At 50.1% G+C, this 121,896-nt stretch overlaps 9 protein-coding genes and 1 long non-coding RNA gene across 26 annotated transcripts; 5 read left to right on the forward strand and 5 right to left on the reverse strand.

The window, feature by feature from the left end:
• Nucleotides 1-25,445: 25,445 nt before the first annotated feature.
• On the reverse strand, nucleotides 25,446-42,782 carry TCF23 (transcription factor 23). The gene is made up of 3 exons (XM_084793066.1): nucleotides 32,983-42,782; nucleotides 31,609-31,851; nucleotides 25,446-29,551 (listed from the first exon to the last, which is right to left on the reverse strand). The coding sequence occupies exons 1-3, from the start codon at nucleotides 33,199-33,201 to the stop codon at nucleotides 29,375-29,377; spliced, it is 639 nt and encodes a 212-aa protein (XP_084649192.1). The 5' UTR covers nucleotides 33,202-42,782; the 3' UTR covers nucleotides 25,446-29,374.
• Nucleotides 42,783-42,914: 132 nt separating this feature from the next.
• Nucleotides 42,915-44,332, forward strand: LOC311602919. Its single transcript, XR_014780898.1, has 3 exons — nucleotides 42,915-43,488; nucleotides 43,571-43,621; nucleotides 44,096-44,332. It is a non-coding gene; the product is annotated as an uncharacterized lncRNA (long non-coding RNA).
• A 60-nt stretch (nucleotides 44,333-44,392) lies between these two features.
• On the forward strand, nucleotides 44,393-45,847 carry PRR30 (proline rich 30). Its single transcript, XM_084793060.1, has one exon. It carries the CDS (start codon nucleotides 44,491-44,493, stop codon nucleotides 45,499-45,501), a length of 1,011 nt encoding a protein of 336 aa, XP_084649186.1. The 5' UTR covers nucleotides 44,393-44,490; the 3' UTR covers nucleotides 45,502-45,847.
• A 972-nt stretch (nucleotides 45,848-46,819) lies between these two features.
• On the forward strand, nucleotides 46,820-50,723 carry PREB (prolactin regulatory element binding). Of its 2 annotated transcripts, XM_084793058.1 has the most exons (9): nucleotides 46,821-47,156; nucleotides 47,660-47,849; nucleotides 48,256-48,476; nucleotides 48,648-48,728; nucleotides 48,822-48,946; nucleotides 49,111-49,284; nucleotides 49,433-49,505; nucleotides 49,661-49,820; nucleotides 50,019-50,723. In XM_084793058.1, exons 1-9 carry the CDS (start codon nucleotides 47,022-47,024, stop codon nucleotides 50,111-50,113), a joined length of 1,254 nt encoding a protein of 417 aa, XP_084649184.1. In that variant the 5' UTR covers nucleotides 46,821-47,021; the 3' UTR covers nucleotides 50,114-50,723. The 2 variants fall into 2 exon arrangements, with proteins under 2 accessions (XP_084649185.1, XP_084649184.1); XM_084793059.1 differs by lacking the exon at nucleotides 49,661-49,820 and having other exon boundaries at nucleotides 46,820-47,156.
• Nucleotides 50,674-56,232, reverse strand: ABHD1 (abhydrolase domain containing 1). Its single transcript, XM_084793057.1, has 9 exons — nucleotides 55,732-56,232; nucleotides 52,923-53,083; nucleotides 52,445-52,627; nucleotides 52,277-52,322; nucleotides 51,953-52,065; nucleotides 51,663-51,836; nucleotides 51,473-51,521; nucleotides 51,038-51,203; nucleotides 50,674-50,950 (listed from the first exon to the last, which is right to left on the reverse strand). The coding sequence occupies exons 1-9, from the start codon at nucleotides 55,951-55,953 to the stop codon at nucleotides 50,742-50,744; spliced, it is 1,323 nt and encodes a 440-aa protein (XP_084649183.1). The 5' UTR covers nucleotides 55,954-56,232; the 3' UTR covers nucleotides 50,674-50,741.
• Nucleotides 56,233-61,111: 4,879 nt separating this feature from the next.
• CGREF1 (cell growth regulator with EF-hand domain 1) lies at nucleotides 61,112-75,230 on the forward strand. Of its 3 annotated transcripts, none has more exons than XM_084793632.1 (6): nucleotides 61,112-61,244; nucleotides 71,666-71,768; nucleotides 73,316-73,381; nucleotides 73,486-73,556; nucleotides 73,671-73,792; nucleotides 74,388-75,230. In XM_084793632.1, exons 2-6 carry the CDS (start codon nucleotides 71,683-71,685, stop codon nucleotides 74,862-74,864), a joined length of 822 nt encoding a protein of 273 aa, XP_084649758.1. In that variant the 5' UTR covers nucleotides 61,112-61,244; nucleotides 71,666-71,682; the 3' UTR covers nucleotides 74,865-75,230. The 3 variants fall into 3 exon arrangements, with proteins under 3 accessions (XP_084649758.1, XP_084649757.1, XP_084649756.1); XM_084793631.1 differs by having other exon boundaries at nucleotides 61,123-61,264; XM_084793630.1 differs by lacking the exon at nucleotides 61,112-61,244 and adding an exon at nucleotides 61,308-61,484.
• Nucleotides 75,231-77,131: 1,901 nt separating this feature from the next.
• On the reverse strand, nucleotides 77,132-87,961 carry KHK (ketohexokinase). 5 transcript variants are annotated; one of them, XM_084791522.1, is made up of 9 exons: nucleotides 87,479-87,961; nucleotides 84,071-84,187; nucleotides 82,146-82,280; nucleotides 81,819-81,953; nucleotides 80,427-80,499; nucleotides 79,288-79,434; nucleotides 77,765-77,853; nucleotides 77,528-77,685; nucleotides 77,132-77,440 (listed from the first exon to the last, which is right to left on the reverse strand). In XM_084791522.1, exons 1-9 carry the CDS (start codon nucleotides 87,568-87,570, stop codon nucleotides 77,355-77,357), a joined length of 1,032 nt encoding a protein of 343 aa, XP_084647648.1. In that variant the 5' UTR covers nucleotides 87,571-87,961; the 3' UTR covers nucleotides 77,132-77,354. The 5 variants fall into 5 exon arrangements, with proteins under 5 accessions (XP_084647648.1, XP_084647650.1, XP_084647649.1 ...); XM_084791524.1 differs by lacking the exon at nucleotides 81,819-81,953; XM_084791523.1 differs by lacking the exon at nucleotides 82,146-82,280 and having other exon boundaries at nucleotides 87,479-87,955.
• A 269-nt stretch (nucleotides 87,962-88,230) lies between these two features.
• Nucleotides 88,231-96,030, reverse strand: EMILIN1 (elastin microfibril interfacer 1). Of its 3 annotated transcripts, XM_084791519.1 has the most exons (8): nucleotides 95,396-96,030; nucleotides 94,264-94,389; nucleotides 93,708-93,928; nucleotides 90,631-92,550; nucleotides 89,901-90,026; nucleotides 89,497-89,514; nucleotides 89,230-89,367; nucleotides 88,231-88,902 (listed from the first exon to the last, which is right to left on the reverse strand). In XM_084791519.1, the coding sequence occupies exons 1-8, from the start codon at nucleotides 95,563-95,565 to the stop codon at nucleotides 88,565-88,567; spliced, it is 3,057 nt and encodes a 1,018-aa protein (XP_084647645.1). In that variant the 5' UTR covers nucleotides 95,566-96,030; the 3' UTR covers nucleotides 88,231-88,564. The 3 variants fall into 3 exon arrangements, with proteins under 3 accessions (XP_084647645.1, XP_084647646.1, XP_084647647.1); XM_084791520.1 differs by lacking the exons at nucleotides 93,708-93,928; nucleotides 94,264-94,389; nucleotides 95,396-96,030 and adding exons at nucleotides 92,851-92,930; nucleotides 93,018-93,163; XM_084791521.1 differs by lacking the exons at nucleotides 93,708-93,928; nucleotides 94,264-94,389; nucleotides 95,396-96,030 and adding an exon at nucleotides 92,851-92,934.
• A 5,467-nt stretch (nucleotides 96,031-101,497) lies between these two features.
• Nucleotides 101,498-102,849, forward strand: OST4 (oligosaccharyltransferase complex subunit 4, non-catalytic). The gene is made up of 2 exons (XM_084792535.1): nucleotides 101,498-101,838; nucleotides 102,608-102,849. The coding sequence occupies exon 1, from the start codon at nucleotides 101,702-101,704 to the stop codon at nucleotides 101,813-101,815; it is 114 nt and encodes a 37-aa protein (XP_084648661.1). The 5' UTR covers nucleotides 101,498-101,701; the 3' UTR covers nucleotides 101,816-101,838; nucleotides 102,608-102,849.
• AGBL5 (AGBL carboxypeptidase 5) lies at nucleotides 102,833-121,543 on the reverse strand. 8 transcript variants are annotated; one of them, XR_014781123.1, is made up of 17 exons: nucleotides 121,377-121,543; nucleotides 120,940-121,164; nucleotides 120,071-120,331; nucleotides 119,694-119,865; nucleotides 119,234-119,397; nucleotides 118,388-118,565; nucleotides 117,823-118,001; nucleotides 116,964-117,420; nucleotides 116,227-116,396; nucleotides 115,774-115,909; nucleotides 114,445-114,647; nucleotides 113,709-113,923; nucleotides 105,556-105,711; nucleotides 104,529-104,641; nucleotides 104,196-104,242; nucleotides 103,621-103,754; nucleotides 102,833-103,049 (listed from the first exon to the last, which is right to left on the reverse strand). XR_014781123.1 is itself a non-coding variant. In XM_084792530.1 (17 exons), coding segments are annotated over exons 3-17 (2,523 nt in total). In that variant the 5' UTR covers nucleotides 120,286-120,331; nucleotides 120,940-121,164; nucleotides 121,377-121,543; the 3' UTR covers nucleotides 102,833-103,047. The 8 variants fall into 8 exon arrangements, 6 of the variants coding, with proteins under 6 accessions (XP_084648656.1, XP_084648660.1, XP_084648658.1 ...); XM_084792530.1 differs by lacking the exon at nucleotides 103,621-103,754 and adding an exon at nucleotides 103,130-103,245; XR_014781124.1 differs by lacking the exon at nucleotides 102,833-103,049 and adding an exon at nucleotides 103,108-103,245 and having other exon boundaries at nucleotides 121,377-121,542.
• Between the last annotated feature and the right edge of the window lie 353 nt (nucleotides 121,544-121,896).

The raw sequence follows: 121,896 nt of genomic DNA on the forward strand, positions 1-121,896 counted from the left end.
AGGAGCTCTGTGAGTTCAAGGCCAGCCTGGTCTACAAAGTGAGTCCAGGACAGCCAAGGCTACACAGAGAAACGAGAGAGAGAGAGAGAGAGAGAGAGACAGAGAGAGAGACAGAGAGAGATAGAGAAAGACAGAGAGAGACAGAGAGAGGGAGAGAAGTGTAATTGTGTAAGTCGTTTACCTGTGCACCAGGGTCCTGCCAAAGGGAGGGAATATTAAGAAACCTCACATGAGAAGTCAGAGCAATGGTTTCATTAGCCACACGTACTCCAACAATACACAGCCCTTCCCATATACCAGGCGTGGTTCTTGGTGGGGGCGGGTGCCGAGGCCATGCCTGTGCGAAATCTGATTCCCATTTTAATTGGGGGCAAAGCCAGATACTATTTTCTAACTGAAAATCGAGGGAAATGTAATCCCACTGGGCTTTGCTCCATAGGAGTGCCCAGCGACATCCCACAGGCACAATACGGGTGTTCTGAACAATTTCTCCTAACCCTGTGAGTTTGACAACAGGGTATCTGATTGCCTCATTCAGTCTGGGAACGTGGGCAATCAGGACACAGGATGTCTCGTTATAGTTACAAGAGACCATTTTCCAGAGATGAGGCATACCATAGGTGGCACAAATATTGTGGGCTCTGCCCTCAGCATTTAAGAATATGGGCCGTTGCCTCATAGTCAGTTTGGAGTCCATTTGAAATTAGGATGTCCAGCCAACCTGGTTGAGTCTGGAAACAAGCTCTTTCCCAGGTGGTGAGAGAGACATTTCCTGGAGGAAGTGCTCTGTGGAAGCTATCCATTCCTTTAAGCCTGCGTTTTCTGTAGTGTGGGGATTCCGGCCCCTCTCTTCCTCTTGGACTAGCATGCCAACTTTATAGTCTATCTGCACAGAGACCTTTCATAGTGAGTGTCTCTTCCCCAAGGCAGGCGGCCCATTCTAAATGTCTTGCATTCCCTAAGCCTGTGCTGACTTCCCCAACCCACCAGATCATGGGCATGGTGGTGCACATCTTTTAGTCCCAGCACTCGGGAGGCAGAGGCAGGCAGATCTTTGTGAGTTTGAGGCCAGTCTGGTCTACAAAGTGAGTCCAGGACAGCCAGGGCTATTACACAAAGAAACCCTGTCATGAGGCCAGCCTGGTCTACAAAGGGAGTCCAGGACTGCCAAGGCCACACAGAGAAACCTTGTCTCAAAAAACCAAACCAAAACAAAAAAATCCTCCAGGGTTTTGTTTGGGTAGGCAGTCAGATTTTGAAGTTTTTATTTTTATTTATTTACAGTTTTTTGTTTGTTTGTTTGTTTTTCTTTTGCTTTCTTGAGACAGGGTTTCTCTGTGTATGCTTGCCTGACCTAGACTCACTCTGTAGACCAGGCTGGTCTCAGAACCCACAGAGATCCGCCTGCCTCTGCCTCCCGAGTGCTGGGGTTAAAGGTGTGCTCCACCACGCCTGGCCATTGTTTACTTTTCAAAACGGTGTCTCTCTGTGTATCCCTGGCTATCCTGTCACTTTGTAGACCAGGTTGGCTTCTAACCTGGAGATCTGCCTGCCTCCTGCTTCCAAGTGCTGGGATTAAAGGTGTGCACCATCACCGCCTGTCTTATTTTATTTTAAAATATTTATTTCTTTATTATTATGTATACAATGCTCTGCCTGCATGTACACCTGCAGGCGAGAAGAGGGCATCAGATCACATTATAGATGGTTGTGAGCCACCATGTGGTTGCTGGGAATTGAACTCCGGACCTCTGGAAGAGCAGACAGTGCTCTTAACCGCTGAGCCATCTCTCCAGCCCCATTTATTTTATTTCATTTTTTATAATTTATTTTCATTTCTTATTCATTGGTGTTTTGTCTGCATGTATGTCTGTGTAAAGGTGTCAGAAGCCCTGGAACTGGAGTTATGGACAGAGGCGAGCTGCCATGCAGCTGCTGGGATTTGAACTTGGATCCTCTGGAAGAGCAGCCAGTGGTCTTAACCACTGAGCCATCTCCCCAGCCCCCAGATTTGGAGTTTTACCTTCTTCTTCTTCTTCTTCTTCTTCTTCTTCTTCTTCTTCTTCTTCTTCTTCTTCTTCTTCTTCTTCTTCTTCTTCTTCTTCTATTTTACATGCTTCTTCTTCTCCTCCTCCTCATTATTATTATTATTATTATTATTATTATTATTATTATTATTATTATTATTATTGTGTCTGGGTGTTAGTGGGTCAAGAGTCTGTCTCAGGAGAGCCTCTTCCTCCTATGCACCTGACGGCATGCTAGCGTATGTCATCCTGACCTCTTAAGCTTTTGAGGAAAAGAAAGGGGTCTCTTTCTTTTCCCAAAGCATAAGGGACAATAGGGGCCAGATCTTGGGGACACCTTCCTGAAGCCCTCTGTGACACAATAAAGAAAATGGATCCTCCTCTATTCACAGACATCTGGATTTTCACCTCAGTGAGGATTTGGGGAGGACAGCCTCATCCTTCGTGGGGCAGCCATTGTCCCCTTTGCTCTGTGGCAGTGAAGAGAGTGTCCCCGCTAAGGGTCATGCATCACCCAGTTAAGCCATGCATCTGATCCTGGGACAACTTCCCAGTTCTGCCCCCATGTCATCCAGTTCTGCCTGGGAAATGGACATGTGGATGTTTGCAGCTGTTTTCTCCTCCCAACATTTCCTTAAGAGAAATATCCCTCTCAGGGTGGGGGAAGTGAGAGAGATGTCGCTTCCTTGTTTCTCCTTAGGATATGGGGGACAAGGACATTCAGGGCACTGGGGTCCTCGGACTTTCCAGAGTTTCAGGTAGATCCCTAGGTGGAGTGGGGGTTATTTACTGATAGGATTTTCTCAGGTGAGAGTTTTTCTTCTACTTTTTGTCCCTCTTCCATATCATCCTTCCCTGAGCACATGATGGCTAAAGTTCTAATGGTCTTGGTGAACTCTGGGTGGTCTTATGGAGGTGGAATTTGAACATAGGTATTTCAGGTATTTCAGAGGACTGTCCTTTCTGCTTAATGTAAGTGTAATTGGAGGATGATGTAATTGAGAGTTCCCTCCAGGCCTATTTTCAGTCATCCTCCAGTGGGGTGCAGGCCAGGTATGGCTTGAGAAAAAGACCAGGGCTTTCTTTCTAGCCACTTGGTGGGGGCGTTATTTTGTTCCAGATGCTAAAGAGCCAAGCTGGTGGGGAGCCTGGAAGAATCTTGGCAATTTCTTCCCAACACACACACACACACACACACACACACACACACACACACACGGTTTCTAATAGACCTGGCTATCCTGGAATTCACTCTATAGACCTGGCTGTCTTTGAACTCATAGAGATCCACATATCTCTGCCTCCCAAGTGTCGGGACTAAAGGCATGCGCCACAGCTGCCCAGCTGAATCTTGAGGTTTCTATCCCCACCTGCAAGTTGAAAACAATAAAGGGAGAGACTGATGGAAGCTCACCCATCCTTCTGCTAGCTCTCAGCCCTAGGTCTGGAAAGGTGGCTCTGGCCTCTGATGGGGACAATTGGGATGAGCAGATAAGCCCCACCCTCATTTGTGCTTTCCTGTGGCTGCAGTCCTGGTCCCTGGTATTTCTGCTTCTACTCTAGATATTTCTTCATTCGTAAAAGTACACTCATCCGTGTCTGGTTTTATCCATAAGTGAACAGATCAAAGTGGGAAGAGCCTGTTGTCTGAAAGATAGATCTTTCCTTCTTAGAAGCTACATAATGGCTTAAGGTCCTATTCTTTGGGGTGACCCCCTGGCTCATCCAAAGGGGACTGGCACCCAGCTGCTCAAATAGCCTCCACAAACAACTAACAAGAATGCAGTAGCCCCTCAGCCAGAAATGATTGCTGAGGGTCCCAGGCAGCAGAGGGAGCTAGGGAAGATGTGTGGTGCTTGCAGTCGGCCCTCTAACTCTGCACCTCTGTTGTCATGCACAGTTAGTTACTCTTGGGTTCACAGAAGGCTACAGGATAAAAGATAGAAGAATGCGGTTCATCTTAGGTCTCGGTCTTCTTCGGCATTAGTGGTGGTTGCCCAAACATCCTCAAAGGAATTTGGGGCTGGAGAGAGGGCTCAGCAGTTAAGAGCATGTCCTGCTGCTCTTCCAGAGGACCTGCGTTCCATCCCTAGCACCCACCTGGTGGCTCACAACTGCCTGTCACTCCAGCTCATGGGAGATCCAGAGTTTCTGACCTCTGTGCGTACCTGCACTCTTGTGCACATACCTTCACATAATTAAAAATAATTTTCAAAAATCTTTAAAAACAAAAGAGAGCCAACAGGTGGCGGCAGCACGTGCCTTTAATCCCGGCACTGAGGAGGCCAAGGCAGGTGGATCTTTGTGAGTTCAAGGCCAGCCTGGTCTACAGAGTGAGTTCCAGGACAGCCAGGACTACATAGAGAGAGACCTCATCTTGAGAAGAAAAACAAAAACAAAAACAAAACAAAACAAAAACAAGAGAAGAGAGGGCCATATGCCTGCTTTAACTTGGCTGATAAAGTTAGCCTCTTGCCTTTCCAGTGTTATAACCTGCTTAAACTCTACAGCCCCTCCATTGAGACCTACTTTGGTTCCTAGCATAACTGTAGCTCTTCTGTTAACACCAGCTCTTAATATATCAGAAGCCATTTTGCCTCCAAGTCTCCATTTTGATCCTAAGGTGAAATTAAGCTCAGGTTCTCAGACTCGACCTGCCTGGGAGCTTGAACAGCCATCCATTACAGTTTAATCCTTGTTGAACGTTCTGCTTGAATTAATGATTTATGCTCTACTTAAACAAAACCACAACACCCTGCTATGTTCCTTTCTCCCAGACCAGTGGGAAGTTGGAAAGACCCCAAGCCTATGATCCAAGTCAATGAGGTGAAAATGCTTTGTCTAGCCAACTGGGTACAGCTTGGAACAAAATCGATTCTTCTTGTGTTTAACTGGTCAAAATGATGCCATGCTGCCCACTCCCTTGCTTCCCACATGGTTACCTGGTTATTACCTGGTTACGGTTTTCCTTATTGAAAAAAAAAAAACTGCCTTAAAAATAGACCAGGGCGGGGAGGCACAGTTCCGCTCCTGAGTCTTGGGGTGTGTTGTTCTAATAAACAATAAATATCTCACTGAGATTGGTGTTCGAGTGGTGCGTGTGGCAATTCTTGCATTATAATGCCAGGAGAATTCTTAATTGTGAAAATCCTCAGAGAGTCCTTCTTGCGAAGGGGAGTTCTCCAGACCAGCCGCTTAGGCCCTACGAAAGGTTTTCTCCCATTTTCTTTCTCCCCAAGTCATACCAAGTTCTGGCCAATAGGGGGAGCAAGTTAGGCTCTAATCGCAAATTGGGGTGGTAGATAATGAATAGATTACCAAGTGGTTCATTTGTTTAAAGAATTCTTGTATTTTTTTTTTTAAGTGATTTTTAAGTGACCTCTTTCGTTTTGGTTTAGAGAACTGACACAGGCACGGGGAGGGAGGTACGATGCGGACAGAGGTAGAGTCGCCCACCGGCCACAGGACGAAAGGAAATTCTGTCCCATGAGGAGTAAAGTTCGGGAAGTCTCCCTGGAGCCAGCTGTCAGTAATTAACTCAGTGCGACCCTTGACTTCAGCCGCGAGGGAGCGGAGCGGAGAGGGGTGCCAGCATAGGATGAAGTACAGCACTTTCTGAAAAACAAACAAACAACAAAACAAACCCGATCTTGGTCTTTGAAACAAGCATTAGAACTAAAATCCATCAAAAGGGACCCTCCTTCTCAGAGAAGATGAAAGAAAAAATCCTACCAGCCTGAATATATCACAGTGCTAAGCTCGTTTAAGGGGTGCCCCCCACCCCAGGATGGAGGAGAAGCCTGGGTAAATTCAACAGCCACGATCTCTCCTCCCGTCACCATGTTTGCGCCCCCCCCCCCTTTCAGGGTTTAGTTTGATTATATTGGTCTCAGTGAGTCAGTGATCCTCAGAAACCCCAGATGAGCACCTCAAGATGTTACCACCTAAGAGTCTTGGGTTGGGATAGTTTGCTCTGCTGCTTAAAGAATTAAAAGGCAGGCATGGTGGCTCAGGCCTTTAGTGTGAACACTAGAGGGACAGAGGCAGATGGATCTTTGGGAGTTGGAGGCCAGCCAGCTCGATCTAAAAATTAAAAATTAAAAAAAAAAAATCAAGCTCTAGTATTTATGATGCTGTGTGAAGGTGTTAAAACACTTTTTGTTTGTTTGTTTGTTTTAAAGCAAAGAAGTTGTCAGCCATAGAGTCAGGAAGACAATGACATCTTTATCAGAGAGAGTAAACAATGGTTTCAGGGAGGAGTTCAACATGCCTTCTAGTTCTTACCCAGGCGCGGATGGATAATCTAGAGACCCACGTAAGCATGGCCGCTAAGGCTGTATTGTCTTGTACTAGTGATTGGATTGAGCACACATGCTAGGAAGAGCCCTACCACTGAAGCACATCCTAAATTCTTCTAAACTAGTTTTTACCTTGAGATAGGACCTTGGTAACTCCTCCAGGCTGGTCTCCCTCAAGCAGATGTATGTGAGATCAAGGCCAGCCAGGGCTACATCTGACTAAAACCAAAACAACAAAGACGGTGTATAACACCACACTTGGTTGGTCAGTTTTGTTTTTGTTTTTTAGGGGGCTGTTAGTGGAAAAAAAAAAACTACTTTTGGTGGTGGGTATTGAACCCAGTGCCTCAAGCCTGTGTTTTATCACTGAGCTACACTCCCAGGATACTTTCTCTTTCCAAAGAAAATCATAATTATTTTCCACTTTTTTTTTCTTTCCTTTTTTGGTTTTTTCCAGGCAGGGTTTCTTTGTATGGCCTGGCTGTCCTGGAACTCACTCTGTAGACCAAGCTAGCCTACTTTTGCCTCCTGAGTCCTGGGATTAAAGACGTGCACCACTACTGACTGACAATATTTTTTTTGTAATTTACTTTATTTGTATGGGTGTTTTGCCTGCAGGTGTGTCTGTGCACCACATGTGTGCCTATGCTCAAGGAAGCCAGAAGAGGGCATCTGATCCTGTGGAAGGAATTTTTAAATTTTATTTTAACTTATTGTAATTTATTCAGATTACATCCAGATTTTTTTCCTAAGACAGGGTTTCTCTGTGTAGCCTTGACTATCCTGGACTCACTTTGTAGACCAGGCTGGCCTTGAACTCACACTGATCTGCCCGCCTCTGCCTTCCAAGTGCTGGTATTAAAGGCGTGCGCCACCACTGCCCGGCTATATCCAGATTCTTATCCCCTCCTTTGTATCTTCCTGTTCCCTCCTCCCTTTCTCTTCTGCCCTATTCCCCTCCCCTAGACCTCTGACAGAAGAGGACCTCCTCCTCCACCACATGACTGCGGCCTACCAGGTCTCAACCAGATAGCCTGCTTCCCCTTCCTCTGTGTGCCCACCAGGTATTTATAGCTGGCCATGAACTGCCATGTGGTTGCTAGGAATCGAACTCAGATCTTCTGGAAGAGCAGCCAGTGCTCTCAACTGCTGAGCCACCTCTCCAGCCCAAGAGTCAGAGTCCTATTACAATTTTTAAAAATGTGTATGTGTGTGAATTTGTGTGTCAGTGTATGTGTGTGAATGTGTCTGTGTGAGTGTGTCTGAATGAATGTGTGAGTGAATGTGTGTGAGTGTGTATGAGTGACTGTGTGTGTGTGAGTGAGTGTGTGTGTGAGTGTGTCTTGTACATGTCAACATGCCACAGTGTATTTGTGAAAGTCAGAGGACAACCTATAGGATTCATTTCTCTCTTTCTAACAGGTGATCCTGGGGATCAAATTCAAGCCATCAGATTTGATGGCAAGCACCTTTAGCCACTGCGCTATCTTGCTAGATAAAGAATGAGAATTCTTAGATTCCACTTTGTAAAACTTTGTGTGAAAAGGGCTGAAGAGATGGCTCAGCAGCTGAGAGCATTTGCTGTCAAATGTGGCTCCCAGCACCCATGCTGGCTCACAAGTGCTCATATCTCTCTCTCCTCTGTCTCTGTCTCCCTCTCCCTCAATCTCTCTCTCTCTCTCTCTCTCTCTCTCTCTCTCTCTCTCTCTCACACACACACACACACACACACACACACACACACACACACACACAAGAACTAGGAACTACTTTTGCTGAGTGACCCAGGATCAAGCATATGTGGCTTTCTATCCTGCCTCCTGTTTGACAAACTGTCTGTAAGAGCCTCTGGTCTGTGGGGATTGTCCACAAGGGGTCCCCAGTACCAAAGCATGGATGGCACCAAGCACTTGTGCTGTAGCTAAGAACTTCCAAGAGGCAAGCAGGCTCAGATGCAAAACATTTGTTTAACTTGCATTATTGTTATAAGATCTGTTACTATTTTGTGTGTGTGTGTGTGTGTGTGTGTGTGTGTGTGTGTGTGTGTGTGTGTGTGTGTGAGTGCACGCAGGTACCCACTGGGCCAGAAGAGGGCGCTAGACCCTTGGGACTGGAATTACAGGTGGTTGACATGTGACTGCTGAACTCAGGTCTTCTGAAGTGGATTTGAGCTTGCTTGTCCTGGCACTCTGGGTTTTCCCACTGTTTTCTCTGAAGATCTTCTACTTTTATTTCTTTTTAAAGATTTAGTTACTTATTTGAGTGCTCTGTTTGCACATATGCCTCCATGACAGAAGAGGACATCAGATTTCATTATAGATGGTTGTGAACCAGCATGTGGGTACTGGGAATTTTTCTCAGGGCCTCTGGAAGAACAGTCAGTGCTCTTAACTGCTGAGCCATCTCTCCAGCCCCATAAACAATTTTGTTTTTCTGGGTAACCTTGGCTGCCCTGAAACTCACTTTGTAGACCAGGCTGGCCTTGAACCCAAAGATCCACCTGCCTCTGCCTCCTGAGTTCTGGGGTGCACCACCACTGCCTGGCTTGAATTCCCACCTTTCTATAGCCAATCCCAGACCTCCGTTGTTGATTCTAACTCAAAATGCCTGGCTCTAGGCATGGGTGCTTTGGAGTGAAACTCAGGTCCTCTGCAAGAGCGAGAAGTGCTCCAAAGTCCCTGAGCCATCATCTCTCCAGCCCCAGTGTCCTAGCATTTTACAACACAGATTTACATGTGGCACTGAGGTATATATGCAAGGAGAATTACCAGAGGCTTCCCCCCACCCCCACCCCCGCAAACATAAATTGGGGATTAAAAACAAAAAATGCCTGTCTCAGACAGGGCTCTTGGTTGCAAACAGCAGGTGTAACTGGTTGAAGAGTTAAAAGTGGTTTGTAATAGAGGTAACTGTTGGCAGGACGGGGGAGTGGGCTCAGGGCTAACCCTCATACATAGAGCCATAAACCACACGTGGAAACAGCCTGATGAGTAAAGAAAGCGTTCAGAATGTTGGCCTGGGCCCAAGAACTGCACGCCACAATAAGCACAGGTCCTGGGAACTTGGCTGCAACTCTTAATGGTGCCAGTTCCAGGGACGTCTGTCTCTGTGCAGGAGGCACTCATGTGTAGTGGGTGGGGGGACGGATGGGACAGGGCAGCAGAGGGAAGGACTGCCATGAAGCCGGGTAAACTGAGGTCAGTTTCTGAAATCTACTTGATGGAAGGAGAGACCCAACTTCCACAAGTTGTCCTCTGACCTCCACACACGCTCTGTGGTACGGGTACCCACATTGCCTACGCAAACACACTAAATAAATAAAGTTTAAAAAAAGAATAGTGCCTCACTTTCATATACCTATCTCCTTCCTCAGAAAAAATAGAATTATAGGGCGAGGAATATAACTCAGTTATCTAGTATATGCCGGGGTCCTGGGTTTCCTCTCCAGCACTTAAACAACAGCAACAATGTTTGAAAGGAGCCATCTCTATATGCAAGCTTCCAAGGCCTCCACAGCTCTGGAGGTATACACAAAAAAATCAGACAACCGGGGGGGGGGGGGTGGGAGGGAGGGGCAGGGAGGAGTGCAGGGAAGCGAAACTGGTTGGGATGTAAAGCACGCAAAAAGAATAAATAGATAATAAATAAATAAATAAATAAATAAATAAATAAATAACTGATAACCCGCGGTTGCGTCAGAGAAGGGAAGAAGGAGACACAGATGGAGTTATTGACGTGAATTCTACACGTGCACATGAAACTGTGGTAAACATGCCACAGTAAGAACACTCGTCACACATCGAAACCGTCTTGTTAAACACCTGCTCGCGTCAGTTTATGTTTAGAATGTTCAGGAGAAAACCCCGTCAAGCAGCTAGTGCGGTCCACACTGTAATGGAAAGTGACGGCACAGATGCCGCAGACGCTGATGCTATCTCGGGGTCACCATCTCCGACTTCGAGGCTAAAGGTCCCTCCTTGCACGCCCACAGTTGTCCCATGACATTGGCCTGCCTGGCTAGCACTTCCTGGTACAGACAGTTCAGCCTCTAAAGCTGTCAATGACCTTGAGGACACAGAACTGTTGGCAAAAATAGCTGTTCATCTGAGGAAGCAAAGCCTCTCTCTCTCTCTCTCTCTCTCTCTCTCTCTCTCTCTCTCTCTCTCACACACACACACACACACACACACACAGAGTCTGTGTAGAGTTTATTATTTCTGAGGTATGGGGCGTGAGGAAGACCCACACACAGCCACAGCCCAGGAGATCTCACAAGGGAACAGTGCTGTGCATGTGTGACTGGAGGAAGGTTCGGCTGCTGAGCTCAGAGCACAGCCAGTTAACATCTGCTGACCGGACTTCCGCTTCCCATCAGCTGGATCACTTAGGATGCTGCCAGCATGGTGGACAGAACACGCCACAGAAAGTGGCTCCCACAGGGAGGTCGCTCATTATGTCACAGAACATCGTGTCTGGGGAAGAGAATTTCAGAATTCCTTACTCCAGTACTATGTCAGATACCTGGCTTGTTCTCTCTGACCCTATCTGGAGTTTTCCTTCCTAGTGACGAGATGACCCCTGCTGTACCAAAGACCACAAGTGGTCAGTGAAGGCAGGAAGCTTCAGTGCTCCCCACAATGCACTTGTCCTCTTGCCTTATGACTTTAATCTGAAGAAAAATCTTTCCCAGAAGCCTCTAGTGCACTTCTCTTTCTCCTCAGCTCCAGCTAGTTAGAGTTGTGTTTCACGCCCACACTCCAGATCCATTCCTGACAAGGCGTGAGGACGTTTGACTTACTCGTAGCTCATTTTTAGTGCCTGAGGAATAGGGCTCCCTCCTCTTCCCTCCTTTCCTTTCCCTCTCTTCTCCTCCCCTCCACTTCCCTTCTTTTCTCCCTCCCCCTTCCCCCCCCCCTTTCAGGGTTTTGCTATGTATCCTAGGTTGGTGTTGAACTCTTGACCATTTTATCTGAAATTCAGTTTTAACTGGATACTATGCAATTTTTTCCCCTCCTTGCTGTATTGAGAATCAAACTCTAGGCCTTGTTCATGCTAGGCAAGCCCTCCACAACTGAGCTCTAGCTGCACCTTTGAATCCTGTATTTTAACTGCTAAATGCGGCGATCCCACCGGGAGACAGGGTTAGCCTCACTGAGCCATTGTCAGCCCACCCTTGACAACCAGGGTTCTGCTAGAAGTGGATGTGATCTGCCTCATTTCTTCACAAGATGTTCTAAATTGTCAGTCAAGAAAACTCTGGTTGGGATGGCCAGATGGCTCCGTGGGTCAAAGCACTGCCCATCAGAACCGGCAGCCTGAATCCGGTCTCCAGAACTCACAGATGGAAGGAGAACGGATTCCTGCAAGTTGTCCTCTGACCTTCACATAGATGCCATGGCACATGCACTCAATTACACACACACACACACACACACACACACACACACACACACACACACAGAGAGAGAGAGAGAGAGAGACAGACAGACAGACAGACAGACAGACAGACAGACTGACAGACAGAGAGACAGAGACAGAGAGATATAGTCAAAGACAGCTAGGCATTGAGGAGAAATTTAAAAATCACATTAAAAAAAAAAAGGCAGGCTCTCACTCTGTATCCCAGGCTAGCCTGGAATTCCCTATGTAGATAAGGCTGGCCCCAAGCTCTCAGCAGTCTTCTCCTACCTCCTCCTCCCAAGTGCTGGGATCCCACACATGAGCTGTGACATTTAGCCAAGATCACAGTTTCACATCACAGGATTAGCTGGTGACAATGCACAGTGACAGAGATTTTAAAAATAAGCTGTGTGCAGGGCACAAGAACATTGCAGCTGTCACTTATGTGACCAGACGCTTTGAAAGCTGTTGCTCAGTGTCCTTTGGCTTTGCCACAGATGCACAGAGTGGGGTGCACACCTCCTCTGGAGACCCTGTGAACCTCTCTTTGTAGAAGACTTTTTTTTTTTTCAGTATTCTGGCCTCTTTCAAGCCCACTATGGATAGAAGATCAAGATGCCAAAGAAATGGTGGGGATATTTTCTGTGGGAGCTGGTGCTGTTTCAACACTACACTTATGCTTTTTTAATGAAGAGATAATTAGCATGCGGATTCTGACTATAGGCTGGATTCTGAATGCTGGGGAGGCACTCACGGACAGATGCAAACCCACAACTCCTTTGCAAAGCCACTGTCTTTCCACTGTGGCCCCAGCCCAGGGAGGGGCAGGGGAAAACACTTGTTTGTCAGACCCCATGAACTCTGGCCCACAGCCCAAGCAGTACTGGGAATCCTGGTCGCCAGATGGGAAACCGCATGACAACTTTGCTTAAAAACATGTTACCCTAGGGACAGAAAAACATCTAATGGCCAACACCTTTATTTTCTGAGGCAGGCCCGAGAACCTGGTTGCACAGATAACATTTTTCTCTTTATTTAAGAGAACATAGCATTGGTGTCCTAAACTGGATTTATGATGTACACTAAAAAAGAGCCTGTGTGAGAAAGGTGAGGTGGTCCACGCCTGCAACCCAGGATTCAGAAGAGAGGGGCAGAAATGACAGGAACTCAGGCCCCTCTATGGCTGCATGAGACTATTTCAAAACAAAACAAAAAGGAGTATTTGGGCAGCGCAAGTTGAATTCAGTGGGTTAGTTTAAAAACAAAACAAAACAAAACTGAAGTTGAGAGAGGGTGAAGTAAGGGACGGATCTGGGAGGACTGAGGTGGAGGGGCAAACATGATCAAAATACCAAAATACATTTTTATATGAAATTATCAGAGAACTAATAACAACATTATGTTTTTGAAAACCAGAAATGACATTTTCTGGTAGCATAATAAACACACATTACAACACCACTTGGACATGGGTTTAAGCCAATAGAAAGACTCTATTAGGCCGGGCAGTGGTGGCGCACACCTTTAATCCCAGCACTCAGGAGGCAGAGGTAGGAGGATCACCATGAGTTCAAGGCCAGCCTGGTCTACAAAGTGAGTGCAGGACAGCCAAGGCTACACAGAGAAACTCTGTCTTGAAAAACCAAGAGAGAGAGAGAGAGAGAGAGAGAGAGAGAGAGAGAGAGGAAGATTCTATGACCCAGTCACAACTACCCTGGAGCTCCGGATCCTACTATAGCTCTGAGTCTTGCTCAGGGTGAGCTGTCAGACACAAAAACCTTATTCTGGGTTGACATACTTCAGTTAACAAGAACAGTTTTCCAGAAGCAGAATGAAAAAAGCTAAAAGGCAAGGCTGGTATATTTAGAGATTTTTCCAAAACTATGGATGTTAATGGATCACGTCTTTGCTTTTGTTTTGGCAGGTGGTGCTGTCTATGTGCTGGGTTTGTTTTGTTTTGTTTGAAGATTTATTTTACTTGTTTTACACATATGGGTGCCCTATCTGCATGGCCACCTGCATGCCAGGAGAGGGCATCAGATCCCGGTATAGATGGTTGTGAGCCACCATGTGGTTGCTGGGAATTGAACTCAGGACCTCTGGAAGAACAGACAGTGCTCTTAACTGCTAAGCCAAGTCTCCAGCCCTTATGTGCTGAGTTTTATGGCCCAAATGGCACTTCCATCATGGATTCAATTGTGCAAGGGTCTAAGGGTCTCATAAGGCCTGGGGCCCTGTTATACACACTATTTTATACTTCTTATTAATTAAAAGTATCTCACACATATTTCCATATTAATCTCATAGTAATGTCTAATACCTCTTTTCCCTTTTTAGAAAAATGTTTTTTAAAAAAATTATGTTTGTGGGAGGGATGCTGGGGAGATGGCTCATCAGCTAAGAACACTGGCTGCTCTTCCAGAGGACCTGGGTTCAATTCCCAACACCCATATGGCAGCTCACAACTGTCTGTAACTCAAGTTCCACAGGAGCCAACATCCTCACACAGACAAAACACCAATACACATGAAATAAAAGCAAATAAATCATCTAAAAAATTGTGTGTATGTGCCTGTGTATACCATGCATACGCAGGGCCTCCTCTTAGCCGAGGTTCCCTCTTCTCACATGACTCCAGCTTGTATCAGGTTGACAAAACACAACAACAGGTGCCCCTTGCCTGGCCCGTCTCTCTGTATTCTTTCTTCACTTCGCTTCTGGGTCATTTGTACTAGAACATTGACCTTTTTCTTGCTTGTTTTTAGAGGATATTTAAATACTAGGGAAGTTATTTCCATGTCCATGGTGACCTGCAAATCCTGTGGCACAGCTGTTAACAGTCTACAGACTTTGGTTATAGCAATTTTCTCCTTGATTGTTTGCCCCACACTTTTCCTTTTGTTTGTTTGTTTGTTTGTTTGTTTTTGTTTGAGACAGTCTCTCAGTATGTAAGCCTTGCTGGTCTGGAACTCTCTAAAAAGACCAGGTTGGCCTTGAACTTAGTCTTCGTCAACCTCCACCCCTAATGCTAAGACTACAGATATTGTGCCTGGTTCACTTTTATCTATTTTTATACTTATCGGGATTTCCTCTCTTAGGTAAGGGGGGGGTTTATGAACTCGATATTACACCAGACTGGTCTTGAAGAACTCATGGACATTTGCCTGCCTCTGCCTCCTGAGTCCTGGGAGTAAAGGTGTGAACTGCTACACATGGCTTTATTGGTTCTTTTGGGACAGGGTCTCATGTCAAGGCTGGCCTCAGACTCACTCTGTAGTTGAGGCTGGTTTTGAACTCTTGGTCCTCCTGTTTCTATCTGCAGAGTACTACGACTAGAGGCATGTACCACCATACTCTGGCCATCTTCTGTTGTATATGTGTGTGCTTTACATCTTTCCTTTTGTCGATATGTACATACGTATTGGGGGGGATGACACCATGCTCTGGCCATGTTCTTGTGTGTGTGTATCACACACACACACACACACACACACACACACACACACACACACACTATGTATCTGTTTGTATGGGCTTATGAATGTATGTACATGCAAGTTCGTGTGCATATATGTACATGTGTAAGTAGAGTTCAGAGGTCAATTCTGCATGTTTTCCTCCAACCCACTCCACCTTATGTGTGTGAATGTAGGGGGAACATGAGATGACTGCCAGTAAAGTTGAGATTTTTAGATTGAGAATTTCAAGGAAGTCAAATGTTGTGTATTCAGGTAAAGTGTGGAGAGAAAGAATGTGAAAGGTAAGGAGTCTGTGGGACAAGGGTGGGAGAGACATAGGGATAAAGATCCTTCCTTCCTTCCTTCCTGCTTCCTTCCTTCCTGCTTCCTTCCTCCTTCCTTCTTTCCTTCCTTCTTTCCTCCTTCCTCTTTCTTTCCTTTCTTCCTTTCTTTTTGGCAGGGTTTCTCTGTGTAATAGCTCTGGCTGTCCTGGAACTCACTTTGTAGACCAGACTAGCCTCGAACTCACAGAGGCTCTGCCTCCCATGTGCTGGGATTAAAGGCGTGTGCCACCATGCTTGGCAGATAAAGATCTTTTCAAAGGAGCAACCACAGTGCTATGGAATCTAAGATGGATCCACTGCAGGAAATCCTGGGCAGCAACGTGCTGGCCTACATGATGAGAGCATGAGAGGCAGGGATCAGCATGACAAGTCACAATACCTGAAGCAGATTTTGAAAATGGTGGAGACCCTGGCCATTCTAAAGGAAAGAGTGTGACCAGAAGTAGCTAAAAGTGAGGGAACAGGAAATTTCATTTCAGGAGTCTGAAGCTGAGAACTCATGGTGTTGTATAAATCAACATTTGGACGTTGAAACTAACAGATTGGTGACAAAAATAAGAAGAGAAGAGGCAGGGGAAAGGGGCTCAGTGGGGAAAGGTGATTGCTGCCAAGCCTGACAATCTGAGTTCAATCCCCAGGTCCCACGTGGTGGAAGAGAAGAACAGACTCCTGAAAGTTATTTTTCACTTCCTTTGGCCCTGTCTCTTTAGAAATTACTTGTATGAATTGTTCAGCTTGTTTTGTTTTGTTTCCAGACATGGTCTCTCTATGTTGTCTTGGCTGTCCCAAAACTCACTACATAGACCAGGTTTGTCTTTTTTGTTTTTGTTTTTTGAGACAGATTTCTGTATGTAGCCTTGGCTATTCTGGAACTCACTCTGTGGACCAGGGTGACCTTGAACTCAGAGATCTGCCTGCCTCTGCCTCCTGAGTGCTGGGATTAAGGTGTGCGCCACAACTGCCCAGGTTTGTCTTGAACTCAGAATCTAATGCCTCTGCTTCACGAGTGCGTGTGCCTCCATACCTGGCCTTGAGTCATCCAAAACAGGCTTTCAGGGCCTGTCAGAGACCAAGGTAACATACCCAAGATGAGAAGCTAGTCGTTTTAAACTCACGGATGGAAGCTGAAAAGCTCCTCAGTTGTGAGCCCTGGATGGCTAGGAGAGCACAGGGAAGGAGGCTGCCCAGGGCAGGAGCACGCGGGACCCAGGAGCTGCTCCATCTACCCCTTAACACAGGGTCTCACTATGTAACCGTGAAGACCAAGCTGGTCTTGAACTCACAGAGATGCACCTGCCTCTGCCACCTGTGTGCTGCTGGGTTTAAAGGCCTGCACCACCACACCTAGCTTCTCCATGGCTTTCCGTGGCTCTGAGGTGACACAGTTTAACAGTGAGAAGATCATGATCCACCGTCAAGAGGATCCGACGGGGCTGGCCAAGTGCATCTCTCCTGAGGTTATATCTTTGTCCCAGGCTTCCAGGAGGGGAAGACTTATCTCTACCCTCGTGTCACACCCAGGATCATAAAAACAAAGTCCCATACAGTCTTCTGGGGATCAGTCTCCAGTGGGAATGAATTGGGTTCCTTTAAGAAGCTCAGTAGGAGCCAGGCATGGTGGCGCACACCTTTAATCCCAGCACTCGGGAGGCAGAGGCAGGTGGATCCTTGTGAGTTCGAGGCCAGCCTGGTCTACAAAACGAGTCCAGGACAGCCAAGGCTACACAGAGAAACCCTGTCTCGAAAGACAAAAAAAGAAGAAGAAGAAGAAGAAGAAGAAGAAGAAGAAGAAGAAGAAGAAGAAGAAGAAGAAGCAGCTCAGTAGGTCCAACATTTTACATTTACTTTTTTGTGGGTTTTTTGTTTTGTTTTGGTTTGGTTTGGTTTGGTTTTGGGTTTTTGGTTTGTTTGTTCATTTGTTTGTTTGTTGAGACAAGGTTTCTGGCTATGCTGTAACTCGAGACCAGGCTGTCCTCGAACTCACAGAGATCCACCTGCTTCTGCCTCCTGGAGGGCTGGCATTAAAGGCATGTGCCACCACTGTCCAGCTAATCTTTCAAAAATAATATTTTTATTTCATGTGGTTGGTTATTTTGCCTGTATATAAAAATATCTGTGCACCACATGCATATTTTGGGCCTGTGGAGACCAGAAGAGGGCATCAGATCCCCTGGGACTAGAGTGACAGACAGTTGTGAGCTGCCATGTGGGTGCTGGGAGTTCAACCAGGGTCCTCTGGAAGAGCAGCCAGTGTTCTTACTCACTGAGTCATCTCAGTGCCCTACTTTTTTTGTTTTTTGTGTTTTGTTTTTTGAGACAGGGTTTCTCTGTGTAGCCTTCCTGTCCTGGACTTGCTTTGTAGACCAGGCCGACCTCAAACTCACAGAGATCCACCTGCCTCTGCCTCCTGAGTGCAGGGATTACATGTGTGTGCCACCTGGCCCTACATTTTTTGTTTAATCAAGACTGACTCATAGAATACAACCAGACTAATAAAAAGCATGCTATCTGAAGTGAGATGGGGAAAAAAATCTATTCATTTTTGCCCTGTCTAGTGTCTCTAACAGAACCCAAAGCCTGGCACAACCAAGGCTGTATTTATACCTTTGGCAAATCTCAAGAAAACAGTTTGACTCTGTGTAGATAAAAATAAGTTTTAAAATAAGCAGTTTGTCCTCTGCTTTATTGGGACACAGATTATAATGATAGTGGGTTTGGAGAGGTGTGCTAACTGGGTGAGGGAAGCGACATACCATCCACTGTGGTCCACGTCCACACTCTCTCCCAGTGTCTAAAACCGTCTCTCATGGCAGTGTGACTTTCCTCAGACACTGCATAACTTTCTGGCAAGTTGGCTGGGACAGTTGCCACACACAGGCTCACATTCTGATAAAAGAATCAGCCTTTAAGTGGACCGTGGTGTTGCAGGCCTGAAATCCCAGTACTCAAAGAGACAGAGGCAGGTGGATCGCTGTGAGTTCGAGGCCAGCCTGGTCTACAAAGCGAGTCCAGGACAGCCAAGGCTACACAGAGAAACCCTGTCTCAAACAAAAACAAACAAAAAACCCCAACAAAACAAAAAGCCCAAAAGAAAACAAAACAAAAAGAATCAGCCTTTACAAAAATGTTATTAAACACACAATGGTGGCCACAGCAGCAGCAAGCTGCCTCTTGCCTTGGACTTCCTCAGTCACGGCACCAACCTAGAAGAGTGGTGAAGACTTTAAGAAAGATGCCATTTTAGAGTCAACCACAGCGCTCACCCTTAATCCCAACACTCCATAGGCAGAGGCAGGGGGATTGCTGTGAGTTTGAGGCCAGCCTGGTCTACAGAGTGAGCTGTTTTCTACATGTATCTTCATAGGCAAGAGGGACACTGTTTGGCCAGATAGTGTCTGCGCAGACCGATGCTCCCTCTAACCTGCAGCCCAGAAGCCACATCCATGATGCTTTGCTCTCAGAGGCCCAGTTTCCTGTAACCATGCCAACACAACGTGGGCAATCAACTAACTGAGCTGTGTGGATCTGAATTTTCATGGTACCCCTCAGTTTTTCTTGGTTTTGTTTTTGTTTGAAACAGGGTCTCATTATGTAGCCCTGGCTGTCCTGGAACTCACTTTGTAGACCAAAGATGTCATGTCTTTGAGCTCACAGAAATTGTTCTGCCTCTGCTTCCTGAGTGCTGGGGTAAAAGGCGTGTGCCACCACACTCAGCCAGTTTTCCTATTTAAAAGGGAAGTACTAACAAATTAAGAAAGAAGAAAAGGGGCTAGAGAGATGGCTGCTCTTCTGAAGGTCCTGAGTTCAATGCCCAGCAACCGCATGATGGCTCACAACCATCTAGAATGAGATCTGGTGCCCTCTTCTGGCCTGAAGGTGTACATGCAGGCAGAACATTGTATACTTCATCATCTATTATCATCATCATCATCATTATTATTTTGTTTCTTTTTCTTTTTTGTGACAAGGTCCCCCTGTGTAGCCTTGGCTGTCCTAGACTCACTTTGTAAACTAGGCTGGCCTTGAACTCACAGAGATTCTCCTGCCTCTGTCTCCTGAGTGCTGGGATTAAAGGTGTGTGCCACTACACCTGGTCAATAAATAAATCTTTAAAAAAAAGAAGAAGAAGAAAAGGTATTATTGATTTATTATTATTACTATTATTAAAAAGCAGGCCAGATACCCATAGAATGTAGCACTTAGTCCAATTGGGGACATAAAAACATAACTAATTTTTAATCAGTGTATTATTTACTTTTTTATACTTTATTGTTTGTGTGTGTGCTTGCATGATATTGCATGATGGTGGTGTACTCGAACCATAACACGTGTCTGGAGGTCAGAGGGCAACTCCATGAGGTCAGTTCTCTTTTTCCACCGTCTTGTGAAAGGAGGGACTCCAGGAAGGTGCCTTCGTCTGCTGAGCCATTGCATCGACCCTACTCACTTAGTCTTTTAAATATTCATCTATTTATTTATTTATTATTTATGTAGTATTCTGCCCATATGAAGAGGGCACCAGATCTCATTATAGATGGTTGTGAGCCACTATGTGGTTGCTGGGAATTTGAACTCAGGACCTTTGGAAGAGCAGCCAGTGTTGTTTTTAAGTTATCTGTATTAGTAGTATTATCAGTATGCCTGGCTAGCAATCAATTAAGACACTGATGCTTGTGTGTGTGTGTGTGTATATATATACATACATACATACATACATACATATATTTTGTTTGTTTGTTTTTTGAGACAAGGTCTCTCTCTTTAGCATTGGCTTTCCTAAACTTGCTTTGTAGACCAGGGGCCTCAAATTCGCAGTGATCTGCGTGCCTCTGCCTCCTGAGTGCTTGGATTAAAGGTGTGTGCCACCACGCCCGGCTCAACACTTGTTATATTTTAAAATAGCCTTAGTTAACCTGGGACAGGGCAGATGTCAATCCTCTGAACTATTCCATAGTGGGGCAGGTATCACATGTCCCAACCCCATGCCATCTGCTTCTAATAATTTCTATCAAGATACCTCCCACCCAGAATCCCAAATGCTAATGTTCTTCATCTGAGCCGGATTCTCCATCCACGCCAGCCACGTGCTTCTCTTTCATCTAACCCGTGGCGGCCTTCCTCTCCTCCTCGGGTCTTTCTCCTTCCTCCTCATGGCGGGCTTTTGCTTTCTCCTCTCGGGACTCTCTCCTCTGGTTCCTTTTTCTTCCCCAAATTCCTCTCTCTCCCCTAAGCCACACCTCTGTCTCCTTTGCCCTGCCAAGGTGGGATGGCTTTTTTATTAATGAAAAGGTGGGTCACAGAGACAGCAAGCAGTAATTAGCATCAAAGTACATCAGACCATCCACCCCAACAAGCCGGTGCTCTTAACTTCTGAGCCATCTCTCCAGGCCCTACTTGGTTGTTTTTGAGGTAAAGTTTCATGTACTCTACATGGCCTTGAACTCGCTCCCTGTTAGCCAAGATGGCCTTCTGACCTCCTGTCCCTACCTCCTGAGTGCGCCCGGCGCCTGTGGTACTGGAGATTCAAACCCAGAGCCTCACATGCAGTAGGCAAGCAGTTTACCCACTAAGCTACAGCCCAAAACCTGTTCATCTATTTCTTTTGAGACAGTGTCTCACTTCTTAGCAAAGGCAGACCCTGGGCTCACCATCCTTCTGCCTTGGGGTCCCCAGCGCTATAATTACAGGGGGTGCTATCACATCCAGAACCCTAGAACTTGAAGGAGTGCAATAAAAGTTGAGTCCGAGAGGGAGGAAAAGCTGGAAACTCGAGCCAAGCGCAGCTGCTGGGATAAATACCTGTCACCACCACGACAGCTGGGAGAGCCGGCCTCTCTCCTCCAGCCCTGTGGCTTCCTGTAGCTCCCTCTACTGGTGAAGCCTTACAAAGTGCTCGTTGTTAAACCTGAAACCCGCAGAGCGTGGGCGGGAGAAGTACAACCCATCAATCAACACCGCCATCCAAGCAACAACAAAGGGATTTGCAGAATCCCACAGCCCCAGGAACCTAGAAAATCAACAGGTCCCGGGCTGGGGCTTTTCTCAGTCTCATGTCTGTTGCTGAGATAAGACAGCCGGACAAAAAGCAACTTAGAGGAGAAAAGGGTTTACTTCATCTTACAATACCGGATTGCAGTCCATCGTTACGGAGACGACAAGGCAGGAACTTCAAACACCTGCTCACATCACACCCACAGCCCAGAGCAGAGAGAAACCAATGTATGATGCTCCTGTGCCTGCATGCTTGTGCTCAGCTCAATTTCTCCACCCATACAGTCTCGTACTCCCTGCCTGGGAGTACAGTGGGCTGAGGGGTCCCACGTCAACTAACTTAAGACAATATTGTGTGCATGCCTTTAATTCCAGCATGCAGGGGCAGAGGCAGGCAGATGTCTGTGAGTTTGAGGCCAGCCTGGTCTAATATATCGAGCTCCAGGCTAGCCAAGGCTACACAACTAAACTGTCTCAAAATAAACATACACACAGGCTAAACCAATGTACACAATCCCTCATTAAGACTCTATTTCCAGATAACTCTAGGTTGTACCAAGTTGACAGTTGAAACTAAATCATCATAGGAATGTTTCAAATAATGCCATCAGGAGCACTTTTGTAGACATTTAAAATCATTCATAAAGATCATGATGTAAGCAAGCCTGTAGAGCATTTTTGTTGTTGTTGTTGTTTGAGACACGATTTCTCTGTGTTAGCCTTAGCTGTCCTGGACTTGCTTTGTAGACCAAACTGTCCTGAAATTCACAGTGATTCACCTGCTTCTGTTTCCCAAGTGCTGGGATTAAAGGTGTGTGTCACCACGCCTGGCCCCTGTAGAGCATTTTTTAAAACTAGAATTGATGGGGGACAGCCAGCCCATTGTGGGTGGGGCCATCCCTGGGCTAGTGGTCCTGGGCTGTATAAGAAAAAAGGTTGAGCAAGCCATAAAAAACAAGCCAGTAAGCAGCACTCCTCCATGGCCTCTGCACCAGTTCCTGCCCTGCCTGAGTTCCTGCCCTCACTGCTTCTAATATGAACTGTTATATGGAACTGTGAGTAAAATAAACCCTTCCTCCCCACGTCGCTTTTGGTCATGGTGTTTCATCACAGCAGTGGTACCCTTAGCCAAGACACAGGTATTAGCAATTCTGGTGGTTTTGTCCTGTTATCTGGTGATTTTAACCTGCATTTTTAAAAATTACTTTTTGATACAGGGTCTCTCTATGTAGCCTGGCTGTCCTGGAACTCAGGGAGATCCGCCTGCTTCTGTCTCCCAAGTCTTAGAATTAAAGGCATGCACCACCATGCCTGGTGTAGCCCAGGCTGGCCTCAAACTCAATGTGTTTGTTGCCAAGGATGATCTTGAATTCCTGATCCTTCCAAGTGCCAAGATAACAGGCATTTACCACCACTTCCAGCTGAAATGAAGCATCATTTGCCATTAGATACATTTTTATAAAGTATTTATTAAGTTTCTAGTCCATTTACTCTGTGCAGTTTTTCTTTTATTTTTTAAAGATTTATTTATTTATTTATTATGTATACAGTGTTCTGCCTGCTTGTATGCCTGCAGGCAATAAGAGGGCATCAGATCACATTATAGATGGATGTAAGCCACCATGTGGTTGCTGGGAATTGAACTCAGGACCTCTGGAAGAGCAGCCAGTGCTTTTAACCGCTTAACCATCTCTCCAGCCCACCCCACCCCCTTATAATCTATTTATTTCATTTGTATGAATGTTTTAATTTTTCCTTTTTTTTTTTTTTTTTTTAGACAAGGTTTCTCTGTTAGCCTTGGCTGTCCTGGAACTCACTCTGTAGACCAGGCTGGACTCGAACTCACAGAGATCTGCCTGCCTCTGCCTCTCAAGTGCTGGGATTAAAGTCCTGTGCCACCAAACCCAGATGAGTGTTTTAAATGGACTTATTTTATGTACATAAGTGTCTCAATCACAGGTATGTGTGTGCAGTGTGCGTGCCTGGTGCCTGTGAGGGCCAGGAGAGGGCGCCAAATCCTCTGACACTGAAGTTAAGGCTGGTTGCCAGCTAAACTACCTGTGGGTTTTAGGAATTAAAATCCTAACCCTCAAAAGAGCAAAAAGTCTGTCCAGGCCGAGCCATCTCACCAGTCCCTCTGTGGGAATTTTAATTTCTTCTTTCAGGGTGAGAAGTGAAGTTCTGGGTGGTCACACTTGTGCTTAGGAGCGTGTAGCCCACTTTGGCCTTTGCCAGGCGGAGCATTGACATTGTGAAGCAGTAATTGCTGCAGATGAGGAAGCTGAAGCTGCCTCTGGCTCCCTTTAGCTCCATCCCATCTCTTGTGCACTGTGTTTGGCCTTGAAGTGTTAGGGATTTAACTCAGGGTATCACAAGAGCTACAGCCCCAACCCTCAGTCCTGTACTGTGTGTGTGTGTGTGTGTGTGTGTGTGTGTGTGTGTGTGTGTGTGTGTGTGCCCATGGAGCCCAGAGAGATTGGATGGCTCTTTTGGAGCTGGAGTTACAACTAGTTGTGAACCCCCTGAAGGGGTGCTGGGATTACAGGTGTGCATCAGCACCACTGGGTTTTAATACTTTTTTCTTTTTTCTTTTGCATTGCTTAAATAACTTGTGCACTTATATAACTAAATGTGACCTTCTAATAATAGTGCACTGTGTTTTCACCCTTGCTACCCTGCTTCTTGCTCCCCATGCCAGGCTTGGCTGGCTCCCTCAAGGAGCATGCCTTCCTGTACCTGCCCTTGCCTCCCTCCCCCCACCATTTTACCCTGCTCTGCATGTTCCCCAAGAGAAGAAAGGGGTTGGGGTACAGCAGGACAGCAGAGACAGAGGAGACAGCTGAGTCCTCACGTACTGGGGTGCAGCACTACTACCTACCTTGTTCTGGAAGTCTGGGTGCCTGTAGCCCTTACTAGTCAGCCAGGATAGCCAAAATGTTGAACTAACTTCAGGTTCAGTGAGGGACTTTCTACTGCAGCTCAGCAGTTAAGAGCACTGCTTTTCCAGAGGACCCAGGTTCAATTCTTGACACCCATCTGGTAGCTAATGACAGTCTCTAACTCCAGTTTCAAAAGATCCATTTCATTTCTCGCCTCTGCAGATGCTGTACCCACATGCTGCACAGACATACATGCATGAAAACACATAAATAACTGAGACACCTGATATCTACCACTTGCCTTCACACACATGTACACTCACACTCTCATGTATATGTGCATACGTGCACCAACATGCACACACACAGACTACCCTAAGACACACTCAGACAAATATAAAGACTCCAAAACATGAATTGACCTGAGCATGGTGACAAAGGGGGAGATCTAGGGTTTAAGGCCATCTTTGGCTACATAGTGATTTGAAGGCCAAGCTGGGTTACATGAGACCCCATCTTAGAAAAACACAAAAAGAAAGAAAGGGGGCTGAAGAGTTAGCACACCTGGTAAAGGACCTGCATTACAAGCATAAAGACCTGAGTTCAACTCCCCAGAACCCACGTAAAAAGGCAACTGCAGGGTGGTCCGTGGCTGTAATGCCCATGCTGGGAAGACAGACAGGGGAGCCTCAGGCCAGCCGGTCTTGCCTGTTTGGTGTCAGGCCAATAAGAGACACTGTGGTGGGTGACATTCCTGAGGATGCTGTCCAAGAGGGTCCTCTGGCCTTAACATTCATTGGTGAGTGTGAGTGGGCACACGCGCACATACACACACATGAATACCTGTAGCTGGGTGTGGTAGTAGACTGAGGCCAGAGGACTCTGCTGAGTTCAAGGGCAACCTGTTCCACTTAGGGAATCCCTGTCTCCAACAACAACAACAACAACAACAACAAGAGAGAGCTGGTGATGTAGTCCAGCGGGCACAGGCTCTTGGCACCAAGCTCACGTGAGCTCAGTCTCTGCAGCCCACTTGGTGGGAGGAAGGCAACTCCCACAGTTGTCCTCTGACTGCCATGTGCGTGCCATGGCATTCACCAACACAAAGATAAAAAAATAGGAATAAGTTTTTTAAACAGAGAGAAGAAAAGGATGGGAAACAAGAGAGGAACGAGGCATATAGCATTTTGTCTTCTTATATTATGAAAATAGTTTTGGCCACTTAGATTACCCAGGATTCTCAGAAACACTTAGAATACCCACGGTGTTTTTCAGGTACAGGCAAGGCAGGGCTCAGAAATGTTCTATACAGTCTAGATAACCAATGTTCTAGAATTTTCTGTATCTGTCTCAGCTCTTCATCCTCGGTATGAGAAAGGCAACCATAATAATGTTAGCAAGTGTACAGGGCTGTCCCAATAAAACTTTATTTACACAACAGGTAAAGGCTGGGTTTGACCTCCTGGCCCCGATTTGCCTCGACCTAGAATAGAATAAGGGAGAGGCTGACATTATCGACCCCACCCTAGCCAGGCTCTTTCCAGAAGGAGAAGGCAGGATTAGTTCTTAGAAAACATCTTGACCTTCTTACTATTCTGTAGAGTTCACATTGCTGTGACCAAATTCTGAATAAAACAACGTAAAGTAGGAAAGATTTATTTTGGTCCCAAGTCTCAGAGAGATCCATCCATGGCTTCTTGGTCTCATGGGTTTGGGCAGAACATGATATCAGGAGTATGTGCAAGAGGAGGCAGGAGCATAGCGGTAACAGGGAGGGTGTCGGGGACGATACACAGCCCCAAGGGCGTGGCCCCACCCCCTCCTTCCAGCCTATCCACAGTTCCACTCCCATCCAATAGTCTAATTTTGAGACTGGCCTGGCTGGCCTGCCTGGTCTCCAGCTCACAGTGAGCCTCCTGCCTCTGCCTCCTGAGTGCTAGGACAAAAGGTATGTGGCCCCATGCCCAGCTTATCAATAGTCTGTTTCGAAACCATCCGTGGGCTAAGCCATTCAGTAGGTAAAAGTCCTCCCAGACAAACCCAGATGTACACTTTACTAACCCTCTAACCAGCTCTCCATCCAATGAAGTTCACAGTCAAGATTAGTCGTCCTTCATCCCTAGATAGTGAACGTCACAGTCACCGAGGACGAACCCCTTCACTGGGCTGAACAAGCTCTGCCCTCCCCTAGCTCCATCTAAAGCACAGTCCTGATCTCTTGCAGCACACCCAGCTGGATGGAGGGAGGCATCAGTCTTGCATACCTGCACCTCACCTGGGAGGGAACGGACTAGGCTCACTGGGCACAGCCATCCCTCTGCCATCCTCGACCAGGGCACCTCCAGCGCACTTGTCGTCTGTGCTCCTTAACTTCTGCAGGGTCTTCCTGCACACCCTTGTCCCTAGGGAACACTAGCTATTGTTGGAGACAGACTTCAGCTCCGGCTACTGCCTCCAACTGCTCTTAGCCTTAGCCACTATGTCCCCAGCACAGGTGAGCATAGGTCTCTCAGTCAGTAGGAGTTTGTCGTCTTCTTCTGCCGTGGTTCTGCTTAGCTTACAGACCTGGGCCCTCAGCGTGATGTTCCTTGAGGGCAGCATTGTGCTGGTTGGGGAGGATGAGGCCCTAGTCAATCCCTGGGTCTTTATTTGGCTCCCCTCCCCACTGCCAGCACCTCTGGCTCCCAGGGGTAACCGTGCCAGGTGATTTCCTGGTCACTAGAAAAAAACAGATTTCCCCAGACACAGCCTTACAAAAGTATCTTAGTTGGGCAGAGTGGTCCAGGCCTGTGAGCCCATAAGAATCCCTGCTGAGAGAGAAATATTTCAAATTCAAGGACAGCCTGCATTACATAGTAAATCATGTCAAACGAAACAAAAAGAACCAAACAAACAAACAAATCCTCCTGAAGGGCCCTGTTCTTCTTTAGCCAACCCTCTACCAGCGTCATCCTCCTTTCCTTCCCTGGCTTCTCCACCAGGGTGCTATTATGTGGTCAGCCCTGAAGGGTTTGTCAAAACAAGGCAAAAGCTTGAGTCTGCACAGGGTGGGCGCTTCAAACTCCAGATCAGACTTGACTCAATTACTAAAAGATGCTCTAGTCTATGAGGGGGGCCTCCCAGCGTGGACCCAAAGCCAATCCCCTGCCTGCCCCGGGATGGATTGGATCGCATGCCACTGACTGGGAGGAAATCATGCACATTTCTTTCTTCACCACCCTCCAACTCAACCAGGGAGGTGATGCTATTGGTTTTAAAAATAGAACACCCAGGCTGGACTTTTATGGTCTTGTGAAGAGTACAGCTGCTCCTGGCCTCCCACACCTGGTCTCTGCCCCTGCCTGGCCCCGTCCAGCTGCCCAGATCGGCTCTGTACAAGTTCTCAGGGTCCCTTAGCAGAAATGTGGGACCAGGCAGATTTATGAGTTTGGCCTTGGCTGAGGCCTTCTGCCATGGCTCCTAGCCACAGCCCAGCTGCTCTCTCACAGCCCATGTGGCTCAGACTGGGACGTTCTGTGTCTTCTATCTCCACCCCAGCTTGCTGAGTCACCCACCCTTAGCCCCCTTTTCCTGGATGCTCTAGAGGGTCAGCCCTATGGAGGAGCAGACCAGTCCCTCCCAGCCTGACCAAGCCTCCACTCGACTCATGATCACCCTGCTGGGACTCTAAGCAGCCTCAGTTGCTGAAACATGACAGGAAGGTGGTTCCTTCCGTGTTTAGACCTCAGGGACCAATCTGAAGCTCTCCCTGACTTGGAAAGATCATCTTATTGCATGCTCTGTCCTCCAGTGATTTCTTCAGGGCCAAGGACAAGCACCGCAAAGGCTCTAGAAAAAAAAGTTGGCACCTTGTACCAGGACTTGGGGTACAAGCCTGGGATGTCATTGCCTATGGGGAAACGTTGGCCTTGGGAGCTGATTTTTAGAAATGTACAGATTATACCAAAACCAATAATATCCCAGTCACTCATGGCACAGGAAACACCCAGAAGGCCACCTTGTCTAATATTTCCTTGACGTGAGGTTTATAACATAACAGAAAGAGAACACTGGTCACCACCCCATGAAAGGGACACACAAGCCTTGCTTTAGGCCCTTCAAGGCGATAATGCTGAGTGCATCAATGTCCTTTGTAGGCAGGGCTGTGTGTGGCTGCCTGGATGAGTGAAGGTAGAGCTGCCTTTGGAAGAAGATGATCTGGCCCCTAGCCAGCTGGGACTAAGTTTCCCTGGATTGTAAGCCATTAGGTCTGGAGGCTTCACCTGCTGAGAAGGTGTGAAAGGGTGCAGGGCCCTGGAGCAGGAATGTGGTGATGAAGGGCCCACTGGTAAGACCATAGTCCAGGGCAAAGGACCCTAAGCTCTTCTCTGCGTCTTTGCTGTTGGATAAGCATCTTGTAGGGCAGTTAAAAAAAAAAATCACACTCCATTCTTCAGTTTCCTCTCTGGTTCTGTGTGCTGATCCCAGATGTGTTCACACTTACTGCTACCCAAAGCCCTTCAGGACCCCTGGTACACCCATGAGGACCCCTGGTGCGCCCATGAGGACCCCTGGTGCGCCCACGAGGACTTGCGGCTATGGCTGTCCTAAGCCCCGCTTGGTACTAGCAGAGCAATTTCTGTTTTCTTGCTATGTGAAGAGCCCTAGGGGAGAAAAGTGAGGGTGATCCCATAAGCTGACTTTGAGCCACGTCAAACACTTTTCTTCTTTCACTCCTGTCACTACCATAGGTGAAGAGCCAAAGGCAAAGGTCTCCATCCTGGCTTCTCTCGGAACTCTATACCAATGATGTCATCACTGCCACTTCTGCCTGCCAGAGGCTGTCGTCATCGCTGCTGCTTCTGCCTGCTGGGGGCTTGAAAGTTGAGCTTGAGTCAAATCCAAAGGCTGAATCAGGGGGAAGACAGGTAGAAGGGGTAGAAAATTCTGGTCCTTGAATGAGAGTCACAGTCTAAGAGAATAGGATGAGTGTGTTGGTCATTTGTTACCAAGAGCTGGAGAGGCTGGGGCGGTGAGGAGCATATCTGCTGCTACAGAGACCTGGGACCCCACCTCTGCATCCCGGGTTCTTTGGCCGGTAGCAATGGCTGTGGTGGAATCGAGGCCAGAGCATCCCAAGCCTCCTGCATAAAGACGAGATCGCATGGGCCACTTCTGAAAAGACATAAGATGGGAAATGACTAACACAGCTACAGGGGTCCTACGTAGTGCAGAACCTTCTCTGGCATTCCCTGCTTGACATGTCCCCCAAAGATCACAGTCTTAAACTATCTCCCAACTGTCTGGCAGAGGCACAGGGGGAGCCCACTGGGGACAGCAGGGCTTTAAGAGGAGCTGGAGAGATTGGGGGAGAGAGAAGAGGTGCACTGGCCTGAGCACTGTGAGAGGGAGAAGAGGTTGAGGATGGGGCAAGGGATGGTCTTCAGCTCACACCCTGCAAGGATGTCAAGGCCTCTGCATCAGGAGCAAGGGTGGTTTTTGGAAAATGCCATGCTAGCTGTGGGGTAGGGGTGTCACACACCTTTAATCCCAACACTCAGGAGGCAGAGAGGCAGGTGGATCTCTCTGAGCCCAGCCTGGTCAATAGAGCAAGTTCCAGGACAGCCAGGGCTACAGACAGAGAAACCCTGTCTCAAAAAACAAACACAAACACAAACAAATGGATGGATGAAAAAAAAAATGCAAGGATTACTCTGCTCAGAGTTCCTCCTCCTCTCTGTCATCCCCCACTTGGGGGCTCAATGCTTCTCTCCACTACCTGTCAGAGTTCTAGACCTCTCCTCCCTTGTCCCCTCCCCTCCCCTCCCCTCCCCTCCCTCCCCACTCTTCTCCTCTGTTCTTTAACCAGCATACTTATTGTTCACCTACAACTCACAAGGGCTTTGTTTTCCATTGATCACCGTTTTACAGACAAGGACCATACTATCTTACCCTATGCCCCTGTGCCCAGTGCTACCTATAGCATTTTAGACCTACCCCATTCAGTCTCAGAAGTTTATATTCCAGCTATATTCTCAAGGGAAATAAAAGTTATATTTCAAGGTATTTCAGAAGAACAATCTGTAGGAGAAAGAGTGATTAAAAAAAAAAATAGTATCCATCGTAAGATCAGCCTGGTCTACAAAGTGAGTCCAGGACAGCCAAGGCTACACAGAGAAACCCTGTCTCAAAAAACTAAAAAAAAGAGAGAGAGAGAGAGAGAGAGAGAGAGAGAGAGAGAGAGAGAGAGAGAGAGAGAGAGATAGGGGCTGGAGAGACGGCTCAGTGGTTTAGAGTACTGCCTGCTCTTCCAGAGGTCCTGAGTTCAGTTCCCAGCAACCACATGGTGGCTCACAACCATCTATAATGTGATCTGATGCCCTCTTCTGCAGATAAAGCGCTCATATACAATAAATAATAAATAAATGAATCTTTAAAAAAAAGAGATAAGAGATAAGTATGTGGTTCACTCAGCCTCTAGCTTTCTTTCTTTCTTTCTTTCTTTCTTTCTTTCTTTCTTTCTTTCTGTTTTTGTTTTGTTTTGAGACAGCGTTTCTCTGTGTAGCCCTGGCTGTCCTGGACTCACTTTGTAGACCAGGCTGGCCTTGAAATCATTACAGAGATCTGTCTGCCACTGACTCCCCAAGTGCTGAGATCACAGGGGTGTGCCACGGCACCCAACTGCCTCTAGCTTTCTTTAGCATCCAACCGTAGTGGCTGCCTCTGCTGTGTGGTTACTGACCCTTATCCCTTTCACTCAATATGTACTCCAAAAGAGAAGGCCGGCTCCTGCCTTGTTTCCATCTTGCCCACCCTCCAGCTGAGGTCAGGAAAACTAGGTAACCGTTTGGCATAGTGCAAGCTGGAGGCCTTCCAACCCGTACTGCTCTCCTCCCAATCCGGTTGCTTCTGCACTGTGGGTTTAGGCTGTTGTCCTCCGAGAGAGCAGATGTCTGCAGCAACAGTAGTCCAGAGAGAAATAAGACAGGCGCCATGGGAGAAGCAGCTTGGAAATGGATGGCTCTCCTGGGTTCTGGGCCTCAGACCAGGAACCTGCTCCTCTCTTCCCCTGACACTAAGAGTCTGTGTTTCCCTCCTCCCGGAGCAAGCACGCTCCCACGCAAACGCACCCAGTCACCACCCCACCCCCAAGAGCCTCCATCCTCCTCCTGAGGGAACAGGAAGAAAAAAGACCCCACTTCCCATCTCCCTCCCCAAGATTCCTGACCTACCTTGAGAGGGTGCAAGTAGCAGAGTCCACGCAGAAAGGGCGGCCAGGCAGGGCCAGGCAGCTCTTGGCCGAGTGCTTGGGTGAGGTGGGCTATGTAGCTTGTGGCCAGCACCAGCACATCCAACTTGGAAAGCTTAGTGTCGGGTGGTACTGCAGGCAGAGCAGCCTGCAGGGCCAGGAAGGCCTGGCGTAGAGTCTTCACCCGGGTCCGCTCCCGTGCTGCATTCTCAGGGCTGGCCTCGCTCTGCAGAAAGGGCCCCGGGAGTGCATCTGACCCAGCTTCCCATCCACCCCTGGCTTCCTGTTGGTGCTGCTGCTGCTGAGACAGAGTTTCACGTCAGGTGGCACTGCAGCCCACGCTGGACTTGAACTCTCTGTGTAGGCTAGGATGACCTTGAACTTGGGATCCGCCTGCTTCCACCTCCCAAGCCAACAACATTGAGTAAGGCTGGGGTTCCAGGGACATACTGCCAGCCTGGTTGACCTTGACGTCTAAGGGCCCATTAGTGTCTTCTGCTGGAGTTAATGGGCCTCACTGGTTTTAAGCCATCCTCATAATACAAACGAAGGACTGCCTGGGCTGGGGTCAGAGGACCAGAAGGCTCAGAACCCCAAGAGTCTCATTTTCCACTAACTTCTGTTCCACTCCCAAGTCTTGTGCCTGCTTATCAGAGTACCCTGGAGGCCACAAGAAGCATAGAGCCATACCCCTGCTCAGCAGGGCTGACCCTTGAACCCAACTAGGTCCTGAGATGAAGAGGTTGCTATGGTAAAGAGGGAAGGACGCTGCACCAAGGATCAAAACCCACAGTCCTGGGCTGAGGATGTAGCTCAGTCAGTAGAACGTTTGTCTACCATGTGTGAGGCCCAGAATTCAATCTCCAGTTGCTGCATAAACCAGGTGTGGTAGCACAGACTCCTAGCTCTTGGAATGTGGAGGCAGAAGGGCCAGAGGTCCAAGTTCTAGATTACAGGGGAAATTTGAGACCAGCCTGGGCTACATGAGACTCTGACTCAAAAATTGATAGGTAGGTTGGTAGTAGATAGATAGATAGATAGATAGATAGATAGATCTCAGACTAGGTCGCCTGCCATTGGGTGCTGCTGCTCAGGGACATTAGGCAAGTCACATCTCTCCTCTGGGCCTGAGTTTCCTCAGCAGAAATAAGTCATGTCAACTCTCTGAGCTGTGCTCTGATGAGGCTCTGACCTGTCCTGCCCACCCCCAGCATGGTACCACGGACCCAAGGAGCCAGCATCCTTCTCTTGGCGGAGCCATCAACACTGAGCAAGACTCTGCCTTCAGAGGTGGCATCTCACTGCCCTCCAAACCCTCCTTTCCCCAGCTCCCTCCTGTGGTCCAGAGTGTCCTTACCCTGCCATGAGCTGTTCCCCTAGCTCTGGTGCCTCGAGGGGCAGAGGTGGCTCTGCTCAACCTGTGATTGCTCCAGCTGGTGTCGTCCCATAGAGCCTGCCGCGTCCTGTTGAGGCGGCTCTTCTTCTTCTCAGTGCCCAGAAGTAACCGCGCCTTGCCCTTAGTCTGGCTATGCCCTGCTCCTGGCATTTCCGGTGCATCTGTGGCCTCCTGTGACATGTCGCAGTCTTGGAGTATGGGGCTTGTAGGCCCTAGAGCAGGAACACAGTGCCCGAAGGAGCCCTGGGCTCAAGCTAGCCCGGACGGGCTGACCATCCAGCCAGCAAAGCTTGTATCTGAACAAGCTGGCGCCAACGCAATCCTGCTTCACTCCTTACTCTGGGAAAACTGCCCACCCGGCACAGCCCCCGCAAAAAGCCTCCTCCCGCCTCCCATCCCGGCTGAGGGGTGGGGGCTGCTGCATGCTGGGAGTGGCCAAGCCCTAGGATAAGGCCCCATGCTAAGAAGGCAGGAGGATGGGTAGGAAGAGCGTGCCCTATCACGCCATGACTGACCCTAACAGAATAATTCTCTGATGGAGCTACCACTTCAGGTTTGGGTCCCAAGTCCGTAGTCCGGGGCCGTGGATCTCCACCTTTGTGCCAGAGGCTGCCGGCATATATCTCACAATGGCCTTTCTTCTTCCCATCAAAGAACGTGCGCCGAGGAGCTACTTCCAACTCCTCAAACATGCTTCCCAATTCTAACTTCTGCCTTTCCGTGCCCCGGTGCCTTCCTCCTACGCTTCCAAAGGAATGGTGCCACCTTTAGGGTTCTGCCCTTCTCTTATATGGACTTTAACCCCACCCTGCCACCAGCCTATATCCCTGTTTGATTGGCAGGACCACAGCCTGGCTAGTATCCTGATAACACGCAGATGTTTCACTCTATATGCCCTGTGCTGTGCTCCGCACTTGATACAAGCATCTTATTTGTTCTCTAGAGCAACCACAAAGAAAAGAAATCACGTGTGTGTGTGTTCATGTGTGTGTTTGGGTGTGGGTGTACTTGTGTGCACATGTGTGTGGAGGTAAAGAGGTCACCCTCAAGTATCTTTCCTCGGGTGCTGTCCACCCCATTTTTAAAAAATTTAATTAAAATATAATTATATCACATCCCCCACATGCTGTTTTAGACAGACTCTGTCTCTAGGACCTGGGCTTGCAGATTAGGATAGGCCAGTTGGCCAATGAAGCTGCAGGAAACCTTCTGTAAAAACAAAACAAACAAACAAGCAAACAAATCCCACTTGTTTCGGATGTAGGAAACTGCAGTGTGAGGAGATGAAATAACTTGGCCATTGTGTTTTGGTTTGGTTTTTGTTTGTGATGACATTATGCTGTATAGTCTTGGATGGCCAGAGGCTTGTTGCATAGCCCAGGCTGGCCTTGGTACACAGCAGCCCTCCAGCCTCAGTTCTCCCAAGTGCTGGGATTACAGTACAAGGTCAAATCCAGGGAGTAGTGAGGCTAGAGATGCCCACGGGATGAGGGGCAAGTTCTCTCAGCTTTCAGAGCAATGTTCTCAGAAAGGCCTTCTTACAGAAGCATTGCCCAGAGCCCTTTAGAAGCTGGATCTGGCCAGGGCTGAGGCTACATTGACAGGGATGCCGGGAAAGCCCTCAGCACACAGGAACTGGTCCTTTCTCTCTGCTGGGAGTTGCTATCATCGAGGGAGAAAGGTCTGGTAAGATCCGCTGACTTTAAGGGCACAGTGCAGGGAGGAAGAAGGTATTAAAACCACATGGTAGCTGCATGGAAGGAGATCCTGTGCCTATGCTCTCAGAGCCAGGTGACTTGAACACTTCCAAAAGGCTCCTCTACTGTTGAGTGCTCAGTCCTTGGGAGGTCTGGAAAGTCATAGTCATGTGAGGCTGCAGCCTCTCAGGGACACGTCCTCAGTGTAGGTACCACCCAGTGAAAAGCAGTGTCACAGACTGAGGGGGATGGTGCAATGTGACAGTGTCTGCTTAGAGTGGGTGAGGCTGTGAGTGTGATTCCCAGTATACAGAGAGAGCGAGAGAGAGACAGAGATGACAGAGAGAGGGAGATATGTGGGAGGCTAAGACAGGGTCACCTCAAGTTTGTGGCCAGGCTGGGCTATAGAGTGAGGCTCTGTTTAAAGAAGGAAGGAAGGAAGGAAAAAAGGAAGGAAGGATGAACAAGCAGAATATCACCTCAATTTTGAGGCCAGCCTGGGCTACATAGTCTCAGGATGGCCTAGGAGTCTCTTCCCACAGAAAGAAACAACAAAGAGCAAGAAAGGGAAGACGGACAGAAGAAATACATCTGTCCCAGTAAATAAGAGCAAGGTGAGAGGGATGCACAGAGTTGTGGTTCCCATGCCAACAGGTGCAGGGGCCATGCCTAGCATCCCAGTATCTTGTACAAATATTCCTGCAAGCAGCAGAGAAGGCATCGGGGCTGTGGGAGAGCTGGCTCTGAAGGGCTTTGCATGCTGTGACCATCCTCTGAGGGTGTAGCTCGGGCCAAGTGGGGCTTGGATCTCTGCTGACCTGGCACCGCCTGGGTGCGTGGATAACGGCAGCCAGGGGATGCGCTTTTGGAGAACGGTCTCTGTGAGAACTATGTCTCAGCCCTGTGCCTCAGCTCATTTTCTAGCAGATGGACCCAGCAGGGCAGTAGGCTCCCTGCTTCCGGCTGGTACTGCCCCAGCTCATGAAAGTTGAGCTTCGTGGCTTCTGCTGTGGCTTCTAGTGAGCGACAGCAGGTTTACTCCTTCTGGGTTCTGCTTCATCCCCGCTCCATCGGCCCCCGTGATAGTGGGACTGACTCTCCAAGGATGTGAAGACAAAATGATGCCAGACGTGTTGCCCTGTGTGACTGGTACCATAAGCCCTTTGATGTTAAATTTGTCAGCAGCTGTGGTTTAGTTGCGATTGGCCAAGTGCACATTTCCAATCTGAGATGTGAAAGGTCAGATGGCACCACCATTGCAGAGTGAATTCATCTGCCAAAGTATATGAACTGTGACCCCCAGCACGGTAGGCTTGTGAGTGGCGATTAGTGGCAATGGCTCTGCCCTTCTACGTGGATGGAAGTCAGGGACGTGGACACAGCCCAGTTGGCAGGGTGCTTGCCTTGAGCCCTGGTTGATCTCCAGCACCTCATTAACAGAGCTGAGGTGTATTCCTGGAACCCCTGCAGTCAGGCTGTGGCAGCTGGGAGACCTAAAGTTCAAGGCTATCATCAGCTACCTAAGGAGTTCAAGGCCAGCCTGGTCTGCATGAGACCCTGCCACAAACAACAGCAAACACTTTAAGGTGATTTATGTTTGAGAACTCATGTTCTTGGCTGTGTCTTACTTTCTCCTGAGCACTGCTCTTTCTCTCAACCTTCATTCTTAAGGCCTAGGTCAAAAATATCTTCTAATAAACTGCAGCCCTCTCATAAAAATTAAAAAGTAAGTAAAGAGATTATTGTCATGACCACTCTTTTATTTGTTTTTCCAGACAGGGTTTCTCTGTGTAGTCTTGGCTAGCCTAGACTCGATTTGTAGACCAGGCTGGCCTCGAACTCACAGCGATCCCGCCTGCCTCTGCCTCCCAGTGCTGAGAGTAAAGGCCTGTGCCACCACTGCCCAGCTTGTGAACACTTTTTAACTTATTTATAAAGGTTTATTATGTTTATGTGTCTGTCTTGGTGTGGTAGCATACCCTCAGGAGGCAGAGGCAGTTAGATCTCTGTGAGTTCAAGACCAGCCTGGTCTACAAATCGAGGCCAAGACAGTCAGGACTACACAGAGAAACCTTGTCTCAAAAAAAAATGTGTCTGTTTGTGAGTGTGTACTGTAAGTGCAGGTACTGGTAGAGGGCAGAGGTCCCTTGGAATTGGTGCTCAGTAGAGTGTGAGGTGCCCAATGTGAGTGCTAGGAACTGGACTCAGGTCTTCTTTGCAGGGGCAGTGAGGTGGCTAATTTTAAGTAAACTTGACACAAACCATAGCCATCCAAGAGGAGGGAACCTTAGTGGAGAAAATGACTCCATAACACCAGCTATAACAAGCCTCTAGAGCATTAAAAAAAATTGTTTATTATGTATGCAGTATTTTGCCTGCATGTACACCTGCACACCAGAAGAGGGCACCAGATCTCACTATAGATGGCCATGAGCCACCTTGTGGTTGCTGGGAATTGAACTCAGGACCTCTGGAAGAGCAGTCAGTGTCCCCATCCTCTGAGCCATCTCTCCAGCCTTCTAGGGCATTTTCTTAATTAGTGATCAGTGCAGGAGGGTGAAGCCCGCGGAGGGTGAAAACATCCTTGGGCTGATGGTCCTGGGTTCTGTAAGAAAACAGTCTGAGCAAGCCACAAGGGGCAAGCCAGTACTCAGGGCTACTCCATGGCCTCTGCATCAGCTCTTGTCTCCAGGTTCCTGCCCTGACTTCCTTCCATGAAGAAGAGTGACATGGAAATATAAGCTAATGAAACCTTTCCTCTCCAAGTTGCTTTTGGTCATGGTGTTTCACCACAGCAATAGTGACCTTGACTAAGACAGGCAGCCATTCCTCTTAATCGCTGAGCCAGCTCTCCTGGGCCCCACTGTCTTGTGTGCACGCCTATGTGCTCTACCTAATTCCCCACACGTACTTTGTACCCTCCTGCTTTTCACTATGAGACAGTACAATAAAAAGGCCTGGTCAGGCTTGATGGCATATACCTTTATATCTAGGAGTTTGAGGCTAGCCTGGTCTACATAGTGAGTTCCAGGCCAGCCAAGGCTATATAGTGTCTCAAAAAAAAAAAAAAACTTTAAGAAAAAGGGGGAGAAGGAAAAGGAGAGGAGGAGGCAAGCCAGCCAGCCTTCATAATAATAGAGACCCTTGACCTTAGATCTCCCAGGACTGTTAGAAACATCTCTTTTCTTTAAAAAGATTCGTTATGGATACAGTGTTCTGCCTGCGTGCCCACCTGCAGGCCAGAAGAGGGCACCAGATCTCACTATAGATGGTTGTGAGCCACCATGTGGTTGCTGGGACTTGAACTCTGGACCTTTCGAAGAACATATAGTAGTACTCTTAACCTCTGAGCCATCTCTCCAGCACTAGGAACATCTCTTGTTCCTCATTAAATTGCCCAGTCTCAAGTATTCTTTTATAGCAACACAAAGCACACTAGGACATCTGAGGACACGGCATATAAGCCAGATGGAAGAAGAAGAGCTCCACACATTGTGTTCTTGAATCCATTCGGCCATATCCTAAAGGCATTTTTGTATCGTTTAATAGTGTGATTGAAAATGTTGGTGACCAGCAGCTAGAGATGTACTGGTTTGAAGTTTTGGACATTCTGTTTTCTCTCTTTGAATACTTACCTATCTACAGTTGCTTGGCACCTTTTTCATGGTCATAATTCCCCCAAGAATGGTTAGTTCTTCAAGTGGCTTTTTTTTTTCTTCCCCTACCCCGTACGTAATGTACAACTCCAATAGGAGGAGAGAGGCTGGAGAGGAAACTCCGAAGGTAAAAGTTCTTGCCCTGCGATCCTGACATCCTGAGTTGGATCCATGTTTTTGTTTGTTTGTTTTTTTTTTTAAAGGCGGGGCGGGGGTGTCTTGGTGTGGTGGCAATCTCACATTCCTATGGTGAGATGGTAGGCAGAGACATGAGGAATCAGCCGGAAATTCAAGGACCAGCTAGCCTAGAGTACACAGGGCTGTGGCAGAAATAATGAGAGATTCTGCCTCAAAAACAAGATAGTCTTCTGGTGGTTGGTGGCGCACATCTTTAATCCCCAGCACTTAGGAGACAGAGGCAGGTGGACCTCATGAGTTTGCGCCCAGATTGGTCTACAGAGTGAGTTCCAGGACGGCCAGGGCTACACAGAAAAACCCTGTCTTGAAAAAAGAAAGAAAGAATGAGAAGGTGGAGGAGGAGGAGAAGAGGAAGAAAACAAAAACCAAGATAAGCTATTCTTTTCTCTGCCGTGGTGGGCTGTCCATTTGACTTGGTTTCCCAACATGTCTCTTCTCGCAACCATTTCAGAACCAAGTAAGTTCTGGCCAAAAAACAAAAGCAAAAGGTAACCGGTCACCAAAGGTTTTCTAGTGAAACCTGGTAACAAAATCAGGTATTTCAGCAAGAGATGGCACTGGAGGACAGCCACTGGCCATGTCTGTAATGGCATCACAGCTTATATTGATTCTCAGCCAAGGAGCAATCCTAGTGGGTCGAGCTGAAAGTTTTCACCTCTGAAGATTTGGGCATGCTTAATTAAGAGCCTGAGTTGATGTTTATCTGCCCTACAGGAGTAAGTTGATTGGCGCAGTAATAAACACACAGAAACTTCGGTGGGGGAGAGGTGAAAAGTGATTACTGACTTCTGAAAGATGTCTCCTGGCCACATGCACACCATAGCACACGAGCACCCTCACTCTCCGCCTCACACACATGAAAACAAGATATAAAAGGGAAGGAAAGGTGATAGGGTCACACTCTTGTAGCCAACTGCAGTTAGCATATTCACAGCAACCATTTGTAGGTTTCAGGGTAGAACATTCGAAAGAAATAGCACATGATGTTCCTGAGCCCAGAGTTGGAGGAATTTGGGTGGGAAGAAGATGTGGTAGATAATATCTACAACAGGAAATGACCAGCAAACTAAAACAACTGCGTTACAACCCCGGCTGCCAAGTGATTCGAGGCTTCCTTTCACTTGCTCAGCAAATGTGCTAACAAACAGTCATTACCACGGAAGAGAATTGGTCATCGTGAACTCGAGTTCCCCTGGTTTCTCATTCACCCCAGTGAGAAGTTCCGCTTCTAACATTTCTGAAACCAAATGTGCAGTGTTTCAGACACGGCTGCTCCTGTGCTCCAGCCATCAGCTGGGTGTCCAACAATTCAATGACAGTCTAGCACCATGTAGCCAGAGGCTCCCATAGATCAAAGGGACAGATCCTATAGTCTGGGACCATTTGTACTTCTAAAGGACTGGCCGTGGACCAGAGCTTCCCATGACTTCCTCTGTCCATCTGACAAATCATCAGAACAGCTCATAGAATCCAGAGCTCAGCCTTCCTTAGGCTTTCTCTTTTGTCATAAAGGATAGAACCCAGGAATAGCCAAAGGGAAGAGACATGTAGGGCAAGGGACATGGAGGATGAAGGGTGAGGGAGGCCATGCTTCCTTGCCCTCTCTGGGCACACCATCCCTCCAGCACCTCCATGAGACCACCAGCCCTCTTGTTTAGGGTTTTTTTTAATGAATATTCATCATATGGGCACAGCGATTACACTATTGGCCATCGATGACTGAATCCAGTGTCAAGTTCCTCTCTTCTTCCTGAAGGTCAGTAAACAGGGCTGGAGTTTGCCTCCTACTAATCACCCTGTTTACTCTTCTGGCTATGGGCCCACCAATAGACATCATGGTAGCATAAATTGATGTACAGTTGACTGGGGCTCATTATGAAAATCAAGACAGCAAATGCTATAATACAAGCGAGCTTCAAATTATGGTTCCCATATCCCTAGAACATAAACACTTTCCAAAAAGACTCAAATAGTATGGTAACCAAACAGCCCAGTCTATGTGGGATCTTGTGGGTCTTTGTGCTGGAAGTCTCAAGTCTTGTCGGTCCTGGTGGCCAGGTCTCAGCCTCTACATTCATTCATTTCTAAAACTGATATGGCTGAAGTTTTGACTAGTTTCCCATTCCTACTACACACCCTTTTATAAGTGCCCTTCTATTGTGTGCATGTGTGTACCAAGGGGGAGAAATATGGAGGAGAGGGGTCGATTGCCCTTGCGTGGGTATGAAGGTCAGAGGTCAGGGTCAGGTGTTTTCGTCTATTGCTGTCCACCTTATTTATTGAAAGCCTCTCTTACTAAACCTGGAGTTCACCATTTCAGCTAGGGTGGCTGGCCAGCAAGCCCCCAGAATCCACCTGTCTCTGCCCCCCAGAGCTGGGGGCCTAGAGATGTGAGTATCCATGCCCAGCTCTCATGTGGGTGCCGGGGATCCCAAGTCAGGTCTTCCTGCTTGTACAACAAGCACTTTACCATCTCCCCAGCCTCCCCTTTTCCAATTGTACACAAGCCATGCCTTTTACTCATTCCTAATTTTATTATGGTCCATTATTTGGGGTGAAAATGCTTCAGGGCACTCAAAAGGAGGCAATAAAAAAATATTGGGGCCAGCAAGATGGCTCAGAGGGTACAAAGCACTTGATGTAAGTTTAATGACTCCAGGACCTGCATGGGGGAAGGAGGGGACCAACTTGTCCTTTGGCTTCCACATGTGTGCTACGTGATGTGTGTGCCTGGGCACATAAAATGAATAAATGCAAGGGTTGGAGAGACTGCTCAGCAGTTAGGAACATTGGCTGCTCTTCCAGAGGACCCGGGGTTCAATTCCCAGCACCCACACATGGTGCCTCACAACCATCTATACATTCAGTTACAAGGGCTCCAATGACCTCTTCGGGCATCTGAGGACACCATGCGTGCACATGGTGTACAGACAGACGTACATGTAAGCAAAACACCCATACACATAAACATTTAAATAAATTCAATAACAAAACAATTGAATGGTGGGCCAAAGATTTGAATATAAACTATGTATGAACATGTGGAAGTACTTTGTAAAATTGGCTAGGAAGAAAGCTCAATTGATAAAAGTGCTTGCTTTGCAAACAGAAGAAACTGAATTGGTTCCCCAGAACCCAGCAGTGGGGAGGCTGAGACAGGCAGATCACTGGAATTCACTGGCTGCTTAGATGAAGGAAACAAATTGGTAAGCCCCAGGCCCAGTGAGAGACCCTGTCTCAAAAAAATAAACTGGAGAAGTGATCCAGAAAGACATCTCACAACAAGCTCTAGCTTCCACATGTATACACACATATGTACATTAACTCACACACATGAACACAGACACCGCACAGTGTTAAGAAAATACCTAGGAAGCCGGGGAGGCAGAGGTAGGAGGATTACTGTATGTTCGAGGCCAGCCTGGTCTACAAAGTAAGTCCAGGACAGCCTAGGTTACACGAGAAATAGCTAGGGCTATAGAGATGGCGCGGTGGCTAAGAACATTGGCTGTTCTTCCAGAGGACCCAGTTCTCAGAACCCACATGGAGGCTCTCACAACTGTCTGTGACTCCAGTGCCAAGGGATCTGACACCCTGCACTGGCTGGTTTTGTGTGTCAACTTGACACAAGCTGGAGTCATCAGAAAGAAAGGCGCCTCAGTTGAAGAAATGCATCCATGAGATCCAGCTGTGGGGCATTTTCTGTATTAGAGATTGATGAGGGAAGCCCCAAGCTGTTGTGGATGGTGCCATCCCTCTGTTGATGGTCCTGAGCCAGCCCTGTGAAGCAAGCCAGTAAGCAGCGCCCCTCCATCAGCCTCTGGGCCAGCTCCTGCCTCCAGGTTCCATCCTGTCCTTTCTCCAATAATGTGGAGATGTAACCCAAATAAACCCTTTCCTCTCTCCCCAGCTTGCTTTTTGGTCATGGTGTTCTCATCATAGCAATAGAAACCCTGAGACACACCCTCACACAGTCATACATACAGGCAAAACACCAACGCACATAAAATAAGCAAATAAATAAACCATTTAATAAAAATTTTAAAAAGAAAATAGCTATGGGACTGAAAGATGCTCATGGGTTAAGAGCACTTGCTGCTCTTGCAGAGGACTGGAGTTCAGTTCCCAGCACCCATATCAGCAACTCTATCAAGCTCCAGGGGATCCAACACCCTCTTCAGGCCTTCACAGGCACATGCACACATATGACACTCACGAGACAGAAACACACACACACACACACACACACACACATCTAAATAAAATCTTTAAAAATAGCTGTTAAAATAGTAATATTCACAAGGATGAAAGAGTATGGAACACAACTCCTTTCCTGAGAAAGCAAGTGGAGGAGGACATTTGGAAGGCTCAGCCCCAGCCTCTGGGGAGTGCTGAGAACTGTTAGGCTCATGAGCAGAAGAGGCAGAGCTAGGTTTGTGGGTGTGCATTGAACAGTTCTGTCTACTTGACAATTTTACCAAAACAGCCCAGCATGTCCCTGAGAAAGAGCCAGAGCTTTGAGGGGGAGGGGGAAGGCAGAATCTATGATGTCATTGTCCAAGCTCTGTGACATAGGCTTTTGATGCCAGCAAGAGCTGCTTTCAGGGAATGAACTCCTCAGCTCCCACTAGGGGCGGCAACGCCACCCCTTAGGCAAAGCCTTGGTCTCTTGGAGCCTTTTACCACCTGGCCCCAGTGTTGCCTTCACCGAGTCTGATAATCTTTCTCAGCCAAGACCGGGCTGAGCAAGAGGGACACCAGTGTTAAGGGTGACAAGAGGCTAGGCGAACCAGCATGCCAACAAAACAGGATGCTTACAAAAATCTCTGTGTGAGGGTTAAAGGGCAAGCCCTGTATCACAGAAGAGCGCTGTGTGTCTGAACAAGGACTGAGCACCTTTCAGACTGGAATTCTCGGTCAGAGTCGGCTCAGGGGTGAAAGGGGGATGGTGGGGGGGGGGGAATATAGACTGTTTTGTGACTCTGCTTTCTCTCCCAGGTCTCCTATCTGATGAAGTGTCTTGCAAAACGGCAGAAGGAATCCACATTGGTAAAACCTCCCGCACAGTCCTTTCCATCCCTTTCTGGTCTTGGTCCTCTTTGCCCTGTGCCGCCTCTTTCAGCTCTGCCCCTCCCGCCTCCCAGCCATCATCTCCACTTTTTTTTTTCTTCCTTTTAAACTTTCTCTAGGGTATCTTGCCTGATTTTCTGCCCTCAAAGGTGGCAGACAGCTAGTGTCTTTGCTGTCTGGGGACAGACTCATGTAACCCAGGCTAGTCTTGAGCGCCTTATATATCCCTGCTGGGATTACAAGCTTATGCCAGCAGGCCCTGTGTGTGGTGTTGGGGAATCAAACTGAGGACTCCATGCATGCCAGGCAGGCAGCCCACCAGCTGAACTGCACCCAAAGACTTCACATCTGGACACGAGCGCCGGAAGCCGAGTCCAGAAGTGGACCAGCCATCCCAACATTTTGACCTCTCTCCCTCCCCCCCCCCCCCCCCCCCGCCTTCTCTCTCTGCAGGTCCTACAGACCGTGTCTTCCCGATTCCACCGAAATAGCTGCAGCTGTCCCTCAGCCCCACCCTGGGACAGCTCTCATTCCCCGTCTCCACACATCCCCAGCGAATGGCTAAGACAACAAAGTGAAGAGCGAAGCTTAGATGCAGGCTCTGGACTGAGCACACCACAGCTGAGGAGAAGAGGCTGTGTGGCCCCTTGGCCTGCTGCTGACACCTGCAGCAGACCAAGGTTGCAGCCACCCTGCACACAGAAGGCAGTCTTGATTGCCAGCCATAGCTGGCCTCAGAGACACCCCCCCCCCCGCCCCCTGCCACCACCACTCCCCAGCACTGACTCTGTTAGGTCGCCACTCTCTGGTCTTGTTACCCCATTCACTCCTCTCCTGGATTTGAGGCAATGTTACCTCACCACAAGGACCAGGTGCTGCAACAGACCACAGTGCCCCCAGCGTGCCCCCCACTGGTCCTCTCAAAATTTGTGGATTCCCCTCCACCCAATTTAGGCCCTGGTTCTCCTCTCCATCAGTCCTTCCCTCCTTTCCACCTCTCTTTGCCCTCTGCCACGCAGGGCCCCCCAAGTTTCCCCACCCTCACCCACCAAAACTATACTTCTTTTGGTGAAAACCCCCTCTCCCTATACCCGACCTCTCCCGCCAACTATCAGCTGTGCCTGTCCTCTTCTCTCATCCAGTCCTATCTTTCTCAGCTACAAAACTCCTCTCCTCACGCTTGCCAGTCTCCGCCCCACAGCTCCAGGCTCACTTCCGGTAGGCACCGCTCACCACCTGGGGGGACAAGGGGATGCGTGGCAAGCAAGGTGGATCCTGCATTATTCAAGGACCTAAACGCCATCATCCAAACCCTGGTGGGTCGTCTGGGGCCCCACAGAATTGCTATAGACCTGCAGCTGCTGTTTCTGCAGCACATGTGGCTAGGCACAGAAGGCCAGGTCCCAGTCGTGGCTTATCCTATATGTCTAGTGTGCCTCCAGTACCGCACCCCATCTTGCCCCACCACCAAGTACAAGACTGTACCCAGGCTGCTTGCCTACCCTCAACTACCGGTTCCCGTGCGGGGCCAGGAAGCTGGACTTCTCCCAGTAAGCATTGGCTTCGCCCTCTGCCTGCCTCGGGGCCAGGCGAAGGCTTTGCATCTGCTGCCAAAAAAAAAGCAGGAGGGAGCAGAGTCTCAGGGAGAGGCCCTCCAGAGACAAAAGCCTGCAACCCAGGCACCATCAGCTCAGATCACAGGCGCATACTCCCAGGCCGGGAGGCTCAGGTCTGCAGATCTTCAGTCACCAAAATCCAGGCAGTGCCCCAGGCCTCCAGCAAGGCAGGCTACTGCCTCCCCAAAGCCCAGGACTTCTCTTGCCCCAAAGAGGTCTATTCTTCGAAAGTTGCTATCTTAAATCCAGAGCAGCGGAGATCCTCTGGAGCACCCCTTTCAACCCCTACCTTTCCTACCAGGACTTCTCAGATCTTGGGGAGCCAGAGAGACACCTTGAAGGGCTGGCTGGCTGGAGGCCAGGTGTGTTCTCCTGCCCTGAACCCTGGGAACCCCTTGTGGAGCCTGCTCTCCCCTAGTTGAGACCAGGGCACCCCTAGGCCCCATTCAGCCTTCAGTGTGTCCAATAAAGCCTGAGAAGCTTGTGTTTGTGGATGGAACGGTTGCCTATAGGATAAAGCCTGTCCCCAAAAAGGCTAGTGGTGGGAATGGGGGTAGGGTGGGGTGGGAGACGACAGAAGGATTAAGGACAGCAAGTGCTTAATCCTGACACTCAAGTGCTTAATCCTGAGCTGTTTAGAGGCCTCTACAAGGCTCTTTTCGGGTTTAAATTCAAGTCTGTGGACGATAATTGGAACCAAAGATTAGGCCAACGAATGGGTCTATTTCTCTATGGACAGGCTGGCGTGGCAAGGGCGCAGCTTTTCCTCACAGGGAAGGACATTGTTAACTCATTCACAGGGGAGCACAAGTCCATGCACAGACTGGAAACCAGAAGGTTCCCTCTGAAGGGTGGAGGTGCCAGGGGCTGGAGAGATGGCTGCTGGGGAAAAGAGCGCCAGCTGCTCTTCCAGCGGATTCAGCTTCAATTCTCACCATCCAAATGGCAGCTTATAACTACAGTTCCAGGGGGATCCAATTGCCCTCTTCTGGCTTCAGGCGGCACCTACAAGCAATCCGCCCCCCTCCCCGTCCCCGACCCCCGCGAGACAGGATGGGGAGGGGCAAAAAGTTTAGCGGGGGACGGGTACTACGCACAGCATACAGAAGACACCTGTCGAAGAGCAAGCGCCACCCATAACTTCTCTGTTCCAGAAGTAGATGTCAAGCTGGAAGGACCCAATTAGGCGCGGAGGAGGCTGTAAAAGTGGGGAGTGCAGTGAAATCTGATTTGAAGCCAGGCTTGTTTTGGAGTCTCTGCCTTCTCTGTGACCTGAGAGAAATCATTTCCTCTCTGGAGTAACATAAAGGGCTAGCTCCCAAGAGTCCGTGTATCTCTCCTGAAATGGGGGCCGTCCCGATTCGAGACGCGTTTAATTCCAGGTTTACTGATCTTCAGTAATCTCTCCCCGCCCCACCTCTCATGCCCCACATAAAGATGGCAGATCCGCCGTCCTTCGGGGTTAGGAACCGGATCGGAAGCCAGGGTTCCGTGGCAGCAAGTCCCGCTAGTGCTGACGCGGATTGGCGTCCTGCGCTTGCGCAGAGAGAGCCGAGGAGCGCGGCGCGTGCGCACTAAGCGTCTGCGCGACCCGGTCAGTCGCGCGAGCGCAGATCGGTGGTTTGAAGTGGTGGTGAACCGCCGGGCTCAGAGGGGTCCCCCGTCTTCCCGGCGACTGCGGCACCGATTTCGGCAGCTTTCAAAGGCGGGGCGCGGCATGTCGTGGGTTCCGCGGGGCTGGCAGTGAACGCGCGGGCGGGAGGATGGGTCGGCGCCGGGGTGTGGAGCTGTACCGGGCCCCGTTCCCATTGTACGCGCTTCGGGTGGACCCCAAGACTGGACTGCTCATCGCTGCCGGCGGAGGCGGCGCTGCCAAGACCGGCATAAAGAATGGCGTGGTGAGGACGCAGAGCCACAGAGAATAGGTCTTATCGTGGCCGAGGGCGATTCCGGGGTGGCCGGGGGATGCAGGGCTGAACGATACCCCTGCTTTAGACCCTGCCCGTTCTTGTGGGAAAACCCCGCATAGACGCTTGGGTGCTGGCTTCCCCCGAGCAGAGTGGAGACATCCAAAATTAGACTGAAGTAGTGCAGGTCTAAGGCTAGACTGCCTGCTCGCCGGACCAGGGGAGCTGGTCCAGGGCTCTTATTCTAACCTTTTCCAGGAAGTCATATTGTCTTGTCTGCCCTCAAGCAGCTGAATTCCTTTCTTTCTGTAAACCGAACCTAGTAATCTAAGCCCTGTTTGCTGTTTAAATTGGGGTGATCCAGTAAGGGAATAAAGCTCTAAACCACAACAACAAACCACAAGAGTTGGAGGTGCAGGAAGCAAAGAAGTACAACCGAGGCTCAAAGTGACTTCCGGACTCCCCTGAACTTTGCCCACTTTGGTCCCTCACAGCACTTTCTGCAGCTAGAGCAAATCAACGGGTGCCTGAGCGCCTCCCTGCTGCACTCTCATGACACAGATACGCGGGCTACTATGAACTTGGCACTGTCAGGTGACATCCTTGCTGCGGGACAGGATGCCAGATGTCAGCTTCTACGTTTCCAGGTCCATCAGCAGAAGGGCAGTAAAGCAGAGAAGTCGGGTAAGCAGCGTTGGAAAAAGTCACTCTAATTTTGGTCTTTAAAAAGGAGATTAGATGCCGGGCGCGGTGGCACACGCCTTTAATCCCAGCACTCGGGAGGCAGAGGCAGGCGAATCGCTGTGAGATCGAGGCCAGCTTGGTCTACAAAAGCGAGTCAAGGCTACACAGAGAAACCTTGTCTTGAAAAAACAAACAAAAAAAAGATTAGATGAACTCTCTCTACTCCTGTCAGTAGAGGACTCGTTAACATAGAAGCAAGCCTGTGGGTATACACCCCTGTAAACCTCAGTGCTTAGGAGTAGAGGCAAGAGAATATTTAAAGCTAGCCTGAGGTACATAGCAAGTCACTGCCTTCAAAAAACAGCAGCCAAGAAGTCTGGAGCCTGGCAAATTGTTTGTGTTGCAGGTTCCAAGGAGCAGGGACCTCGACAGAGGAAGGGGACAGCTCCAGCAGAGAAGAAATCGGGAGCGGAAATTCACCCCGAAGGAGTTGAACTCAAAGTGAAGAACTTGGAGGCGGTGCAGACAGATTTCAGTGCTGAACCGCTGCAGAAGGCTGTGTGCTTTAACCACGATAGCACACTGCTTGCCACTGGAGGGACTGATGGTCACGTGCGTGTCTGGAAGGTACGGTTTTAGGAGCTTAAGGGAGATGAGTATCAGGTGCAAGAACACCAAATTTGTAAAGACCTGCATGTGCCTTCTGGGAAACTTGCGGGCGGCCATTAGGATAAGAGGGATTGAAATTGTGATGCCCTTGCTGGCCAGTCTGTAACCATGATACTGGCTTGGCTGTAGGTACCTAGTCTGGAGAAAGTTCTGGAATTCAAAGCCCATGAAGGGGAGATTGGAGATTTGGCTTTGGGTCCTGATGGCAAGGTAAGGAGGTGGGGGAGGGGGAGGCTCTTACGCTCTCTGCACCTTAAGCAGATGTCTTAACGGTCCACCTTTGCCATCTTTACTCCTGCCCAGCTGGTTACTGTGGGCTGGGACTTTAAGGCCTCTGTGTGGCAGAAGGATCAACTCGTGACACAGCTACAGTGGGAAGAGAATGGACCCACCTCTGCTCACACACCATACCGCTACCAGGCCTGCAGGTGTGACGATCACAGAGGGTGGCTAAAGAGGGGAGTGGGAGGAGACTGAGGGAGCTGGCAGTGACTGCAGCCATGTTGGAGGTTGCCCCAGGTGTGACGAGGGCCCAGCAAGGCACACACCTGAGGGCTAACTGGAGCTAAAAAGCTTTTTGCCCGGCTTCCAGGTTTGGGCAGGTTCCAGACCAGCCTGGTGGGCTGCGGCTCTTCACAGTGCAGATACCCCACAAGCGCCTACGTCAGCCCCCACCCTGCTACCTCACAGCCTGGGACAGTTCCACCTTCTTGCCGCTTCGGACCAGGGCCTGTGGCCATGAAGTCATCTCCTGCCTCAGCGTCAGGTGTGAGGGTGCCGCTTGGCTGGATAGTGTGCTTGACAGAGCTCGGGAATGAGTCAAACCCTGGCTTAGTCCCTGGAGGACCACTGCTGGGGTGAGAGGGTTTCTCCAGAAGCTTCCAGAACAACGAGTACTTTGTTGTATGTTACAGTGAATCGGGGACCTTCCTAGGCCTAGGCACGGTCACTGGCTCTGTCGCCATCTACATAGCTTTCTCTCTCCAGGTAAAGGGTAGCGGTTGGCACAACCCTACGGGAGGGCTGCAGGCTTACTCTGCCCTGAGGACACAGGAAGGAGTCTGGCTCAGTCCATAGGGGAAGCCTGCTCTAAGAAAGGAGCCTGCAACCAGGCTCTCCACACTGTTTTCTCCCCCTCCCAGCGCCTCTATTATGTGAAGGAGGCCCATGGCATTGTGGTGACAGATGTGACCTTCCTGCCTGAGAAGGGTTGTGGTCCACAGCTTCTTGGGCCCCATGAAACCGCCCTTTTCTCCGTGGCTGTGGATAGTCGTTGCCAGTTGCACCTGCTGCCCTCACGGCGTGAGTCATTGTGGCCTGTGGGTGGGTGGTGGTGGTGGTATCACTTCATCTTTAGCTATAGCAGAACTTGGCCTCTGGAAAATGGACTGTTTTTAATCCATCCACCTGGCCCTCCTTGGATTAGAGAGGTTAGGGTTCTGGCTTTCAGGCTTTGAGGCTCCTTTGCCCACTTGTGTCTTCCCTTGTCCCCACCCTCAGGGAGTGTTCCTGTGTGGCTCCTGCTCCTGCTGTGTGTCGGCCTTATTATTGTGACCATCCTGCTGCTCCAGAGTGCCTTTCCAGGTTTCCTTTAGCCTCCCTTGAGCAATGGGAAACAGGCTTGGACACTGCCACCTTCCCGAGCAGAATCATTGAGGTCCACGGCTGAGGCTGCCTCCAATGACCCTGACGGGTGCTGCCTGTCTCTTAGCTAAAGCTTGCGCGTGGCCCCTGTCACGAGTCTTGGGAGTCCTGCTCTCCACACCTGTGGATCCATTCAGGACAGTGTGTCCGAAGCCCAGGCCGCACTACCTGCCTCCTTCCCTCTGCCTCCCCGGGCTCCAGAGCTGAGCTCCTCCTTTGCTAGAAATCTGTGAAGATGTACAAGAGCCTGGAGGCGTTGTCAGCCTCCATTCAGAAACTGTTTCTCCCCCGCCCCCCTCCCCTTACAGCCTTCACACCAGGTCCTTGGCCTTTGTTGAGACAAAGTCTGGGCTGGCACTTGCTGTTAGGGCAGGACGAGGCAAAAGGAAGACTCAGATAGCAGTGATCTGTGGGCTCCGGTGGGTAGCAGCAAGCCAGCCAGGCTAGATCCGCAGTAAGCTCCTGCGTGGTCTGCTCCAGGCTGGGGAAACAGACAGGGAACCTCAGCTCATCAGGCAGGAAGAGTTGATATTTAATAAACAGAGAGCTATGGAACTGAGACCCCAAGCAGTCATCTGGTCAGCTCTTTCCACCCTGAGGAGGGAGTGCTCCAAGGCCAGGCAGCTCCTCTGAGTGCTGGAAGATGGCGCGGGCATACTGGTGTAGGACACGGTTCATGTAGCAGTGCTGCCGAGGCAGTAGCCCTTCCAGGAAGCCAATGTGGCCGCCCCGAGCTGTGATGAGCAGTGCAACACAGGGAGACTCCTGGGCAGCCTGCAGGGGGAAGGCTGGGAGGGAGTCAGAGAGGAGGTGAGAAAGCTGCCCTGCAGTGAGGACCCAGGCTCAGGTCCAGCCAACATCTGGGGTTCACTCACCGTGGACTGGGGAGAAGGGGTCATCTGCTGCATTGAGGCAAAGGATGGGGGTACGGATGCTATCCACCTTGGTTCTTGGGCTTGAAGCTTGGTAATAGGCTGCAGAGTCTTTATACCCAAAAGCAGGGGCTGTGTAGCGCTCATCCAGCTGACGGATCGTGCGGGCCTGTGTGGTAGACGGGTATGACAGGCTAGGATATTAGAAAAGAGGAGGCCGGGGCTGGAGAGGGCTCAGTGGTTAAGAGCATTGTCTGCTCTTCTAAACGACCTGGGTTTGAGTCCCAACACCCACAGGGCAGGTCACAGCTGTCTGTAACTTTAGTTCCTAGGAATCTGACACCCTCCCGACAGTGTACATAAAATAAAATTAACTTGAAAAAAAAAAGATAGAAAATAGGAGACCAACACTGGGGTAAGGGAGTGGTTGAAAGATACCTTTATCGCAAAGTCCACATCCAACACCTTTTCAATTGGCTTTCTGTTTCTGCAAAGGAATACATCAGGGTTTGTCTGGACTCCTGCACCTAACCCATAGCTCACAGCTTCCGTGTTCTTACCTCCTCAAGAAAGCACAGTGTGGAACTCACCCAAACACTAGCAGGGCCTGGTATGTGCAGCGTCCTACCTCGCCACGAGCCGGCAGAGTCCAGCAGTGAGGGGCTGATTGAAGAGCAGTGAGTTGAGTGGGGTCTCCAGGGAGTCAACAGTCTCAAAGGAATCCCAGCACGCAGACATGGTCAATCCTGCCACCAACCCGCTAGCCTTCCCGGTCTGTGCCAGGTAGTTGAGTATCAGTATCCTGTCAAATGGGATGAAGGGCCGTGCAAAGTGTTGGCCTGAGTAAACTGGGGCAGCGGAGGAGGAAAAGCGAAGAGGAGCAACTGGGCCTCTGCAATCAGCCCAGACAACTATTACCCTCCAAAAGAGATGCCCACAGCCAGCAGCGGAGCTTGGGGGTAGCGGCGCTTTACGTGCTTCACAACTGTTTCTAGGTCTTCAGTGTTGCTGGCACAGTAAGCCCTGTGAGTCTGAGGGCAGATTGGGTCATTGGCTGGGGGGGGGGGGTGAGGGGGGAGGGGGGCTCTTGCAAGAGGGCAACCAAATGGAAGGGCTCAGGAGCGGGGTGGGAGGGGGAGCTAAGTAGGTAGAGCCCTAGGGCCAGTGGTCTCTAAAGGGAACGGGGTGGGTGGGAGGAACTGAGGGCCACCACAGGGAAGGGGGGGGCAAGGGGGTGCTCACCAGCAGTTCTTCCCCTCGGCAGCCACGGTTATTAAACACAACAGCCCTGGAGTAACACAGGGATGTGAGGCAAACCCTCCCAAGAAGAGCCTCTGCTGTGGTAACGGGAGTACTGCAGCAGGGTCAGGTCCACCTTTCCCTTCCCAAGGTCTGCACCCCCATCCTTACCTATAGCCATCCTTCAAAGCTTGCTCGGCCAGGTGTAGGATGTACGGCTCCTGGCTGCTGCCGCTGATGCCTGGAAGCAGCAATACTATGGGCTGGGTGGTGGGGTCCCGGAAGTGGCTGATGGTTGGCTGCTCAGCCCAGTCTAGGAGGACCTGGCCTCCATCTGAGGTCTGGAGGACCTCACTGGGGTTTAAGAGAAAGAGAGAGGAATACAGAGAGCGGGCTTCAAAGGTCTACCCTCTGCCTCACCCACAAGCTCTGCAGCCTGTCACGGATATTACTTGAAGGCATGCTTTATATTAACAAATAGAGTGGACAGACCAACTGTTAACCTTGTGGGGTGTACATAGAGAGCTGTTGCATACACCCAGTCTCATGCCCTCATCACACCTTAGGGCAAAGATGGCTTCATTTAAAGAGGGGCATCAGTTTCTCCTGGATACCCATAATGTGTTCACCTGGTTCTGACCTGTCTTACCTTTGGTAAGGGACCACAGGCTGAGACTGCAGTAGGACTCGAAAGATGGTCTGCAGCCGCCCCTCAAAGCACCACAGTGTGGGGTAGAAAGTCTCCACAGTGACCGGACAGTGCTGCTCCAGGAAGGCCAGAAACTGGGGGCCAGCCACCAGACGAGGCCTCTGTAATCACAACACAGTTGGCCTCTGGAGGGTGAGTGGGCCCTTCCCCATGGTGCGGCCTTAAGGACACCACTTTGACACAGTGACGTCTCCAGCACAGCTCAGACTGGAGTGGCCAGGTCACCCTAAATAATAAAGTTATCTGGTGACCCCCAGAAAAACCCCAGTCGTAAAGTGTCACCTCCAAAACTGACCCTGCAGGGGGGACTGCTGCAGTTGACTGGACACCGACCCTCTCACTCAGCCTGTCCCCTCACACCATTTGTGGGAGAGCATATAGTATAAACTGCTCACTTGATCCCCTACAATCCGGGCTGTGGTCCTCCAGTGGGTTGCAATTTGGGCTTTGCTTTCTTTTCCTGATTTGGTTTTAACTTTAACCATGTACCTCTCTGGGTGGGAATGGGCACACAGGTGCAGATCTTGCCCATAGGGTCCTGAAAAGGGGTATCAGACCCTCTGGAGCTGGAGTTACAGGCAGTTGAGAATGCCACAACATGGGTGCTAAGAAACAAACTGATCCTCAGGGGCAGACATGCTCCAGCCCTGAGTACTTGGGTGTTTTGAGACCAAGTTGTGCTACATAGCCCAGGCTGGCCTTGAACTCATCATAATCCTCCTGCCTCCCAGCTGGCCATCTGTCACCATTGCGTACTGGTTGGGATTCTTGACCAATCAAAGAAATGTGAGCACCATTCAATCTGAGATCTTCATGTTGCGGCTCCAGTGTCCAAGTGCATCCCCCTGGAGCCTGCTCCGTCACTCTGGCAGCCCCTGCGCCCCCACTGTCTTCAGCACCCCATTGTCTTCATATCTCTGCCAGCCTGGCATGTGTGTGCTCAGTGAGGAAGGGCATCCCATATTCTCCTGTGGAGGCCCAGATCTTAGGTGTGCTCTACAGTAGGAAGCATCCTAATGTGAACAAACACTTCCTTTCTTCCTGCCAACTAGGGCAAAGGGAAAAGTGACGGGATAATAGGGACAAACGAGGTCAGTGGGCGGTAAGCCCTGACTCAGCCTCTTTGCTTGGTTCTGCATAGCCCTGTAAGTAAGTGAGGGGGCCTGGCCTCCTAGACTTAAGAAGAGTATGCTGAACAAGATCAGGGGACTCTAGCTCAAGACTGGAATGGAAGGGTTGGGTTGCAACGTAGTAGCTCAGCGGTAAACCCTAGGCTCAATCTCCAGCATTGAGGAAGTCATTTTTTTTTAAAAATCATTAATTGCATCTATAAGGAACCTAATGGCGTCCTGTTTTATCTTACAGTCCTGCTACTCAGAAGGGGCTAGGCCAATGATACGCTAAAGAGGCCCAGTTGATAACTGACTTGGACCCTGGTCCTTAAACCCTGGAATAGTGACAGTGAGCTCACTGTGCTATACTGCAGACTAATGCCAACCTCATTCGATAAGATGGAAGTAAAGAAATTATGACTCGCATAGGGAAGTTGAGAGTCTGCCCAAAGATAGAGCAAATAAGAGCAAGGCAGAATTAACCATCACAGTTTCAACAGTAACAACTGGGTACAATGTGTTGACTGCTCATTGCATTCCAGGTACTGTGTTCAGTGAGCATTTTATGTGATTTTTAAAAACATTTTTCATCTTTACTATTTATATGTTAGATTTGTTTTTATTTATGATTTTCCCTGTATATTTGTGTACTACATATATGCCTGGAAGCCAGAGGTAGTTGTGAACTGGAAGTGCCATGGAGTTGCCAGGACCAAGGCTGGGTGCCCTTAAACACTGAACCATCTCTTTACTCCCGATTTACACTACATTCCTCTCTACCAGTGGCCACAAGAGTTCTCTAAAACAGGCCCCATGACCTCACTGTGTGGGCACAGGGCCTTGCCATGTTGCCTGTTGCCCAGAATGGCTCAAAACTCTTGGGCTCAGTGATGTCTTAGCCTTCCCAGGATCCAGGACTAAGTGTTTACCTCCTGTAGAGCTTCTGTCAAAAGTTGAATCAAGGGGCTTCTTGTTAAGACTCAGTGACATAAATAGATTTTAATGAGATCCAAAACCTTAGCTTTCCTGGGTAATCTATGTATTTTATCTTCAGTTCAGTTGAGGTAATCAACAAATTGATTTAAACAAACAAACAAACCACAACAAGAGGCTTGACTGTCAGCCTTTTCCCACTAGATACACAAAGAGTCTAGAACTTAAAACATGGCTGAGTGTGTAGGGATAGGATTCTCATCTGTCCTAAGCTTGGAAGGAACCTCAGCCAGTCCTCAATGGAGAGGAGGCCCCGCTAAGCTGATGGACTGGTGCCACAACCACACAGGCATCCGTCCCATTATTATTCTGTGCAGCCGGCGAACATAATTACATATTTTAGTTAGGCCACCTAAAAAGAAAAGGACAGCAGAAAGCGCAGACCTCTGACACTTGGGAGTATCCTCCACCCCACCTTTATCCAACAGTCAGGCAAGAGCATAGGAGGAGCACCCTTCCTGTGCTTCAAAGACCCAGCGGGCAGGGGAAGATTCCGAGAATCTAAAGACGCAGAACCGGCTCTCCAGTAAATCATAATAGCAAAATTCACGTGGTACGGCAGAACTAACTCTCCAAGCTCAACCCCAATCTGGAGACTATCCCATTACCCCAAACACCCCGGCCAGAGCTCGGCCCTCACCCACCTGGGGCACACATGCCCAGTAGTAGCCCAAGTAGAGAGCAAGGCCAACAGCTAGGAGCAGAGAGGCAGTGTCTGACCAGGTGCCATTCTTCAGGCTCAGGGAGGAACTCAGCATCTTGGTTATGTAGGGGTAGTCCATTTCCCAGGCTCCCGGCTGGCTCCAGCTCCTGAACTTTGACTCTTCCGCTTGCGGTTTGCCGTGGACCCACCTCTTGCACGCCATTGGCTGCAGACCCCACGCCGCCCCGCCCGCCGCCTTGGGGAGGCAGGGGCGGTGTTTGGCTCTCAAGACAGCCCTCTCAATCCCGGGCCACGCCAGACCTTGTCCCCCTTGCCCCTCTACTCCACCTGCTTCCCCTTAGTGTCGCAAAGCACTGCAGTCCCAGGGCAAGCAGCGCCCCCGCAGCTGCCATCTTGGTGCGTTGCGTCCCTGGAAGGCAAAGGGTGAAGCAGGCAGCCTGGGATGGATCTGCAGCCGCTCCTGTTTGATTGTTCTGTGCAGTCACAGCATACAACCATTCACCGTGCCCCTCACACAGTGGGCACGAGCCCTCCCAGGAGCCCACCCAAGCAATTGTTACGTACTGAGGTTTCAGCACTCAGTGGTGACGGTCTTCGCCCTAGGTTATGTGTCTCTACGTCAACAGAAAGGGTGCAACAGATGATTGCGCTGTGGCAGGCATTGGATATAAAAATGTCCCAGGTATCCATCCTGTCCTTGTTTTCATTACTTGAATAGGGACTGCGCTAGAGCCTTGGCTTCCTAGGCTGTATCTGTAGACTAGAATCATCTAAGAGTTGAGCCGCTCTTGGTCCAGGGACCAGCCAAGGGGTGGATATATCAACACATGTCATGCTAAAATCTCTCTATGAGAGTTAAATGTTCCTTGGGCCTGAACTCTTAGGACAGGGAACAGTACTAGAAAAAGGAAGTGCTCTCTGCTACTGTGCTGGAGCAGGTGAGAGTAATGCCCAGACTTCAATGAGGAGAGGCAGCAGCAGGAGGAGGAGTTTCCCAGGCAAGTGGAGGAAACCTCATTAGAGGGCTCAGGGGGAGAATTGGGGTGGGGGTGGGGCGGCGGTTATCAGCTACTTAGAGATCAAGGAAGGTAAGGACAGAAAAAAAGGGGGCACTCTGGGTGGCCAGGCATGGTGGCACAATCCTTTAATCCCAGCACTCAGGAGGCAGAGGCAGCTAGATCACTGGGAGTTCAAGGCCAGCCTGATCTCCAAAGCAAGTCGAGGACAGCCAGGGCTACCCAGAGAAACCCTGTCTTGTCAAACCAAAACAACAAACCAAAACAAAGAAACAAAAAGAGCATCCCGGGCACAGAAAACAGCTGGCTGTATTGCGCCACCACCAGAAGAGTGAAGATCTTCAAGACGGAAGGCAGAGCTGGCAAGGCTCTCTAATGGGGTGGAGATGAGGCAGAGGAGGAGCAGGGATGACCCTCAGGTTCCTGAGTGTACAGATGCAGCTGTGTCTAACCCTGGGCTTGGGAGACCTAGGAGGAAAAGGCTACAGGAGGAAGATAACACACCCAGAGGCAGACATGTTGGACTAGAACGCTGGCACGTGCTCTCTTTTCCTAGACTCAGAAGCCCAAGTCAGCAAGCACAGCCTCTATGCTCCAGAGCCCTCTCCAACCCTTTCTAATGACTGGCCTGGCTCATGCTAGGCCTGCCCCTGCCTTGTTTCCTTCAGAAAAAGACTACGGATTTGAGCCTGCTCTGTGCTACTGTCCACCTTCTGAGGGACTTGGTGCTTCTCCCTTGACACTGTACACAGTTTGTCTCCACTTTTGTCTCCAAGGTAACTGAAGATCTTTAAGCTTTTTCTTTGAAATCGTTGACCCCTTCAGTGCCAGCACACAGCCACAAAACCTGGACCTAGGCACAATCAGTAGGATGTTGAATTCCTGAGGCCTAGGCCTTTTAGGCTAGAGCTAGAGATCTTGGAATGATTTCTATTTAGTTGGGGTGGCTTTGGTTTTTGTGGTATTTTGTGTTTTGTTTGTTTGTTTGTTTTAGGGTTTTGGGGGGGTTATTGTCTGGTTGGTTTGGGTTTTTTTTTTTTTTAAGATGTATTTACTTAATTATTTGTACAGTAAGTATTCTGCCCGCATGTGTGCCTGCACACCAGATCTTATTATAGATGGTTGTGAGCCACCATGTGGTTGCTGGGAATTGAACTCAGGACCTTTGAAAGAACAGACAGTGTTCTTAACCTCTAAACCACCTCTCCATCTTAACCTCTAAACCATCTCCCCAACCCCCTTGGTTTGGTTTTTTGACACGAGGTTTCTTTGTGTAACTAAGCTGACCTGATAATTGTCCTGGGATTCTGTAGACCAGGCTGCCCTTGAATTCAATCACAGACATCTGACAGCCTCTGCTACCCCCGTGCTGGCATTAAAGGTGAATGGAGCCCTCATCTGGCTTGTTTTGCATTTATTTATTTATTTATTTATGACAGTTTCTCACTGTGTTTTCCTGACTGGCCCAGTAACTGCTATGTAGACCAGGCTGGCCTTGAACTTGAACTGGTTCTCCCATCTCTGCCTAAGTGCTGGGGTTACAAAGTGTAAACCATTATGTTTGGCTCATCAGCATTTAAATGATGAATTTGTTCATTCAGTTGGTTTTACAAAGTACTGCAAACTAGATGTTCTAACAGAAGTGTATTCTCACAGTGGACACAGCATCAAGATGTCATCAGAGTTGTTTCCTTAAGGACTTAATGGTTTGCTGATGATCTCCAGTGTTCACAGGCTCTCTGATGTCTGTCTCTGTCTGCATATGGTGATCCTGTAACAAAACCACAGACTGGACAGTTTTTTAAAAATATAGCTTATTAATTTATTCATATTATATCTCAATGGTTATCCCATCCCTTGTATCCTCCCATTCCTCCCTCCCTCCCATTTTCCCCTTACTCCCCTCCCCTATGACTGTGACTGAGGGGGACCTCCTCCCCCTGTATATGCTCATAGGGTATCAAGTCTCTTCTTGGTAACCTGCTATCCTTCCTCTGCCACCAGGCCTCCCCATCCAGGGGACGTGGTCAAATATGGGGCACCAGAGTTCGTGTGAAAGTCAGTCCCTACTCTTCACACAACTGTGGAGAATGTCCTGAGACTGGACAGTTTTATAAAGGTTACTTTTCATTGTGTCTTTGCACGTGTTTGTTTGTCCATGCATGTGGGTTGGGGGTGCACGTGACTACAGAAGCCTGAGGAGGCATGAGGGAGGGGGGCGTTGGGTCTCCTGAAGCTGGAGTTACAGGCAGTTGTGAGCCACCTGACGTGGGTGCTGGGAAGGAAACTTGGGTCCTCTGCAAGAGCGCACTAGGCTCTCTCAACCCCTACCCTACCTCCTCACCCCTACCCTGAACAGTCAATAAGCAAGAAGGATTGTTGCTCACAGTTTTGCAGTGTGAAAAGTCCACGATCGGATGCTAACAGGGCCTAGTGTCCGGTCATGGCAGTTCCTCAGGAACGATGCCACTCACGTGTCCTCACACGGTGGACAGAACAGGGCAAGAGAGAAGAAGATCCTGGTGCCTCACATTTGACCATGTCCTCTCAAGGGGGAGACCTGGTGGCACTCAGAGGAAGGATAGCAGGCTACCAAGAAGAGACTTGATACCCTATGAGCATATACAGGGGGAGGAAGTCCCTTCAGTCACAGTCATAGGGGAGGGGAGCAAGGGGGAAATGGGAGGGAGGGAGGAATGGGAGGATACAAGAGATGGGATAACCATTGAGATGTAACAAGAATAAATTAATAAAAAAAATAAAAAAGAAAAAATAAAAAAGAAATGAGTGCCCTCCTTTAAGGCTCCACTTAATCTTGAAGAATAAACATAGTTTTGATGTGACCACTGAGAAAAAAAAAAGAGAGAGAGAGAGAGAGAGAAGAAGATCCAATGGTCTGCAGCCTCTCCCACAAGGGCATTGGTCCTTGGCCAAGGGCAGAATTTTTTATTTAATTGCGTCTGGGTGTCCCTACCACTTAGCACCACGACCAGGGTACCTCTCAAGACATACATTTTGGGAGCTGCTTCAGGCCATGGCAGTGCTATTTCTGCACGTGTTCAAACATTCTCTTTTGCTAAGGACACAGGCCATGTAGCATCATAGTCTCTGGTGTGATGTCATCTAAATCAATCCCATCTGCCTTTATCTTTTTTCCAAATAAGATGGAATGTCTGGGGGTTACAGCTTCAACAGATGAAGGTCTGGAAAACACACCTGAGCCCCTGACAGATAACGATGGAGGTTACATGAACAGAACAACGAACACACGAGCAAGAGGAGTCTGAGGTGGGACTCCCAGGGAACACCAGTGCCCACAAAAACCTGAAAACAACCGACCAAGCAGAGGTGAGGAACGTGGTGGCGGAAGGTCAGTCTGAGGGACTCGTGGCTGTGATGGCTGCTGACTGAAGGCTCTGAGGCATGAAATTATTAAAACAAAACCCAAAAACATGCCGGGGTATGGTGCGCCACGCCTTTAATCCCAGCACTCTGGAGGCAGAGGCAGGCGTATCGCCGTGAGTTCTAGGTCAGCCTGGTCTACAAAGTGAGTCTAGGACAGGCAAGGCTACACAGAGAAACCCTGCCTCGAAAAACAAAACAAAACAAAACCAAAACCAATAAATGCATGGGCCAGTGGGTGAGGATGTAGCCCAGAGCTTAGATCGATGGACTCACCGCTGGGATAAAAGTAGGTGACACTCCATTTTGATTATAAAGCTGGGCCATAGAGCTGTACCATTTAAAACAACGGCTCCTATGGCGATGAATTCTCCCGACACATGGCCCCGTCTGCCTCTCCTTCCTGTGTAGGGAACCAGTGACACACTGATACCTTCCCTGGATCTCAGCTCCAACAACTTGAGAGGAGTTTGTTCTGAGACCTTGATGCCTAGAGCCTGTTCACACTCATACAGTCACACTCCTGGATAACGGGCCATGCACTGGCCACACTGCTCTTGGCAGTAAAGGCCACAACCACTCACACTAACGTAAGTCACATTCTATTTAGTCACAAATGAGTTTCTCAGATAAAGGCGGTGGTACCCACAGCATAACATAGTGAAAGATGGTTTTAATGAAAAGCAGCCACACATCTGTCTAGTTGTATCTATGTCTGTCTCTGTCTCACAGCGGCGCCACCTCATGGCTGTATGTCTGTGTCTATCTTATGCATGAGTGCACTTCAGTCGCACCATTTTGTGACACTGCCTTATACACTAACAGGACTCACTTTCTGACTCCATCTCTTGGATATATGCCTCCTATATATGCCTCACCAGCCGGGCGCGCGCACACACACACACACACACACACACACACACACACACACACACACATCCCTCCAGTCTGTCATACACTCAAGCTCTGCCTGTCACCCACACAAGCACAACCCAGACTGCCTCCTTCTGGGTCACAGTGATACATGCTGAGGACTCCATCCATCTTAGCTCAGAGCCACATGGAACAAGGCCAGGTGGAGGCGCTGCGGGACAGGTCTGGGCAAGGCGGGGAGGTGGCCCTCGGGTGTGTGTTGCTGGCTAGGACTCTGCCCAAGCTTGGGCGGCGGCTGCAGCAGGAGGGCGACGTGGACCGGCCACGTGGAGCCGCCCGGGGCGGGGAGGGCCGGCTGCGGGCAGCCTGGCGAGGGCGGCGCGGTGCCTATATAGCAAACACGAACCCAGAGCCCCAATTGCTCACAGCGCCGCTGCAGCAGGTGGGTCGGGCTAGGGCAGGGGCTGGGGCCCTGTGGGCGGTGGGGGCACCCCGCATCATTGGGGTGAGGGTGGAGACCTTCTGCCTGCGGTTAGGATGCAGAGAGTGCAGTCCTCTGCATCTCCTGCGGCTTGGACTCCACTGGGAGGTGGCCTAGCCTAGTACCACTGGGAAAGAGGTCATCTCTGCCAGCAGAAAGAGGGAAAGTGGAAAGCGGCCCCGAGACCCCTGGGGTTGATGGAAGGTCCAAGGGCCCTGGCGGGTGGTGTTGTGATTAGCTGGCCAGGGTTCCACCCTGGAGATGATTGAAGGACACTGTCCATTGGTGGTCGGTCATGGTCTAGCTCAGGTGTCCGCCCCTTTGGCTGCACAGCAGCAGTCTCTTAAGACTCCCCTTCCCTAGACACGGACACTGGCTAAAGCCAGGAAGATGCCTGGATACAGATAACTTCTCCACTTGTTTAAGAATGAAATGGATGCCCTTCATGGTGCAGCTCCTGTCCTGGAAAGAGTCAGGAGAGGCGTTATGGCTACTTGACAGGGATGCTGTCCATGGGATGGGAAGCCATATGAGAGAAGCCCCAAAGACCCCCCTGCCAGATCATGGAACATCCACTGGCCCTCGCTTAACCTATAGTATCTCATTGTACCTTCCCCAAGTCCCTAGGAAGCATCCTCACCTTAAAAATGAAGACCCCCAGGCCTAAGATAGGCTAAGACACCTGCCTGGAGCATGTAACAGGGCAGGGAAGGACCAAAGGTCCAACCTTAAGGCCAAAGTCTCTTCCTGCGAGCTAGGGCAGAGGCTTAAAGAAAGGGAAGGCAGAAGGTCATTGTGGAAATGTGTGTGTGTGTGTGTGTGTGTGTGTGTGTGTGTGTGTGTGTGTGTCTGACTTGAATAACCTCACTGAATTATATCACAACTGTTAACTAGCAGTTATGGTGGCTTTCAAGTGTTTATTTGAGTTGTTATGTTTATTGCATGTTATAATTATAGGAAATGGCTAGGACCGTTTTTATTTTTACAAGCAATTGTTCAGTGACCACTCTATTTCTGTTGCTTACAAAAGCTCTTTTTTTAAAAAAATATTTTATTTAGTTTTTAATATATGTGCATTGGTGTCAAAGTGTCAGATCTTGGAGTTACAGACAGTTGTGAGCTGCCATGTGAGTGCTGGGAATTGAACCCGGATCCTTTGGAAGAGCAGGCAGTGCTCTTAACCACTGAGCCATCTCTCCAGGCCCTTACAAGTGCTTAAAACTGTGTTAGTACGAGCAAGTCATGTTACACCACCATTATTATACCTCAGGTGAAATTTTGGCTAGATTCTCTTAAACAATGGCTGGACACATCAAGAGACCATAAGACTCAAAGTCCCCATGCAGTGGTTTTAATTTTTGAGGTTAGACTGCAACTGAATGCTAAGGTTATCAGGAGGGTCCAGCTTGAAGGTAGAACAGGTTAGGACAAAAACACTAAAAAAAAAAAAAAAAATTTTTAAAGTAAGAAAATCATGTATGCCACTGTTGGAAACAGTGCTTGCTGGTTTGTTTGTTTGTTTTGTTTTGTTTTGTTTTGTTTTTTGGTTTTTCGGGGCAGGGTTTCTCTGTGTAGCCTTGGCTGTCCTGGACTCACTTTGTAGACCAGGCTGGCCTCGAACTCACAGTGATCCACCTGCCTCTGCCTCTCGAGTGCTGGGATTAAAGGCGTGCGCCACCACCGCCCGGCGGAAACAGTGCTTGCTGTAATGGCACACTGGAGGGTGAGACAAGGATGATGTGACACCTGAGCCACAGGTGGGACTCTGGACTATGACAAAAACAGAGCTAATAAAGGTCTCAGAGTTGCTGGGCGGTGTACACAGGCAACTCTAGTACTTGGTCAGGAGTTCAAGGGTATACTCAGCTACATGGTGAATTAGAGGCCAGCCTGGGATATAGGGGACCCTGTGGGATTTTTCAGTAACTAATTAATTGCAGCACGGTCTCACTGTAGCCCTTGATGTCCTGAAACCTGCTTCGTAGGCCAGGCTGGCCTGGAACTCAAGAGACGCACCTGCCTCACCATGCCTGGCCTTTGTTGTGTTTACTTTATATGTGTGGGTGTTTGGCCTGCGTGTACGTCTGTATACCACTTGTACGATATTCCCTCAGAGGAGATGGGGGGGGGAGGGGCGGACAGGACAGAAAAGGACATCAGGTCCTCTAGAACTGAAGTCACTGATGTTTCATAACGACAACCAGAGCCAGGCGTGGAGGTATGTGGCTATGATGCCAGGCAGGCTGCTACAAGAGGGGTTCTGTGGGTTTAAGGCTAGTCTGAGCTAGGCTGAGTTCAAAGCCAGCCTGGGTTGCATAGCAAGCCCTAGTTTCATAAAACCACCCAAACTAAACGTCTTAGTAGCTTCAGACGGTGACCTTGGCTTTAGTCATGGCTGCTGTCTAGGCAGGGCCGAGGAGACCAGCGTTCTTCCGTTCATGCTAGAAGGCTCACAATTGGACATGGTAGGGTCATTCTCTCACCTGACTGGCTGGTGCATAGCAGGGCCCCAAGATCTCTAAAAGGTGGTTTTGGTTTTTGAGACAAAGACACTGCCTGGATTTGGCAGTCTTTTCAGCCACCTTAGTCACCTGGAAGCCAATCGCTAAGTCCAAAGGTATGAGAGAAGGGATTAGACTCCAGGGTTAGTGGGAAGGAAAGTAAAAACAGACTGTAGACATGGACCCGCAAGATGGCTAGTGAAGACCTTTGACCTGAATCTGATCCCAGGACCTATATGGTGAGAGAAGAGAACTGACTCTGGAAAGTTGTTCTCTGACATCCATTTGTGCACTGTGGTACACATGCCCACAGACAGACAGACAGATACACACACACACAGCCACAACAAACAACCCCCCCCCAATAAAAACCCAACCAAAACAAAACTGTAAGCATGCTTTGGGGACCCCCTACATTCAGCCTAATGAGTGACTGGATTAGTGGTTACTTCCTGCTGGGCCCAAAGTGCCACTGCTAGGGTGGGTCTTTGGCACTCTGATAGACTCTTCTAAAAAGCACAGATTCAGTGCAGATAATTCCTAAGTGTTGACAGCTCTGAGGGGTTTAGATTGTGTGAGTCTGCTGCTGGGCCAGGTAATGAATGGGGAGGAGAAAGTGATCTGAAGGGCTCCTGTGTGGGCAGGAATGTGTGACGCCACTGCAGATGTGGCCCTCAGGAAGCATTCTGTCAGCCTGCATTGCAGATGGAGCCCTGAGATAGAGAGAACACGCAGCCAGTGCAAGGCAGAGGCTGCACCGGGACCTGGGCAGACTTCGGTTAGGGTCTTCAGGCCTGACCTTTGGGTTGTGCCTCCTTTACCTTACAGCAATTCTGCATTTCTGTGGGCCTCCCTTCCCTTCTGTCAGCATCTTTAAAAATTTTTTTAAATATATTTATTATTATGTGGACAGTGTTCCGCCTGCATGTGCACCTGTAGGCCAGAAGAGGGCACCAGATCTCATTACAGATGGTTGTGAACCACCTTGTGCTTGCTGGGAATTGAACTCATTAGGAAGAGCATGCAGTGCTCTTAACCAGCGAGCCATCCCTCCTGCCCTCTGTCAGGATCTTACTGCATTGCCTAGGCTGGACTTGAACTCATGACTCTCATCCCTCAGCCTCCAGGGGAGCTGAGATTATAGGTATGTGCCACTGCACTTGGCTTCTGTCCATCCGTTCTTTGTTCAAACACGCGTATCTTTTCCTGACTGTATCATTTTGCAAGCCTTAAGGAGGAAAAGAGGTAGTTTGATCTCATCATACCTTCAGCTGACTGATAAGAGAGAACCTCATAAGTAGGCACTTAGGAAACAGTAAAGAAATGGGCTGGGCATAATGGCGCAACATTTAAGAGTACCTGTTGCTGCTCTTGCAGAGGACCCACAGTTCAGTTCTCAGCATGCACATGAGCAGTTCCCAGCCTGCAGTCACGAGCCTTCGGAGGTCACCGACTCTTTCCCGGTGGTCACATATCAGATATCCTGCATATCAGGTATCTGCATTGCAGTTCATAACAGTAGCAAAATTACAGTTGTGAAGTAGTGATTAAAACACTCATATTCATACACACATACGTCTTTAAAGTTTTTTGGGTTTTGTTTCTTTTTGTTTGTTTGTTTGGTTGGTTGGTTGGTTTTTGGTTTGGTTTGGTTTGGTTTGGTTTTTTGAGACAGGGTTTCTCTGTATAACAACTCTAGCTGTCCGGGAACTCTCTCTGTAGACCAGGCTGGTCTCAAACTCACAGAGATCCTCCTGCCTCTGCCTCCCAAGTGCTGAGATTAAAGGCGTGCGCCACCACTGCCCGACTTAAAGTATTTTATTTTATATATCAATTTTTTTTTTCAAGACAGGGTCTTTCTGTGTTGCCCTGGCAATCCTGGAACTTACTCTGTAGACCAGGCTGGCCTCAAACTCACAGAGATCTGCCCGCCTCTGCCTCTGCCTCCCTGAGTGCTGGGATTACAGGTGTGCACCACCATGCCTGGCTGAGCTGTTCATTTCTTCTTCACCATGGAGTCTCAGGCAGCACCAGGCGTGGCATGTCATCAGAATAGCAATAGGCTCCACTAGTCTTAAGCTGTCTGTTGGGCAGCCAGGTCAGAGACCCAGCAGTGGAGGACAGCAGTTTGTAGTAGAAGCCAAACAGCCTCTGGGGGGGATTTTTTTTTCTTAAATAATCTTTTTCCCAGTGGTGAGAAACTTTCTTTCTCTCTAGATCATACTATGGACATGCCAGGTAGGAAAAACATACTCAGGAGACAGACACAGGTGGATCTCAGTGAATTCAGGGCCAGCCTGATCTACAGAGTGAGTTCCAGGATAGCCAGGTCTATACAGAGAAACCCTGTTTTGCAAAACTACTCCGACCAAACAAAAAAAGCATATCAACCGACCATAGAGTGGTGGACTTTCCTTTTCCCCCATCTGAGAGGGATCATGGGTCAGATCACCCAGTTCTGCTCTCTGCACTGAGGTCCCTACCTGGCTTGAGCCCAGATTGCTTCAGCTGAAGTAATTATTGCAGCTCTCACAGACCTGGCTTCCTCCTTCACCCCAGGACAGTCACGGATGAGCACCTGTGGGTCGTCATCAGGCAAAAGGGTAGCAGGACTGATGGCGGTGGGGTTCTCAAACTGGACTCAAAGGTGGGCCAGGAGTAGAGCCTGATACTGGGCCCCACAGTCCTTAGGCAGCCGCTGTGCCGGTCCTCAGAGGAGCGCCTCAACCATGTATGGGTGCCCTGAGAATAAGAGCTCGAGCCGGAGTTAACCTGTTTGCTTTCTTTCATTAAGCTAGCAGCTGCTGCCACAGCTCTTAGACAGGTGGGGCTGTCTTGTGGACACAGGGTTCAGTTGTTTGGACAAGTATGTCACAGGGTTTGACCCCATGTCTTTTGTTTAGTCTCCGTCCAGATTAGGGCTCAGTGGCCACCAATCTTGCTATTTCCACAACCTCTGGCTTTCAAAGACAGCAACATCCGGTTGCACCTGCCTCTCAAGCCTTAAACTTTCTCTTAGTCTTTGGAGTTGGGATCTGAAGGATGGCAGCAACCCTACAGGCTCCTTTTGCCTCCTCTCAGCTGGTAACCAAGATAGGTAGCCTCTGATGTACAAACTTGGGCTTTCTTAGCTGACATTTTGTAAGCTAAGTTCTGCAACTTGGGCAGCAGTCCCTCGGTGGCCCTTTTATAACCTGTTTTCCCAGGAAACCTCTGGCTGAAGGGCAGGAAGTCTGCATTTAGCATCTTTAAATCTTGGGGCAGCCTGGTCCAGCCATGTTGCCTACCACAACCTCTTTCTGGATCTGTCCACGTGAAAACAAAGATGGGTTGACTCAGCTCCACCAGTGGGAGGCCGAAGAGGACATCTTTCAGGTCCCAGACAGTGGACACCTGTTTCTCTGGAAGAACCAGACTCCTGAGGGTCAGAGGTCATGGGTTTCTTCAGAGACAGGAGAGGTGTGTTCTAGGGTGAGAGCAGGGCTCCGGGACGCCTGTCTCTTTAAGCCAGGCAATATGGACTGCATCCCCGCTATTGTTTCCAGGGTCGTTGGTATTGTTTAATCTGGAAAGAGGTAGCTGAACTGGTTAGTCAAACAATTGTAGGAGCCTGGTATTGGGCCAGTCCTGGGGCGTTGGTTTCTTCTGACACAGGGTGAGACACCCTTTGCTAGATACCTGAAAGTCTGTCTGCCACTCATCATTAGAGAAGGTGATGGTGAGCTGGGTGTGGTGGTGCACGCTGTTAATCCCAGAACTCAGGAGGCAGAGAAGATGGAACCTCTGTGAGTTCTAGGCCAGCCTGGTCTACAAAGTGAGTCCAGGACAGCCAGGGCTGTTACACAGAGAAGGCCTGTCTCAAAAAACAAAACAAAACAACAAAAAAGGTGCAGAGAAGCTGGACATGGTGGTGCATGCTTTTAATCCCAGCACTTCGGAGGCAGAGGCAATCGGATTTTTGCAAGTTCGAGACCAGCCTGGTCTACAAAGAGAGTATGGGACAGCCGAGGCAGTAGTGCCAAGCTGGTAATCACACCTTCACCTTTACTATATGGGCTTTTAGAGGACAATACGGATCCAAACTACCACACCACTGTGTCTTTTTTCTTATCCAGCCCAGGGTCTACTACATGCCCTGGCTTCCTCCTCCTGACTGCTCAAGCGTCTTGTACCCCTTCTTTTCATATTAGAGATGGGACCCTGCCTAGCCCATCCTTATTCCAGGCACTTTGCATCTAAGAGCTTTTTAAAAAAAATATATTCTTATTTTTTATTTTTATATTTTATATTTTTAAATATATTCTTATTTTATGTGCATTGGTGTTTTGCCTGCATGAGTGTCTGTGTGAGGGTGTGGGGTCATGACGTTCCACACCGGAGTGAGCTGCCATGTGAGTGTTGGGATTTGAATCCAGGCCTTTTGGAAGAGCAGTACTCTTAACCACTAAGCCATCTCTCCAGATGCCAAAGAGAGCTTCTAAGATTGCCATCTACTTCCCTAGCCCCCTGCCCCCTGCCACCCAGGTCTCAAGGGCAGGGTGTCCTCTCTAATCTTCCTCTCTAACCCTCTAGAAAGGAAATAAGGTGCCAATTTGCAGAGTTTGGATTTCTGTTGCCATTTATTACCTTCCATTTCCAGTTGAGGCATCCAGGTGACCTCCAAACTCTGCCGTCCCTTGATTCCTTGAACCTCCACAATTGTAGAAATTTAGACTTTTGAAATTCTCAAATCTGCCTACCTTTTTCCTCTTAAATATTATAAGTTTTTGGCTCAGCAGTTAAGAACTCTGCTTTTCCAGAGGACCCAGACTCAATTTGTAGCACCCACAATGCTGGTTCACAGTCACAGTGGATCTGATGCCTTCTTCTGGCTTCTGCAGGACACATGTGGTACACAGGCACACATGCAGACAAAACATCTATATGCAAAAAATAAATAAAAAATTTCAGTGTAACATCTGATAAGTTTAGATGTTTTATCTTTGTTGTTGTTGTTGCTGTTGTTGTTTTGTTAATGGTGATTGTTTTATAGGACAGAGTCTCTCTCACTTTGTAGCCTTGGCTGGCCTGGAGTTGGAGTTCCAGCTAGCTGTGAGCTGCCTGACAAGGACAGCTCTGAAAGGGCGACAACCACTCTTAACCACTGAGGCATCTCCCCAGCCTGCTCTGTTCACTTGCACTGAGCATAGCTGTTTGGCATTTCAGCTCGATGTATGGACTCTCCTCTTAGCCCATGCGTATTAGGCGAGGCCATGCTTTACTTCTGGTCTCCTCTGCGGCTCGTAGCCCTTGGACGGATGGCTCTGGTCCACGTGCCTTGGCTTTGGCAGACAGACTCCCCTGATGAGGAGTCAGACTCACCATCCCCCACTGCTGCTCCCGCTGTGCTTAGGTAAACTGAGAATGTCTTGTAACTCAGTGGTCCTGGAAGACTACTTCCTGCTTAGTGTCAGCTTTGTAGTTACTTCCCTTGGGACATTTGCGACCACACTCTTGGGTGTGGCAGTATGGCTCATTCTGGCACTAGGTTGTCTCCCTCTGAAGGTTTGATGGATGGAGAACTCAGTTCTAGATGCCTACTTTAAGCGGCCACGAGACCCTGTCGTCTCTTCTCAGTACAGCTAGAACCCAAGGCTCTACGGTACCAGCTGATGCTACAAATACCTTTCAGGCTGTGGTGGCTTCTGCATCCCTTTGGCCACTGGGGCTCATGGAGGTCAACCAGCTACATGTTCTCAGTGTAGCTGTCAGGACCAACCGCATGCGTAGACAAATGAAACCAGCAGGGAGGCTGCGGGGTGGGGAGCGGGGAGATGGCCTAGTTGGTAAAACACAAGCACTCACGGAGACAGCCAGGCTCAGCGCTGGGAGAAAGGTGCCTGCTGGGGACCTGAGTTTAGACCTCCCCAGAATTCACGCAAAAAGCCAGGTGCAGCCCTGTGGGGCGTAGAAACAGGTGGATCCTTGAAGCTGACTGGGCAGCCAGGTTAGCTGAACTGATGCACTTGAAGTTCAGCGAGAGATCCTGCCTCAGAAAGTAAAGGTAGTTTGGTAGCTAGAGGCACTTACAATGCAAGCCTGGGACCCCAAGTTTAATCCCTGGAACCAATGAAAGCACAGATTCTTCAAAGTTGACCTCTGACCTCCACATGCACACTGCCACATCGCTCACAATAATAATATCTTTTTAAAATTAATTAAATTTTCTTGTGATCAACAACAGTGATCAAAAAAAGATACTTGATGTCGACTTCTGACCCTCACATGCATGTGCACCTCTGTACTAACACACACACACACACACACACACACTCACACACACACACACACACAGAGCTGTGTGACTTGGAATCTCAGTGCTTGCGGGGTAGAGACAGGAAGATTCCTGGGGCTTGCAAGATGGCCAGTTTACCGAAATTGGTGAGCTTCAGATTCTTTGAGAGGCTTGTCTCAAAAAGTTAAGGTGGGACAGTGACTGAGGAAGACCCCAGGGTTGACCCCAGCCTCCACATGCGTGGACACACACACACACACACACACACATAGTGGAAAAATGAACACAGGTTCTATGTTCATGATGACTTCATCTTTTTCTGGACTTTGGCTTTTTGCTCAAAAAGGCAACCATTTTGCTCATCTTCCTGTGAGCCAGGTGCTTACCAGCTCTCCCTGTGAACTTTTAGGAAAGTTTAGTGATCGACAAAGTCTTAGGTTCTGTGGGTGGGAAGTCTGAGGCTTTGCTTGGACCATCAAACATCTGTTTATTTCTCTGCACACAGATAGTTTGGCGGAAGGCAGAGGATGTCTCAGTTTTGGTGGGCTTCTGTCTCCTTGGAAACTCACATTATATGTACATATCCCTGGGACGAACCAGGAAGCTTTACACTTTGTGTTTTCTTTTTTTGTTTTGTTTTTTGAGATAGGGTTTCTCTGTGTAGCCTTGGCTATCCTGGACTCCCTTTGTAGACCAGGCTGGGGCCTGGAACTCATAGCGATCCACCTGCCTCTGTCTCCTGAGAGCTGGGATTAAAGGTATGCGCCACCACACCCAGCACACGCTTTGTGTTTTCAAGTGGTTCATTTTACATTTGACCATTTCCATTTCCAAGTCTGCATAACGTAGAGACAGACAGGCTGGTCTTGAACTCCTAGTCCTCCTGCCTCAGACTCCTGAGTGCAGGGACTATAGGACATGTAGCACCACACCTGGCCTCAGTAACTGTCTCATGAATGCAAACTCAGTCCATCTCCCTCTTTGTCTCTTTATATACACACTGGTGTTCAGTGAGTCCCAGCATTCTGATTTATCCTTTTGCCTTCTGTAAATAAAGTGGCCTGCCCTAGAGTAGACATACTTAAGCAGTGCCAGTGAGCCATCACAGCCAGCGCTGCCTCCCACACTGCCTCCCACCAGAGCAGGATTTCTATATTTTCTTATATGCAGGACTTATCTCAAGCAAAGTTCCATGGAAGGCTGCCTATGAGCATGCATAGTCCTCTCTGACAGAGCAGGCATCCTTTCTCCTGTTCTGCATGTTCCCACATGCAAGGAGGGAAGTCATTTCTGTCTGAATCCAACTGACCTCCGCCCCGAACACTGTGGCAGACACCTCTCCCCTGACTTCCTGATTCTGTTCCTAGCTCCAGTCTCCAAAAGGATGTTCCGGAGGCTGATGCAAGTGTTGATGCTGCCGCTATTGCTGCTCCCTTTGGGTCAAGCAGCTCCCAAGGATGGAGCTGCAAGGTAAGAGGATTAAGAGGGCAGGACTGGGGTAGGGAGAATTCTGGAAAGATGTCAGGACTCTAGGGAGCCAGGAGCTTGCAGCAATGTGGCCTCCTTCATTTCTGTGTTCAGGACCCCAACTTCCTGCCTTCTGATTATCAGAATGCCACAAGGAGGGACTTAGTGCGTGTTTGAAGACCGCTTTGCAGCCAAGAGTTGAGCTCGACACTGGTATGAAGCATCAGCAGGAAGGTAGAAGCTGGGAGCAGGGACTGTCATCTTAGAATCAGGAATAACAAAGAAATAGGGACCATCTTCCCGTCTCTGACTTACTAGAACTACTTTCCTGCGGCCAGTACTGCAGCAGGATCATGGGGATGAGGGAGAGTGATGCCGGGGCAGCCTTAGAGCTGGCAACGGTGACTGAAGTGTCTGCAGCACCTCCTGTCAGTTCTGCCACTCTAGGCGGCTGTGGGCAAACAGTAGCCACATGCAGAAGTAGGAAGACGTTTTGAGGCCTTAGGCAGACTTAAAGTCTGGACTGCCATCGATACCCTCTGCTTGAAAAAGGATGAGGTGGCGTGGTGGCGCACGTCTTTAACCCCAGAACTTAGGAGGCAGAGGCAGGCGGATCGAGGCCAGCCTGGTCTACAGAGTGAGTCTAGGACAGCCAAGGCTACACAGAGAGACCCTGTCTCAAAAGAAAGAAAGAAAGAAAGAAAGAAAGGAAAGAAAGAGAAAGAAAGAGAGAAAGAAAAAAGGAAGAGATGATGATGTGTCACGCAGCAGCGTGGGTCTGTAGGGACCTGGGCATTACCACCAGCCTTAGCCTGAGGCCTGCTCTTCAATCCTACCATTGAAGAGGGAAGACCACAGGAAGCCATTATGTCTTGATGCTCACTGGATCACGGTCATGGGCCTTTAGTGTGTGTGTCTGCCATGGTGGCCTCAACCTCACTAGGCATTTTCTTTTTTAAGATTGTATTTATTTATTACTACGTGTACAGTGCCCTGCCTGCATGTACACCTGCAGGCCAGGAGAGGACATCAGATCACATGACAGATGGTTGTGAGCCACGATGTGGTTGCTGGGAATTGAGCTCAGGACCTCTGGAAGAGCAGTCAGTGCGTGCTCTCAACCTCTGAGCCATCTCTCCAGCCCTTCTTTTTTTCTTTTTAATTCTGTATTTATTTACATGCCTATGTCTGTGTGTACATGCGTATGGGGGTACCTGCAGGATCTAGAGGAAGGGGTTAGGTTCCCCTGAGGTGGAAGTTATAGATAAGTGAGCCACCTCATACGGACGTTTAGAATTGAACTCGGGTTCCAACGAGCAGCAAGTGCTCTTAACACCGAGACATCTCACCAGTCCCTTCTTTGGGTTTTCTAAAGTTAACCTAGGCACCCGAGCTGTGAAAACAGTGTTAGGAAGTTAGGTTCTGTTTCCAATGACACCCAAGAGCTTTTCCCATACAGCCTTTGCTGGGGATTTGGAGCGACAACTCCCTTGGAGAAATCTGCCGAGTGGCTGCTAAGCTATGGGCTGATGTTTCTCTCTCTGTTCTAGGCCGGACCCTGATGTGCAACAGGCGCTCATGGCCAACCCCTTCCAGCCAGGCCCTGAGCAGCTACAGTGAGTGAGCGGGGTGGGGGTGGGGGGCTTTTGGTAAGTACTAACTGGTCAGGTCTTGGGTCACAGGCAGGACTCCCCTGGCTGACGTGCCATGTTTTCCACAGACGCCTGCAGAATTACCTCAAGGGACTAGAGAAGATGGCTGAGGATCCGGAGCACATGGACCGGGAGCAAGGTGAGGGGCTGGTGCTGGGCACCGGGGCTGGGCGCCTCCTGGGAACGGAACTGGGGCTGTTTGCTGGCCGCCCTGTGGGTTCCTGCCGTCTCTGACCCAGATTCTCCTTCCTAGTCCTGCTCTACCTCTTTGCTCTACATGACTACGACCAGAACGGACAGCTGGATGGGCTGGAACTCTTGTCCATGCTGACAGCAGCTCTGGCCCCTGAAGCCGCACATTTTCCCATCAACCCAGTAAGCGCTGCTGGGAGCTTTGAGAACCGTGCTTTGGTCCCGCCCCTCTCTCCCTCCTTTTCTTCCTTCCTTTCTTTTTCTTTTTTCTTTTGTTTGTTTGTTTGTTTGTTTGTTTGAGACACAGTTTCTCTGTAGACCAGGCTGGCCTTGAATTCATGGAGGCCCACTTTTCACTGCTTCCCAGAGTGCTGGGAATACAGGTGTGAGCCACCGAGCCTGGTGCTTTGATGCTTTCCATCATGTTTTTCTCCTCTCTCTCTCTCTCTCTCTCTCTCTCTCTCTCTCTCTCTCTCTCTCCTTCTCTCTCTCTCCCTCCCTCGATTCATATATTATGTATACAGTGCTCTGCCGGCATGTATACCTGCATGCTAGAAGAGGGCACCAGATCTCATTATAGATGGTTGTGAGCCACCATGTGGTTGCGGGAACTGAACTCAGGACCTCAGGAGGAGCCACTAGAGCTCTTAACCTCTGAGCTATAATTTTTTATAAGACTCCCCAGAAAAAAGGAAGCTCAGATCCTATGGGGACAGAGCTGAGGCTGCTGGGGAGGGGGCTGGGCTCCTGAACGTATCTATGGTAACTGTTTCCACAGGTGATCCTGGTAGTAGACATGGTGCTTGCAACCCAGGACCTGGATGGAGATGGGCTCATGACCCCTGCTGAGCTCATCAACTTCCCAGGCGAGGCCCCCAAGCACACAGGGTCCCCTCCCCCAGCTCTTCAGGAGCCACAGCCTGCTGGAAGGCTTTTGGCCAACAGTCCATTGCAAGCAGAAACCCAGCAATCCCTGGGGACCAAAGAAGAAACCAGGGGCCAGGTAGAAGCCAAAGGAGAGTCCCTGGAGCCCGTACAGGAGGCTGGGCATCAGCTAGGGGCTGAAGGGGAGGCTAGGGGACAGGCAGAGGCTGAAGGAGATGTCCCCGGCCCCAGAGAGGATGGCGAGCCACAGGCAGAGAGCAAGGACGATGAAGGGCAAGCCAAAGAGCTGCCGGTGGAAACATTAGAGACCATTAACACTCCAAATGAGGTCGAGGCTCATAGTATTCAGCTGGAGAACGACGAGATATAAACTAGACGACTCCGTCTCATTTCCCTCAGAATCTCAGTGCGAAACCGAAACATGGAGGGCCGGGCGAATACGTTGGGCTTCGAGCCACCGCTGACATGGTGGTGCAAGGCTGTAATCCCAGAACTTAGGAGGCTATAGCAGAAAGATTGAGAGCTCCAGGCTAGCCTAGGCTATATAGCACGTCTGAAGGCTGCCTGGGAACTTTATAAGAGCCTGTCTTGATGAGAGAATAAAAGCACTCCCACGTCTCCTTTCTGGCCTCGTAGGAAGCAGGGCATTCTCTGCTGTGCAGGGAGACCCTAAGCTGAGAAAGCAGCTGTCAGGCCCCACACGACCAATAAAGAACAGAACGACTTTGTCTCCATAGTCCTGTGTCCTTGTCCGGGTCCTTCCCCTTGGACCACAGGGGCTTGGGGGCGGGGGGGGGGGGGGGAGGGGAGGGGGGGAGGTGGAGAGAAAACTCAGTGGTGGCGCTCGCCTTTAATCCCAGCAGAGAGAAAGAGGCAGCCTGGTCTAAAGTGAGTTCCAGAACAGCCAGGGCCACACAGAGAAGCCCTGTCTTGAAAAACCAAACCAAGAAAGGAAACTTAGTCTGCCATGGGACCACAAACATTCTGGAGCCCCCCCTCCCCCAGCCTCCTTGACTCAGCGTTCAGACCTGTGCTCCCTGTAGCTCAAGGCAGACAGATGGCCCCCCCCACCACGCCCCTGTGTCATTCCCCACTCCTAGTAACAGCATTAATAACCATGTTCTCTTTCTTCTCTTCCTCCTCCTTCTCCTAGAACCAGGCTGACATTTTTTTTTGGGGGGGGGAGGGGTTCGAGACAGGGTTTCTCCATGTAGCCCTAGTTGTCCCGGAACTCACTCTGTAGACCAGGCTGGCCTTGAGCTCAAAGAGCCGCCTGCCGCCCGCTGCCCCCCCCCCCCCCCCCCGCCTCCCAAGTGCTGGGATTAAAGGCCTGTGCCACCACCACCCAGCACCAGGATGACATTTTAATATAATATTTTACCTGGGCTTTATCCTCACAATAATTCTATGACCAGATCAAAAAAATCAACTCCATCTGGCAGACGGGAGGCTGAAGATGAAGGAGTTAAGCAATGCTCCCCAAGGGGGCAAACACCTAATTAAATAACTTATTTTAACTCACATCTGCGTGACAAGGAAGCTCATGCTTTTGTCCCATTGTCCCACCTCCATCAGAACCTGATCCTGACATGTCACAGGCGTATTTGGCTGATACTTGTACATCATTGGAGGATTGTACAACATTGCTCTCTGTCAGGTTACATTGTAGCTGAGGCACCAACCTGACTAAAAGTAGGCTCCGAGGACTTTTAGGTTCCCGGGAAACCCATGGGAAAAAAGTAGTTTTGGACAAAGACCCACGGACCCAGAAAGCAGGCTCCCTGACCACCATGGCCACCACATAATCCACACCGATTAGGGCCTGGACAACTTTATTCTCTTGCTGTGTTCTAGAGGGGACAGGGCTGTCCTTCCTGGCTGGGATGAGACTCCCAAAGACGGCTGATGCCAGCTGCTTCAATAATGCAGCCTCTCTGGGCTGGTGGGTGGGGCTAACTTAAGGGGGGGGGCTGGGGGAGGGTAGGAGTGGGGGGGTGGGAAGAACTGTAGGGCCAAAGCCTCAGGAATCTTCAACCAGAGCAGTGTGAACACCAAGAGAGACAGATGAGCCGGGCCTGTGGTCCCAACGCAGGGAGCTGAAACAGGAGGACTTCAAGTTCATGACTGTTTTAGTTTCTATTGCTGTGACAAAACACCATAACCAAAAAGCAACCTGGGGAGGAAAGGGCTTGTTTGGCTTACACTTCTACATCACTGGAGGAAGCCAGGACAGGAACTCAAGCAGGGCAGGGACCTGGAGGCAGGAGCTGATGCAGAGGCCATGGAGGGGTGCTGCTTACTGGCTTGCTCCACATGGCTTGCTCAGCCTGCTTTCTTAGAGGACCCAGGACCACCAGCCGAGAGATGGCCCCACCCACCATGGACTGGGGCCCTCCCCATTGATCACTATTGAGAAAGTGCCTTACAGCTGGAACTTATGGAGGCATTTCTCAACTGAGGCTCCTTCCTCTTATGATGACTCTCACTTGTGTCAAGTGGACACACAAAAACAGCCAGTACAGTGACCAACCTGGACTGCACAACCAGACCCTATCTCAAACTGAAAAAAACAAAAACAAAAACAAAAACAAACAAACAAAAAAAAAACAATGAACAAAAACCACTCAGACAGAAAAGGCTGGCTCAGGGGAAGATTTATTTGCTCCGAGTTTCTGCAGAGTGGAGATGGAGGTATACAGAAATACGGACACAGGCACAGTCCTTTCCACAGACTACACCTGCCCAGGGAATAGGGCAGCCGGGTGCCAGGCTGGGTGACATGGAGAAGGCGATGGCAGGCAATTGGTGTCAGCCTTTGAGGAGTTGAGCTGGTGCCTCTCACCACCCACTCACACACCTCTCACACAATGCCATCAAAGCCCTGCAAGCCACATTTCTTGCCAGCTACCTGGCATCCAAATCTCAGGGCCTCCTGCACGCTGTTTCCTGGAGAAGAGACAATTAGCAGGGTCAGCCCGGTGTTCAGGACAGGGACAGGCCCGACCCTGCCCCATGCCATGCTGATGGGCTCACCCTTCGAGAGGCTGAAGATGACAGAGGCATTGAAGGTGTCTCCAGCTCCTAGAGTGTCTACGACTCGGGGCGGTGGGAAGGCATCCGAGTGCAGCAGCTGGCCATCAGGGCCCAGGGCATCGGCGCCCTCCTCAGCCCAGGCACAGACAAGAGTTGCCCTGTAAGGACCACTCAGATCAGTGTTAGTCTACTTCATCCCCCAGACCCCTCAGGCCCCTTCTTGGCCTCCCCACTCACCCTTTCTTCACGCGACTGTATAACCCCCTCAGGGCCTCTGCTGCTGACTGGAACCCCAGGTGCTTGGCCACATCTTTGCTGACAAACACCTGTGGGCAGTGAAAGAGAGACTGGCAGCCACCTCTAACGAGTCACTCGCTACCAACAGCCTGGTGCTACCTCCGGGTTCTAGCACAACTCCTCCAACGCAGTCGCATAAACCCCCTCAGCATGGCATCTTGCTGTCCCCAAGGAACACATTTTATGTTTGCTTAAGCTGTGACAAAATACAGCCTTGTGAATTGTGACCCTGCAGACCCGGTGTTTTTAGTCTAGGATGAGGGAATTCAAAACTGAGAAAGAGCCGGCAGTGGTGGCGCCCACCTTTAATCCCCAGCACTTGGGATTAAAGGTGTGCGCAGGTGGATCTCTGTGAGTTTGAGGCCAGCTTGGTTTACACGATGAGTCCAGGACAGCCAAGGCTAAACAGAGAAACCATGTCTAGAAAAAACGAAACAAAACAAACAACAAGAAAGAGCCTGGAGTGTCATCTTGGGGTGAAATCAAACCAGGTTGAGTTTTGTTTCTCGTCTGCTCCCCATAAAGCCAAGCCCTTCAGAGTGAGTTTATTCATCTGCAAAATAAGGCTCTCTTCACAGTGGTTTCAAGTTAGAGTCCCTAGAGTAGTTTCTGGGGGAGTGGGGCTCAGCCTGTCATGTTTTTCCAATTGGGCACCAAGGCCAACAAATCGCATTTGGACAGTGTCCAACTAGCCTTAGCAGTGTTACCAGGATCATAGCCTAAATTCCCTTTACACACAGCCCTGTTTACATTCTCCTTGTACGAGTCTCCCCACTCTCCTGTCATTGCTACTGCCTCTCACAATCTGCCACCTAAGTGGGAAATAAAAAACAAACTGCTGGGGGGTGGTTTTGTACACTGTGTGTTCAGAGGCTGATTTCTGTGCCCAGAGATCTGGCTGCAGTCTCCTGTCTCAATATTGTGTAAAAGTCTTTCTCCATCATCTCCGATTGGTTAATAAAGAGCTGATCAGCCAATAGCTGGGCAGGAGAGGGGAGTTGAGGAGGCCCTTCTGATCCCAGTTAGGGGGTCCCAGGTGGAGCAGAGAGAAAGAAAGTCACCATGAAAGAGTCGACCTTAGGACAAAGATGGAGCAGGAGCAGCCAGGGTTGGGGAGTAGCCAGGTCAGCGTGGCTGGGCTAGGACCATACTTTAATCTGACAGGTAACCTCAGAGAATGGATTCGTTCCCTTCTTCATTTTGGAGAGGGCAAGGCTGAGGAGGGCAAACAAGGAAATGCCCACAGCTGTCTGAGCTCTGTCCATCCTCGTTCCTATGTACTTAACCTGAAAAGGAAACTTCTACTTCTGGGCCCACCTCTGGCTACCACAGTTCAGGAGCTGTGACCCTCGGGGAGCCGCCAAGCTGCTACCCAGAGCCTGGTGGGCAGAGCTTGGGTCCTCTCTCCTTTTCCTAAGAACCCAGTTAGCTAGAGATAGAGAGAGAAGCTGCAGGGCACTTACCACCTCGCCATGGCTAAACAGCTGGAAGAGCTCCTCCCGGGGCTTCTCTATCTCCACTGACACCCGGACCTTCTGCGGCAGAGGCTGGGAGGCGTTGTACTGTTCTATCCGCTGCAGCATCTTCACCTGTTCTGACGCGTTCCGGCCCTGGGGGCAGGACAGGGCAGCTCAGAGCCCAGCTGATAAAGAGTTCATGATTTCCTCCCTGATGGAACTCTGCCTCAGGAGGGAGATGGGTTGGAGGAAGACTGCATAATTCTAGGATTGTCATGGACCTTGGAGACTTTATCGGCCAAATATTTCATTTGGCCAATGAGAGTGAAGAATGAAAGATGCCGGACCTACATGCCTGCGGCCACAGCGCTGGACCTACATGCCTGTGGCCACAGCGCTTGTGGAGGGGGCTTAAAAAGGAAGGCTGTGAATTCTGGGCTACACAGAGAGACCCTAGAAAGGCAGCGGGCAGAAAAAGAAGCACGAAAGCAAAGGCTGGGCATGATGGTGCATGCCTTTAATCCCAGCACTTGGGAGACTAAGTCAGTCAGATCTCCGTGAGTTCAAGGACAGCCTGGTCTACATAGTCAGACCCTGTCAAAAAACAAAACAAAACAAACAAACCAAAAAACAGAGAGAGAGAGAGAGAGAGAGAGAGAGAGAGAGAGAGAGAACAAAGAAGGGAGGGAGGGAAGAGGTGAGCAGGGAAAAGAAGAGGGAGGTGAAGAGGAGATGAAAACAGACTTGAATAAGCAACACTAAGACGAGGATTGGAACCCTGGGCTTCTAAGTCCCAGCTGGATCCCAAAACTTCTCCCGTGGAAAGAAAGTTCTAATTCCCTTCAGGCCCTCTCCTTCCTGTTTCCCCAGAAGCAAAAGAAGTCAGCAGAGGCAGATTCCATGAAAAAGGTAGCCTTAACACATAAAAGGGGGTCTTCTGCCCACTGCTGTCTGTGCCTAAATGCTGCTGTGTCTCCCCCATCTTTCTGGGCCTCAGTTTCCTCATGGGAAAATGTACGGAAGGGTGGAGACGGATGACGGAGGGCTATTCATCATCCCTATCACACCGCATGGCTCTGAGGACTCACACAAGAGGCTGACCGTGCAGGCCAACCCCCTAGAAACACAGGTAGGGAAGGCCTTGCCTCAATGTGAATCCACTTGAACTGAGTCAGATCGACCTTCTCAAAGTCCTTAGCAGACACATCTGGCAGATTCCTACATCACAAGATGGGAAGAAAAAAAGGAAGTCAGCCACGGCCAGGATCTCTGACGGCTGGAGACCCCTCTGCCTACTAGCGACACCAGCAGCATGGCAGGAAACTGGGAAGCGCAGGGTTCTGAGCCCAAGGGTGAGGTGCCATTTTTGAGTTGGGGGGTGGGTGGGTGACATTATAAGGATTAATACAAGTGCCACAAGTGACAGGAGGCTAGCTCCATGTTCCTTGGAAACCACATGCCCCAGAATGTGCTAACAGGGAAAGAGACTACACTTCCTACAAGGACCTTCGCTGGGAGCACACAGCTCCCAGCATGCAATGGTCTAGCGAACTACAAAATCCAAGGCTGCCCTGAATGGTGTCTTTAATCACATTCTCTTAGTTTGGGAGCTTGCCAGTGACAGAACATCCTGTCCTGAGTTGGGCTCCCCACTTTATCCCTAAGGTCAATGCTGGCATTCTGAAGAAGAGTTTATGTTTGGCTCGGCTAGGTGTGGAACCCAGAAAAGCGGTGGCTTCAACACTCCTTGGCTGCATAGCATATGTCCTCTCTGTAGTGCTGTGGAGCCTTCCGTCCACTTCACTGGTGGCGTGGGCCTTTCTGGGGCTGCTTTCCCATCGCCACACAAGGCTAAAAGTCCTTAGTCTCTTGGGCCTTTTGTAGTTGGAGATCTGTATGTGAATATGCCTGGACCCAGGCCAGAGGGCAGTAAACATTTGTCCTTAGGGCCTCCTCTCCCTGCCTGAGAGTACCATGTGTACGTCCTTGATCAGAGTTGCTGCCAATTCTCACTTGCTTAACAGGTCGTTGACAAAGATAGTCTCATCTGGAAGTCACTTCTAGTATGTGAATAATGCCCGCTCACTTCTGAGATAAGCAGTCCCCTTTGGAGGGGACCAAACCTCAGCTCCTTGATGCCATGCTGCAGGCTCGAAACCCTGGGATGGACCCTAGAATTCTCAGTGGGTCCCTCAGCCCACCAAGGCTTTCTACGGGTTGTCTCCCGTTTCCACACACCCGGACCCAAGCCGCCAATTGACTAATTATGAAACAATCATGTCATCAATTACAGTTTTTACAGGCCAGCCTGCCCACCCTTGAATGGTCAAGGGCAAATTACCAAGCAGGCCAGGGCCGACCCCTTCCCACCTCACTTCTCCCCTAATTGAAAAACAATTCAAAAATTACCAAGCAGTTTGGCATGGGGACAATTTCTGGTGTAGAGGAGCCATGGATGGAGAGCAGTTGGTTTGCCCAGTGGTGAGAAAGAGCACTGATTGGTGGGTTGTGGTGAGGCAAGGCCAAGGGGCCCTTACGTGTCATAGAGTATAATAGTACGGGAGCCGTTGGAGTTGTTGACGATGCAGCAAGAGCAAGGAGTATCTCCCTGGCTCTGCCAGGCCACTTGAGACACATCCACACCCCTCCGCCTGAAGTCAGCCACCAGGAAGCTTTGAGGGAGGGAACCCGAGCCAGGGGGAAAGCAAGGAGACACAGGTTAGGGCTACACATAGCCTAGGCCTCCCCCAGGAGTGGGAAGGGTACACTGGAGCTCATGGGCCTCTGAGAGAAGAGGGGTCCTGTCCTCAGAGTGTAGTGACCGCAGCAGCAGCAGCTGACAGAGCACAGACCGGCTTACAAACCTGTAGGCGTGCAGGATGGTGCGGCTCCCGCTGGCCTCATTGATGATGACAGTAGAAGTAGGGATGGAGCCCTCAGTCTGGAGGACCAAATAGCGTAGGTCCACAGAATGCCGGCGGAGGTCATCTAGGACAAAGCTGCCGGGGTGGAGTAACCCAGAAGAGCAGTCTGGCAAGAGTTTGGGGGGACTAGAACAGATATAGGGCCACCAGGGACCCTGAAAAGGCAGCGGGGGTGAGCAGAGGGAAGTCAAAGGGAACTAGCAATCTCAGTCTTGTCACAGGAGGTGGCAGAGCCTGGACATCAGAGAAGTAGGAGCGAACAGAATGTTCCAGGTCTGTCTCAGTCCAGTTCATACTGGAAAGCTTTGCCCTAACCCTTAAAGCTAGACACAGGTAGAATTAAGGCTTGAGCCTGAATCCTTTTGAACTAAATGTGTGTAGGTACTATGGCCTGGTTCGTGCAAGACCCAGGCAGAATTAATGATTAATCACCAAGGTGATACTCTGCACCCCTCCCAGCTGCCCTCTGGGTGTTTGTCCTCGTGGTCCGATGCTTTCTGGGGGTGTCTCTTCCAATCCTGCCACGTCTCTCATCTTACATTTCCTCCTGTCTGACCAGTCAGGAAGTGGTGTTGCTTAGGGGACCTGTTTGTCACCATCTTCTAAGAGCTGGGCTAACCCCTACGGGCAACGACTTGGTGCAGTTGTGGGAGGTCACTAAATATGGGGCTGATTCCCGTATGATTTCACATCATGCCCTCTAGGGTCATCCACTTCAAGATCAGGCCAGTGGGACAGCAAGGAAGCTGGTCCCACCTCCTGCTGGGAAACTGCCCAGCAACCCAGCCTTCCTGGGGTTTCTCACCATAAGCAAACCTCTCTTTCTGTAAGCAGCACCTAAGACGGGCAGAGTTGTAGGCACCCACACAGTGCATCATCCCTTGACTGGACAACTCAAAGGCCCCTTGATAGTACCCCCACCCCCAAAGCATTAGAAATATTGTTTGCTTTGCTAACTGACTTTCTGCACCCATGGTGCTTGGGATATGAAATGTTTGCTGAATGCAGAAAGAAAAGTCTGAAGGGCTCACCCATCAATGTGATTGCTCTCTACAGGAAACTCGGCCATCCTAAGGAAGGACCAGGGCCTTGCTTCCACCTAGGCAGGAAGTACTGTCCCATCTCCAGGACAAGTTCTCTCGCTCTGTTAGTTCTGTTCCAGTTCACCAAGACAGGGAATTTGGCTGGTAAGAGCCCCCTCAAACTAGGGTTCAAAGGGCTGTGTTTTACAGTCCAGCAACCTGGCAGTCTGCAGCGTGCCCACAGTGGGCAAAGTGTGGGCCACACCTCCTGATAAGTGTGTGCTGAGTTGACAGTGCCAGGAGTCAAAGGGCTCTTGTGTCCTTGCAGAAGTTGACACGGAGAAGGCTCGTGGGTCACTTGTGGACTGCAGCCTCCAGAGCCAATGGGTTTGTGACCCAGGGTTAACATGTGACCTCAGGATGTCCCGAGGAGTGTACTCTTAATGCTTACAGTGAAGACAGTGAGCAGTTACCCTAATCCTCAACTGTGGGCCTTCATCCATGGATCCTGGACGCCCTGAGGTGGGGAAGGGGACGGCATGTCCCTAACTGCTTTACCTCAAACATAGCCAGGATAAGAGACGTGGGAAGGGCAAAGGCAGAGTCTACAGGAAGCAAAGGAGGAGAGGGTGGGCAGCCTCTGCAGCAGCTGTAGAAATGGAACCCTTACAGGAGCGACATTAGCAACTGAACAGCAGACAGGCCGCCCCAGAAGGATTGGGGAGTCTGGGACTCTCCTGTGGGTCACCACCCACCAACCATCCTGCCCACCCAGGGCTCAGACAGCTCTGCTCTCCCTGCAGGCAAGCAGCCCTCTGCCAGGTACTCCCCTCCTAAACTTACTCGGCAACATGGCCAGGGGCCAAGGAGCCCATGAAGGCACAGCGGGCTCCAAGCAAGGAAAGGACAGTGCAGGAGTTGGACGCGTTGCCTCCACGTTGCCATCTCTGGGACAAGCACCTGTAAAGCACATAGCAAGTCCCTGCAGCCTCAGCAGGCTGGTCCCCTATGTAGAGGTCCACAGGATGCAAGAGCTTCACCTCATTTCCTAAATGGAGGCTGCGTCCTGGGAAGGAACTGGGATGAGGGTGGGGGTAGGAGGGTGGGGGGTGGGGGTCTGTTCTCACATCCTGGGCTGCGTTCAAGCACACAGCTGCATCCACCAGTTTTTAGGGAGCCAGGAACCCACCTGCTGGGGCCATCTCAGTTCGAGGGCTCTAAGTCTGGGTCACCTGGTCCTCAGTCGCAGTGGGTTTTCACAGTGAAACCCTTCAAAGCTGCGCTGAAGCGTCAAACTGTGGAGAGGAGCTCAGCTCAAGGGCCTGTTTCTGGAATGCTCTCCTCCGCATGAACTCCGGGAGACAGGGGCCATTTATCAGGTCATCTCTGTCTACGAACCCCAAGTTCTGAGACTCCCTGGGTGAGATGGGGCTGAGGTGACAGGAAGGACTGGGTCCTATTGGTCTGGCTCTTCTGGGAGACTCAGCAGAGTCCAGAAAGAGGGATGCTAAATAGAAACACAGGCCCAGTGCATAGAGGAAGGGACACCCTGAGGGCAGGAAACTGACGAACGCGGGAAGGGGCTCCCACAGAGGAGCCTCCGGAAGTAGCCACCTTCCAAATGGGAGCTACCCATCAGCAGGAAGATAAAGGGTCTTCCTTCTCACGACTTTCACTGAGCTCAAGAGAAGGGGGTCTTCAGTCTAGCAGAATGTGGTACTGCATGCGTTCTGGTTCAAATGCAGTCTCTGGAGAACTTGGAGCCTGAAATAAGCATGTTTTCCTGGTATAAGAGAAAGCCTAGGGCTAGAGAGATGGCTCCATGGTTGAGAGCCATCTTGTTCTTCCAGGGGACCAAGCACCCACATGGTGGCTCACAACCACTCCTACGTAACTCCAGTTCAGGGCATCCAAAGTCCTCTTCTCACCTCTGTAGGCGCCAGGTACACACGCGGTGCAAATACACACGCAGGCAGAGAAAACACTCGTACATAAAGTAAGTAAATCTGAAATAGGGGGCTGGAGATGTGGCTTGGCAGTTAAGAGCACTGGCTGTTCTCCCGGAGGACCCGGCTTCAATTCCCGGCACCCACATGGCCGCTCACAATTGTCTGTAACTACAGTTCCAGGGGATCTGACATCTTCACACAGACATGCATGCAGGCAAAACACCAATGCACATGAAATAAAAATAAATCATGTAAAAGAAGGGAGGAGGAAAAAAGGTAGGGGGAGGGCTGGAGAGATGACTCAGCAGTTAGGAGCACTTGTGGCTCTTGCGAAAGACCCAGGTTCGACTCCCAGACCCCATGTTGTGGCTCACAACCATTTGTAAACTCTAGTTCCAGGGAATCCAGTAACCTCTTCTGACCTCCGCAGGCTCCAGGACTGCATGTGATGCACACACTCACACATATGAAATAATAAAAAAATCAATCGTTTAAAAGAGAAAGAGAGACAGGGCCTGGAGTGCTAGCTCAGTGGTTAAGAGCAGTGGCCGCTCTTCCAGAGGACCCAGGTTCGATTCCCAGCAACCACATGGCAGCTCACAACTGTCTGTAATTACTCCTGCAGGGGATCCAACCCTCTCACGGAGACATACATGCAGTCAAAACACCAATGCACATAAAAATAAAATTAATAAATTAAAAAAAAACACACACACCCAGAGACAGAGAGGGAGCCTGCTTAACATCCCCCCAAGAGTATCAGGCTGTAGTGGTGGCTCCACCTTGGTAAGCAGATTGGGTCTACACAGCTAAATACCCTGTTCTCCTTCGCCACTGTCCTTGTGCCCCCTGGCAAGGGCTTTAACCTCTGGCAAACAGAGCAACCCAAAGCAAAGGGTAAACTCCATGAGACAGGCAGCAACAGAGACAGGCCCAGGAAGGCAGCGGAGAGCTAGGGCTGCACACTGAACTTGGAGATTGGAGACCGGAGCGGGAACCCTGGCACTCCCCAAGTATGTGGATTGATAAACACACTTGTCTCCTCCAAATCTTCTGCTTCTTCGTCTAAGGAAAGGACCTGAACGGTGCTTTCACAGTTCCCAGGGAGCCTGGGACAGTACTCCCTGGATCCAAAGCCCAGTGAGTAACCCAGCCTCCACCTCTTGTAACTTCCTTCCATCCAGTTCTTTGCTGTGACAATATCCAAGATACAATCTTCACTGCCCAGGGCACGAGACCAGCAGAAAGCCAGTGCTGTGCTCCACAGCAGTGCCTGCGACAGCACAATGGAGTGGCCCTTATCAAGAGTGAAGATAAGGCCCATCAAAGGACACTTCGGCTTCTACCAGACAACGGAGAATGTTCTGAGAACATCCTCTAAGACTTTTACCTCTCTTTGTAATGGGACTCCCGGTAGACCCCATTAATCACTTAGCTCCAGGGAAAAGCTTGCTGTGGCTCAAGACCCAAATTTCTCCCTATCTAACCCAATGAGGCTTCAGTTTTGCTTACACTGCCAGCCGGCCCTTGAGCTGGGCAAGGCTCAGACGCCAGCTGTTAAACGTTTGTGAGTGATTTAATTGCGCATGCCACTCACTGTTAGCTACCTCGATGTTTTATTTTAGCAGTAGGCAGTAAATTAGAAGCACATAGGCAGCCGGGAGTGGCAGCGCATGCCGGTAATCCCTGTACTCAAAAGGCAGAGGCAGGTGGATCTTTGTGAGTTCGAGGCCAGCCTGGTCTACAAAGTGAGTCCAATAAAGCTAAGGCTACACAGAGAAAGCCTGTCTCAAAAACCAATATATATATGCATTGGAGTTGAGGGTAGAGAAACTGAAAAAAAAGTATATCTGGCATCTTTCAGGTGTGTGTCCTTGGGAGGGAAAAATCATTTCAAGCCCACTCTCTAAATCGAGGATTCTGAGGGTCGACACAGTCCTAGGATTGAAATGGAGACCAACTAACAATAGTACTACCCAAAGCCTAGGTCTTGATCCAGGTGAAGTGTTTGTCGCACTCTTGTTAATTCCGGAAGAATTTAGGACAGCTTAGGATAGCAAGACCCCCGTCAAAACAAAACAACAAAAACCCATGAGTCTATCCCCCCCCCCCCGCAACTTCTGGGTCCTATTTTTAAAGGCCTCCAGTCTCTTGTCTTCACGCGGAGAGCCCCTACGCTTCGCGGGCAGAGAACACCAGCACTCTAAGGCTGGACACATGCCTCATTGCATGGGGAGCGGGACAGGCACAAAGACAGGGCGACACTGGCTCTGGAGTCTCTGAGGGGCCTGGGCGCCCCTACCTGCGATCTGTGTCCTCCTCTGGGTATTTGTCCACCACATTGATGATGTCCAGCACCACCAGCCCCACGCACAGGATCTGCTTTTCTTCCATGAGTCGGCTTCCCCAAGCTTCCTACCCGCAAGCGGAGGGGACTCCTGCTGGGCTCTGCCTCAAATCTACTGGAGGAAAGGGTTCCAATTTCCCAGGGGTTACCCTGACTCCTCCTCCACGTGCGGAGCTCCTCCTGCAGCTGCAAGGGGTTAACTGGTCCGGCCAATGGCAGAATCTCTCACTTTTCCACCTCAGTTGTCAGACTGAGCCGTGCCGGGCAACCCCACTAACGCAGAGCGAAAGCGCACTGGTAATGCATCGCCTTTCCAGTCCCTCTGCGCTTGCTCCTCTGCAGATCCTCGACCACCCCGACTAACTCGGTCTAGCAACAGAAACCCCGCCTGTGTAGGCGGAGAACCGAAGCACTCGCTCCCTTCTCCACCCAGCTGCCGTGGCCCAAACCTTCCCGGTGGAGGCTCCGCCTTCGCCAGATTAGCGGGCGTCACGTGATGGGGAACGCTGCCAGCCTGCGAGATGGTTCTGGCCCAGCGCCCCCTGGCGGCCACTGAGGCTGCGTCCGCAGGCGCCCTTTGCAGAGAGAGAAACAGGCAGGGTTGCCTCCTTCGGACTCTGTCTTCTCCCGCTCTATCCCTTATCTACCCTTGAACATGAACTGGAGCAGAATAGCTACGTAGAAAAACAATCAATCAAACAAACAACAACAAAAACAAGTGTCTTTATTCCTGAATAGTTTAGTAAGGTGGTGTGGGCTTGGAGAGCCCTGGATCCCCGAGGATTGAGGAGGCAAAGGGTGCGAGGCTCCGCAGCTGGGGTCCTCGAGAGGGCTCTGGCGGGGACGGCAATGAGGCCAAAAGTCAAGAGGAGATGCCTAGGTCCCAGAGACCACGGTGTCCCGGCGTGCGAAGTGGTCGCTCTGGATGCATGACCCGCAGCAGGACGTGGTCCCTGGACTTGGCCCAGCCTTGGTGAGGAGCAGCCACCCAGCTGGCACTGCTGCCTGTGTAGATAAGTTTGGTGGCTGGGACGACCCTGTCTACACCTGTTCAAGTTCTGTGTCCTCGTAGAGCAGGGCTCCGCTGAAGATGGTGAGCGGCTCCTCCGAGTGTGCCAGCTGGCCCATGACCAAGTCAATACAGACTGTGTCTCCGACCTGCAGTGGCAGGATGAGGCTGAAGACGCCCAGAGCGCCGGGGCTGGGCTGACTTTCGGCCACAGGCTTATTCTCCAGTCCCTCAGGCTCGTAGCCTCCGGAGTCAATGCGGGCCACTCCCAGGTTGGAGCGTGACAGCACGGCTTCCACTTTCTCGTGCCGGTGTCCAGTTAGTACAGCGCTCAGCAAGTAGCGTCCAGCCAGTGGTGCAGTGAATACACCTGGGGACAAGGATGATAGTCAGGAGGGGAGACGGTGGCTGGGCAAGGAAGGGCTCTCAGAGAATGGGTACCGCACTCTTGGACTGTGGAGTCGCATGCTGTGATTCCACTAGACTGTAGGGGATCTGCTGTTGCATGCACAGCAGTTACTGCAGGGAGCGGTGTAGGTAATCCAGCAGTCCGTCCCAAGAAAGATCTGTGATGTGAATACCTCCTCCCCTCCCTGCTCTGTCCTCGGCCAACTTCGGTGAGAATTCACCAGAGAGTCTTTCTAATTACAAAGTGAAAAGATGTCCTTGTTTCCTCAAGCCAGCCCTCCTAGGGTACCTGTCTCCGGGTTGTAGTAGCCTCCATCGTTGAGCAGGACTCTGTCGAAGGGGACCGTGCCAGGATCTGACCGAGGCAAACTCAGGGCAGCCGAAAAGGCCACCCTGGGCACGGGGGCTGCTGGTAGTCCCTCCACTCCTGAACAGGGATGGAATGAGATTAAGAATGGGGCTCATAAAGCCCCAGCCTCTGTCCCCAGGCTGCCCGAGGACTGTCCTCCTTTAGGCCCAAGCTCATTTGCCCTTCCAGAGTCTAATGAGAACTTACCCTGTTCACCTTGAGGACCTGTGGGAAGAAAGGGGGCAACAGTGAGTAAGGCCTCTTTCCCTGTGCCACTCAGCAAACCGCTAGCTTGCTCTGCTCTGCGTGTTAGGTGTGTGTTTCCGAGCAGGAGTGAGGCACCAGGAAGAAAGAGCACAATTGGGGTCCAAGCTTGAACTTTTTCATACCCCAGACGGCCCTTGTAGGCTAACACGAATCTGTAAGGCGGCAGGGACACCAAAATCCCAGCAGCCAAATGGCCATCTCAGCCCCTAGCCCCTCCCCATCTTCCCGATGCTAGAGGTTCAGCGCCTCTATCTCCTTAACTGCTTTCTGCTTCCCAGTCAAGAACGCCTGGGATGCCAGCATAGTGGCAACCCTGGCTGTAGCGAGGGTCTTCCCCAACGTACCTGGTGGTCCAATGGCCCCCCTTTGTCCATCTTTGCCAGGAGGTCCTGGAGGCCCTGCAGGGCCTAGAGGCCCCTGTAGCCCAGGAGGCCCAGGGGGCCCAGGGGGCCCAGCCTCGCCCGCAGGTCCTAGGATAACAAAACCAAAACGGAGATGAAGGAGATTGGTAAAGGGAGTTTCCCACGGACAGGAGAGGTTGGTGGCTCCTCACGTAGGCAGATGAGTGGAATGGATGGGCTCAGAGGAAGATGGCCACATGGGGTTCCGTGTGCTGTGGCAAGGTCCCTGGCTGACAGAGCCACATTCCACTACAGGCCATGTCCCAATTCCACCCAAAGGCCCAGCTAAGCAACCAGAGGGAGGGCAGGGAGCCACACCCTGGCAGCTTCTCTGCAGAGACACTTCAACCCCCCGCCCCGAGAAACAGTAGGGGCTACAACTGGGGCGGAGTAAAGAGGTGGATGAAACCAGGCCTCCTTGCTGCCTGTCGTAGGGTGGAAGGGAACAAGAAATGGCTTGAAGCCGGGCGTGGTGGTGCACGTCTTTAATCCCAGCACTCGGGAGGCAGAGTCAGGTGGATCACTGTGAGTTTGAGGCCAGCCTGGTCTACAGAGTGAATCTAGGACAGCCAAGGCTACACAGAGAAACCTTGTCTCAAAAATAAATAAATAAATAAATAATAAAAGAAATGGCTTGAAAAGGGATTTCCCCTGTCATGCCTTCTGTTCTCACCAGTAAAGTCCTTCAGGCTAAGCTGCTGCAGACGGTCTTCCAGGAGCAGCAGGGAACTGTTGAGGGCACCAAGCCGCCTGCCCAGGCCTGCCTGGCCCCCCAGCAGCTTCTCCAGCAGGGCGGCCTGTGTCAGGCTGGTGCTGTTGCTTTCTCGTAGTGCATCCCAGAGCCCAGCCACATGTCTGGAAAGGCCTTCACGCAGGCCTTGTAGTCCCCCTGCCACAGTGTCCAGTCGCTCGCAGACTCCCTCAAGACGACCTAAGCGCCCCTCTAAGCTAGGGCACTGGCCCACCTGCGCCTGGCTCTCCTCCAGGCCCCGGAAGCGCTCCTCGCTCTCTGTCATGTGCTCTGTGGCCTCCTGTTGTAGCCTGTTGATCTCAGAGATGATGCTGTCCTTGGTGGCACCCAGGTCAGCCAGATCAGCACCTTGGCCCTCCACAGTGGTCTGGAGTTCGTGCAGTGAGTCATTGAGGGAGCTGAAGGTAAGGATGACCTCAGAGAGCTCTCCTTGCAAGGCCTGGAGGGCTGAGCCTGAGCTGCCCCCAAACACACTGAAACCATCCAGAGGCCCACGGCTTGGTCCTCCACCACCTGGACCAGCTCCAGGTCCCCGTGGGGGTAACAGTGGACAGGAGCAACGTTCCACGCCATCCCGAAGGCGACCCAGCTCCTCCTGGACACCGCCACAGGCGCCACAGCCCTCATCCCCACGGGCTTGCAGCAGACCCTCCAGCTGACTTAGCTGGGCTGCTGTAAGATTGAGGCGCAGCGAGAGCTCTGCAGCCGTCTCCTCCTGTGCATCCATGCGCTCCTGAAGCCGGCCCAGGATCCCTTGCAGTCCCTCCAACATGGCCTGCTGGGCCTCCCCTGCTGCACCCACTTTGTGCAAGCCTGAGGCCACCAAGCGTAGCTGGCCCTCACTATCCAGCACCCTGCGCTCCAAGGCACTAAGGATCTCATTGACCTGAGATTCCTGCTGCCCGGGACCCCCAGAGCAGAGCTGTCCACAAGCCTGCACAGTTCCTGCCACCTGCTCTTCCAGCAGATCTAGACGGCCACCCAGCTCCCTGCTCACATTGGCCAGTAGGTCCTCCAGCTTTTCTAGGCGTCCTGGAGCAGCAGGCAACCAGCGGCCCAGCTGGCCTGCTCCTCCAGGCCGGTCCTTCTCCCGCTCCTCTGAGGGACCTAGCGTAGAGTTGAAGCGGTCCTCCAGGCGGGAAAGGCGGGAGGCCAAGCTGGTGTAGCCTGGGGGGTGGCGCCCCTGCCCTGCAGCTCCTCCCAACTCAGAGCCTCTCCGTCCACTTAGCACTGTCACCGAGCCAGCCACCACATCTAGCCTCCGCTCCAGCTCCGACAGTCGGCGACCCAGCTCTGGGGGGCAGCATTCTTGAGGGGGTCTCCTGGCCATGGCGGGTCCTGCGAGTTGCTGCTGCCGCTCCTCCATGGAGGATAGTAGCTTCTCGAGTGTTCGCAGCCGCTCCCTATCCTCCTGCTGCTGCTGCCGGAAGCCATCCAGTCCCGCCAGACACACTGAGCAAGATTCCTGCAGCTGTCTTTCCAGCTGCCTTAACAGTTCCTCACTGGGGCCAGAAGGAACCGGAACAGGGGCCCTGCTGCCTCCGCCCGGGCCTCCGTTATGATGGTTGTTCAGGTGGCCGAGCTCCTGGTCGTGGGTGGAGACGCGGTTGTCTAGGAGCTGCAGCTGCTGCTGGATCTCACTGAGGGTCTCCCGCACCCCGGGGCGGGCAGCTGCATCTGCGGGCTGCTGCCTCCCGTTAAAGGCCGTCTCCACAGCCCTCTGTACATCTTCTGCCAGGCGCCCGTTCATTCCCTGCAGGGCACCTCGAAGGCCTTGCAGTTCTCTGGTCAGGCTCTTCACCTGCTGCTCTAGCTGCTGCACTTTCTCTGACTCACCAGGACCTGAAGAGAGAGAGAAAGGCAGATGGATGCCTGAGGGGCTGGACCTCAGAGCTCAGAATACATGGTTAGGCCCTGCTTCCCCCAGTGCCAGCAAGAGTCAAGGGCCTTCTGGCTCTCCTTTGGATGCTTTGAGCAAGAGGGCGGAAAATACCCACAGGCCAGAGTTGAACCACAGCTCTTAAAACTTCTCTACCGGGCTGATACTCTTGACTTTTAATGGCACAGGAAACAGAGACCAGAAGAATTAGGCAAGGAGTCCCCGAGTATAAGCTTAACAAGTGGCCACGCCAAATTTCAAACCTAGGTCATCCAGCCACCCAACGCACATCTTTTCCGCTTGTCCTCAGGGCCTCGTGACTTCTTGGAAACTGTTTCCTTATCTGGGAAATGAGAATGACACCATGTGTCCTCCCTCTTAGGGCTGTCAAACGGTTCAAAATGGGAATGTGGGAAAGTACTTCACATACCACTGAGCCATGACTGGGCATTTCCCTATAGCACCACAGGGACAAACAAGAAGCTCTTGGAGCAAGTCGGCTGGGGTGCTGGCTGGCTAGCCAGTCAGCCAGAAGTTCCTGTTTCCATAATTATAGCTCAGTTATCTCTTTGGCAGGAAAAGAGCGCGCATCCGGTGTGCTTAGCCTAACACATACACACAGGAGGAAAGAAAAGGCAACAGGGACCATTGCATTCTGGGATCTGCAGTCTCCAGGGGCCAAGGAGGGGCCTGAGACCTGTAGTCAGGTGCAATGCATGCTAGGATTTGTAGTCTTAACTGTCTTCCCTATAGACAGCGCCTCAAAAGGAATTTTCTTCTTCTCCCATAGCTGCTCCCGACTAGGAAGGACCTTTGGCCGCATGAGGGCGTATGTGAGCAAACTGTCTCTATGCCTTCTTTTATTTGGCTCTACGTTTTTTTTAGGTCCTTCAATCAATCTTCCCCGCCCCCGCCCCCGCCCCGCCCCGCCCCCTCGCGCCTGGCCTGGACATACTCAATTCAAGCAACCATGCACAACACATGGCAGAATCTCAGGGACGTTATTAACTCCGTTCTGCTCACCTTCCCCCCAGTTTAGAGCACAGAGGTTTCCCTCCACAGCTGGGCTCCACATTTTTCCACTCGGGATCTCCCCTTCCCTAGCAACTTGCAGACTCACCTTCTCCTCCTAGTCCACTGAGGTGGCTGCCTGCACTGGAACCAGATAGGTTGGGGCGGGCCGGCCTGGGCCGGGGGTGTGGTGTGGAGGGCGCGGGACCCAGAACGGAAGCAGGGCCCTCTCCACAGTCATCGCCCCCATACCCTTGACAGCACCGCCACTCCATGTCTGTCACTGTCTTGTAGGCCACTCGGTAGCGAGGGCGAAGGAAGCTTCGGTACCTGGCCAGAGGAAAGGAAAGCTTTGTGTTCTCTTGGTGCTGCCAGTCACCTTGTACTTCAGGCTGGGTCTCCCTCTTTGGCTAGTATATGGTCTTGCTCAGTTGAAAGCCGGACGCCTGAGCTAATCTCTTTGAGGCTGACCTGCCTAACAGGTTGAAGGCTATAGTAGCTCGCCAGCCAAGTCAGGACCAGACTATTTTCTCAAAAATGGTTCTGACTGAATTCCTGTCTTCCCCCCTGCTCCCTGCTTTGCACACACTCCCTAGGTGGTCACCAGCTGTCTGCCCTTGCCCAACTCCCATTCAGTACCCAATCCCCTAGAGTTGGGGGCTCACATGATACTTCGGGGACACTGGGGCTGGCCCCAGCCACAGGGCTGATAGTCTGGCTTGACAAAGGTCTCCACTCCATCCTCAAGGACGCAGCTCACTGTCCGAGTCACCACGTAGGCACACCAGTTCCTGTAGGCACAACCCTACCTGGGCCAAAGGACCAAAGACACAAGCCCCAGTGGGCCCAGAGGCTGAAGGAGGGTTGAAAGATGAAGGGGCCTTGAGGACCAGTTGAAAGTTAGGGCATTTGCAGGGATAGCCCCCCAGCCCTCATATATCTCTCTCTCTCTCTCTCTCTCTCTCTCTCTCTCTCTCTCTCTCTCTCTCTCTCTCTCTCTCTCTCACACACACACACACACACACACACACACACACACACACACACAACTTCCTTGTGCCACTGTAGCAGATAAAGACTTTTCAAGGCGGGAAGGACATAATGAAACACACACACACAAAGAGAAGTCAGTCCTCATGACTGTGAGGTCCCAGGGCACCCTAGAATTCACAGCCCCTTGGGTCCTTCTTTGGGCCTGTCTCAAGCCCCAGCTGTGTAAGTCAGCCAACTGGGTTCTCGCAGACAGTCCACTGCACACAGTGCTTTCGCCCACCCTCAACGAGAAGAGCAGGGGCAGGCAGATGTCTGGCCTACAGTTAAGTAGAATAAGCCACTGATGGGCTCTGTCCCCCTGGGGCTTGCGGTGCTGCACTCTTGGCCCCGTTCACACTGGTTTCAAGTCTGTGGGCTGCCGTGGAGCCAGAGGGGACAGAACAGGAGGAGTGTCAGAATTATACTTTAGTGGACGGGCCAAGGAAGCCCTAGAGAAGGACAAAAGGTCTGCCTGATCCAGAGCAGGCTGCCACACGGCTGGCAGGCAGAAAGCTCTGGTCCACGCTTCTCTGTGTAGTTTCCCTAGGCACCCAACTTGCAGGCCTCCGTAGGGAGGAGGTGAGAGCGGATCCCCCTCAGGCAACCGAAGCCCTGGAAAAAGTCCCGCTGGAAGTGCACATGGGCAGGCCATTGGGGTTGGGCGCCCTTGCTCTCTCTCCTCTTCATTGCATTAAGCCTGCTGCCCACCTTCTGGGGACTTTCCCAACCACAGCCTCCAGCCCTGGCTAGGATACAGACTCTTACCTGTGGCGGCTGGCAGGCCGTGGTGAGTTCTGGGCCTGGGGTCCCCCAGGACTGAGGGCCCCACTGCCCCCTGTGTAGAGGCTGTAACCCCGAGGAGGGTAGCTGGCAGCCTCTGTAACTACAGTCAGCAGACAGCAGAGATAGCAGCTCCAGAGGGTGCTGAGGGCCATGGTGAGGGGTTCCTTGCCACCCACCCTCACAGACACATCCCGGCCTGAGCACTGATACAAACCAGAGCCTCCAGGGGATGCCGCTGCCTTAGGAGACAGCGCACTAAGCCAGTTCTGTCCCTAGTTTCCTGCTTGCAGCCCCCAGCTGCACGCCTCCTCCGTGGCTGCTGGGCCTGACCCCTCTCTCCCCCTCCTCTTTCCTCCTCAGGCTCCTGTCTGTCCCTCCCTCAGTTCCTTCCGCTCCCCTCTTCTGCACTTCTGAGGGGAGTCTGTTCTCCCGGCCCCTGGCCTCCTGTGCCTGGTCCCTGCCCCTCTCCGAGGCTGCTTCCTGAGCCTCCACCCCCTGCCTCCAGCTGGCTCTCTTCTGGTCTCCCTGGTCTCTTCCCTGGTGACTAGATCCTAAGGATGACAGAGCTTTGCCCCTGTGGCTGTTGAAAGGCACTAGAGTGACCATGGGGCGGGCCAGCCTCTTCCCTCCCTCCCTTCTCTCCCCTCCCTTCCCCCTGTCTGGCTGGCGGGCCAGCCTCCCCCTTCCTCCCCCACCTCTCCAACCATCGTGCGCCACATCTGCTTCTTGTTAACTCCGGGAAAGAGGGGGGGAAAAAGGAAAAACAGAGAAATGTGGAGTTGCCGCCGGGCTTAAGGCCAGCCTCTCAGACAGGCCACATGGAGCTGGGGCCAAATTTGGATAGGAGGCCAAGGCGGATGGCTAGGACCAGGGACCAGCATCAGAGTCCTAGATTCCCTGTGTCGGTCAGGTCAGAGTAGGACCCTTGAGAAGATGAAGAGAGAGGGAGCCCTGAGGACAGAAGGGTATAACATATGTGGGGGGCTTTGCAGGACCTTGTCACCCATGGGTCCCACTGTCTCCTTTTAGACGCCCACAGTGGGAAAGTAATTAATTTGTCCAAGGTGACACAGCAAGTCAGTGACATGTATGAGGTTAGACTCTAAATGACTTTAGTGACTCAGGAGGCCAGGGAGGAAAAAGAAAAGTACCCAATGGAGAAAGATGGGACAGATGAGAACACACACACACACACACACACACAGAGAGAGAGAGAGAGAGAGAGAGAGAGAGAGAGAGAGAGAGAGAGAGAGAGAAATCAGAAAACAAAGAGCAGTCTTTTCTTAAACAATGGAGGGGATGGTGGGGGAAGGAATTCCTTCAGGCTGCCAGTGCTGAGGGTCAGGCTGTAACCAGCAGGGTGCTTAGGGTGGTGATGGAGGTAAGACCTTGATGCTCTCTAGGGAGGCCAGTCACCTCTCTGTAGCCTGCAGAGAGTTCTTGGCTTAACCTGAAGGCTTGACCTGAAAGCCTGTGGGGATGGCGGTGGCACTCCTCAGGATCTCGTCACCACTGGGTCCCGCTGCCTCCTTTTAGAGACCCACAGTGGGAAAGCAATGCATTTCCTCCTGCCTCTTGCCTGTTCTCTCCATGCCGTGTTCCAGACCCGTGTCTCCCAGGGACAGTAGAAGAGGAAAGCTGAAGTGCCAGCCAGCCAGAGGTTACAACAGGCTGCTGTGTGGCAGGTCCTGGAGAGGTCCCCGAGTTGCACAGACAAGTCTAAAACTCTGTTGCTGTCAACTGAGGAGCAACTTAGGCTGGTTGGGGAATGGAACAGGGCCCCCAGACAGAACTACAAAGGCAGGACAGGACGGACAGACTGATTGCCAAGAAGCCAGGACAAAGGGATGGTATGATGCATTCTCTGGCTAAGGGTTGGGGAGGGGGACAGCTGGCTGCAGGGGTAGTGGGGAAAGCTGCTAGAAAAGGCAGTGTGGCGGGGGAGGAGGAGGAGTAAAGGACAGAGATGAGGGAAGAGCAGTGATTGAGGCTCAGGGACTGCCGTCTGCCTCGGTTTCTTCCTCAAACTCAGGGATAACTTCTTCCACCTTAGCTTTGTGGTGTTTAATACAAACCAAACACTTCTGAATAGTGCCCAGAATACGGTCAAGGCCTAGACTATGTTAGTTCTTTTTTGTTTTTATGTTTTGAGACAAGGTCTTGATATGTATGTAGCCTAGGCTGGGCTGAAACTTGTGGGAAACCTCCTGCCTCAGCCTCCTGAGTGCTGATATCACCATACTCAGCATCTGTTAGCGGTTAATTGTCAGGAAGGAGCAGGGCAGAAGTCAGGAGAGGTTGGTTATGGGGCCAGTGAGAGAGAGGCTTCCATCACTGGTAAGGCTGTCTGGAGTCAGTAAGAGCAGTGAACGCAGAGTGAGGTTACAAGGACTTTAGGCTCAGCTTCTGGAGCTTGCAACTTTGACTACATTCCAAAAGCGCCACTGGGAGACTGTGTGCTCTTGAGGATCTCTTCCAAAGTCTACACTGTAGAGCGATGCAGAAGAGGAGCTGTGCTGTGAGCATGCCCATGGAAAGAAAGAAAAGGCATGCCTGCTCGGTGACTGGAGAGAAAGGGGAACACCACAGAAAATCCCAGAGCCTGAAGAGAGTAGGTCTAGAGGGAAGAAAGGCTGTTTCAGTCTGAACATACCGGAAAAGAGAGCGCAACACGTGCTAGTAGAAATGAATGTCTATAAACAGGTTAAAATGCAGACCTGCATCCTGGGAACAATTTACAGTGTGCTTATTGGGGCCACATGAATGCATGTCACCAACTCCTCTCTGAGACTCAGTGACCTGCCCCTGCTCCCGAGGGCTATGGACCTAGAATATGACCGTGATGGCTGTATGTTTGCTCTTCAGGGGCCTGGGGACCAGCACAAGGCAGACTTCAAGGAAGTGTCCGCCGGAGGTCCTGATTTCAGGAGGCCACTGACAACATTAAAAAAAAAAAATTAGCCTAAACCGTCTTGCTGCTGCCCAATTGCCACACACTCCCCCTCCTGCTCTATGGAATTAGAAACTCTATTGTACAGTTTAAATGTGTCAAGTAAGACACTGGTAGCTTTGAAAGGTAATTGCAGTCAGTTGTATTTCAGTTAGCCTTCTTATTAGGAGCCAAGACCTAGGATCTGACATGAATGATTGTGAAATCTCCAACTCACCATTCACTGGCAATGAAAATTCCCACTGCTGCTGGGCATGGTGGTGCACACCTTTGATCCCAGCACTAGGGAGGCAGAGGCAGGGGGATCTCTGTGAGTTTGAGGCCAGCCTGCTCTACAAAGTGCATCCAGGACAGCCAGAGCTACACAGAGAAATCCTGCCTCAAAAAACAAACCAACAAAAAGATGACAACAACAATAAAAGAAAATTCCCATTGCTGGCCTCAGGGTGAGCGAGCAGGCTGCAGTGGCAACCAGTGTTGGCTAGGATGCAGTAGTGGTAGTGATGGTGCCTGTGTAATTGCTGTGGGAGTATTGACAGGCAGCCACAAATTTCCAAATAATTGCTTGAAACAAAACAAAACAAAACAAAACAAAAAAACAAAAAAAAAAAAAACAAAAAACAAAAAACAAAAAAAAAGCTAAGTCCCTGTAATAAGACAGAGTCTATTTTATAACATCTATAAGGTGGGGGATTTCCAATGACCTAATGCCTGTGGGAAATCTTGACTCTACTACTGATTCATTTAGTTATCACTGACTTAGCAAGGAGCTCAAGTTCCCAGAACCAGGACAGCTGAGTCTAGTTCAGTCCTGAGACTGGTTTGTATTTTAGTTCCTCCAGGCTCTAGGCCAAATGGCCCACTGAAGGCTGATAAGGACTCTCTGACCTAGGCTCAGGGAAGGGAAGGGAAGGGGAGGTGAAGGCCACTTCTGGGTAGTTCTAAAATAAATCTTTTCCCGGCTGTCCTTGACCTCTGGACAACCTCCTGAGTCTACCCTACTGTGGGGGGAGGGTCTGAAGAACAGGTGACACTGCCTTTAGCCAGCTGCAGGGGCCTCAGTTAGGTTACCTCCTGGGACTGTTTCCTTCTTTACCAATAAATAAATAAAATGATGATAACGAATCTCTGAGGTGCCTCTCAGTTGTGGCTCTCTAGGATACTATAAGCCTAGCTCAGGAGGTTCCAAAGTTGAAGCACTTTCCCAGGCTTTCTCTTGTCATCTGCAGCCTAGAGGCGCAGTTTCTTTTAAAACTATGGTCTAATTCTGAGACAGCTGCACACCTAAGTGCTTGAACTCGGATCTGCTCCAATTTTCCAGGAGACATGAAGCATAATAATGTGTAATCCTAAAATCTAGACATCATTCTTTCAGGGCGGAGCTGGGGACACACGGACTCATGGAGGAGTGCCTGGGGAAAGCACATCTGGGTTTTCACCCATGGCTTGTGGAGGGAACATAGGCCTGGGATTTCTAAATATGAAACTTCTGGGAAACAGTGAGCGGGGGCTGGGGTAAGAAGTGGGAGGAGGCGTGGAGACCTATAAAGTAACCCTGAAGGCAAGTATTGAATTTAGGAGCAAACTGGAATCGCTTCTTGGTCTTTTGGCTAAGATCTTGTGTAGGAGCAAACTGGACACAAACTGCTGATGGTCTGAGACCAAAGAAACCACACTAGAAGAGTGCAAGCCCAGCTCACTGTGCTCACAGAAGGCAACGTGGTCCCCCGTCCCAGCTCACTGTGCTCACAGAAGGCAACGTGGTCCCCCGTCCCAGCTCACTGTGCTCACAGAAGGCAACGTGGTCCCCCATCCCAGCTCACTGTGCTCACAGAAGGCAACGTGGTCCCCCGTCCCAGCTCACTATGCTCACAGAAGGCAACGTGGTCCCCTGTCCCAGCTCACTGTGCTCACAGAAGGCAACGTGGTCCCCTGTCCCAGCTCACTGTGCTCACAGAAGGCAACGTGGTCCCCTGTCCCAGCTCACTGTGCTCACAGAAGGCAACGTGGTCCCCTGTCCCAGCTCACTGTGCTCACAGAAGGCAATGTGGTCCCCTGTCCCAGCTCACTGAGCTCACAGAAGGCAACGTGGTCCCCTGTCCCAGCTCACTGTGCTCACAGAAGGCAATGTGGTCCCCGTCCCAGCTGTTTGAGCCCTATAGCAGCTCCCGTAGAGTTTTCTTTGGCTCTGAGAAGCAGAGGCCTCCCCTGAGCCCCGGCCCCCCTCAACCGCAAAGCAACTGGCTTCCATTACCTCTGACAGCTCTAGAGCAATCGTCCGCCCCCCCCCCGCCCCATCTGACTCCACATCGTTCCCTTTTATGGTGAAGCTGAGGAGAAATCAAGAAGGGGGGAACCCGTTTCTAGCTGGATAGACGGTTGTAGAGATTCAGGGTGCTGTTCCCCTCACCAGTGACCCTCGGGTGTCTGGATGTCTGTTGCAGCCAACGCTCTTTTTCACCACAAACCCACGACCCCTCTGGCTTGTTCCAGCCCTTCCTTTCCTACCCCCTCCTTCACATCCGGGGGGTGATTTCCCACTTGGCCGAGGTCCCACGTTTGTTTTTTGGTTATGAGAGGGTCCACCCTAATTCCAACGCCCACCTCCACGAGTGGGATGCAGGCAGGGAGCCCGCCTGAGACTGACACTGGTCAAGTAGTCACCATCCGCCTGTTGGGTAGGACGTGGTCTCAGAAAAACTAGCATCTGTGAGATCACCGGCATCCTCAGTCCTGTTCCCCATCCCTACCACCAACGAGCCGGGGAGGGAACCGAGAGGGCAGGACCCAAAGGAAGCACCTGGCTGGGTCGGGCAGGGAAGTGAAGGGTAGGCAGCATGCAGGAAAGTGGTTCGGAGCCTGCGTGTCAGGCCTAGCTTCCCGCCTGCTGCACCCTCGCCCTAGCCCACTCCTCGGCTCCAGGGAGGCTGTCTCCACAGCATCGCTAGCTAACCGCGGCTCTGGCCGAGCCAGCTGCGGCCAGCTGCGCGAGCCCTGCTCCTGCCCCGCCCCGCCCCCCACGGCTGGGCGGCTCCCCGAGGCTCCGCCCAAGTCCCACTCTGTGTGCGCGCGCCGCCGGAGCAGACAAGACGGCGGGGTAGAGAAGCCGGAAGTGCCTCGTTGCCACCCAGCGAGCATTACGGAGTTCCGGCTCAGGTCTTTTACCTCAAGCTTGTTCCGCGGTAGCGTCGGAGTCGAGCGGAGCTGGTCAGGTGAGAGGCGTCCGGGCGCTGTCTCACAGGCGAACCGGCGGAGGCTGGACGGTGGTGACGAGGACCTGGCCTGGTGAGGGCAAGGAGTGCGCGAACCGAGGCTCAGTCCCTCCCCTTGTCCGCAGGATGATCACGGACGTGCAGCTCGCCATCTTCGCCAACATGCTGGGCGTGTCGCTTTTCTTGCTCGTGGTTCTCTATCACTACGTGGCAGTCAACAATCCCAAGAAGCAGGAATAAAAGTGGCGCTTTCTCCGCCCCAGGTAACTGTCCGGCAGTAGCGCCCAGGCCCTGGAGAGCTGAGTGATGAGGCCGCGCCAGGGTCTGCAGGGTTAGGAACTTCAACTTAGAAAGTGTCGAGCTAAGCTTGATAGTCCAGAACCTGGCCCCTTGTTCGCACTGTGTATTATGCCTTGAAATGTACTGCTTCTTCACCTAAATGGCGTCCTATTAGAGTGAAGATGGGTTTCCGGAACCTCCTCGGTCTCCATTTTAAGGTTCCCAGTAGACAGAGACCCAAGTCATAGGATATGGTTACCAAGAGGTGCTGACACCAGTACAAAGGCAGTAACTGTGCCATACGAGTATGGGGGATCAGACCCTAAGCCCCACTTTCCCACGGAGCCTGAGGCGTTATGTAGGTAGATTTGGGGGAGGAGCATGATAGTGAAAAATGTAGATGTCCATGTTTTGAAGCCAAGGACGTTGTTTTATGGGTTAACTACAAATACAAACCAGAAAGAAAAAGGAGGCAGAGTCTGGAAACTGAGTGTGCTCCTAAATAAAAGGGAGCCGGGCGTGGTGGTGCACGCCATTAATCCCAAAACTCAGGGAGGCAGAAGCAGGCGGATCTCTGAGTTTGAGACCTGGACAACGAAGTGAGTCCAGGACAGCCAAAGCGACACAGAGAAACCTTGTCTGGGAAAAAGGGGGGGGGAGGGCACGGGCTAGATGGGGGTTGGCTCCTAAAGGATCCCCCCACAGGAAAGCTGCAGCATTTTCCTTACTTTGGGTCTTTCCCCTTTTTTCTAGGGTTCCAGGACATAGTCTGAGGCAAGATGAAGGGTGTGAGGGGCCTTCACACTTCACTTCATCTCTCCTACCCATCACAGCATACAAAGCAACTACACCTGGATTTTTCCAAACAACTTTTATTTCCTCAAAGTCTTCCTTAACCCTATGGAACAAGAAGCTGCCACTGAATAGGGCCCAGTATAGGGGCTGCTTTCTCTTCTACTCCCTCCCCCAATACAAAAATATAGATATATATTTTTTGTGGTCCCAAAATCTTGTGCTGTGGAGGGAGGGAAGGGAGTGGCAGGTCCCTGTTTTGCTGTTTCAAGGTGATGTTCTGCAAGGCCTCAGAGAGTGTGGCCGATATTCCAAGGAGCTATGGTTGTCACACGGTATCAGCAGCTGGAAGACGGACTAATATTACCATTTCACTGTGTTCCCTTCACCTGAGGGCTATGTCCTGGGCATGAAGGTAAAGGCATTATCAGACCCTGGGAGAAATAGTGAGTGGTGGAGATTTAGGGACAAAACAAACCTCACATTGGTTCAAGGGCCCCCTGCTGTAACAAATCCAGGATGGGGAGTCAGATAGAGTACAGGAAATAGGAGAAAAGGCAGGGGCAGAGTGGGGCCGTGGGGGGCCAGCCTGAGGCAGCCTGCAACAGAGAAGAGACAGGAAGTCAGGGTTGTGGAAACAGCCCCTTTTCTGGCCTTTTAGCTCAGGGCTGGGAGGTGAAAGGGGAAATGTGAAGATGGGCAGGAATAGGCAGCTTTATTACTTACTGCACAGAAGTCTGATACTAGAACCAGCTAGCTAGTGCCTAGGCCTTCAGAGCCGAACTAGAAGGCATCCTTTGAAATGAAGACCGAGGCCATGGTAGAATAAAAATCAGGGACCAGATTCTTAATGAAAATGCATTTAGTCTTTGGGATCAATGAGACAGTGGGGAAATTATCCTGAATGGTAGAAATGGGGATGAAAGAATAGTAGAAATGAGGGGTAGAATGAAGGACTGGACGCCGCTGCTCACCCTGGTGTAGCAGAGCGGGGTCCCGGCTCCAGCTCACTGCTCTATCTGGTCTGGGGGATAAGGGATGTGGGGCTTGAAGAGCCTCTCATCCCTCTGCGAGTCGGCGGTGAGCTCCGGCCCAACCTGGGCCTAGCCTGTGTGGATAGGGGTAAACTAAGAGGTTGGGTTCTTCCACAAGGCTTTTCTGCTTTTAGAGTTTCCATGCATAAGAAGTCAACAGGTGCTAGGAGCTTGGATTCCTGGGCACTGTTCCTCACTGAGAGGGTGGACAGGACGGCAGCTGTAGAACTCCCTGATTATTTATCTGTGGGTAGCAAAAGGACCCAGCATTTTGCTTCCATGGGTATACCATGGCTAAGAGGTGGCTGAGTAGAAAAGCACTATGAAAAAAGATGGTAGGGCATTGGCAGATATCCCTCAGCTTTCTCAGCCTCTGTCCCTGCCAGAGCAGCTTAAACTTCGCCCGTCCAGTCAGCTTCTCCCTCTTCCCAGCTATAGTCAAACTAGGAAGGGGAGCTTGTCTGTGTTGGAGGTTATGATAGGTGTTAACTAGGAGCAGTAACCAGATGTGTTACCTGGGGAATCCGGGACCCCTCCTGGCGGAAACTCTCCTCTGGCAGGTCTGGTCAGAAAGAGAGGAGAGGCTAAGGACGGGTAGGAAAGCCAAGCTAGCAGGCTGTGGTTGGGGTGCATCTGGCAGGGACAATGCAGTCTGAAGTAAGCAAGATGCCTGGCTGATGGGACTGGGTAGATTAGCACACAGGTACCACAGCAGCTCTGACAGGCTGGTGATAAAAGGCTGTAAAGCAGGACTGAACATCTCCCCCACCCCCACCCCCAGTGCTCAGAATAATGTCTTGCTGTTTTCTGCTAATGCTAAGGACATGGAAAGACCCTTAAATTTTTACCTGCAAACGAGTCCTAATGCAGGGAATCCGAGCACCAGCCCCTAGTAGACTTTTCCCAATCACCATGACAGCCTCTGGCTTGTCCCCTGAAGATGAGAATGAGCAGCTGCTCTCTGGAGAACAGAGGAAACATCATCAGAGTAGGGCTAGAGGAGAAGGTAATTCAATTTAGATCAGTTTCTTGACCTTGTTTTCTTTATGGTGCTGGGGATTAAACCTAGGATCTCATACTAAGCCAGTGGTCAGTGCTCAATTGCTGAGCTATACTGGCAGCCCTTTACCGCCAGCATGACTGAAAAATTGGCAGTACAATCATTTATGTTGGAGTTATTTTGTGCATGGTAGGATATTTACCAACACCCCACCTCTGTGTGCTGTTTCCTCTGTAGGCTCTTTCCCATTGCAACAACCAATCATAGAAAACAATCCTGATAGGCATGATGGTGGGAGGGTTTGAGTCTAGCCTGGTCTACAAAGAACTCCAAACAGCCAAGACTACAAAGGAGACCCTGTCTCAAAAAAACAACAAAAGACCAATCCCATTTAATTGGGTCTGTAACATAAAAAAAGAGGAGTGGATGGCATTATGTTTAGTATAGCACATAGGATGCCATTTATAATAATGACAGGTGAAGAACTAGTGATTTTTCAAATGTTCTGGTTTTATCCACCATTCCTGACTCTCGGAGTAAGTGCACTTTGCAAGCAGAAAAAGCCCTCAAGTCTTGAACTGTAAAAGTGAGGTCTAGATAGTATACAGTAGTGCCTGCACAGAGTGAACGTTCAATAAATGTTAACTGTTACTTTATTTTACAAATTCATTTCACTGAATCCCAGCCTCCTATACAAAGGCACATGTGTTAGGAGAGAATTGTGTCTGGGGGGTGTACATAACATACATCAAGTCAAGAAAGAAGCGGTATGGCTGAAGGGCTGTCTTGAAGCTTAATTGGTAGCTTGTCTAGGTCCTGGTGGTAGGGAGGGAAGACGCTGGGCAACTCAGATTTCAGGGGCAGTGGGTACAGACCTGATATGCTGAGTGAATTGGGCAGTAGGCAGGAGCCCAGGTTTCGTGAGGAGGCTGGACCAGAACTAGCAAGAGTTGGAGATGGGGCCAGGCTGCTTGTGGTAGAGCGATGGTTCAGTGGTTGCTGCCGCCGTCTTCTGTCTGGGCATCGGGGCTCTGCATGGAAAGGACACAAGCAGGAAAAAGATCAAGTAAGAGAGACGCTGTAAGATAGCCTGTACTGACCTTCCGTGGGTCCGGCATGGTCAGAAGATGCCTGCTTTCAAGTCTGCCAACAAGCCAGCCACCTGCTCTGTTCTGAAGCACCTGTGAGGCGAGGAAGGGTCTCTTAATGTCCACTCTAGTCATCCAGATCTCAGCTCTCTCCTACCACTTTATTCCGGTAAAGTTACTGAAGTTGGCTTCTAAAACACAGCTTCACTGGGCTTTTCTCTTACTTCTAACTGCTCGTCTTCTCGCTCATCTTCCTGCCACTTAAGGACCAGAGTCTTGGTCTTCTCTTAAATCCTTAAACCTCTAAGTCCCTTTTAACCCAAAATGTATTCTGTCAGACATTTCAACCTGCTAAGTCCAACTGCCAAACCAAATTTCATTGTCTTCTCCCCAATCCTTTCCTTTCCCTGTCTGTTAGAAAGCTTTCATTTTTCCATTTTCCATTCCACTTGTTTAGCCAAATCCTAACAGTTCTAGGTTTGCAGTGGAATCCTGCTCTCATTACATTACTAGTGTCTAGATACGTCTTTTTACTCTCATTTTCCTTTCTCCCATAGCTTGATAAAAAAAATTTTTTTAACATGAGTGATCTATCTACATGTACACCTGCATGCCACAGGAGGGCATCAGACCACATTACAGATGGTTGTGAGCCATCTGTGGTTGCTGGGAACTGAACTCAGAACCTGTAGAAGAGCAGACAGTGCTCTTAACCACTGAGCCATCTCTCCAGCCCAAACTTTTATTTTTATTTTTAAATAATTCATTCTATAGGTGCCACCAAGTTATTATCCTAAAATAGAAGCCTGTTTAAAAAAAGAAATCAATCACTGTGGCTTGGGTAGGGAAAACCCACTTATTTGCAGACATCCTAACTATATAGCCTAGACTGTCCTCTTTGTCTGTAACCTAAGCTAGACCTGAACTCTTGGTCTACTTGCCATACCTTCCCAAGTGCTTGGACTGTGTATGTGTGCACCACTACATGTTTGGGGTTTTTGTTTTTTTGAGAAAGGGTTTCTCTGTGTAGCCTTGGCTGTCCTGGACTCACTTGTAGACCAGGCTGTCCTTGAGCTCAGAGATCCACCTGCCTCTGCCTCCCTCGTTCTGGGATTAAAGGTGTGGGCCACTACACGCAGCCTTTGGAGGTCTTTTAAAGATAAAGTCTACTGTAAACCTTCCATACAGTAATTTAGAGTTCTGTCTGCTGTGTTTCCAGGCTACCTATCATTAGGATGCTGAACTTGATCTCCCACACCTCAGCTGATGTTGCTATGAGCTGTGTGGTTCCTTTGAAATGTCTGTGTTTCTCTTTTTTACCAAGTACTTTGATTATCTTCCATATTCCATCCCAAAAATCAACTCCCTATAAATCTTTTTTGTTTTGTTTTGTTTTTCCCCTGTAAATCTTACCTTGGCCATTTACAGGCAGATTTAGTTCTTAGAGCCCTTTTACCCCCCACATGGCTAGTAGTTGTTTATAGATCAGTCACCTGTAAGTCTAAGGGCATATTTAACCTTTAGGGATACTACTCTGATGTCCTGCTTTGGCTGGAACTTGACTGACAAGGTCTGAAGGGTAGGATCCCAGATAGACAGATGGTAGATGGATGGGATAGAGGACTTGCATGTTCAGCAGCTTTTAGCAGGTGCCACATGCTCTCAAGTCATCATAGAACCAAATAAAATGCTGGTGTCAGTATTCTAGATGTCCTCTAATACAAGCTACATGTATGTGTGTTATGTTGTGAGAAGCCTCTAACTTTGGAAATCAGTGACAATAACTTCATCCTGTCTATACTGGGTTTTAGCAGGCAGTGCCACATGCCTGTAAATGCCAGCATGCAGAAGTTGTGGCAGGAGGATCACAAGTTCTAGGCCAGCCTGTACTTCATAATCAGGCCCTATTTCAAAGAATGTTTCTGAAATCTCCAAGTTCAAGTTACCTAGAATGACTCTTTGAATGATCTTAGGGTGGAAGCCGTTCTGGCCATGTGACACTGTACTGAGTACCAATTAGAGTCCAAGGTAGAGAGCACAGGAGTACAACCAACCAGATTGTACAGGGCTAGTGAGAGTTAGTAGGAATGCTGATAAATGATGTCAGAAGTAGACAGACTTGTGGCCACATCAACCTAAAACATTAGCTACCATCAGTGACGCAGTGATATAATTACTCGAGTGTATAAATCTGGTCTGATTAAAATGTGGATAAAAAATCATGTCTCTTAGGGCTGAATGTGCACTTGAATGCCAGAGTTGGGCAGATCTCTATGAGTTTAAAGCCAGTCTGCTCTAAAGAGCAAGTTCTAGAGGAGCCTAGCCACAAAAATAAAAGCATGTTCCTCAGCACAGAAGGCAGAAATAATAGGGCTTGCAGATGATCAGTCTATGCACAGACAGGTGAAATCAAGAGATGGCCAAGCCTTCACCCTCCCCTAAGGAAGGCAATAAGGAACAAGCCAGCAAGTGGCTGGAGTAGGACAATGCACACCTTTCGCACAGCACTCTGGAGGTGGAGGCAGGAGCAAGGAATTCAAGGCCAGTTTCCTACAAAGCGAGTTGGAACCCAGCGTAGACAATACGCGATTCTGTCACATAAACAAATGTGATTAAAGCCTTTGGGGCAGATGTAGGCTCAAGTAATGACTGGAGTGATAAGTGTCACTCCAGAAAATAATGAAACAAACCAGATAACAGATAAAGGGGGAAAAGCCAGTACAAAATGTGACTAGCTGGGCATGTACCCCTTTAATCCCAGCACTCGGGAGGCAGAGGCAGGCGAATCATTGAGTTCGAGGCCAGCCTGGTCTACAAAGTGAGTCCAGGATACACAGCCAAGGATACAGAGAAACCCTGTCTGGAAAAACAAAACAAAAATGTGACTAGATCCTGAGAAAGATAGCAAGGCTAAGCCGAGGAACCTTAATCCCTAGTCAGATTGGTATGGAACACACACACACACACACACACACACACACACACACACACACACACACACACACACACACGTATGTATGTTATTAAAGATAGTATATTCTAAGCAGTTACTTACAGTCTGCCCAGGCCTTCCTGTCATTAGTGAAGGCACACACTGGCTCATGTTGTGGTTTGACTTTGACTCCTATTAACCCAGGCCTTACTCTAGTCCTGTTGAGAGGATAAAAGGAGCCTAATTTTCTATTAGTTTTGAGTTACAGACAACAGCTTAGTGTTGACTGCAGGGTAATGTGATCAGCTGTGTCCAAAATTGGTAAAATGGTATTTTATGGTAATCGGCTGGAGGATAGGAGTCATGGTTTGCTAAGTTGAGCTAAAGCTGCTCTCGCCTGGAATGTGTTAGGGTATCTTTTCTAAGGCCTCAGGGTTAGAGGCGTCGGTCTGGTGCTTTATACCTAGACTCCACTCATCATTTCTCCAAACATCTTCGGGACATCTTTCCATGTTACTGAATCCTTGGAATGCTCACACAGCGGATTCTTATAGCTCTTTGAACATGAGGAAGATTAGATAAACAGTAATTTGACTCCCAACCAAACTTTTCATTTGCTGAACGCTTAAGTGCTAGGCACAGTGCTAGGTCCTAGTGTTGGGGAAAGTTCCTGACACTGATTATTTGCAGCTCAAAGAATAAAAGTGGCGATGGTGATAAAGACAGCAAGTCCTATTGACTCACTGCAGAGGAACTGCCACTGATAACTAGATATTAACTCCTCTACCAAAAGTTGCCTGTTGCCTGAACCAAGGAATTAACAAGACCAGAAAAGAGTTCAAGTGGCAGAGCTGGGAGTCAGATGAGAGAGGTGCTGGAGATAGGATGACAGAGGCTTCTGCCTTTCAACTGAAGTGCCTCAATTTGGACGTCAGTCTTTGGCAGGATAGGCTGAAGGGTCAAGACTAGCATCACACAAGTGAGATCCCCAGAATGCAAAGCTGAAGGACCCTGGAGTTGTGTGTCCTGGTGCCTCACCTGCTTTGTTTCCCTCTGTTCTGCAGTGCTTTGCATGCCCCTGACTTTTCTTCTCTTGTTCTTGAATGACCTTTTCCCCTTGCAGCCACAGCAACTACTGCTGGTGTTTCTGAGACAGTAGACGGGGACTGTGCTATGGATCTGGGAAGGTAGGTAGAGCATGTTTTGCAGCTGGGGAGAGCTGAGTAGACCCTGGCCATAAGGTCAGGTACTGGGAATTAGGACTTACTGAGACATTTTTAGCCTCCTGTGATAGAAGCTTTCCTGTGTGTCTGAAGTTGGTGATTCATTGGCTTTTTTGGCCTTCTACAGTGCCATATCTCAGCTTGAGATGGAGCCTTTCAAATTAGTTCCCTGTCTACCTTAAGCTGCTGGCTGAGCTGCCCATGTCTTTTCTGAGAAAACTCCCTGGAACCTCCAATCTCATGTTTGTTCTAGTCAATAAAACCAATAAAATGTATAGTTAAATGTGATATATACAGTAATTGAAATTTTTTATGGGGAGTGGGTGGGTAGATAGGTCACATGTAGTCCAAGCTGGTCTAAAATTCACTCTGTTGCCAAGAGATGACCCTGTCTTCATCTCCCAAGTGTTGGAATTACAGCCATGCACCACTACTCATCAAATTTTTATAAATAAATTTACAAGTCAAAATAACAAAATTATCAAATCACAATCCAAATTTTGGGGTTAGAAAGTATAGCTCATTTACAGTTAAAATTTCCAAGATCTGGGGTCATATTTTTTTCTAGCTTTGAAAACAATAGGCCAGCCAATTAGCTGAGCAAATATACACCATGCCTGACAAGCTGAGTTCAACTTCCAAGTCCCACATGGTAGAAAGAGAAAGGTAACTCCCATCAGCTGCTCTCTCACTCCACACAGGTGCCAAGGCATGTGCCCTTACCAATAGACATACTTACATTCACACACAATAAATAAACAAACCATACCTTTTGCTGTGGTAGAGGCCAAAGAGCATGGCAACAAATGTCACAAAGAACATGGTAAGTCAGATCACACTGGACAATAAGTTTTCTCAAGAGTTGACTCAAAATGCCATGTCCAGATGTTAGTCTGCATTTCAGCCCTATCTAAAATCAGAACTAGTCTTCCTTCCTTGGGGTCTTCACAGAACTGTGCCAGTAAATAATGCCCAGGGCACACTTTTAAGATTCCTAGGACCTCACTTTTTAACTCTATTTTGATAAAACTTTTATCTTGGTCCTTGATTTTAAAGCCATAGGTTTCTACTTTGTGTAAGTACTTATGCAAGTCTTGGGGGCATCTGTTTTCTAACCAGCACTTTCTGTTCCAAGCTCATTCACCTGAGGAAATACGCCTTCTCGCTAGGCTTTACTGGTACTTCCATATCATGACTTAGATCTTTGACCCCTCCACTTTCATTGGCTCGGCCTACAAAGCATCTTCATAGATAACCTAAGTAGTCTAGGCATGTTTAAATAGCTTTTCATTCCCCCCCCCGCCCCCCTGCCAACTGTGTCATAATGTTGCCGTAACTTTCCTCTAGTACACAGATCTGAAGCCTCTTAGTTCATCTATCTCTTTTTTTTCCTTCGAGACAGTGTCTCTCTGTGTAGCCTTGACTGTCCTGGACTCGCTTTGTAGACCGGGCTGGCCTTGAACTCACAGCGATCCGCTTGCCTCTGCCTCCCGAGTGCTGGGATTAAAGGCGTGCGCCACCGTGACGCCCAGTTCATCTGTCTCTTAACCATTATTGGCTCCTGCTGCTTCTGCTCTAATACTTAAGACTTCTTTCCTTTGTAGAACTGGGTGCAGGTTCTAGTTAGCTCACATGTAATGACTGCAAGCCTCCCATTCCCCTGTCCAGATGCACAATGCAGTCTCTTTTGTCACCCTTTTTAGAAGCATATAGTTGCTACCATATGCCTCATTTAACTCAACATCCTTGTTTTCAAAACACTTCTCCCCATGTTTCTTCACCAGATTTTGTGGGTGAAGGGCGTAGCCCTTTGTATGCCAACTAAGTATACATGTTTTTGTTGTCTACCCAGGAGCTGTTTCTGATCATGGCTGTCATTTCTCATTTTTGAACTGTTTTTGTCAAACCACATACTATTTGTTCTTCAAAGCTCTTTCTCAACTGAGCATGCTTTGTTTAATTACTCATGACCTACCACAGTAACTCCCCAAGTGCCCTGGATGTTTATAATGTGCACGTAACTTTTATGTTGTATCTATTATCTTGTTTCTTCTGTTAAGCTTCAAGTCAATCAACCAAGAATTACTTACTACTTAGGCTGCATATTTTCCATTAGTTCTCTGAGGAAGTAACAGAGAAAGAATACATGGCCCTCACCTCAAGGATTTCAATGCAAAACTCAATGCAAGTGAGGCTGGAAGATGTTAATTAAAGACTAGGAAGTGCCCACGGCTGGGAATGGCAATCTGCCTGGGACACGCTTGGGAAGCTGAAGCAAGACGGTCCTAAGCTCAGAGCTGATCTAAGCTGTACAATAATACCCTGGCTCAAAGCCAAAATGACGTGAGTCCTCCACACTGACCCAGGGAAGGTCTGCGCCAAGGACGGTGGATGTATAATGCTGATGAAAAAATTATGAGCTATGATTTGGGAAAGGCGACAAGAGAAACCAAAACCAAAACCAAAAAACTCCATCCAGATTTAGCATGGGAGAGCAGGTATACTGGAGCCTGAAAGACAAGCTGGCCAACTTCCACTTAAGGAATAAACTACTCTTCCCTAGCTTTACCCCTGGGAGGCAGCCTCCTTAGGTGGCTCAGATTGGCCTTCATCCTGTTAGTCCCCTGCTTCCGTCTACCCAGCTAGGGCTATGGGCATGTGCCACCATACCCAGCTGAATGGGCCATTCCTAAAACAGTCTTAAGTTTTCTTGTCAGAAAGATGAGAATACCATCACCCCACAGGGCCTGGCTAGATAGGTGAAGCTGTTTCTGGTATCATCTTATTCATTATCAAGTGCTATCTTAAATATGAAGCATCACTGTTACTAATTTAATACTTTAAAGCACAGTGCATTTAGGTATTCCCAAATTAGAATCTCAAAGGGGGTTTGGAATATAAACAGCCAGTTTCGTATCAGAAACAGGAACATCCCAATTAGTTGAAGCTGGGCTTCCTCTGCGGCTTCTCTAACTAGCAGTCAAGTTTACAGTGATCCAGTGCCTATCAAGGCCACTCCAAAAGCCTGGTTGCAACCTTGAACAACAGAAAAATGCTCAAAGGGGCAGCTGGATCAACAAAGTTCTTAGCTCCAGCTTACAAGCCTCTATTTTTGACAAGAGTCCTACGGCTAGAAGACATCCAAAGTACTGATCTGTGTTGTTTATTTCCAAAATAATACTACAAAGGCCTCTCCCACAATATAGTCCAGCTTCCTGGCAGAGTCTTTTACCAGGTGAGACCTAAGGGTACTTGACCAACTGCGCTGCTCAGAAGGAGTAGGCTGTCGGTCTGTAAGCCTAGTTAGGAGCTGCTTCAGGTCTGTTTCTCTGCGAGAACTGGAATCTTGACATTACCATTGTGAAGCCAGGAAGGTTCAGCCCACAGAGACGGTGGACAGTGTTCTTCAGCCCACAGTGCTACAGTTAAGTGCTAAAGACATTCCCTCCTACTGCCAACAAGAAGACACTGTGACATTGTCCTTGATGCGGAAGTCCTATGTCTGTGTTTGGCACTGCTTTAGCTAGTGTTTTGTTCTTGCAAATGTCCCTGGCTCCTAGCATGTGCTTGAAGCTACAATCCCCAGGGCTTCTTCCTATGGCCGGCCATGCACAGTAGCGATCAAGTCATGCCGCAGGGAACAACAAGGGCGCAGGAGAGGCTGCAGGTTCTTCTGCTACAGACTAGTTTTATTGATTCACCCCTTGGATGTCTTCAAGCTCTTTTCCCCCAGCAAAGCCCCAAACAACCGAACACCTGCTGCAGGGGCTCCCAGACTGGCTTACCTCTGACAGGGCCCAGCACCCGATGGCTGACCTTTTGGGTGCTAGAGCCCAAGCCTGGCAGCCCTGCAGGCCGACTGCCATGAAAAGGAAAGCTGGAAGAGTTCTTCATCTGTGGAGAGTTTTGTTGGCTGCTGCCACTACCACCAGCACTTGTGCCAGTGCTAAAACTTCGAGCCCGGCTCAAAGCATTTTCAGAGCAGGAAATGGGCAATCCACTGTAAAGAAGCAGATGCCAGTTAACCCTGGGCCTGGGAAGACGTATCCTAAGGCTTTCCTCAGGATATGGCGATTAAAATTCACTTCTGGGGTAAAAGGGCATAGAAACCCGTTCCTAGGAAGAAGGGAGGGATGCATGGCCAGGAATGGGATCTGACTTGGGGCATACCAGCTCATCTTGGGTCATCCTAAGTAGCTTAACTTCACAAAGAATTTCTCCCTTATTTTGTTGGTGCTGGTTCTAGAACCCTCCTCACTTAGTCACAACCTTTGGAATCCGACCTGCCACATCCTCACCTCAAAGACAGTGGGTTTTCTGCACTATTCTGGGTCTAGAGCCCCTTGGCCTGATTTTCAGCTCCTTAGTTGTAGCTCTAGGTGGAAGAGGATCCCATTCTCAAAAACTGAGGTAAACTTACCAGTTCCTACTCGCCCCAAAACACCATGTGGCACTTTCCCCACACCCCACCTCTAGAGCCTGCCAGCTTTCCTGCCCTCTCTTCCATGCTGCTGGTCTTACTTGTTACTTTTGCTAGGAGTTCGAGATCCTCTCTTCTTGCTCACGCCCACGGTCACAGTACTGGTCAGACCCCTGCTGTTGCGCACATGCTTTAGCATCCAGGCCCGCAAGTTAGTGAGGCTGTTGTGCTCTGACAGCACAATTCGGGGCCATGGGTTACATTCTGCCATATCCAGAGCTGCGATGGCCATAGCTCGTCCCACCTGTAGGGAGTTCAGTTCGATTCAGTATCTTTATCCTCTCACCTGCCATTTGGGGGTGTAGTACACAGCACAACAGGGGAGAAGAAGCTAGACCTCACAGTAGGTACTCTGAATTTTGTGCCTAGGTTTTTGTTTGTTTGGTTTGGTTTTTGGAGGCAGGGTTTCTCTGTGTAGCCCTGGCTGTCCTGGACTCGCTTTGTAGACCAGGCTGCCCTGGAACTCACAGAGATCCACCTGCCTCTGCCTCCCGAGTGCTGGGATTAAAGGCGTGCGCCACCACGCCTGGTTATGCCCAGCTTCTTTTTTTTTTTTTTTTTTTTTTGGTTTTTTTTTTGGTTTTTTGAGACAGGGTTTCTCTGTGTAGCCTTGGCTGTCCTGGACTCGCTTTGTAGACCAGGCTGGCCTCGAACTCACAGCGATCCACTTCTTTATGTCAAGCAGATTTACAGTTTGCTGTTCTGGGCAGAGGCTGGTGTACTTTTGGTTGACATCATGAGTGAATTTCCCAGACGAGTTTGCATTGTTCACAAGATACAATTCTATTTCTCTTAAAAAAGACATCAAAAATACAAAATTGGCCAGACATAGTTGCGCACGCCTTTAATCCCAGCACTCGGGAGGCAGAGGCAGGCGGATCTCTGTGAGTTCGATGCCAGCCTGATCTACAGAGTGAGTCCAGGACAGCCAAGGTTACACAGAAAAACCGTCTTGAAAACAAAACAAAACAAAACAAAAACCAAAATTGGGCTGGAGAGATGCCTCAGAGGTTAAGAGCACTGTCTTCCAAAGGTCCTGAGTTCAATTCCCAACACCCATCTATTATGAAGTCTGGTCCCCTCTTCTGGCATGCAGCAGGATACTGTGTAAATAATAAATAAATAGATCTTAAAAAAAAAAAAGTACAATAATGGGGGTGCTCTTGAACCTCAGAGTGAATAAACCCGTGAGGGAGATCAGCTCAGATCAGGTGATTTACTTAGATGTGCTAGGGTAATGTCTACAGTTGGGGGTCACAAACCATGCCTGCGTTCTCATCTACTGCCATGACTATTAACTGAAGACCTTAGGGTTGGCCATCAACTCTTGCTAGATTTGGGGGTCCCCTTTCCCACTTATGGTTTCATACCTGCTCAAATAGTTCCACAGTGTATCTGGAGGGGAAAGCCGGCGGGGGAGGGGGGCTGGCACGCCCATTGTCATGGCAGGCAGCAGGGATGCTGTTTACTGAGCGTCCAGTGTTGTAGTTGCATTCAAGTGTGTAGCTAAGACACAGAGACCTTTATCAATGTCTCCCCTGAACAAGTGTCAGGACAGAACACTGAGGGACACTGTAGATGGTCTAAGAAGGTAATCACTTTGAAACAAGTAAAGACCACGAGAAAATGCTAATAATTCCCAAGTAACAGCTGACCATGTGCCCAAGTCTTCCAAAAGTAAGACTTCCAGATTAATGCCAACCTTGCTAATTGAGGCTCTCTTTTTGAGAAGACTCAGGTGGTTCCAGCCCCTCAAAGACCCTGGAATACATTTTTTTTTCTTAAAGAAGTTATTTTCTCAACTATGCCAGTTTCCTCCCAACCTGTGGATTATCCCTGAGGCTTTGTAGATTGCAACGCGGCCGCTTCCCTCTTTGGACTGGCCGTCTCTACGGTCTCGGGCATACATGTTCTTCTCTGAGAAATTACAGCCCTGGAAGTCAAAGTGGGCTGAATTCAAGGAGATGAGCTTTGGATATAGCATGTTCTCCACCTGTTTGGGGGAGGAGAAGGCAAATCAGAAGATGAGAAAGAAGGGACAGAGACCAGGAAAGTCAGGCACACAGCCATGAGACTGCAGTATATACCATGACAACCATCAGCAGTCCCACTGTTCAACACTAGGGTTTTTTGTTTTTGAAGAAAGGGTTTTTTTCTGTGTAGCCTTGGCAGTCCTGTCCTGGACTTGCCTTGTAGACCAGGCTGGCCTCTAATTCACAGAGGTCCCCCTGCCTCGGCCTCCCTGAGTGCTGGGATCACAGGTGTGCGCCTCTATGCCCAACTGAACATCAGTTCTTTAAAGTTCTTAGATTCCCCCTCCAAATTTTCCCTCGCCCTGGCTCTCAAAGCTCTATGAAGACTGGGATGCTGGTAGCTTGCTCTTCACTCAGAGGTCATGATAAAATGGCTGAGATGTAAGGCCCTCGTGCTCTGTCCTTTACCACCGGTACAGAGCATAGGCCTTCCTGCTCACCCAGAAGGCTACCCTCCTGCCCTGTTGTAGCCACCTCTTATCTCCTAAGCTACAACATTTTCTGCCACACAGTGTCTGGAGTCCTACCTGGGTGTTCTCATCATTAAAGCTGTTTCCATACATGAAGCAGCCCCTTTTGGAAGCATGTCCATGCAAGTCTACGTAATAAGCAACACCACTCTCTTTTGGGGGGATGGTGTCAGGGGCTGGCTCCTCAAGTTCAGGAGGCTGCTGTGGCATAATCCACATAGTGTTAGACTTCTCTTCTGCTGGTTCTGTCTCAGTCCAGGTCTCAGAGTTTTCGCCATCAGGTAACTGCCCAAGGTGGGCTTCATTGTGAAGATTATTGGCTTTCTCAAGGTCAGAAAGAGGAGTGTCAGGAGGGAGATGGAGACTGGGCTGCGGGTTAGAGGGGTTCTTGGAGTTGAGCCGGGAGTGCACATGGTGGTAGAGAAGCACTGCTTTCGCGCCGTAGATGGCTGGGTGCAGGATGGCGTCAGGTTTCAGGTACTGCCGGTTCAGATTCACTCCACGTGAGTCTGTGCTGTAAGGAGACAGGACTGAACAGGGTCTAGATGTCTGGGCCAGCAAAGGAGACCCTAGAGTACGTGACAAGGAGACTGGTAGACTTGTAAAGTGAAAGGCTTAAATTATGCTGGGAAAGAAAGGAGGATATGCCCCTTCCTTGACTTGCTGTCATCCTACCACAGACATCCAAGGACAATTCCTTCTACCCAAGTAAGCCTTCACCTACTGTTGCTCTCCACAAGAGTGTGTTTACATGCAAGCACATCCCCTCTCATTAGATTAGAGGGGCAGGGCTTGCCCTTGTTAGGGTTCAAGAGGCCTAGAAATACAAACAAGTCAGAATGCTAGCTGACGTTCACAGAGAAGTAGGACACAAGAGAAACTGGGGAAACGCAGAACAGCTGTTTAGGTTATTTACCGGTAGTGGCCCCGGACCACACCATCAGGGTTCAACATGGGAATCAACTTAAAGACAAAGAGTCGACGTAGAGTTTGTGCCCGGGGGTCATCAGGTCGAAGGATGAAGTCCAGAAAGCCATTGAAGACAAAGCTAGATGGGGTCTCTCCAGGGTGTACCCTGCTGCTTAAGAAGAATATCTGAGGTGGGGAAGAAAGCAGACATGAGGTCAGTGGGCAGGGCTGCTTGAGGCAGAGAGAGCTTGACACTTCTAGCTGTCTTTCTGTCACAGGGACAAGATTATAATCCTCTGTCCTGGGCCACAAGCTAATCAGAGTCCAAAATGTATAGTTATGTGTATGTCAGTGCGTGTGTTGTCAATGTCACAATGTCACACGACACGATGTCAATGTGTATGGATGCCTGTGGAGGCTAGAAAAAGTGGCTATATCCCCTGGAGCAGGGTTACAGGCAACTGCGCAAAATGTGCTGCTAGGACCCAAACAAGGCTCCTTTGTAAGAGTAGCAAGTGCTCTTAAAACTGAGGAAGGTGAGGGAGATATGCTTTTGTGTTCTCCCCACTTACCCTTTTGCCTGTGAAACGGAATGGTCGGGGAGTGCTAAGGTCAGGAAATAGCTGCTCTAGACGGGGCTCCCGATCTTCTCGAAGCCCATGACAGGAAGTGATTGTTAGTAGGTCTACCCGAAGTCCATCCAGAGAATAGCAGAGAAGCTCCCGGTGGTAATAAATGCTGTCCAGAGGACTACAGGGGTAAAATCATTAGTCAGAAGTCCCTCAAGTTGTAGCAAGAGGCATGCAGCATCGGCAGCTCAGGACCTATGTTATCTGGTCCCTCACCACAACTTTTGGGGCATCGTAGTCCTTTGGACTGGGGAAGCTAAGGATATGTGTGGGCTTGGGCTGCCAGATGCAGAATACGAGACTGAAGTTTGTAGTGTGTGTGCATTCATGCTTGCACGCACATGTATGTGCACATGGCATGGAAGTCAGAGAACGACGTGTGCATTAGTTGGTTCTCTCCTGTCATGCCATCTTACTGTCACTCCTCCACCCCTTTTACTTAAGGGTGAACTTTTTGTTTGCTTTCCTAGTTTGTGGAACCTCAGGATAGATTAATTTGTATATACAGAGAGTTGTCCTCAGTAGAGGAAGGGGAAGAAGATAAGCTGAGCAGCCACATTACTGGCTAACCTCGAGGTAACTTGAGAACTAGAGTAGGTGGGAGAAGGGAGCATAGGTAGTGATACGCTCATTAAGTTTGCAGAGGAATAACTTTTCCAAAATGCTACATTCTACTCAGGGGAATGACTGAAGTTCAGGCTAAGAGCTCTTAGGACAAATGCCAGCAGCAGGAGAGGTACTATAGGACCCAGGACAGTGTGGCAGGGCTGAGAATGGTAAGGTTCGCACCTGCTATGCGCAGAGTGAGTCTCTGGAAAGCGCTGGTCTAGCTGGCTTAGCAGATCCTGGCAGTCACTGTAGGAGAAGGGGTAGCAGAAGGCGAAGAAGGTGGTGGCTCCCCGGCCCTCTGCGAAACGGTGGACAAAGGACAGCACAAACTGTGTCTCTGTCATCTAGGGAGCAGAGAGGGAAGAGGAAACAGTCATCTGTATCAGAACCGAGCTCCTCCTACTGGGGACACCAGGAACTGAGCTCATGCCTTTCTCACCTTTACCAACTCCCCTCCCTCTGACACTTTCCATATGATAACCAGCTTCTTCAGGCTTGCTGAAGCAGGGGCTCATCTTGGACCCCAGCTAGGGGTGGAAGAAAGAAGATACTAAAGCTTAGGGGTTCCACCTGCCTGGTCCTCTCTGTCAGGAGTGTTTCCTCTACTAGCACCAGTCCTTCCTTCTAATGAAGAACTTACCTCAAAGGTGGGCCGGTCTCTAATGCGTTCCCAGCGTGGCCGGGAAGGCAGTGTGCGCACAAAGGGGGCCATGCCCTGAGAATATAGTTTGCTCTGCTTGTTCATGTTCATAATGTTGATCTTGATTAGCTTTCCTGGACTTCCTCCTCGGACACTGAAGTAGAACCATGACCTGGGCCAGCAGATGTGGGAGGGGAGGAGAGAAGATGTGTGGGCAAAGCTCAATCAAGCCCAAAGAGCACAGGGCTACTTAGGAAGTAGGAAAGGGAGGAGGTGTTGGGGAAAAAGAGATCATGCTGGTGTGTACAAAGCCGAGAGACTGACTACAGAATGCATCAGCACTCCGCCAGTCCTGCCCACCCTCACAGGCCTCATACCTGTTCCCGTTCTCAAATTCTGTTTCAGCACAGTCTGGCCGGGTCCACACGTTGAACTCGTAGTCAGGGGAAGAAGCAAGGCCACTAGTGGGGGCTGATGGCCCCCCTCCTACTCCTTCCCCGTCACTAGACACAGTTTCCACCTTTTCCACATGGGCTAGGTTCCCTGAGTCAAATCGAGAACTGAACAGCAATCCCCCACAGCGCAGCTCCATGGTGGGGCTGGGAAAGCATCCTCTTGCCCCACACAGGCCCTGAGAGCTGGGGGGAAAATCAAAGTTCAGACAGGGAAGAGGGGGAAGAAAATGAAACAATGTTTTTGGGTATCTTCGGATAAATGAAATATGTTTTTAGTACTCTATGAAGCAAAATACTCCTTTTCTTAGAAAACATGGAAGTAGACTTTTAGCAAGATCAAGAGAAAGTACAACTCTGTCCCTGGACACCCAAGGGTTATATGTGACCTAAAAAAGACCCCATTTTACTACAATGCAGCTGTTCCCAAATCAGATGCTCAATGGCTTTCTTAGCTGAGTTGGGGAACGCTAGATTCTCAAACTTCTCAACAGCCTAAAGAGCGGAGACTAGAGGTCCGAACTGCCAGAGTCCATGGGGGAGGGGCCCCTTTTAAAGTTTTCTAGACTGGTTTTGTACTGTGCAGCCTAGAGCAGGAAGAACCAAGTTTCTAAGTGTAAATGGTAGCTTCCTTTCTTTACCCCTTTGTCTTCACAACCACGGACTGGAACTATGCTGTTGTTTCTCTGTGACCGCGAAGAGCTGTTTCTGTTGTTGCCACCCCCTTACTCTACCACGCCTATTATGAAAACTAGAAGAACGTGGCCTGTGCCCGGTCAGAGCCATTTGCTCACCTGCCCTGACCCTCAGTTCCAATTAGGGTCTGCTTCCATCCTCCCGCCCTGGAGACACTGGAGGCAGTGCAAAAGCTACCCTCGACGGTGTGGGTAACGGGCGTCCTAAGCACCCTTGGGAAGGCTGGGCCAGTAGAATCCCGCTGGGAGGTAGCAGGGCAGCTCCTCAATCCGCCAGGACCCTCGCACTGACTGGCTTGTCCAGGGAGGGTGGGGTTTGGAGGCCTGGGAGGGGTCGAGACAGACACACAGAGGATGGGAAGGCTGGTCCTAGGGGTCAGAGGTGAGGCCACCGGAGAGGGGGTGGTCGACGAGAGGCGGGGTCGGCCGGCCGCGCCAGGCCGGGGGGCGGGGTGGCATTCGAGAGGGGCTCGGGCCGAGGGAAGGGGGCGGGGCCGGCCGGCCGGCGGGGCCGCGGTCCACGCAGAGCCCCTCACCTCTCTCCGGGCCGCTGCTCCCGCTCCCTCTCCCGCTAGCGAGGCGGCACCTTGGGCCCCGGCACCCGGGCCCTCCACCCAGGACCCACACAAAACCAGAGAGCCGCGGTGCCGGGACCCCACTCTGCCAGGAAACAAGAACTCCCCTGCCTATTGGCCGCGGCTGCAGCTGGCTACCCGCCCAGTAAAGCGCGCTGCCATTGGTCGGCGCGCAGGATTCCGCGCACGTTGGCAGGTACCTGTGAGGGGGCCGTTTGGGGGCTCCCCGCGGGCCACCTCTGTCCGCTGCTCAGGCAGGCAGTCCGCTCTGTAGGCGGTTAACGGCTGGCCTTCCCGAGGCGGGAAAGACTAAGCGAGGAGGGGGGCTTCCACGGACGGACAGGAAGAGACTCACCTGCGAATAAGAAGAAACCATGGGAAGTGGACCCTTCCTTACCGTGCCCCTCACTCACTGTATAACAAAACGCTGCCTGTGACAAATCATGAGAACCTGACGGCATTTAGAACTAAGGAGAGCGTC

This window comes from Acomys minous (genome assembly GCF_964271855.1).
Source record: "Acomys minous genome assembly, chromosome: 8".
Lineage (NCBI taxonomy): Eukaryota > Metazoa > Chordata > Mammalia > Rodentia > Muridae > Acomys > Acomys minous.

Coding starts and splice junctions, on each gene's coding strand:
- TCF23 (XM_084793066.1), bottom strand. CDS start 33,201: ATGTCACAGGAGGCCACAGATGCACCGGAAATGCCAGGAGCAGGGCAT. Junction 31,852..32,982: donor GGGGAACAGCTCATGGCAGG/GTAAGGACACTC, acceptor CCCTTTCTGCAG/AGCGAGGCCAGCCCTGAGAA. Junction 29,552..31,608: donor GCTACTTGCACCCTCTCAAG/GTAGGTCAGGAA, acceptor ATGTCTTTTCAG/AAGTGGCCCATGCGATCTCG.
- PRR30 (XM_084793060.1), top strand. CDS start 44,491: ATGTTACCTCACCACAAGGACCAGGTGCTGCAACAGACCACAGTGCCC.
- PREB (XM_084793058.1), top strand. CDS start 47,022: ATGGGTCGGCGCCGGGGTGTGGAGCTGTACCGGGCCCCGTTCCCATTG. Junction 47,157..47,659: donor CCGGCATAAAGAATGGCGTG/GTGAGGACGCAG, acceptor GGTCCCTCACAG/CACTTTCTGCAGCTAGAGCA. Junction 49,506..49,660: donor ACATAGCTTTCTCTCTCCAG/GTAAAGGGTAGC, acceptor TCCCCCTCCCAG/CGCCTCTATTATGTGAAGGA.
- ABHD1 (XM_084793057.1), bottom strand. CDS start 55,953: ATGGCGTGCAAGAGGTGGGTCCACGGCAAACCGCAAGCGGAAGAGTCA. Junction 53,084..55,731: donor ACTGGGCATGTGTGCCCCAG/GTGGGTGAGGGC, acceptor TTGTGATTACAG/AGGCCTCGTCTGGTGGCTGG. Junction 52,066..52,276: donor GCCGAGGGGAAGAACTGCTG/GTGAGCACCCCC, acceptor ATCTGCCCTCAG/ACTCACAGGGCTTACTGTGC.
- CGREF1 (XM_084793632.1), top strand. CDS start 71,683: ATGTTCCGGAGGCTGATGCAAGTGTTGATGCTGCCGCTATTGCTGCTC. Junction 73,382..73,485: donor CCAGGCCCTGAGCAGCTACA/GTGAGTGAGCGG, acceptor TGTTTTCCACAG/ACGCCTGCAGAATTACCTCA. Junction 73,557..73,670: donor GCACATGGACCGGGAGCAAG/GTGAGGGGCTGG, acceptor TCTCCTTCCTAG/TCCTGCTCTACCTCTTTGCT.
- KHK (XM_084791522.1), bottom strand. CDS start 87,570: ATGGAAGAAAAGCAGATCCTGTGCGTGGGGCTGGTGGTGCTGGACATC. Junction 77,686..77,764: donor TACAGTCGCGTGAAGAAAGG/GTGAGTGGGGAG, acceptor TGGTCCTTACAG/GGCAACTCTTGTCTGTGCCT. Junction 77,441..77,527: donor CATCTTCAGCCTCTCGAAGG/GTGAGCCCATCA, acceptor TCTCTTCTCCAG/GAAACAGCGTGCAGGAGGCC.
- EMILIN1 (XM_084791519.1), bottom strand. CDS start 95,565: ATGGCCCTCAGCACCCTCTGGAGCTGCTATCTCTGCTGTCTGCTGACT. Junction 94,390..95,395: donor CGGCCTGCCAGCCGCCACAG/GTAAGAGTCTGT, acceptor TTGTGCCTACAG/GAACTGGTGTGCCTACGTGG. Junction 88,903..89,229: donor CTACTACAACCCGGAGACAG/GTACCCTAGGAG, acceptor CCTTGTCCCCAG/GTGTATTCACTGCACCACTG.
- OST4 (XM_084792535.1), top strand. CDS start 101,702: ATGATCACGGACGTGCAGCTCGCCATCTTCGCCAACATGCTGGGCGTG.
- AGBL5 (XM_084792529.1), bottom strand. CDS start 120,285: ATGGAGCTGCGCTGTGGGGGATTGCTGTTCAGTTCTCGATTTGACTCA. Junction 118,566..119,233: donor ACTCACTCTGCGCATAGCAG/GTGCGAACCTTA, acceptor TTACCCCTGTAG/TCCTCTGGACAGCATTTATT. Junction 114,648..115,773: donor CTGTGGAACTATTTGAGCAG/GTATGAAACCAT, acceptor AACTCCCTACAG/GTGGGACGAGCTATGGCCAT.